Source organism: Tyto alba, unplaced genomic scaffold (assembly GCF_018691265.1).
Source record: "Tyto alba isolate M040663 unplaced genomic scaffold, T.alba_DEE_v4.0 Super-Scaffold_13, whole genome shotgun sequence".
Classification (NCBI taxonomy): domain Eukaryota; kingdom Metazoa; phylum Chordata; class Aves; order Strigiformes; family Tytonidae; genus Tyto; species Tyto alba.
Genome location: NW_024881275.1, coordinates 48,082,206 through 48,217,419, shown reverse-complemented (window position 1 = coordinate 48,217,419; position 135,214 = coordinate 48,082,206). Strand labels below are relative to the sequence as shown.

General features: G+C 41.5%; 1 protein-coding gene across 1 annotated transcript; it reads left to right on the top strand.

Annotated features, from left to right (window-relative positions):
- Positions 1 to 32,413: 32,413 nt before the first annotated feature.
- On the top strand, positions 32,414 to 131,440 carry SHB (SH2 domain containing adaptor protein B). The gene is given in 7 exon segments (XM_032993835.2): positions 32,414 to 33,086; positions 33,089 to 33,283; positions 76,181 to 76,298; positions 102,845 to 103,060; positions 109,127 to 109,298; positions 114,321 to 114,440; positions 130,013 to 131,440. Coding segments are annotated over 7 exon segments (1,383 nt in total). The 5' UTR covers positions 32,414 to 32,708; the 3' UTR covers positions 130,197 to 131,440.
- The last annotated feature ends 3,774 nt before the right edge of the window (positions 131,441 to 135,214 follow it).

Below are 135,214 nucleotides of genomic sequence, written 5' to 3'. Positions count from 1 at the left end.
ATTTCAATTTGAGTTTGTACAGCTTCAATTTGTTTCCCTCCCAGACCTGTAATGATTACAGGTTGTCCTTTAAATTTCTTTGGATTCCCATATATCAAGGAGGCCTCCGCTCCTGTGTCAATTAAGGCTTTTACTGTTTGTGAGGACCGTTTTTTCCAAAATATTTGGAGCTCCGCATGGGGCCGTCGGTCCTTCCGTGCCCATTGCACTGGAGCTTGGCCATAATTTCATTCCTGTTTACTACTCTGGACAATTTCCCTAGTCTCCTTCCATGGGTATAAATCAGAATACAGCTCCCAATCCCCCCTTTCCCCCGGAACAACTGATCTGCTGCGGAGGGCCCACCGTGTGCAGATGGGAAGTCCCGTTGAGGCTCAGGAGGAGGTGCTGTAGGCTGAGTTACCCCTGGCTTCTTAGTTTCAGAACTTTGCACTCTCCTGCTAGGCTTATTCAGCCCTCTTTGTTTGTATATTCGCCACAGCTCGTTAGTTGGAACACCATCAATCTTTTCACGAGATAGGCCATCCTTCAGTAAAGCTGTAAACATTTCTTTGAGAGACTCTGTTCTCATTTCCTTTAGGGCTGTCCCGAGTATCTCGGTTTCCTGCACTTCCTCGGGGGCCCCATTCTCCAAGATCACCTAGCTGCTGTATTTTTTCAATTATTTCATCAATGGGATTTCCGGTCTCATTAATTGAGTCATTATTACATTTTTATATGCTGGTGGGGCAGTTTTAATCAATGGTTTCTATGAGTGACAGACAAGGCAGCTTGCATCATTCTGTCAGGTCTCCTATAAAGATTGCCAATTTCATCCCTTCCTCCTTCATCCGCTGTATCAATCTCGCAAAGTATACCAGGGACGTTCCCCACCTGGCCAATCATTCTCCGTGGGTATTTATTATTACATCCCGGGCAGCCAAGGTTAACAAATTTGTATCCTGAGGATTATTTCGGAATGCATCTTGCACAAAGGAGTCAGAACTAAAACTAAAAACTTCTAGAGTCCTCTGGATCTAGGGTTACCCCTGCTGCTCCCTGATCGTGCAAACGCACCATCCAAGAGAGCAGGGGTTCCCCCGGTCTCTGCTTAAATCTTTCAATTATATCATTTATTTCATGCTGAGTATAATCTTCAATCACATCCTTCCTTACTTGTTGCCCGTTAGTATCCAATTCTATTTTCCGTCTCCACACTGGTTTTACATCCACAGGTTCATCTGAGGAACCAGCCTCATCAGAACCTGTAGAATCCCAAATATCTCCATCCCATCTGTCAGGATCCCATGTACCCTGCTTCTGCAATCACAGCATGCACTTTCCTATGGTTTACTATCCCCTTCTTTTCTTATACTTATACTGTGCAACTCTTACTGCAGCTCTTTCAGCTACAGTCTGATAAGTATCCAACTTATCGGCAAGCAACTTGTTTTGACACTGTAACATTACAATTTGATTCTGCAAATCACACATCTGTCGCTCCATGTGGGAGCGCTCTAACAACAGTTTTTCTTTCTGTTGGTGCTGTTTCCGATATGCTGTTAACAAAACCCATCCCCGTCTTCCCGAACACACAATTTCTTTTCCTTTTTCGATAGATAATTTTTGGATACATTTTAATACATCCAGTGGTTCAGCTTCTTTTAGCCGACTTTCCCACTGTTCACATGGTCCTCCGACCTTAGCCCACTCAAGAGCCAGTGAACTATAAGGAAGGTCTTCCCATCCAGGAATTTCAGATGGAGCTGATTCATTACGTTTAGATTTAAAAAATGACATTTTGTTCTGATCCTGTCCGTGACGCCAAATTTGTTTTGCCAATTGACGGGGTTAACACAAAGGACACAGACACCAAGCTAAAGAAATAGGCTTATTTTACTTTAGTTTAAGCAGCAGAAAGAATAAGCAAGGTAATGCACCTAGACATTACTATAAAGCTAGCTATAGTGATTAAGAAAGATACATCACCAATTGCCCTCATACTTTACCATCATCCAGACCCGTGCATCAGCTGGGGAGCCCCGTCACAGCGAAGGGTCGGAGAGCCTTTCCTGGCAATTGGGAAGTCCTACGCAGTGTCCACTCGTAGGTGAGGTCTCCGTCTTTGCTGTGAGAGGGTCCAGCTTTTATACAGTTTAACAAACAAGTCTAAACAAAATGCACAGGAGATATCTGGTAGATTGATATCCTCACTCAGGCATGTCGGATCTGGCCAGGATCCGGGCATGTCTGAGGAGTTCTGTTTTCTTTACATTTGGGATTTATAGTTACTTCCTATTGTTTACTTATAGTTCCCAGGGTTGCATTTTCATGCTGATAAGATGCTGGTTGCTTCAGTCAGCTGAGAGCTGGTTGCTTCATTCTGCTGATAAGATGCTGATTGCTGGTCAGGGAATTCACTCAGAAGTCAACTTTGGTTTGAGGCCTATTGTTTGGGCCTTTTCTTTTTCACCAATCAAGTCTTCTGTTTATGTGTGATCAGTTGCTAGGAAGATTTACAATTGCACTTGTATCAGCAATAAAGGGATTTCGATTTTTGACTCATACAGAGTTGCCGGTGTCCGCGATTCTCCTCACCTGACAGATATCTACATTATGAATAACTGATATTAAAAAAAAAAATTAAAGGGATAAGAAAATTAAAATGTAATTTATTAAAACCTGACTTAGGACAAAACAAAAAAGGTAGAATTGCACTGATAAATACTTCTGGCTATCCCAGAAGATTGGTGTGTCTTAGATAACACTAAGTTGCCTGTCAAAGGTCATCTGAGGAGAAGACAAGCACCTACATCTTCCTCACAGTTTAGTTGGAGAGATTAATACCATCAGTGATAATCAAGTTATTTTCATGTAGGTAGGATTTTAGAGATTTTACATCACTTTACAAACCTATATTTGCAAGTGTTCATATTTTCCTTTGAATGTTCATAGCATACTGTAAGAGCTACAAATCACTTAAATCAGGTGGGAACACATGCCACTGAAGGCAATTTACTGAGCAATTTAAGATACAGGTTGCTTGTTGGTTCTAGTCAACTCCAGCATTTTTAACTCTTATGGGCTGAAGGAACAGGAAACATACAGTACTACAGGAGAATATCTGTCAGGAAGAAAAAAAAAAAAAAAAAGCATTTTTACTAAAGGAAAAGCAAACTGAGTTAAAATTGATTTAGAATTATTCACACAGAGACCAGAGATGCAAAGGGTAAGGAAGACCCTCCTACTGATTCATGAAGTTCAGAGTGGACCCCCTTGCTTTCTAAACTACCTATGCAGCCTAGGCACAGCTAGGTCCAATCTTAGACTTGGGCAATGGTTTATGCCTAATGGAATTAGCTATACAGTGTTTAAAATAATGGATTAGTAATATTTCATTAGTATTAACTCATCATGATATCAGTCACATAACAAGGATCTGTCAGAAGTAAGGAAACACTCTGCCTTGGGTAAGGGAAGATCTTTTAGTCTCAGTTAAGAAAGCTCAAAACTTAAGGGGCATTCCTACTCAGGGAGAGAGTTACCTGGTGGGCGGTCCAGCTGCAATTCAGGGAGAGCTCAGATTGGACCCATTCTGACAGCAATACTTACAGAGTGAAGTAGTTGGCTGCTAGTCAATAGTACAGATGAGATAGCTGTCTTTGGTTTAGCTCTAGTATCTTGTTCTGTACTTTAGTTTTCTTGCATTTTGGTGTTTCAAAACCACCTTTTGAAATATTTTTCCAAGGTACCTTCACTCCCTTTTATGTGAGTCAGGGGCTTTTCAGGTTGCAGGTTCATGACAGTGCATGAGGTCTGTTGCTCCTTAATCAGTCCAAACCAAAGTATGCCTAGGGGACAAGTGTATCCATCACAATAACAAGATCAATGCTTAACTTACGTAATATTTCCTATGGTTTTGCTTAATGCACTTTAATGTACTTAATATTTCTCTCTCATATTGACTTATAGGTAATAGGTAAAGTACAATAAAACTTCTTATTTGCATTCTGAATATAGCTTGGAATGAGATGACTTTCTAACATTTTGTAGAATTTTTCCATGCAAATAATATGGGTTTTATAAAAACTTACAAAATTATTCAGAATTTTAAATTTGTAATGCAAATATTTTGCATATATCTAGCCAGATCATATTTTCAATCAGTTTTAATCCTTCTATGAATTTACATTCAACTAATACAAAAGACAGTCTAGTTTTCATTTTAGAAGCTAAAGATTTCAGTTCAAGTTATTGGCTGAATCCACATGCATACTGCATTTTTTCAAACAGCTGGAAATCTGCCCAGTATTAAGGTCAGAGATGGTTTCATCAATCTACTTATCACTCTGCCTTTTTGACAATCTTTCCTTCCTGGGCAAGCTAATTGTTACCCAACTATGGCATTCATTACTGAGCTGGTGTAACTCGTACTAAAACTCAAGTTCTTCTTAGTACATTAGATCACAGAGGCAAGGAACAGTGAACGGGAAACATCTGAGGAGTTTTTGTCACTCAACATGGAGCGGAAATGCTGTATTGTACTATTTTAAATATACCACCTGGCAGAATCAGGGAGTAAGAAAGTTCAGTGAAGGCATTTGGATTCCTATACTACATGACAAGCATAAGAGCTGCAAGTCAGAGAGCAATGTTACATCAAACTTGGCTTTGCATGACATTATTACAGCTGACAAACAGCAGCTGAAACAAAATAAGACTATAGGACGTGCTGATACTAATTATTAATGAAAATATCAGTTCATCATACTACAACCACTCTGGTAAAGTTCTGTTTACCCTCTAGCAGAAGGACAGTAATTTCCTTGCCTAGCTGAACAGATGATGTTAATTGTTTTGCTTTTTATTTCTTACTAGCATAAGATAGAGAGAGGCAGGAAAGTAATTTTTTACTTGCTTGGCTTTGAAAGTTTTGTGACCATTTTGCCAGACATTTATTGCACCATTAGTAAGGTATTCATCAGCAGAGTAATAGTATGATTAAAGTCTATGTCCTTAAAATCTTAAAGGAAAAAACCACAAGTCATAGAAGGAATCCTTAAGAGGAAAAATACAGGGACACATGACTGCTGAGATGCAGCTGCAGTTTACAGATACAGGGCTGAGGTACAAGATCATGGTTCAATCCTAAATGTCTGTATATATATTCTCTTTCAAGTCAGGTCCTCCAAATAATTTGGAAAATTTTTCCAGCACACTGGGAAAGCTGGAGGAAAGGCATTATGAATGGAAAGGGGGAAAGGGCTAAAAAGCATTTGATAACAACTGATGTTTTGATCTAATTGTAATTCATACACACACAAAAATATGGTTCATTAGTTTCATACTAAGACACCTTTAAGACATCTTGAAAAGTAAAGTATCTATTAAAGAGACCTTATTTCCCTCCATTTTCAATCCCCTTGCTGAAAAGCTGATTTTCATCCTGGGCAGGAATGTATTGCAAGTCACAAATGAGCATTAGGAGGTTAGAAGGAAGCATTCTGCTGGAAATGGACCTCTCTTACTCTATGGTCTGCCTGTCACTCAATGACATAATCTACTGCAGGATGTACCACTGCACAGTGAACATGGAGGCTTAGTTAGCCCCAGCTTCCAAGCTCACTCTGGTGCTCTCTGGCCAAGTGAGTGACTTAATCAAATATAAATACCATTTTTGTAACCCTTTCATTATGCTAATATTATTGAACTCATCCTGTCTTGGACCACCTAGTTGTAAACACTTTCACAATATATCCACAATTCCTGTCACACCCCCCAAGACATGAAACCCTGTGATCCATGGATTTCCCCATTACCTGTCAGGGTTGGCCCAAAATGACAGGCAACGTTTTAAGTTTTGAAGTCTCTAGCAGACAACTGCTCAGAGAGGGACAGATCTGCCTGTTATCCAGCTTTATTAGCTCTCCTGATATCACAAGGGCAGTCTAATGCATAATAATTGCAAAAAGTTGTCTCCTTTGAACAGATAGCAATGTAACCCTGACATCACTCCATCCAGGGTTTGCCCCTGTCACGTCCCACTCAGAAGAGGGAGACAAATGACAGATTTGTAAATACTGGACAGAGTGGAAAACAGTGAGACAAGTCTCAAAGTCCATGCATAAACATTTATTAATTTCCCACAGTATATTAATTGGATAAATGATAATTGACTAAGTATATAACAAATTATGGCAAGCAATATGATATCCCTTGCATTATTTAATGATAACAAGGAAAAGGGGGAAAAAGAGAAGAAAGATAGAGATGGGGATGGTAATAGAGATAGAGAACACCAGTCCAGGTTCCTGTGTTGGTCCCATCAATGAGGGTTCAAGGATGCATCCGTCTTCTTCACTACTGTTATCCTTGACCCTCCTCAACTTATACACACTTTCCTTGGGTCCCTCCCCCAGGTTGACCTATGTATCGATCTATCATATGTATGGGGAGGAGTGAGGCACTTCAGGGGATGTTGCAACTAGCATGATTTTGTTAATCTTCATTAGCATATGCAAGGGTGTCAACTTTAATATACATTTAATGGATAATGAAGCAAAGGTCAAAGATGCATCAGAGCAAAACTGTTCTGTCTCCACAGGGTTCCCTCCTCCAGCCATGTCCTGTGCTACCCAGGCAGCCTTATCAGCTCACTGAGCCCAAAGCCTGCATTAGCCAGATTCCACATTATCCATCCTATTACTATAGTTTCATTTTAGGGTATTTGCGAGTGTTTGAGACATTTGTCATAAAGGCTTGGAAGGTCTCCATCCCATGTCATCCCTCCTTGTTACCAAGTTTTGTCTCTCACCGTTGTTTATGTTTCCCTCAGGCTGCTTCTCTCAGTCTTTGTTTTGGGAAGTTACAAGTCATCTCCTACAGCCCTCCTCCACCTTCCATTGCACCCAGTTTACCAGGACGACAGATAAGAAGCCCAAACCTTAACCAGGGCAGGTAACTCCAACACCAACTCCCAGAACAGTCCTCCAGATTGTACTCTGCCCAATCAGTCAAATACTGCAAGGTACCTTGGGATATCTGGCAATTCAAGATAGCTGGACACAGTATACCTCTGGCCCTGCACTCTGTAAGGGATCTGTGTGAACAAGTTTTAGTAGGGAGAAGTGAAGGACAGGGTGAATCATAAGAGCATGTGGAAGCTGCAGACAAAATGCAATCTGAATGACTGGGGCTACAGTTGTATGTGGGCCCAGCTAATGGTGGTCTGACTTGGAAGATGGATACACTGAATGAACATGTTCACTGGAGAGACATAGTCACCAGGTACATAGTTTGGTGCCAGTCACCAACATCTGTCAGCATCATCTTGGTAAGCAACCTTTGCTTTTCCCATCTGCTCTTGAAGGAACAAATGTACATGCAGCAACTGCTCAAGGAAGTCTGCAGGGGAAAGCTCCTGGACAAAAGCTGGAGTATCCGGGTGATCACAGAGATAAAAACCATACTGTGGATTCAAAAAGGTCTGCTGCATGAAAGAACTGATGCTATCATTGCAGGAAAATTGTATCAACAGGAATATGTGTGGCTATAGAGCTGTAGACAAAGCCTATGACTCTACCTGTAATATGATAAAGCTGAAAGATATGTTCTATAGTAATTACAGATACATGCTTTATCCAGGTGAACATATTCTCCTCCTAATTAAACCCAAAGTTAATGTTTAACAGAGAAGCAGCTGTTAGAAGAGATTCTTAGATATGCTTTTGCTCCTCTGCAGCACACTAAGGCAAGCAGAGCAAAACTTTATTTGTAGCTTAATAGACCAAAACAGCAAAACAAAGGAGTGAGAGCATAAACCAGAATCTGTCAAAACATGGGTTAGAAAGTGGGTTGAAAGTCCTTGACTTTGCTATAGGTAGTCTTGTAGCCCTACAGCCACAGTCACTAGGTACTCCTTTGTGGCCTGTGTAAAACTTAAGTGGCTTTTTCAAACACATATCTGGTCAAGGCCCAATTTACAAATTTTGTAACAATAAGAATGCTAACAGAAGATCTCAGACTATAGGTTTTGCTACCTGTATGGTTTTGCATGTAAGATTTTGTCATCTGTCTATTGTGTCCACACATGGAAAATATTCTTTGTTTGCTGGTATTAAATTGCTGCTTGTCACAGCAGTGTGACATATGACACACATCATGGGTTGCTGTTGCAGAGGTGGAAAAAAGAGTGGTGTGAAAGGGCAAGAGAAATTACAGGCCTGTGCATATTCTCCATCTTAGTCATTGCATTCCTCTACCATGGTGGGGTAGCAGGGCTGCCCTCAGCCATGAAAACAGGAAATCTTGTCTAAAAAGGCAACTGTGGGAGCAGGAAAATATGTCACAAGTTTCAACACAGAAGAGATATTCAGGCAGCCCTCATTACCATTTACATAGTTCAGTTTTTTGTTTGTTTTTTTTTTTTTTTTTTTCTCCTTTTTCTCCTGCCAACTATTTTTTTCTCTGTTTTCAGTGGTTTCAGCCCATCCACACTCACAGAATCTACTGTGCTGTAACTACTGATTCTAGAGCTGGATCCAGTTCAACTTCACCAACTCAGAAACTCACTTCTCATTTAGGCGACCATAACTGCAGCCTGAGCACAGCCACTTTGTAAAGGTGTTTTCCTGGATGTGTGATTGCATTTCAGTAAAGAATAATACACTTGAACTAGCCCTTTAACATGCAGCTGGAGGTAGAGGCATCCTTCCAACTTTGCCTTGGTTTCTTTTTTTCCCATTTGCAAGTAGGGCTTGATGAAAACTACTGTAATTTTTCTGGTGGCACCAGAAACAATATTTTAGTGTGTCTTCAGTTAGTCTAGAACAATTTTAGTAAACTTCTGTCTTTAATCAGTATGACTTTTATTTTTTTACATCACTGATTCTGAGGAGGTATAAAACCAGGCAGGGACTTGAGCAGGTCCCTCTGCTCAAGAGGGACCATGTGCAGTATTATTTTCCTTATTGTGATATTTCCTAAGTTTAATTTCACAAGATTGAGAGAAACAGTTACAATGATGAAAGTTGTTCTGGTTGGGTGGGTGGGTTTGCTTACTTGTTTGCTTGTTCAAAGAGAGATTTCCCGTGCAATTATCAATCAAATGTCTAACTATATTCTGTCAGTGTCTGTCTGTCCATGGAGGTTGTTTCAGGTCAAATTCCAAACACAGAAGAAAGCATTCAGCAGATGGGAGGCCCAACACAAAACTGTTGATCTTGAAACTTGAACTTTGGCTCCTTTCATGTCTGTTGAGTCCCTGTTGAATTGTACTTGTCCTTTTTCATTTCACTGCACTAGCTTCAATTTCTCCTGTTTCAGCTCTGTGCTATCATGAGAGTGGTATCATACCTCTGGTTATTACAAAAACATGAGAATGAACTGAAATCATGAAAATTAGGGTCAACTGCTTTTTGCCTTGTTTCTTCTGAGGATTTTTTGTTTGATTGTTGTTTCGAAACTGTGCATTACTGAAGGTGTAGCCAGAGAGCTAGAACACACAGAACCAACACAGCATCAATCACCATCTTGGCTGCAGGACAGAACCCTTCTCTGCACTATCAGACATGCTGCAAACCAGTGGAGTTCTTAGAATTAGCTCTAGTTACCTTCATTTTCTCAATATTCTGCAAAGCCTAAAACCTTCCTGAAAATGCATGTTGTGACATTATTCTGGGATCACCGGAGATGCTGTGTTTTTTCAACGTGGAGCCACTGTCTGCTGCTGTGTTCATCCTTCCTTCACACTTTAAGTTCCTTCAATTTACAGCCCTGTGCCACCCAGTGGCTGAAGAAACAGGCTGGTTCATGTGCAAAAGGATGTTTTCCTGCTTTTAAAGAAACGATGCATTAACCAAACCCAGCGCATTTATAGCAGGGACTATTGCAATTTATTTATTTTTTTTATTTAATTTAAGCTTATTGTTAACTTAATGTTCATCATACTCGTGTTTTGTCTTCATAGTGAGTTTTCTTGTTAGTGCATCCTAGCATTTTAGTTCTTTCAACAACAGCAACAAGGAAAACAGAAACTGTGTTTAGCCTGCTTGTGGTCATTTCAGTTTGTCTCTCCAGCTGCATTTCTCCTTCCATTCCCTCATCTTAATTTCCCATTCCTCTTCCTTTTTCCAGCAACTGGAAAAACTCAAATCTAAATATCAAAATATTGGCATCACTATTAGACCCTGCTGCCCACTTAACACTGGAGGGAGCTCAAGTATCTGGAATGTCCTACCCTCAACCTTTTATTCCTTAATATTCCTGGTGGAAAAGAAACCACAGTATCCAGCAACGCCATGCTCTTTTGAAAGTACTCAACCCCTTTTGTTCTTTAGTTCATTCTTGCTGTACTTGGTCTGCCCAGTAGCTGGCCTCCAGATCCCTGTCTCCCCATTTGCTGGCACCTGGATGCATGAACCCAGAAAACCCCTGATCTGCTATGCCATGCCAGGTGCTGGTACAGACCCCCTCACATATCCGCACACATGCACATACAGCCCTGACTGGGATTCCCATGCTCCCTCTAATAGCCAACTCCCTGCTGTGGTTTCACCCTTAGGGACACACAGGCACACACAAAGTTTGCCAGAAGACTATGTGTCCTTGCCATAATGATATCTGAGGCCCCTGGACCTCACAGAAATACTCGGAGCCCCCTTGGGGATTACCTGGAGGCACTTTGTAGTGTCTGCTGCACACAGAAAAGCACGAGGAGATCCCCGGAGTACAGAAAGGCACTCCAAGGACTCTGGAATGCACTAGAAAGACCTCAGAGACCCCCAGGGCACACAGAAAAGCTTTTGGAGGACATTGACTGCAAGGATAGGCCATCAGAGGCCCCTGGGTCAAGTAGAAAGGCACTCAGATGTGCACAGAAAGGCCTTTGGAAGCCACCCATGATGGTTTGCATTGACTTTTCCAAGAAAAGGAGAGCAAAAGAAAGCTATGAGAAAGAACATTCCACTGATTCTACAGTTGTTCTTAGAGTGCTAAAGAACTGGAGCAGCTGAAAGATCCCCAGAAATTTGCTGGTGTGTAAAACTACTGCACTACAACAACATAGGGCTACTGTCTTTTAGAAGGTACCCCTTCTATCCATTGTTTGGACTGCTCTACACCTTTACCCAGAGTCCCAAGCCCAGAGAAAGGAAAAGATAATGGAAAACAGAGCTGTCCCCTTCCCACGTTTTAATACTTTTAACAAGGTTCAAAATCCTGAGCTTCTTTTTGCAAATTACCTATCTCTAACAAAGGTTATCCAGTGACAGTGATTGAGAGATGACAGGGATGGGTGTAAGTAAGAGGTTAAGAGCTCAGAGTTGAAATCAAAGCCGAAGTCAAATTCATGGTCAAAGTCATTGCCAAAGTCATTTATTGTCAACAATTCTTCTACAATTATATAGTATCTAACAATACTTATCACCATTTCAACAGCCCTCTAACGGCTGACTCCTGATATTATTCCTCTCTTGGAGAGTATATGAAGTAGTCATTTTATTCCTCTCTTGGAGAATATATGCAGTAGGAGCCTCACTATCACACTCTCTTCTGCTAACAAACTCTGCTTCATCCTGCCCTGGCTGCTCACCTCACTGGGTGATATTCCTGCTGCAGCATATCGTCTCTCTCCAGGCCGTCGTCCAACCCCCTGTCTCAGTCCAGCCGAGCAGCTTCCTCCAGCTGGGCTTCCTCTGCCTAACCTGTTTCTATCTCGTTGGGGTCACCAATTGAGGAGAATCACGGACTCCGGCAACTCTGTGAGTCAGAAATTGAAATCCTTTTATTGCTGATACAAATGCATTTATAAATCTTCCTAGAAACTGATCACACATAAACAGAAGACTTGATTGGTTACATGCATTCTTCACACACTGTTCACATGCCTAAGACTAACATTTGATTGGTTATTACCCCCTGTCCATAATACACCAGACAATTCATTGGCTACAAGTTAGTTACTGCTATCCTAATGCCTATCAGTTGATTAAATCTTACAAGCACAAACACAATGTTCTTTACACTTTTAGCTCAAGGTAGAAAACTTTCTACTGTTTAAGAAATGACCAGTTGTTTCCCATCAACCGTAGCCTGGCATGTTTTCTTCAGGCAGATCTCAGCATCCTTATCTTGTTTTTCTACATCGCTGTTTGCTACTTCCCAGGCTTCTGGCTGATGAAAGTCAAGATGTTCTCATCATTCACCAGCTGTACAGCGCTCTCAGTTCTTCCTCCTCTTTTTGCGTCCCTTCTGTGATGCAGCCAAAGTCTTGCTCTTGTCTGATGTGGCCACTGTCCTCCAAAAACAATCCCACAATCCAGCAGCGCTGAATATCCTCCACAGACAATAAGACTTGTTAAAAAAAATATTTTCCTGCACTCCACCTTGCTATTTACCCTCATTTCCAAAATACCTGGAGTCATATGAAAATCTGCTCCAGCATTTTTCCTACAAGAGCCACTGAAGAGCACCATGGCCCTTATGGCCAACAGTGGGTTATAACAGAGAGAGAAAAACACAAATGTAAAATATAAAATATAAATGGCAAGGGAGGAGCAATTTGGCATCAGGGTGTAGCAAGCACAGGCCTGCTCTACAAGGGACAACAAACTGGAAGCCAGGGGTGACCACAGCACAGGCGTTAGCAGTCGCAATTGTGAATATAACTTATCTACACAAGGCAGATAAGCAGGCACTCCTTTATTCCAGAGCTGGGGAACACGGGGGATAGCTCCACCAAAGACGTGTTCACCGACAGGTACAACATATTTATACACTTTTTCAGTAGAGTCATGGTTACATAAGATCAACAAAATTCATAAAGTTTAAGTTGACCTTAATAATGATTGGCTTTCAGTTACCTCACCTTACCTATATTTCTATTCTACAGAAATCATTGGTCATCTTTACTGATTGATTTAAATAGAATGAGGGGAGTGTAATGATCAGCATATTCATGTTATTTCCTGGAAATCATTATCATATGCAAATGTGTCTAACACATGCGTGGTTATGTTGGATGGGGGTCCTCTGGCAGTCATTGATAGTCTTCCTCACTGTGTCCGCTGATTGAACTCCATCCTTGAGCATGCTCATTTCATCTCAGGCTGATCTTCCAAACCAAACCCAGTTTCTTCTGGTACCTATTGTTTTGACTCAAGGTCCATAACCAGTACCCATTGTTTTAATTCAGAGTCCATAATGATTCTTACAGTGTTCAAGGCACACACCATACTAGCTACCTATTCCTAAGGGCCTTAGTGCACTTTATATTCTCATAGCTGTTATAGCTCCATTTAAAAATTAAAATAATATTCTAAACTAAAATCAAAATAATAATCTAGGATTCAAGCTATTTTATTAGGGTAACTGCAACACAGGCAGCACCCTACCCTGCAAAGGGCAGTTCCATAGCACCTGAGAGTGGCAGTGTTGGTGGGTGCACTAACAGCCCCAGACAGAGCAAGCTGAGGGGTCAGATGCAGGGTCCATTGAGCACATCCAGTCAGGAGCAGCAGGCAACAGGACTGGAAACAGGCATACCTTCTCCATAACTCAGGGTAGGACTGGGTGCTCAGGGATGAGCTTAAATGGGCTCCCTGAGCAGAGAGTGCATGACTGAGGTTCCCACAGGAGGTAGCCTGGGACAACTGAGGCTTACTAGTGCCCTCAGGGCCCTGACCTTCTGGTAGTTGATAAGCAACAGGAAAATACCAGACCTAAGGAAAGAAGCATTAAACTGTATTATACTTGCTTCACTCTATGACAGTGGTGCAGTTCCATGGTCAGGCCATTCCTCTGAACTGATAACCTACAACTTGCCAATCTTGCTGGTTTAGATAACAAAACCAAAATATCCACTGTATTATTTTTAACCAGTCATGTGTGAGGCTGGAGTTGGGGGATTACTCCATTCAGGTCTGAGGCCTACGCAGATTCAAAAAAGAGTTCATCTGCTTTTAAAGATGAAATTGGCTATGCCTCTACCCCACCTTGGCTCTTTTTGTCTCTCTCCTCCTGGTGTCAGACAGAGGCTCAGAGAGATTTTTCCTGCTTCCATCTGTCTGCAAATCCGCTAGCACTAATGTGTTGATATAGGAGCAGTTTTCATTCTCAGATAGGAGCTGGCAGAGATGTTTGAGGCAAGAGAACACTCAACAAGACCTGAAGTAGGGGGAAAAACCAATGGTGCACACTAGTGATGCACAGGACTTGGGTGTCCAAGCACAGGGAGGTTTGGGGGATAGACCTGCCCTCTGCCCTCTGCAAGGCTGCAGGAGCCACTGAGAGCCTATGGGCTGGGACCCAGGCTAAGAGGTAGCCACTCTGGGAGCCAGTGCTGGCATTGGAGCACCTGGGCTCTGCCCACTCACCCAGCTGCTCACTAGGCACTGGCAGGTCCCATGGCCTATTCTGGATGTGCTCTCCTGATACTACCGCAACAGGAGCCCACTGGATGCTTGGTCACTTTGGAGCAGTAGCAAACTACACATGATGTTGCTGCAATGAAGTACCTGCTCTTGCCTCCTGGTTTGTCTAAAGCTTCCCCACTATACAGCCTCAGTATGAACATCATGGATGAACCTCAGTAGCCTCTTCACAACCTTGCAAATGTGAGCCCCCCAGAAAGAAGAAATTCTCACTAGATGACAGGCTAAGTCAGCAGATGGTGTCCTCCATCCCCTGCAGCAAGGAGTCTTTCACTGTTAATACTCATCCTTGGTTACTTGGCATGGCTCACACTCGGCTGCTGGAGATGATTCATGTGACATCACTCCTAGTGGCTTGTCACCTGTTCCAGGGTCACAGACTTCATCCTGGTATGGAAAATCACCATCTTCCAGCCATAACCATGATAGAAGTTTTCATTTTTTGACTTCACAGACACAGGTTCTGCCTGCCTCTCCATCACAGATACAGGTTCAGCACTTGAAACTGCAGGGGCTCAGAGAACATCTGGTCAATCTTTCTTAGCCTCTCTGATGTCACACGGTCTGCTGACCTTCCACAGCTCCTGTACTTGGCACAGATACTCAGCAGCTATGCACGTCCTGCAGGCTAGAAGATCACTTGAACCATACTCAGTATGAGACACCAGACATGCTCTGCAGCCTAAGGCATGCAGAGTTGTATTCCCCTTCTGAAATTCTGTTTAAGTCAGACTCTGATAATGAAGGGACAGGTATTCCAGCAGCTCATGGAGACCATGCCCTGTGGCATGTCACCACCATAGCTGAGTACATTTATGCTGGACCAGAGCAGGTTTAAATGCTTAAAACATTTGTTGCTTAGACTGGTGTACAAGCCACTGCTTCTAAGACCTGTGCCTTGAACCTGGCTCTTATACAGTCCTCTCCCTAGCACCATCTAAAAGGAGACTTGACCTTCCCTAATCAAGAGTCATCTAAAACAAAGGCTCCAAGCATGATTTGATCAAGGGTGCCTAACAGAGTTTTCTAGAAGATGCTAGAGCTACCATCACCTTATCCTTACATGGCAGCAGCAGGAACACTTGGGTTTCTCAGGAGGTTCCCAGGAGTCTCCCAACAATCCCAGACAAAGTGCTCAGAAGATTCAGGTCTTCTTCTCACCCATCTGACTATATGCCAACTGCTAGTATTTATGTGCAACTACTGCTGTGGATGAGGTGCTTAGCCCAAAACTCTGAAACAGAAAAGGACCAAACAATAGGCCGCAAACCAAAATTGACTTCTGAGTGAATTCCCCGACCAGCAATCAGCATCTTATCAGCAGAATGAAGCAACCAGCATCTTATCAGCTGACTGAAGCAACCAGCATCTTATCAGCATGAAAATGCAACCCTGGGAACTATAAGTAAACAATAGGAAGTAACTATAAATCCCAAATGTAAAGAAAACCAGCAACTCCTCAGACATGCCCGGATCCTGGCCAGATCCAGACATGCCTGAGTGAGGAATATCAATCTACCAGATATCTCCTGTGCATTTTGTTTAGATTTGTTTGTTAAACTGTATAAAAGCTGGGCCCTCTCACAGCACAGACGGAGACCACACCTACGAGTGGACACCCTGCGTAGGACTTCCCAATTGCCAGGAAAGGCTCTCCGACCCTTCGCTGTGACGGGGCTCCCCAGCTGATGCACGGATCTGGATGATGGTAAAGTCTGAGGGCAACTGGTGATGTATCTTTCTTAATCACTATAGCTAGCTTTATGTAGTAATGACTAGGTGCATTACCTTGCTTATTCTTTCTGCTGCTTTAAACTAAAGTAAAATAAGCCTATTTCTTTAGCTTGGTGTCTGTGTCCTTTGTGTTAACCCCGTCAACTGGCAAAACAAATTTGGCATCACGGACAGGATAAGAACAAAATGTCATTTTTTAAATCTAAACGTAATGAATCAGCTCCATCTGAAATTCCTGGATGGGAAGATCTTCCTTATAGTTCACTGGCTCTTGAGTGGGCTAAGGTCGGAGGACCATGTGAACAATGGGAAAGTCAGCTAAAAGAAGCTGAACCACTGGATGTATTAAAATGTATCCAAAAATTATCTATCGAAAAAGGAAAAGAAATTGTGTGTTCGGGAAGACGGGGATGGGTTTTGTTAACAGCATATTGGAAACAGCACCAACAGAAAGAAAAACTGTTGTTAGAGCTCTCCCACATGGAGCAACAGATGTGTGATTTGCAGAATCAAATTGTAATGCTACAGTGTCAAAACAAGTTGCTTGCCGATAAGTTGGATACTTATCAGACTGCAGCTGAAAGAGCTGCAGTAAGAGTTGCACAGTATAATATAAGAAAAGAAGGGGATGAGTAAACCATAGGAAAGTGCATGCTGTGATTGCAGAAGCAGGGTTACATTGGGATCCTGACAGATGGGATGGAGATATTTGGGATTCTACGGGTTCTGATGAGGCTGGTTCCTCAGATGAACCTGTGGATGTAAAACCAGTGTGGAGACGGAAAATAGAATTGGATACTAATGGGCAACAAGTAAGGAAGGATGTGATTGAAGATTATACTCAGCATGAAATAAATGATATAATTGAAAGATTTAAGCAGAGACCGGGGGAACCCCTGCTCTCTTGGATGGTGCGTTTGCACGATCAGGGAGCAGCAGGGGTAACCCTAGATCCAGAGGACTCTAAGAAGTTTTTAGTTTTAAGTTCTGACTCCTTTGTGCAAGATGTATTCCGAAATAATCCTCAGGATACAAATTTGTTAACCTTGGCCGCCCAGGGATGTAATAATAAATACCCTACGGAGAATGATTGGCCAGGTGGGGAACGTCCCTGGTATACTTTGTGAGATTGCATACAGCGGATGAAGGAGGAAGGGATGAAATTGGCAATCTTTATAGGAGACCTTGACAGAATGATGCAAGCTGCCTTGTCTGTCACTCATAGAAACCAATTGATTAAAACTGCCCCACCAGCATATAAAAATGTAATAATGACTCAATTAATGAGACCGGAAATCCCATTGATGAAATAATTGAAAAAATACAGCAGCTAGGTGATCTTGGAGAATGGGGCCCCCGAGGAAGTGCAGGAAACTGAGATACTCGGGACAGCCCTAAAGGAAATGAGAACAGAGTTTCTCTCAAAGAAATGTTTACAGCTTTATTGAAGGATGGCCTATCTCGTGAAAAGATTGATGGTGTTCCAACTAACGAGCTGTGGCGAATATACAAACAAAGAGGGCTGAATAAGCCTAGCAGGAGAGTGCAGAGTTCTGAAACTAAGAAGCCAGGGGTAACTCAGCCTACAGCACCTCCTCCTGAGCCTCAACGGGACTTCCCGTCTGCAGATGGTGGGCCCTCCGCAGGCAGATCAGTTGTTCCGGGGGAAAGGGAGGATTGGGAGCTGTATTCTGATTTATACCTATGGAAGGAGACTAGGGAAATTGTCCAGTGTAGTAAACAGGAATGAAATTATGGCCAAGCTCCTGTGCAATGGGCACGGAAGGACCGACGGCCCCATGCGGAGGTCCAAATATTTTGGAAAAAACGGTCCTCACAAACAGTAAAAGCCTTCATTGACACAGGAGCGGAGGCCTCCTTGATAAATGGGAACTCAAAGAAATTTAAAGGACAACCTGTAATTATTACAGGTCTGGGAGGGAAACAAGTTGAAGCTGTACAAACTCAGATTGAAATGAAAATAGGAAACCTCCCCAGACGACTGTATTCAGTCATGATTGTCCCCATTCCTGAATACATAATAGGAATAGACATTTTGAAGGGACTAACTTTGAATCTCCCAGACGGTCAGTACCAGTTTGGGGTGAAAAATCCTATCAGTATTAGAACAATTTTAGTAGGAAAAGTGAAAATGCCTCCTGTACAGATTCCTGCTGCTACTAAATTAGTGACTATGAAACAATATAGAATTCCAGGAGGGCATGAGGAGATATCACAGACAATTAAAGATTTATTACATGCAGGAGTATTGAAACCAGTTATCACAGCTTGGAACAATCCGGTATGGCCTGTCAAGAAAAGTGATGGGTCATGGAGAATGACAGTAGATTTTAGGGAATTAAATAAACACACCCCACCACTTACAGCAGCTGTACCAGATACTATTACTTTAATAGAAAAGGTTCAAAAGCATTCAGGGACTTGGTATGCTGTAATAGATTTAGCTAACACCTTTTTCACTATCGCAATTGCAGAGGAGCATTGGGACCAATTTGCCTTCACCAGGCAGGGACGACAGTATACCTTTACCACATTGCCTCAAGGATGGCTGCACAGTCCAACCATTTGCCATTGGACAGTGGCTGAGCATCTGGAAAATAAAATTGCCTCCTCATATGCAAATAGTGCATTATATTGATGATAACCTAATTCAGGGAAACAATGAGAAGGAAGTGCAACAAATACTTGAACAGGTGGTAGATCATATGAGACAGAAAGGTTGGGAAATTAATCCTAACAAGATTCAAGAACCATCCCAAACGGTAAATTTTTTAGGAATTCAGTGGCATTGTGGGCATCGGGAAATATTACTCAAAACTCGCACAACTATTGATATTGCCAGTTTTGAAAGCAATTGTGAAAAAAGGGGATCCACCTCAAGTCACCACTGTTCGTGGAGATAAAGGGTTTGGATCAACTAATTTCAATAACGGAGCTAAAGTATGGGTCCAGAGTTCAAGCGGACCTCCTGAACCAGCTGAAGTAATAGCCACAGGAAAAGACAATACTGTTTTAATCATGAAACCTGGACAGGAAAAATGGGAATATGTTCCTGCAACTAAATGTTATCTGCGAGAACAACTAGATGTCTCAAGATTCTATACTTTAGATCCTGCTAAGATGGATTTGCCTGTGTATCGTCATGGTCCATTTGGGAAAGGCTTTCACACCGGGATGGCCACTGGAAGGTCCACGAGAGACACCGCTTAGGTGGCAATGGAAAATTGCAACCAAGACAAGACAACAGGATGATTTCCGATGCAAAGCAAATTCTGCCTGTATCATAGCCAATCTTACTTTCAGTACTCAGTATAACGAAACATGTACATACTGGTGGCGTTCAGGACCAGCATCACGATGGAGAGATCGTGGACGTCTTTTTGTAACCTGTCCTACAGATAATTCAACTGTCACTATATCTAGTAAAGTATCTCTTAAATGTTGTAATGTATCAGGTCTACCCAGTTCGAAAGATTATTACAAATGTGTTAATCGAACAGGTGGTCATGAGGTGAATGCTGCTCATGCAATAACCCTTCCCATGGAAGAAACAGAAACACTAATATGCCATAATAATTCAGTAATGAAAAATCGGTTACACTGGGGAGACTTCTTTACTATGTTAAAATCTAAACCTCATATTTCTGTTGATCATTTCTACCGCATTCCATCTACTTGTGTTCAAGTAGCTCAACAATATCAGAAACATGTTATTCATTTCAATATTTCTTTCCCCCTCCTACTATCATGTAGATGGAAAAGGGCATGGTGTGCCACCCTGTTAGGAGGAACTGGAGCAGGAATGGGAGTTTTAAATTCTATTGATATTGAAACCTTAACAAACAAAGTAAAGAATGCTGGTTATGATGTGGCAGAAGGAATTAGGTTGCAGGCTCAGTGGCTTCCAACTACCTTTACCCCACAAACTGGGTCACTGAACTATGATACAGAATTTTTAAAGCTCTTCAATAGGACTCAAATTAATCAGTGGCATGTTGACCACAACATTAGCCAGATTATGAATTGGACAACATGTACACTGCAGACTTTACATGTCCTTATGCAACGAAACAAAGCTCAGAGTGACTTAACGGCTAATAATGAGCTGTTATGGAGAAACATATTTAAGAAATGGATTCCTCAAACCCATTGGGTCAAATTATCTCCACAGACAGTGCAGTGCACAGATGTATTCTGTGCTGGTCAAATAGTCCACTACGATGTTAGCCAACCTGAAGTTATGTGTAAATTTCTAGTACTGCCTGTAATTTTTGGGGAAAAACCACCCTATGAACCAGAATATTGGCTGCCCCACTTGGAGGGAGATTATATAGACTCTAGGAATCGAACCCATAAATTAGATTTGTGTACGTCCACAGCAAATGGTTTATTGTGTGGACAAAGCTCGCGGTTATATGAACCATGTTTATTGGAATATTCAGTGAATCTGTGTAAATGGACAATCTTGCCCAAAAGCTTTGATATGTTTGTAGAAATTAGTGCTAAGCATGTTTGTATAGTGACAAATGATAAAAATATTCTAGAAATGTATAATCTAAGTACTCCACTTTCGGGATGCCTCAGAAATGTATTCTATCACATCTGGCACGGACAGATGTATACTTTTTATTCAATGCATGAAGAACAACTAAACATGTACTGGCATCCCCAAAGCTTAGGACTTAATGGAATCAGCTTATCCCTGACTCCACTGAAAACCATCATGGAACAATTGCGACGACACCTAGAAGGACGAAATAAAACTCTGTCAGACTCTGTGATACAGACTGTAATCACAAAGAATCAACTAATGTCGCTAGCTAGCCAGATGGAGAAGGAGAATGCACACACTGTGGATATCTTTACTGGATATTCATGCTCTGCACCCAAGTGTTGAATTTCTTATTACATCCTCTTGTAATATTGTTAGTTATCATTATTATTATTACTTTATGTAATTGTTATGTATGGTATCGTATCGAACGGATAGAGCGAACATATTGGGCTCTTCCAAAAGGGTTGTGATCTTCACTCATAAGTCAAAGGACCGATTGAAACAGAAAAGGCCCAAACAATAGGCCTCAAACCAAAGTTGACTTCTGAGTGAATTCCCCGACCAGCAACCAGCATCTTATCAGCAGAATGAAGCAACCAGCATCTTATCAGCATGAAAATGCAACCCTGGGAACAATCCCTGGGAACTATAAGTAAACAATAGGAAGTAACTATAAATCCCAAATGTAAAGAAAACCAGAAACTCCTCAGACATGCCCGGATCCTGGCCAGATCCAGACATGCCTGAGTGAGGCACGTCAATCTACCAGATATCTCCTGTGCATTTTGTTTAGACTTGTGTGTTAAACTGTATAAAAGCCAGACCCTCTCACAGCACAGACGGAGACCTCACCTACAAGCGGACGCACTGCGTAGGACTTCCGAATTGCCGGGAAAGGTTCTCCGATCTTTCGCTGTGACGGGGCTCCCCAGCTGATGCACGGATCTGGATGATGGTAAAGTCTGAGGGCAACTGGTGATGTATCTTTCTTAATCACTATAGCTAGCTTTATGTAGTAATGACTAGGTGCATTACCTTGCTTATGCTTTCTGCTGCTTTAAACTAAAGTAAAATAAACCTATTTCTTTAGCTTGGTGTCTGTGTCCTTTGTGTTAACCCCGTCAATTGGTAAAACAAACTCCCAGTCACAAACGAGTTTTTTTGGGTTCCTACATTTGATTTCAATTACCATGCAAAATTCATGCCAAATGCTAAGGTACTGTCTCCCCTGCACATTAGGGAAAGCACACACTGTCTACAAGAACACAAGAACTCACAGCCAAGTTCTCTAGACTGGCCTAAATTCACATTCCCACGCTTACTCTTCTCATACTCCTACACGTGTTTCATTTCACTCTCTACCATAAATTCAGCCCTATAGCTGAGCTCTCTACTGTCATGCACCAACAGCTGGCAGACAGCTTCTCTAGCCTGCCTGCACTCTCCTTGCTGCACCCATTCCTCTCGTATTTCTGCAACAATTCTGCCCTTTCCATTCCAGTGCACATTCAGCAACATGTACTTACTGCGCACTCCAACAAAAGAGCTTGCAACCAACTTATTTAGCCTGCCTCAATATCTCCTACAGACATCTATTCTTCTCATGTTCCTACTGCATCTCTGTGCTTCATTTTACTTGCCACCAAAACTCAGCCCTAGTGGTCAGATATTCACTATGAAGGAAGCTCAATGTACGCACCTACTGCAGCCAACTTCTCTAGCCTGTCTAAAATAGCCTTCACAAACCCATTACTCTAGCACTCTGCAAGTAACTCTGCTTTTCATTTCACTCACCACATAAAATTGATCTAGCCACTCAGTCCTCTACTGTTCATGAGGTCCAGACACATATCCACTGTCCACTCCCTGCAAAATAGCTCTCAGCCAGCATCTCTAGCCTGCCTGCACTTGCCTTCCCATGTCCATGCCTTGTGTTCTAAATGCAGTTCTGCATTTCATCTCACTTGCTACCTAAAACTTGTCCATGCCACTCAACTCTTCACTACATATAAAGTTCAGACACACACCCACTGTGTGGGTTTTCTTAAAGAAATAATTTATTTCAGTATCTTTGTCTTTAGTATTTAATTCTGTCTTGGTAAAATTGAACAGCGTACAGAACATGGGCAGAACTTCCAGGAGATATTTCTTAATCATCTTTGATAAAAGAAATGGATGTTTGAGAGAGGGTATCATCTCAGCTGAACCAAAGCAAGTGGGAAGATATTCTGCTGCCCACAGATGCTGTGACAATTGACAGTTACCAGTTCTCTACTGTCATATAAAACCATGCTATAGGAAGCCTTTCTCTGATATGATCAATCTTCATTTAAAGAAAAATATGTTAGTTGTTTTTCCTCTGATGCTATGATTCTAGTGTTTTGTTAACTTAGCAGTTAGATACATGATTAACAATCTACTTTTATTCTTGTATCTGTGCTTTTATCTGTCTTTTGATTATATTAACTTTCAATTTTAATGGTATTTCTCCTCCTTCTTTCAGGGATTGATTCTTCCTTTTCTGATGGATCAGATTTGATTTTGTAGTGTTGACATGCTGGAGAAATCCTGCATCAAAACTTGTTAAGTATTGTTTACAATCAATCTTGTAAATGCTGATATCACTTTTGACCTCATGCACTTGCTTAAATGTTTATTTATTTAAATTAAATCTAAAGTAATCCTACACAGTTGTCAGTATCTTGGCATTTAGCCAATTAATGCCTTTAATTTGAAATTAATATTATTTTGGGAAATACACCAGCAGGATGGGAAACAAATGCTAAGTCTTTTGTAAGGAAGTGAAATTTTTATATTTCTTTTGGAGGACAAGGAAATAAGTACTTGATACCAACACATGGATGTTGGTAGCTGTGAAGCTTTAGCCTTGGCTAACAGCCAAATGCCAACACAGTTGCTGACTCCCTCTCTGGTAGTGATCTGTACAGGAAGAGCACTGTATATTGAGGATTTAGTAATCCACACAACATTTAACCTGATCACACTCAGGTCTGTGCTGTGTTTCTCCAAGCTGTACATACAGGGTGGCCTTCAGGCCTGTGTTGTTCTGTACAAATCCCTTGGATAAACTCAGCCAGGTCACTGGAACAGAAGAGCCTTCAGACAGTTCCTGCTGGGTACCAACAATTACACCTCCTGTATGGCCTTGCCTTTATCTAACAGTGCAGCAAGAAGTTCTCATCTCCTTCTCGTTTGACAGTAGAAACAATTAATAAAGTTGTTTACTTGTAGAAAAAGCCCATAATAGCTCAATTTACCAAAATGGAAGAATCTTTTCTATGGGTGGGGTTTGGCCAGCATGGATCAGAGGACCATGTAATGGTACACCACCTGGGGTTCCCAGAATCTAAGGGGATTTAAGATTTTTGAAAGTATTCTATCCTTACAGTGTTAGCCCTAATCATACTTTACAGAGTCTGAATATGTTTTTTACTGGTATCATTAACAGACCAGCAGGCCCTGCTGCAAAGCACCTTCTCAGTAGGACAGGAGGAGAAAATAGGATGAGAAGGCTCATGGGTTGAGATAAAGACAGGGAGATTGCTTACCAGTTACTATCAGTGTCAAAACAGACTTGACTTTGGGAAGATTAGTTTAGTTTATTGCCTGTTAAAATAGATTCAGGTAGTAAGAAACAAAGACAAGCATTAAAAGAGCACCCTTCCTACCACTCTCCCAAGTTTGACTTCATTCCTCTAGTCCCAACTCCTCTACCCACCCAAAGGTGCAAGGACGGGGCATGAGGCAGGAAGGCTATGGCCAGTGCTAGTGGTTCCTCTTTGTTGCTCCTTCCTACTCACTATTTTCCCCTCCTCCAGTGTGGGTCCTTCCATAGATGCAGTCCTTCAGGAAAAAACCTGCTCCTGCATGGGTCCTCTCCATGGGTCACAGTTCCCTCGGGAATATTCACCTGCTCTGGCATGGGGTCCTCCACAGTCAGGTGGCTATCTGCTTCACCATGGAGCACCTCCTCCTCCTCATTCTCTGACCTTGGGGCTCACACTGCCTTTTTTTTTTTTTCTCGCCCTCCTCCTCTGCTTGTTCAGCATATTTTCCCCTTAAAAATGATGCCATCATCTTGGCTGAGGGGCTGAGCTATGTCCTGCAGTGTGTTTTTTTGAGCCAGCTGGAATCATTTGTGTCTGACATAGGAGAGCTGTGGCCTCTCCTCAGAGAAGCCACCCCTGCAGCCTCCCGCTGCCAGCATCTAGAAGTATCTTTTAGTTCAGGTTCCGTATCAACCTCCTAACTTACTCCAACAAGTAGTACATTATTTTAAATTTTTTAAAAAGGTGTTTGCCTGGTATTGTTCATCCCTTAGCATAGTTTTCTTAAGGTGAGTTTGTCATAAGTGAACTTTTTTGCTGCTACCCTGATGAGATTAGAGATTTTCACAAATAATCTTGCTGCCTTTCAGACTCTTGTGTTAAAACCAAGGGCAACTAATTATCAATCAGTGGTGCTAAGAATGGATTATCAAATAGCATCATGCACTGATTTACTTCTGGTGGCCATTCCTGAAGACTAAGGTAGATGATATTGTCATGGCATTATTACTTGGGTGCTGGAGGTCATGACATACAAAATGAGCTGAGAGAACTGGGTTTGTTCAGCCTTAAGAAAAGGGAAGCCCAAAGGGTAAGATCATTGCTATTTTCAGCTACCTAATATGAGGGCAGAGAAGGTGAAGCCAGATTCTTAACAGAGGTGCATAGTGAAACAACAGGCAACAGAGACAGAAGCTGCAACATGAGAAATTCTTTTTAGGTATTAGGAAAAAAATTAATCATGAGAATAAACAAACACAGAAGTAGGTTGTTCTAAAAGATTGAAGGTTGAATTTTTGTCCTGAAAACATGAAAAACTAAACCGGACAAGTTCATCAGCACCTTATCTGTGTTTTACATTCTCTGAGGTGAGGATTGGATTAAATTAACTCCAGAGATCCATTCCAGTTTAAATTATCATATGGTTCTGTGATCACAGTAAGTTGATATCCATCAGATAACAGATTGAAGTTCGGCCAAGATATTGATTCAAGATTTCTGATAAGATATATACTTCCTCTAGTAAAACTATTTTACTTTCCTTGCCTAATAAACACGTTTGTATATGATAGTAGTTATGGTTCTTTTACAAAACTATTTACCTACTAATTATGATTGCTGCTTATATGTGTAACTATAAAGTAACATGCTGGACTTAAATCTATGACCTTCCTTCTGCCTTCAGTCTCTATAGATGTGATAGGCATTGCACCTTCCATTTCACTAATTGTTTCGCTGAACGGAAGAGGTCCAAGTAATGAGGATCTTTGTAGGCAAGCAGTGTTCCTAAAAACAGCTTAACTTGATACATGACACTTTTTCTCCCTCAGTATTTCCTGTGGAGATCACTATTATATGTGTTTGTTTGAAAAACAATTGCTGGCCCTTCCTATTCTGATATAGGAAGTGAATAAAGGTGTTAGTGTTTCTTGAACCCATGAGACTTTCTATATTTTCCAAAGCAGATCTCTTGGAAAAATGTAATGGAGGCCATCCACTTGCGGAGACATTTTACATCAATGAAGGCCATGATGCCCTTGAAGGATTTTGAATAACAGAAAAATAAGAGCTTTGAATAACAGAAAAGTAAGGTCACAACAGACCTTGAAGGTTTGTGAATAACAGAAAAATAAGGTAACAACAGACCTTGAAGGTTTTGGAATAACAGAAAAATAAGGTTTTGGAATAACACAAAAATAAGAATGTTATCAGTGAACAACAGAGGACTTTGGAAGAATGCCCAGAGCAAAAAAGTTATTGTGACAAAGGAAAAAAAAGACATGTCTAGTTAAGCTAGACAATCAAATGTTAGAATAGGTGCATGAGTAATGTATGTTAACCAATAAGAACTTATGTTGGGGGGATTGACAACTTTGTAGGGGATAAAAATGCAGCTTTCTGAATAATAAAGGGTCTTTGATCTTAACATCGGAGTCTGTGTCGTCAATCTCCTCATCCACTTTAAACGTTAAAGGTACAAAAAAGAGTTCCAACTCTTCACAAATAGTTATATGAGGACAAGAGACCGAGTAGTGAGTTACATTAATTGTTTGTATTAAGAAGGAATTATATAACTAGTGACAATTGAAGCTGACAGCAACCGATAGTTACCATCTGTTCTATTTCATTCTACAAGAGGAACCAGACTGACACCGGCAATTGGAAGGTTTACATCTAAGATCTAGGACAAAAGTAGATGAACCACAATTTGTGAGAGACTGATGTACATTTAATTGATAGCACAAATTAACAGAATTCTGGAAGCCTGATGTGGCTATCTTGTTTATCTTGCCTAGTGTGGTAGGTTGTCCCTGGCAAGATGCTAGGTGCCCACTGAGCCACTCTATCACTCCATCTCGTCAGCTGGACAGAGGAGAGAAAATAGAACAAAAGGCTTATGGGTAATGGTAAGGACAGGGAGAGATCACTCACCAATTACCATCACAGGCAAAACAGACTCATCTTGGAGAAACTAATTTGATTTATTGCCAATCAAATCAGAGTAGCGTAATGAGAAAATAAAACCAAATCTTAAAATACCTTTCCCCCAAATCTGACTTTTAATAGCCCATGTGATACAAACAAAATAAAATGATTGAACATGAACCACACTGGTTCTTGGAGGTAAAGAAATCATCACATAAGCAAAATTTAAGAGGAATATTATCTGTTTCTCTTTTCCTGCAGCATGAAAATATGGGACAAATTGGTTGGACTTAAATAACTAAAGCATTACCACAGTATGAACACTTTTCCTTACTTAGGAATAAACTAGTTGCTGGAAGATGTTATTTTGGAAAGTAGAAAAGTCAGATCTTCCTAGTAATCCTGCATTTAGTCATACACATACACAAAAAGGAAAATACTCAGAATTCTGATAGCCTGTGGGTAACAAACTGATCTGTAATCATTACCTGAACATCTGCAAATAAGAGGAATCCAAATGCACTATGGTGTTACACACCTTTTCTGAACTATCTTACATTAGTCAACAAGAAAGAAGTTGTTGCTAACTGGTCAGAGACTGGAGCGAGGTTCTGATCGTATTCTTAGGAACAGGATTAAGACTCAAAACGGAGTCAAGTGCTGCAAAACTCTATTTGCCCATTGCAAATGAAGAAGGGGGAGGAAAGAGAGAAAGAGAGAAAAGAAAGGGGGTTTGTGATAGCTACCACCACAGAACTGAAGCCCGACAGTCTGTTAGAAGATGAGTCCGTGGAACAAAAGTGAGAGATGTCCGTGAAGCGATGATGGTGGCAAGGAGCAGCAATAGTGGTGGCTAGGAGAAATGGTGATGGTGGAAAGGAGAAGCAGAGTGGTGGTGGTGTAAAGAGCCCCTGCTCTCCGCCCTCATCTCTGTTTTATGCCCTCAACCCCACCTACCACTAGCAGTGGTGCACATGCCCAGTACCATCACTGGGTGGGGTGGTCTGACTCTGGAGTTTTAGGTGGTTTCTGACCCCAAAGTTTTAGGTGGTTTCTGACCCCAGAGTTGTAGGTGGTTTCTCACCTCAGTTCTGGGTGCATGCGCAGGGGTGAAGTAGCTCTGCTGCCATGGCAGTGGCAGTATTGGGGATCCTGCTTCAGCAATCTCAAGGAAAACAAACACAGTCTCTGACAGAAGTGTATTAAGAAAGAGAATATTTCTCTATTTTATGATGGCAGTTCTTAACGTGCTGAATGCTTGTGATTTTTTGCCTAGCCCAAAGACATAATAACCAGAAGGATTTTCCTGTTTTCCACCTTTGTTGCGGATATTTCAATGTGAAGAATTGATCAACACTAAAAATGTTGGACTTGTTTTCTTGTTGAACAACTGTAAAGTTAGATATGGCAGCACTACTTAAGTGTTTATTAATCCATAAAGTTCTTTGCTCTTTATATCACATATTATTCTTTATTCTTTACCATAATTTAAAATGCAGTGCTTGTACTTCAACACTTACTACACATGGAAATCGGAGGCATAAGAGGAAACAAATGTCTTGTAAATTCCAGAGTAGTTGCTACTTAACTTCATTATTTAATTAAATTAATATGATTAAGAGTGTGCACACTTAATCAACACAAATGAATAACTTGTGTGCAATAATACACATGTAACAAATGCTAGCTCTTCATTTGGTCTCTGTGGAGGTAAGAATCTCTTTATTACTCGTTCTCTAATTTGGAACAAATTGAAAAGCTTCTCCTGGTACTTCTACTTCAAGACATACAGAGCCAACCAGAAGCAGATGTTCAATTCAGATTGTAACATTTTAGGATTTGTTGTTTCACAGAGAAGTTTTAAGAAAGTTCTCTTTCACCACTACCTCTTCATCCTGTTTGGTAAAATGTGCCAGCAACCAACAAAACAGAACTCATAACTCCAATCAAAGATTTGAAAACATGAAGCCTGGTTCCTCTGAAAAGCTATGATAAAATGATTCACAGCAGGGACTAGGAGTGCTGTAGATGCCAATATACTATACCTGAGCAGACCGGGGTTGGAAAGCAACCTATGCACATCCAAGAGTGCTGTGGTTCCTGCAGACTCAAGTTGGAACAATCTCTGAGATTGGCATGCTCCACAGGCAATATAAATATTAATCTAATTTCTCTTCTAATCCTGATTTGCAGATTCTTCTATTTTCATTTATAGATATTATCCAGGTTTGGCTTTTCCTGGGGTTATCCAGTACCCCCATCTTTCCCATCCTCCCACATTGCTGAGATTTAATGGTAAGAAAATTAAGAGAACCTCTGAAAAACTAGAGAAGCTGCTCTGCGTTGGCATCATTTTGCTCACCTGTTACTACAAGCTGCCTGTCAATGCAGCAGAGAAAATGTAGCTCCTCATTAAGCCACAAGGGCAATGACTGGTCTGAGCCTGGGGTACCCCTGGGGCCTTACTGCCCCTCCCCTGCCTCTATGGTGGAGCCAAATTCTTGGTGGAAAGACTGTCAGAACAGGAATCAGGGAGCTGTTAGACTTCTGGGTAATGAAATTCTTCAAGTTCTAAAGAAATTGAAATTCATCTTGTTTCAGGGCAAAAACTTGCCCTTGTATAATAAGGGACCTAGAACATGCCAATCCTAGAAACAACTGTTGGGAGTCTTGTAACCCCCTGAAAGACTCTGGTACTAGCCAGTCAAGAAAGAGGACACTTCTCAGGCTCAGGCTGAGAAGTTGCTCTGAAAAAGCCTAAAGTCGGACAGGATGAATATGCTGAACAGAGATGGGAGAACAACACTAATAGTGTAAAACCAGAAATGTTTCCAGCTGCCCATGCCAGTAGAGAGAGCATGCTATCCTCCTTTCCACACAACCTGATGGCAATGCTGCAAAAAGTCCTGCCAGGAATGCATTATAATTGAACCCTGTGTTCATAGCAGAGGAGCTTTGTTCTCAGGAGGTCACCAAAACATACAGACACACTTGCCTGGAGCAAGCTGAATGATAATGATAAAACTCGAGGAATTCCTTTGCATTCAAAAGAGAGAAAGAGGCTTCCTATAGAGAATGTGCAGCCAAGAACAAGATTTAAATGGTCCATTTCCATGTGAAAATCCAATCCATCATTAATTCATGAAGACAACTGACTCCATTCTGCCCTCAGAATTCATCACTGGGGATGGGTGTGTAAAATATACTACAGGTATGACTCTGATGTTGGGCTTCAACAATGCTAACAGGGCACTACACAGGTGTTTGCCAAAATGCAACAGGGCACTTCAGTGACTTGTAATGCAAAGTAGAATAAGGGGTTTTGTCTCCCCCTCTCTTCTGAATATAAAAAGAGAATATAAGAAGTCTATTTCCAAAATTATTAAAAGCAACAATGCAAAGCATGACTAGCTCCTGGCATCTTCACACCGCTCTCTGAACACTGCATAATATTGCGTTTCCCATCTTCAAAAGGGGCCTACATCTCAATTCTAATTTCAGGTGACCCTTCTGCATGGAAAGCATGTTAGGACTTCTGCTGTTCATATTAAGAACACGCCCATGGTCCTTAATGAAACTGGGTTGTTCTTGTGCAGAGCTTTGACCTGTACGAACAGAACAGAACTCCTGAGCTGCAGATCCCCAGCTTGCTCATCTCTCTGCATTCATGGGCTTGATAAAGCAACAGGGAGTTGGTGTTTTATGTGGAAGTATAGATCTGGAAAACTCTGTCATAAGTTGGAATGGTTTGAACTGAAGGGATGAAAACGATGATCCCAAAAGGAAAAGAACAACCAACTTCTTATGGCTTTTATTGATGGTTCTAAATTCTTATTGCTGGAAGCCTCCCAAAGATGTAATTGTGAGGTCTTCTCCAGCCTTTATTTGAAGCTGAATTCAATCTCTGCACTGTAGGTAGAACAAAACCACAACAAAACCTCCCTATCCCAGATCAGTATGCACAACTGAAGCACCATAGGCCAAGCTATCACCTGGGAAGTTATTTTGTGTGCTTTCTTTCTTGTGGCAGAGGCCATAGATGGGCATGGAAACATCAGCCTAAGGACATTCCTATCCCCATCCATTCATTGCCTCCAGCCTTTTGTAAGGCTAGACCAAATCAGAATGGGGAGGAAAGATTCAGGTAAGACTGTTATAGCTGGAGAGAAAGAATTTGGGAACACTGTTATAGTAGGTGTTTACCTTTGGGCAGATGGACAAAGATAAAAAGCAATGCTAACTGTTCACAGATATGGTAGTCCAAAAGGGACAAAACCTTCTGGCAATAAGCAAGTTGAGCAGCATGATTCACACAGCTGTCATCTCTGCATTTGATTTACTATAGTCCTTATCTAAGAACACACCTGGGAAAAGCACCTACCATCAAAATACACAGTATGTTTGCGAAGTATCTGCCCTAGCCAACAACAGGGCTTGATGCCCTCTGACAGGTGCCAGCTGGTCCCAGTCAAAACTCCATACTTCACCAAGGGGAAAGGGTACACAGAATTAGTAGTATTAGAAAAGTCAGAGCTCAAACTGTGCAAAAAGTGGCTGAGACCACATTATCCTGGCTGCACATGTCCTGGCCCCTCCAGATGACAGAAGCTGCTGAGGAAAGGAAAGGAAAAAGGAAAAGAAAACGGAAAGGAAAAAGGAAAGGAAAAGGAAAGGAAAAAGGAAAGGAAAAAGGAAAGGAAAAAGGAAAAAGGAAAGGAAAAAGGAAAGGAAAAAGGAAACGTACTCGTGCTTCCTGCCTTCTCACGCGGCAGCTCCGCTCCCGCAGCCTTCCACACATGCAGAGATGAAGCCTCGACAGGTCTCCACCCGCTTCAGCATCGGCCCGAGGGGGTCAGACAAAGCCCCCGCCGCGTCCCTTCTGACGTGGAGTACAGGAAGAAGCCGTGCTGACGCTCTCCCGCATCCCTGGGACTCGTGCTTCTGCTGTTGCTAATGCGCATCCCGTCCCCCTCAGGGATCACGAAGAGACAGCGATGAGCCCTTGAGCTGGCCCCATGCAGGGAGGTGCTCGGCCAAGGCCACTTCCAGCCAGGGCGGAGCGCACCGCACAGTTACAACTCGCCGGCATCCAGCCCAGCCCCGCTCGGCTCTCCACCCGCGGTCGTGTCAGTGGGCGGGCCCTGACGGCGACGATTGCATGCGGATACGTCCTCCGCCTCCCCAGTGCGTGCTGGGATCAGGCTGGGCTACGCTGCAAGCGTGAGGGAGCGGGGTCTGAGCTCGCGAGAGTCCCGGAGCCGCCGGCGGCCGGGCGGAGCTATGACGAGCACTTGGCTCGGGCCGGGAACGATTCCGTCCCGCCGGGAAATCGGGAGCCTAAGCGGGGCACTACCAGTTTTTGGCAGTAGAAGGGAGGTGTCTGGGTGGCTCCGCCGCCCTGCTTCTTCATGAGGACGGCAGCAGTGGTAAACGGGGCTGGCGCGCGAGGTGCTCGGGGCAGCACGCGGTGCTGAGAGGCCTCGGTCGGGAGAGACGATGGCCAAATGGCTGAGTAAGTACTTCAGCCTAGGCAATAACAAGACTAAGAGTCCTCCGCAGCCTCCGTGTCCTGACTACCGAGAGAAACACAATGGTACAGACAGTGCATCCTGTCCCGACAGACCACCACATCTCCACAACTACACGTCACCTGGCTTTCCACACCGTCGCCTGCATGACGGCACCAGTGACTTGCTCCGTGCCTACCATGCCCAGAAAGACCGTGACTTCGAGGATCCCTACAGTGGGCCCTGCCCATCTCTGCACAAGCTGCATGCCATGTGCTGCCCAGACTACTCCATGGCCAAGGACCTGAGACAGGCAGCCCCCCAGGCTTTATCCTCCTCATCGTGCTGTGCCATATCCCTGCCACCTGCACATCTGGCTCTGCACACCTCTTTCGTAGCCACAGTGAACGCCGTGTGGTAATGCTGCCTGACATGAAGTACATCTCCCCCAAGCACCGGCTTATCAAGGTCAACAGTGGTGGTAGCAGCGATGGAGCAGACAAGAAGCTCAACAAGGGCTCCAAGCATCTGATGACCTCTGTCCCATCTGCCATGAAAGATAAAGTAAGTGTTGTGCTCCTGTTCCTGCCACTACAGACTAGGTAGCAGGGCTGGGGCTATGTCAGCCCTGGAAGGATTTTTGGTGAGAGGACTAGCTCCTGTCTGAATGTGTATGTCTGGCACATGAAATGGTGGTGCCCTGCCCTCTGGGCTTTCAAACTCACCTCTGTTCTTATGGGGCAGGTTTGCAGGTGTGCCTAGTCCTGCTCTGACGCACAGTGTACTGCCAACATCTTGACTGTACCAAGGTTCTTGGGTTGGCACGCTCCTGCAGAACAGGATCTAAGTCTTTGAGGAGGTGCTTGGGGATCCCTAGAGTCACTTGAGAAGCCCCATGCTTGTGACCCAAAGTTGTGGCCTCAGCCCTGTTGTTGTGGTCTGGAGCAGTCATTATACTTAAAAAAAAAAAAAAAAAAAAAATTCTGATTCTATCCTGAATCAGACTGCCTGTTTTTAAGGAGACTGTCATGTGTCCAGTATAACTTCTTCGCATTTTAGTCAGAAGTGAAGTAGTTCAAAGTCCTGTGTTGTAACAGCACCACATCTCCCATGATAACTCTGTTTCCAACTGGCAAGTATCTGAAGCAAAATCTATAGCTACTGGCTCAGTTGCAAATGTTCTCCTATCTTTTACCAATTTTTCTCTACAAATATTAACGAAATTCTGTACACACAGCACTGGAGAGTGCTGGGCTCAGGAGCTCAGATTAGAGCTGGGAAGCTTTCCAGAGGGAAGTAATATTACTTATTTTGTAAGGACTGCACATATCCATTCCCGACACCACCCCCCGTTCCCCCCTCCCCCCCCCCCCCCCCCCCCCCCCCCGTTGGTCCTGTGAGTACAGTTTAGTTTTTTCATATACTGGAAATGAATATTTTTCCATTTTGTAAATTGGCATTTATAACTGAAGTGCAATTGTCACATCACAGAAATTCTAAGTATGTGCAGAATGTAATCAGTTTAAATTGATACATGCGTGTACATGTTTAAATATGTAACATGATTGCATTGAGTGATGATACATGTCCGTGACAACTTGATAAATTATATCTTGTCCAGGTGGAATTCCAAATAAATCAGCTTATGAATGTGATGATACAAGGTTAAAAGTGTAGAATTTGTTACACTGTCTGTCATTTTAGGTGTACTTCCTGTCTGGAAGCAACTTCTTTTGTGGGAGCAATTGGTTAAAGCTAGATTCTCACTATGTTACAGTCTCAGGATATTCAGACTTCTTTCAGTTGCCTGTGTTGATACCATGTATCTGCTGTTAGGCAAATACTTTCATCAACTTCATACTTGAGAGAAAATAACTGCTTGGGGCAAGATGCTTCCAAGTGCAAATGTGAGGGGGGTTTTGTTTTGGTTTTGTCTTTTTTTTTTTTTTTTAAATAGGGCATTTTTTTTTAATTATTTTTTAATTTGAGGCCTTACTGAAGCAATTTTCAGAGCAGAAACTACATCTGTTAACTAGGTAACCCACTACCTTGTGTTGTCATAAATGTGTGCGGCTCCCAAGCCCTTGTTGCAGGTTCTAAAACTTGTTTTGAATGAGCAGCCTACAATTTTTTAAAATAAGGTACAGAACACTCATGTCATAGTCACATTTTTTTCAGTTTTTGAGAGTGAGAACTATATATGACAAGCAGAAAATCTTAGCATGTCTGAGAGATAAAATTATCCCTACACATCAAAAGGTTAAGTGTGCCTGCACCCACCCACAACAGAATTTGGTTGTAGGAAGCTACATAGATTGCCTTTTGTTCAACTGTGTTATTTCCTCCCAGTAATGGAAATGAAATCTTATTTCACAGCCCTGAAATGTAAAGCCTGACAGGTGAATTTTGAAAGCAGTGGTCATAGTGAGCAGGCAGAGAACCAGTATAGGCTTCTTTCCTATACCTGTCATTCACTGAGGAGGGAAAAAGACAGATTTTATTAACAGAGTGTGTCTAATTCAGTGGCAAATAAAGCAAGTGGAAATAAACTTCTGTAAGAAGGATATAGTAGAGGAGATAGTAAAGATGTTAAAAACATCAAAAGGAAGAAAAAAAATCTGTGAGTAATATAGCTTAAGCTAGTAAGTACCTTAGGAATGAAAAAAAGATCTAGTTGCCATATAGGTCTGTCATCAGAAGTATGGTAGTGTTTAATGATCCACTAGTGTTCACTAAATGCTTATGTTCCGTTCCAGTACCTTTGGGTTTTTGTTTGTTTGTTTTTGTTTTGTTTTGTTTTTCATATACAAGGATAGAGAACTGTTTTCCTTCATGTGTTTAAATGAGAAGTGAGAAGTATGGTTTTCAGAAAATTCAATGAGCAATTTTAGAACTTCTGTGATTAGTCATCAGTAAAGTGTTGGCTGAAGAGCTCAGTTGTGTGTTAAATTTGAAATAGTTACTAGAGTGGAAGGAAATTCAGGAAGGTGCTTGTTTGATGTAGTTGCTTATAAAGGACAAATGGCAAAGTATGAATAATGACAGACTGATTAATCAAAATTCCCAGGAAAAAAATGATTGACTAGCTGAATCAGGGAGTAAAGGAGACGGAGGTTAAATGCAATGGCAGGCATGATGGTATTTTGCAAGATTCCACACATAGGTTTTAAAAGTAATCATAGAGATGTAATGTATCTGGGGTTCAGGAAGCTTCGATGTGTAGAGGTAGAAGTACCAACTAAAATGAAGCAGACAAACCCAAATTGCCATGTATTTTTAATAGTGTGGTGACTGACCTCTATAACAGAAGCTTGTGGGAGAGTCACCATTGCCAATGTCTTTGAATTCAAATTGGTGGGTGGATTTTTTTATTTAGGTAGTACAATCAGGCAGGTTTTAGGGCTTTAACAGTGATGTGTATCTTCAAACAAGGGAGAGCAAGATATGTTATAATTCATGACAGAAGCAGCTCAGTTCCTCCAGTATAGAAGATAAGAAATTAATGGCTTCCATCTTTAGTGCTGGCCTGGGAGATGTTAACTTCTTAGCTCTCCTGTGGCAAATGAATGTAGACAAGCTATTTGTGTAAGAATAAATGTGTGACTTGGCTTATGTGGTAGGTTCACAGTGGCTGAATGCCAGATGCCCACTAAAACCTCTCTCTCTCCCTTCCTCAGCTGGACAGGAGAGAGAAAATTCAGTGAAAGGCTCATGGATCAAGATAAGGACAGGGAGAGATCACTCACAAATTACAGTCATGGGTAAAACAGAATCAACTTAGGGAAATTAATTTAATTTATTACCAATCAAATCAGAGTAGGGTAATGAGAAAATAAAACCAAATCTTAAAATGCCTTCCCCCACACCTCCCTTCTCATCGGCTTCAACTTCGCTCCTGATTTTCTCTACTTCCTCTCACACAGTGCAGGGGGAATGGGAAATGGGGGTTGTGGTCAGTTCATCACACGTTATCTCTTCTTGTTCCTTCCTACTCTAGGGGGACGACTCCCCATGCTCTTCCCATGCACCAGCATGGGGTCTGTCCCACAGGAGACAGTTCTCCATGAACTTCTCTAACATGAGTCCTTGCTCTGTGCTACATTTCTTCATTAACTGCTCCAGAGTGGGTCCTTTCCATTGGATGCAATTGTTCAGGAACAGATGACTCCAGCACAGATTCCCATGGGATCACAAGTCCTGCCAGCACACCTGCTCCAGTGTGGGCTCCTCTCTCCATGGAGGTCCCAGATCCTGCCAGGAGCCTGCTCCAGTGCAGGCTTCCCATGGGGTCACAGGTTCCTTTGGCTGCATCCACCTGTTCTGACAGGGGTCCTCCACAGGCTACAGGTGGATCTCTGCTCCACCATGGACCTCCATTGGCTTCAGGGGACAGCCAGCCTCACCATGGTCTTCAGCATGGGCTGTAGTGGAATCTCTGCACTGGTGCCCTGAGCACTTCCTCTCCATCCTTTTTCATGGACGCCGGTGTCTTCAGAGTTGTTTCTCTCACATATTCTCACTACTCTCTTTGGTTGAAGTTGCTCTTTAACAGTTTTTTCCTCCCCTTTTCTTAAATATGTTATCGCAGAAGTGCTACTAGTGTTGCTGATTGGCTCAGCCATGGCCAGTGGTGGGTCTGTCTCGGAGATGGCTGGCATTGGCTGTGTGAATTCTACACTTGTATAAGGAAAAAAAAAGCAACATTTGCTTCCATGGGATCCACCTTAGACGTGTGTGGTGCAGAGATCTGGCTGCTATATAAGCATGAGGGCTAAAGCTGTTTGTGTTGAAAGCTTTCCCCCATTATGTAAGAAACAAGTACCTTTCTGACATTGCAATAGACTGTGGTAATGCTGTTTGAACTTTAAGGTCCTGCATAAAAGTGCTTAGGCTCCATGGAACATTATTAATATCTGTATATAATTTAAACCCTTTAGGAAACATTGAGAAGATGTTTATCTTATTTCTGTATATGAAAGTTCTAAGTTTTATTTGATCTCGCAAGTGAGAACAAGTCAGGTGTATTTAACAGAATCTTGCAGCTGGTATTTTGAGGTGCACTGAGGAAACACTTGAAAGATGTCTAATCAGTGATGGAGTTATTTATATCAAAGTATATAGTTTCTAGAGATCCCAAACTACAAACATAACTGTGTCTTATTCCCATATTTAATCCATTACAACAGTGTGTCAAGCTGCCACTTTTTACACTTGGTCCTACTCTGAAACAGTCTTCCTCTCTGCATGTTTCCTATTGACATATGGCTCTGCCTTTGAATCTGAGGTCTCAAGAAAAAGATACCGGTGGCCACTGGTCTTGCAAACCTACATGAATGGCCTGGGCAAGGCCACACATAAAGGTAGCAAGCTGAATTTTTTCAGTGCATCTCATGTTGCTGTAGTGCAGCTATAATGCAGCTAGAAATGCATTTTTCCACATGTCAGTCCCATGATTAAGGGACTGTCTTATGAACGGGAAGATATTCAGTTCTTACCTGAGGCTGTGGAGTCTTAATGACTTTAGGGCTGTTCAATCTGATGTGATAGGCTATTAAGTTCTGGTGTGAAGTATGCCTGTTGTATATTCATATATATATTCAAGTATGCTTGACATCTGCAGTGTATTGCACAGCTTGGAACAGTCTTAGCTCTGGGAACCATCCAAATTTTCAGACTATTGGATGCAGAGAGATTGAAGCAGATAAAGGCTATCAGGAAGGGGGATGAAACAGTTGGACACATGGAGATTGAAGGAGGGAGTGGTGGTCTTCTGGAAGAGTGTGCCATATGTATACCCTTCCAGTAAGCAGATCCAAACCATCAAAAGGAAGGACCTCAGTTACTGGATTCAAGTGAGAAGACTGACTGGCCCCTTCTGAACTGAGATGTGCTTATTGAACTTAACAGGAGACTGTAACTGAGCAGATTCCACGTGTCCTTATTCTGAAAAAGGTTAATACTGCAGTACAAATGCCCATAACGGAACTGGGCAGTACTGTGGACCTTTGTCCAGTTTCCACCCCTTTTCATGTAACTTGTGTATCTAATGTCTATGAACTATATTCACTTGGCCCCCAATGAACAAGAACACATGCTTGCATCACTGTCGCGGTCAAGACAGACAAAACTATGGTTGAGACGGACAAAAATACAAGACATATTCTTCTTTAAAGCAAGTTAACATCAAAGCCCAAAGCAAAATGCCCCCAAAAGCCTTTATTGCTCTCCTCCTTTGTTCCTTTATACTTTTTGTACAGGGTGTACAGATTTTCTGGACTGCCTACCAACACACCCCTTCATGTATTTGTTCATACATCGCATGTTCGTGGAAATGAACCATGGCTCTTGCCAGGGTGGAGAAGTTAATATGCATAAGCTTATCACGCAAGCGTAGTAAGATAAAAAGTTCAAAAGTTCAGGCTCCCAAGCTTTCTAGTATCTCTATCCACCTAAAACTATTTCCAGGTACAGGGTTATCAGTTCTACTGATGTGTCTCTTTTCTTATTGGTTCAGAGTTGTTATGCTCTCTTACTGCAGTCGCTAAGCTTGCTCATCTTGCAGCTCCTCCTGTTCTTGTTTGCTCTGTCAGGGGTAGTTTGGAATCCTTTCAAGGTTGAAGTTGTTCCTTCCCAGGGCCTCAGTCCAGCTGAGGTCCTCCACAATTCCCCCTTTTTGTATTTGTGCTACAAAAGTCGCCCATGTCACCTTCTGCAGGGCCCTTTGCATCAGGGACATTAAATATAGCAACATTAATAACACAACTAAAATTATAATCAATACCAACATTCCAGTCTTGATCAGTGATAGAATCCAACCAAACAATCCCTAACCATGAAAGAAGTTATTTAACCAATCCTACACATCATCAGTCTGAAGCTTCTTCACTCCTTCCTTCAACATTTGAATACTCTTATGAATTGATTCTGAGTGTTCTGACAAATTAATACAACACATTCCTTCAAAGTCTTCACATCCATGTCCTTGGGCTAGCAACAAAAATCTGTCACAGCCCTATCTTGCAATGAAGCATGTCTAGCACTATCTACCTTGCAATGTAGCATGTCTAACGCTATCAACATCTGTTAATAATCCACTTAATGCTACTATCAGCACATCGGTGGACTAACACAGGGGCCCACATTCACAGGGTTGGCCTAGGTGTCTACAGGCAGCCCAACCAGGCAAGTGAAAAAAGGGTTTCCAGGGGAGGCAACAGAAAGGCATAATGTTTTTGTCGTGTTATGTTTGCCAACTTTACCCATACATTCTCTTTGTGTTGTGGCACCATCCATGCTTCATTATCTTGTGTGGCAGTCCACATAGGCTGAACACGGCGAGCAGGAATCCATTGAGGTCTGCTATTTGTGGTTCACATGGAGAGGACCAATGACCTGTAACCAGACCCTTATCTACACCTTAAGCTCTGGTTTTACCCTGGAGGTAGGTATCAGGGATCCAAAATGCCACAGCACTCATGGCTGCGGTGACTCATCTGTTACCTGCAAAAAATTTAATACATATGTGGTTTTATTACGGTGTGATTCCGGACTTTCTCCCCCCATTCCCCCTTTTTTGTTTTTGAAGCATACGCTTCAAGGTGCCATGGGCATGGTCCACAAAAGCTTGTCCTGTGGGAGAATGAGGAATACCGGTCATATGCTGAATTCCCCAAAGAGATAGAAATGATGCCACTTTTCTAAACTTATACGCTGGGCCGTTATCAGTCTTAATTTGTTGTGGCACACCTGCAATCAAAAACGTGCGTTGCCAATGTCAAACAACATCCTTCACTGATTCCTGAGTGTGCGCTGTAACAGTAATAACAGAAGAAAAAGTGTCAATTGAAACATGCACATATTTTATGCGTCCAAAGTCTGACATGTGAGTAACATCAGTCTGCCAAACTTGTAAGGCTTGTAACCCACGTGGATTGGTTCCATAATACTGAGGAATATGATGTCCTTGACAATCTGGGCATGCTGGATAGACGAAACTGTTTCCTCAGTGCTCGATGTCCTTGATGAAAAAATTGATGGGACTCAAAAGCTTGCTGTTTGTCATTAGGTATTGGCCCCATTGCTACGCCTGCTACAGCAGCATCAGCTTGAGCATTATCTTCAGTGATAAAACCTGGCAGTGTCGTGTGACTTCTAACATGCAAAACATAATATGGATGCTGCTGCTCTTGAATCATAAGCCATAATAATTTTAGTACCCCAAATAATTTTTCATTTGCCACATGACCTAGCACAGACTTATCCAATTATTGGACCAAACCAGTGACGTATGAAGAGTTAGTGACAATATTTAATGGCTCCTCAAACTTTTGAAAAACCATGGCTTGGAGTTCCACAATTTGTGGAGACCCTTCTTGGTGTTTGATTAACTGTTGCCACTGCTGGCCATCATAACATACAACAGCCACTTTTCCTGTTTTCCCTGATCCATCCGTAAACACGATCAATCCAGCCACTGGTTCTGATTGGTTTAACTTTTTGTGCAATTCGCACTTGACTGCCTAATTTTAGAAGGGGATGAGAGGGAAGATGATAAGAAATTTGCCCCTCAAAACCTGCTAACGCTGCTTGCAGGGTTGAATTGCTGGTGAAACACCATTCAGAAAACTCTGTTTGAACAGGGACAACTATTTTCTCAGGATCATTGCCTGTCAGTTCCCGACAACGAGCTCGTGTTTTGATAATAATTTGTGCCAAAAGCTCAAAGATTCCAGGAGCTGTCTTAATGCCCACTTTAACACGTGTAATGGGTCCAACCAGTCAGAATTCCATTGTGCTATTATGGCAAAGGGTATCATTTCATCGATCATTACAAACACATGCACAGCCACAGTCAAATCAATCCTCCACACCTGACCTGCTAATTGCTTGTTCTACATCCTCAATCACTTGTTTTACTTCAGGTGTTAATGTTTGAGGGGCAGCTATATCAGCATCCCCTTTCAAAAGGTCCAGAAGTGGTTGTAACTTAGATGATGTCAACCCTAAACAGGGTCAAATCCAATTGATCATTCCTGCCACCTTTTGTACATCATTCAGTGTTTTTATGTTTACCTTTAACTGAATAGGTTGCAGTTTCACCACCTGATTTAACACTTTTATTCCCAAATACAACCATGGAGGCTGTCACTGCACCTTTTCAGGCTCTGATCTGTTTGTATTTTTCTAGTGATTTGCGCATGTCTTTTTGTACTTTGTCTAAAAGTGGCAAACGAGGTGCAGCCAACAGAATATCATCCATGTAATGGTAACAATAACACTGTGGCTATTTCTCTCTAACAGGAGTCAATGCTTTTGCTACAAACCATTGGCAGATTGTCAGGGAGTTTTTCATTCCCTGTGGCAATACTTTCCAATGATACCTTTTTGTAGGCTCACCATTGTTTACTGATGGTAGAGTAAAGGCAAATTTTTCCATGTCAGGCTCTGCTAAAGGGATAGTAAAAAAACATTCTTTTAAGTCCATTACCACAACATCCCACTCCATTGGAATCATCGTGGGTGATGGCAAGCCTGGCTGTAAGGCCCCTATTGGTGCCATTACACCTTTTATTTTTCTAAGATCATGCAAGAGTCTCCATTTTCCTGATTTCTTTTTAATTATGAACACAGGGTTTTTCCAAGGACTATGAGATGATTCAGTATGTCCTGCAGCCAACTGCTCTTCCACTGATTTCTTTAGGTCCACAAGCTTTTCTTGATTGAGGGGCCACTGATCCACCCACACCAGCTTGTCTGTCAACCATCACAAAGCCAGAGTTGGTCGCTCTTTGGCCCACATTACAGTGGACCCTGCCAAAAATCCGTGGTCAATCACACCCCCCACTGTTGCATCAGATCTCTTCCCCACAAATTCATTGGTAGGGAAGTGACATAGGGCCATATTGTAGCTTTTTGCCCTTCTGTGTTACTTATCAATACAGGTTTGGCTGCCAACAGACTATGTTGCACTCCTCCCACTCCTAGGAGTGCTTCACTGCTTGAAACTACAGGCCATGATTTAGGCCAGTGGTTCAGAGATATGATTGTAATATCTGCGCCACTATCCAGTAAACCCACAAGTTTGAGTTGTCTTGGAGAGGCACCCTCCATAGTCAAAATACAAGTAATTTCCAGGCGCTGTTCTGCAATGTTTTGGGTCCAATATACTTGTGGTTTCCTGGTGGACCTGAAGCATATGATCCCCATGAACCGTGGATGCGGTTCTTGGGATGCAGTTCCTAAATGGCACATGTTGTGCAATCCATGTTCCTGCTTTTATAGTCATCTGAGGTGTCGCAGTAAACACCATTGCCATTATTTGTCCTTTAAAGTCACCATCAATCACTCCCACATGCACCATTAATCCCTGCAGGGTACTACTTGATCATCATATCAATAATGCACTTAGTCCTTGTCTGATGGGGCCCCATGCTTCTAGAGGCACCTTATAAAGTGCCATCACAGTTAATGTCACTGTGCAAGAGGTGGATATATTCATCCCCGCAACAGGGTACCCTCGGAGAGTCGACCAAGTAACAACAATCACACCGATGCGGCTACATGTCTTTCCACCTTTATTGCCCAAATCGCTTGGTTATATACTTTGCACAGCAAGCACCCGCTGTTCATGCGCCCCATACCCCTTGATTATTGGTCATAAGCAACTTATCATGCACCCAAAGGGAAACTGTGATAGGCTAGCATCTTTCTGTTCGCTGCATATTTGTGCTTAGCTTAGCCAGATACATAGCTGGGAAAATTCCTCATTTATCTTTACTCAACAGATACAGTTCCTCACAAAACAGCCCTTCAAGGTCATTCTCATAACACAGCCGTTGTTAGCAGTCTGATCTCAGGCCTGGATTATCCAAACCTTGCAACAAAATATCGTGGCTATTCTCCATCAGAAATGCTTCTACACATCCTGGCTGACCCCTCGGTCCTTCCACATAACTGGTCACAAAGGTTTGTGGTTCCACCTGTGGTCTTTCAAAGGCCCAAGGCACCCTGTGAGGGGTCATTTGTGTCTGCACACATTCCCTCTTACTCTTCTTGCCATTTCCCGAGCCCAATGGTTGCCCACTGAAATGAAACTGAGATTTATACTGCTTTGCAAAGTGCCTTCTCTTTCCACATCTTAAACAATTTACAGGTCCCATTGCTTGTAGGGACTGTGACTGCCCTCCTTTTCTGTTCTTATTAGGATAGCCGGCTTTTTGGTGGCCAGCCTTGCCACAATTAAAAAATTTCTGGTTCTCTGACTGGAGAGCCGACATGGCTGTGGCAAGTTCTGACATTCTGTATCTTACTGACCCTACTTTCACACAGGCAGTGACCATTTCCTCTATAGTTGGATCGCCTGGCATAGCTTCAATAATTTTTCGGCAGTCTTCATTTGCATTATCACAAGCTACTTGCTTTACCAGCATCTGTCGCAAGGTGGGGTCATAGACTTGTTTTTCAACAGATACCATTATTCTTTTCTACAAATGGCAGAAAGGTTCTTTAGGCTCCTGCCTTATGGTAGTATATCATGGTTTTGGTTCTGAAAGTGCTGCAGTCCTCATAATAGCTTCTATATCTATCACTTTCACTTGTTCCAACACAAGCGGATGCCAGCAGGTTTGTGCCCAGGCATCACTATGCTGCCCTAATCCCATGAATGCTTCCATTCCCACCCCAAATCTAGGGTCCTGCTGATCTAGATGCAAGTTTTTTGCTGTCTGTACATCAGCACACTGCCTCCAAATGTTGTGAAATACTGTGTTTTTCACTGGCTGAAATATAATTTGCACAAGTTGATTTATGTCCAAAGGGCCCAACTCATCAGTGGCTACCAAGCGTAATTGCATGACTGCAGGAGAATTTGGTCAATGCTCGGTAGCAGCCTTCTGTAAATCTTGTATTGCTTTCCAGGCAAATGCAACATTCGCATCGGCCTGGCCCTGTTGGGTGGCATGAATTACTGGAAATGCTGAGGGCCCAGTAGACTCTTTTTGGATCATAATGCCTGTGTCTTGCAATCCAGGTGTCTGGATAGCCTCAGATAAGTCCCAATTCCCCTCCTTCATGGCTTGCTTTTTCACCTCCTTCCAAAACCTAGCAGGGTCTCTGGGGAGGACCATTAGCTTAGCAGGAGGTAATGTCCAGGGTCGAAGAGGCCCAGGGCATTCCACTCTCTCTCTTAAGGGTGTTTTCAAATCAGCTGGCTGGGGTTCCTTACTATCCCCCCGGTCATCTCCCGGTCCTTCAGGTGGCAGAGGGGGGCACCCCTCGGAAACTTCCAAGTCTCTACCCATGTCCCCCACTGCCCCTTCCATTCCCTGTGGTAGTGGAGGTGTGGAAGGTACTGTCTGAGCCTGTTTCACTAGAGGAGGATACGATATATTACCCATATACCAAGAACATAGATATTGCCAAGGCTCTATAGTCTCATCGGGCCGCATATATTTCCGTGGTTACGTGATGCTCAATTTTGAGGGGGTGTCTTTTTTATCAAGAGAGGGGTTTGCCAACCCCATGGCTATCGTCTCTTTGTCCAATCTGTCCTTTGTGTCACTGTTGTTATTAATTTTTTTGAGCTCATCTTGATTTTGCTTAAGGGTTTTTAAAGTGTTTAATAATAATCACCATGTAGTTAAAAGTCCTAGTGCTCCCTTGTCACCCCATGTTGCGCAGTCTATTAACTTTTCTCTTGTTTACTCCCATACTGTTATACTGAATGCAGTTTCAGCGGATGCTGGCTTTCTGTTATGTTTACCCCATATCAGCATCCTCTGTAACATTAATTCGTCCATTTTCAGTCCCCAATTTTTCAATATTGCTTTCCATATGTTCAGCACACTAGTCTCCTCTTCTGTGAGTGTCGTGCCCATGTTCCCAGTGGCTCACCTGGTACGTTACGTGACAAGTATCGGTCCGCGGACTTAGCAGCTCCACCTCCACTCTCAGCTTCACCGGCCTTCGTCTCCACTGCACATCCAGCAGTCAGTCTTTTCTCAGTGTTCCATTTGTTGGTTGGGGTCACCAATTGTCGTGGTTGAGACTGACAAAACTACGTTTGAGACAGACAAAAATACAAGACATATTCTTCTTTAAAGCAAGTTAACATCAAAGCCCAAAGCAAAATGCCCCAAAAAAACCTTTATTGCTCTCCTCCTTTGTTCCTTTATACTTTTTGTACAGGGTGTACAGATTTTCTGGACTGCCTACCAACACACCCCTTCATGTATTTGTTCATACATCGCATGTTCGTGGAAATGAACCATGGCTCTTGCCAGGGTGGAGAAGTTAATATGCATAAGCTCATCACGCAAGCGTAGTAAGATAAAAAGTTCAAAAGTTCAGGCTCCCAAGCTTTCTAGTATCTCTATCCACCTAAAACTATTTCCAGGTACAGGGTTATCAGTTCTTCTGATGTGTCTCTTTTCTTATTGGTTCAGAGTTGTTATGCTCTCTTACTGCAGTCGCTAAGCTTGCTCATCTTGCAGCTCCTCCTGTTCTTGTTTGCTCTGTCAGGGGTAGTTTGGAATCCTTTCAAGGTTGAAGTTGTTCCTTCCCAGGGCCTCAGTCCAGCTGAGGTCCTCCACACATCACTCTTTCGTAAGTACCCTCTCTTCTGTGACTGGAGAGCATGCAAGATGAACATGTTTTTGTGCTGGACTCTCTTCCCAAATCCAAGAGATCCACACTTCTGCTAAGAACACAACCTCTGAGCTGTCATATGCTTTATTTCTAGGTTCATTGCATGGTAAAAAGTGCTCATTCCTTTTGGACTGAGAGGGTGAGGGATAAAGGATCTTAGGTACGAGGTTAAAAGTTTCAGGCAAAAATTGAGAAGGGGTACATTTTTTCGTTCTAAAAGTGCTTGTGTTTGTGTTTGTCTTCCCTTGCATTGTCCAGGTGAAATCAGTTTGGTTGCATCTGTAATCATAGACAATTCAATCTTGATGTTGTGTCCCTGTCCTATTCCTGGACAACAGGAATTAACATGTGTGTTTTTCTGTCTCTTCAACTTGTATTCTGAGCATTTTGTGGTGTGAGAGGTGGCTGGTATGTGATTTGGAGCAGAGTTATTCCAAGCTTGGTGCTTTAACTGTAGTCTCCCCGTTTGTATTCAAAGACACATTTTGAAAGAGTTACCTGAAGACATTTGGTAATGACTGAAATTGGCACCAAGGGCTTAGCCTTTACTACAAGGACAGAATCACAAATGGTTGAGGGTGGAAGGGACCTCTGGAGATCATCTTGTCCAGCCCTCCCTGCTTAAGCAGTTGCCCAGGACCATGTCCAGACAGGTCTTGAATATTGGCAAGTGTGAAGACTCCACAACCTGTCTGGCCAACATGTTCCAGTGTTCAGTCACCTTCACAGTGGGAAAAGTGTTTCCTGATGATGAGATGGAAGCTCCTCTGTTTCAATCTGTGCCCATTGCCTCTTGTTATGTCACTGTGTACCACTGAAAAGAGCCTGGATGTCTTCTTCGCTCACTGCCTTCAGGTATTTATACACACTGATAAGATCCTCCCCTGAACTTTCTCTTGTCTAGGCTGAACAGTCCCAGGTCTCTCAACCTTTCCTCATCCATGAGGTGCTCAATTCCCTTCATCTTCTTTGTGACCCTTTGCTGCAGTCTTTTGTATTGGTGATCCCAGAACTGGATGTAGCACTCCAGGTATGGACTCAGCAGTGGTGAGGAGAGGGGAAGGATCACATCTCTTGGCCTGCTGGCAATGCTTTGCCTAATGCAGCCCAAGATGCCATTCAGCTTCTTTGCAGCAAGAGGACATTGATGACTCATATTCAGCTTGGTGCCTATAAGGACCCCCAGGTCCTTTTCTGCCAAACTGCTTTCCAGCTGGGTGGTCTCCAGCATGTGCTCGTGCATGGGGTTGCTCCTCCACAGGTACAGGACTTTGCACTTCTTGTTGAACTTCATGAGATTGACGTCAGCCCATTTCTCCAGTTCCCTCTGGATGGCAATGTGACTCCCTAGTGTCTCAGCCACTCCTTCCAATTTGGTGTTGTCTGCAGAGTGGCTGAGGGTACAATCCATCATTTAGACCATTAATGAAGATTTTAAACAAAGCTAGACCCAGTATTGACCCCTGAGGAACACCACTAATCATTGGAATTTAACTAGACTTTTTGCCATGGATCACCACCCTCTGGACCCCATTGTTCAGCCATGTTTCAATTCACCTCACCATCTCCTCATCCAGCCTATATGTCAACAGCTTGTGCATGAGGATCTTACGGGAGACAGTATCAAAGGCCTTACTGAACTCCAGATAGACAATATCCACTGCTCTTCCCCCATTTATGAGGCCTTATTGGACTTCCTGACCATAGTTTTCAGTTCTAGCTGAAAAACTAACAGAACCATTCATGGATGCAGTGGACTGCAAGTACTTAGGATGTTTTCCATTGGAGGGATGGAAGGCCGGCTAAAAGTTAATATTTGACTCTAAAAATTAGCTACATTAAAAAAAGAATCCTGCAGAGCTGCTTTGTTTCTGTAGCTGAACTCCATACGTTGATGTCAAACAGTAATGCTTGAATTGTGTTGTCTCCATATGGCTTTGCAAAAATACTAGATATTGGATTATCAGTGGCTATGTTCGCAGGGGATTTCAAAGCATTTCACAGGCTTTATGTGTGAGAGTGATTGTGACCATTGGGGGCCTTAATCCACTTACAGTTTATAATGTGATATTTCTTTATGACTGTGGACTAAAGACTGATGAAGGGAACTACGGGAGGAGTGTGTGTGAACAGACTACCCTCCTGGAATTCAGATCTCTGCTCTTCTGAGGTGTCTAAAGATATACTTTAGTCCTGCAAGGTTTAAAAAACCATAATACCCAAAGCAATAAAAGATAGTCTTACATCTTCAAAGAAAAGTCACAGGTGTCCCAAATGCAGTTTTAAAGATCAGTATGTAAAGTCTGAATGAGATGCAAATGGCCTACAGCTGTACTACATGTTCTATGGGTAATTTTTGTCTAGGGTCCTTACAAAAGTTGTTAGATTGTAGCTCAGTAAAGTGGGATTGCAGAGGCAGTTTGTTATGGAAAATGTCACATCTAATGGATTCTCTCCAAGTGAAGTTCTAGTGTGTTCTCTTTCTTCAAAGAAAGCACTACTTTTCAGATACAATATTGCTTCCCTAGTTTCAACCAATATTGTTCCAGCAAACAGATTTTTGGTCTGTTTTAGAGTAGAATAGAATATTTTCAGTTGTGAGGGACCTACAATGATTATCTAGTCCAACTGCCTGACCACTTCAGCTGACCAAAATTAAAGCTGCTTAGACACTGATAGTCATGGAGCATCAGCCACCTCTCTAGGAAGCCTGTTCCAGTGTTTGATTACCCTCTCAGTAAAGAAATGTTTCATAATGTCTAAACCTCCTCTCATGCAGCTTTGAACCCTACCATGCATCCTGTTCACTGGATACTGAGAAGAAAAGATTAGCACCACCCTCTCCACTTCTTCTCAGGAAGCTGTAGAGAGTAATGAGGTTGCCACTTAGCCTCCTGTTCTCCAAAGTCCTTAGCCGCTCCTCACAGGACATGTATTTTAGCCCTTTCATCAGCTTTGTTTCCCTCTTCTGGACTCATCTGAGAGCCTTAACATCCTTCTTAAACTGTGGAGTGCAGAACTACACACAGTATTCAAAGTGAGGCCACACCAACACTGAATACAGTTGGATAATCACCTCTTAACTGACTAGTTATGCTGTGTTTGGTGCACCACAGGATGCTGTTTGCCCTCTTGGCTGACAAGGCACACTGCTGACTCATATTCAGCCTGCTGTCAACTAACACCGTAAGATCCCTTTCTGCAGGGCTGGTCTCCAGCCACTCCTCTCCCAATTTATACTTGTGCCCAGTGCTACTCTGCCCCAGGAGCAGAATCTAGCATTTGGAGCTGTTAAATTTCATGTTTGTTAGATTTCATGTCTTCTGTGTAACTCTGTCTGTGGTGGGTATAGAAATGAGTAAATGTTTGGTTAGTGTTAAATTGAGAGAATATTCTGCCAGTAAATGAGAAAGCATTGGTCCAGCTCGCTGTGGCTTTTGTGATCTGTGGCTAATTTCTTTGTTTCAGAGAGACATTCCTTTGTTTCCATCTCCAGTGCTTCTCTCTTGTCTCCAGTACCTTGACATGTCTACATTAAAGAAATAAGCTGGTTAGCCATACTGTTTAGTGTGATTGCTCTGCCAGAGATCTGCTGCAGGCAGTTTAAAACCTGAGATTAATTTGAGAAACTCTGCTGTGGCTGACAGACATGTATCTCTGGTAAAGGCAGTGCAAAGTTACTGATATTGTAGAATCAATGAAGAAGGTGGACTGGTTGATTTACTAAATCCTGGGAGTGATTTTTCTACTGCCAGGACTAGACAAATGACTCAAAGATGGATAAAGATCAGAAGCCTGTGATATAAGAGAAACTAAAAACTGCCAGATACTCCAAGATGGTAGCAGAAAGATTACAGCTGCCTAGAATGCTTGTTGCATTCTGTCTTGGGACGAACCAGTGTCCCTAAGGCTGGAGACAAATGCCTGCGTTCCCCCTACTCCCGGTCCCTGCGCTCTTGTTATGAAGCTCACATAGGGAAAATTCCAGTGAGGCACTCGGAGAGGTCTTTGCTGTAGGGTGCAGCCCCAAATGTAACACTACACTCTGTGAATCAGTGGATGGTTGATTTGGCCTGAACATGATTGTGATGCTATGTGTATTGAAATAGATGACTTGTGTAGTCAGGGTTCACTGAACCGCACAGGTGTTGCTGACAGGTTTCCATTTGGCTTTCAAGGATGATGGAAAGTATTGGAGACAACATGGGTGCTGTTGAGTTGGGCTTGCTGGCACCATACCACTGAGGGTGCTTGGTGATGAATTACTGATGAATTGCTAATTAATCCTACTAGCTAATTTCTAATTAACTGCTGATTAACTAATGATGGGGGAAGAGATGCTGAATTGTGGAATACAGAGAGATGTCAAGTCCAGGGGGAATTTCAGTTGGAAGTCCTGAGTGGTAATGTATGGATTCTGGGTCATCAGGGAGTGAGGTTTGTCTTAGGATTGTTTTTCTCTGGTCCATTGTGGACTGAATGATGGGCTATAATTGTCTGTCTGATCCATGAAACACTCTTGAGTAAAACTGAATGCCAGATTGGAGAGACAGGAGTTCTGGAGTGACTTTCCATCCAGGATAATGCAGCTCAGTGAGTCCTGAGCTGTGCAGGGGAACAAGCTAATCATACAGAGTTTTCCACCACCGTTGTGTTATTAGGAAAATTCTCAGGAGGAAAATTGTCAGCTGGTCACTGTCTGGCACTGTCTAGAGAAGCCTTGTGGTAATAGGCAGCTGTTGATGGCTTGGTATGTCTAGGTTCTTGTACTGGTCTTCCAGCTGCAGTATAATATTGAAGAGTGGCTGTCTGGCAGCTGGAAAGCCTGAACAGAGGGGCTTCTGCTGCTCTGAAGTTAGAGTATTTAGTGTGCTGGAGGAGTCTACATGCTCTGGTTTCTGAAAGGAAGGTGGAAGGGTCACAAACAGTTGGCAGCTGGAGGTAAGAATGAAACACCTTGACTTCAGAAGTGGCCAGCTGTGTGCAGATCTCTGGGCAGAACAGAATGATGCTGTTGTGTTTCTCTTTACAGGGTGATATGCTGGGCTACAGAGCTAGGCCTCTCTGAGCTGACAGAAGGGTGCACCTTTTTCTCTCCTCTCACCTTTCTGGTGCATGAAGAGAGCCATGTGGCCCTGTTACTGCTCAGCAGGTTGGTGCCTTATCTTTGAGAGGTCAGGTGCACTGCAGAGATGTCCCTGGAAAGCTATCACTGCATGCAGTAGCCTTTCTGGTCCTAGCACTGGCATGCCCATTACAAGCTTTCCTTGGGTGTTTCACAGTTGGTTTACCTCTTACTGCTTCTGCATAAATTCACTACTTAATCTTTTTGTCAATTGCTATGGGGATCTATACTCAAAAAAGTCAGCTGTGGGAGAGAGGGTAGTAATCCATTGCTTTTACATGTCGTTGCTGATTCAATAGTGATGACTTTGACATGGTTCCAGCAGCTGACAAATTCATGGAGATAGAAGAGAAAGCTGCATGCTGTAGATGCAATTCATGCTCTTGCAATATCTGTAGATTGCTATGTCAACATATGAAGGCCCTGGAGCATTACTTGTAAAAGTTACATTTGTATCTGTGAACAAGTGTTTTCTTACCAAAAGTATTAGAGGAATAAATATGAAATTTTATGTTCAGCTAGCAATTCTAACTAAAGTCTTCAAACTGATGAAGCTAATAAATGTAGGAGACAAGGAGGACATATACTGTTTAACCTCAAAAGTAGTAACAATCTGCACATGGCTAAATGTTGAATTGGATAGTGAAAGAAAAAAACAAAACAAAACTAAAAAATAATTCAGCTTGAATGGGTGGCCAAAAAAGGCAGGTGAAAAGTCTCAAAATTCCAACAGCAGATCTATTGTCTGACAAGTTCTGACTTTAAATAGAAGTGAAAATACATGGTAGATACCATGTATTGCCTGTGGAAGGTCTTTTCTAAATTCTTGACCTGAGTTCAGAGCAGTTCAGCAGTGTAGCACTTTCATGTCTTCCATCTTCATGGAAATCATAGTATCTGTGAATGGAATCCGAATGCATACTTAATCACATCCTCTGGTCTATGCCTCTCCTGTCTCTCTGGTCTCTACATCTTCTGTCTGATCTCAAACTGTTGCTGTAGTCTGCCAGTTTTATTTAAGTAACTTTAGGTTTTCTTGTTACGTATGTTGAAATTCTTTGTAAAGTTGTTAAATCTACATTTTATGTATGTACATATGCATATACAAAAATATGATAAATATATAGTTATCATTATTGTGTGGTTTTATATACATGAATATGCATATTGCTGAGAAAGAGAGACTGTGGATCTTCCATCTTCGGAGACTTTCAAAACTTGGGTGGGCAAGATCCTGAACAACCTGGTCTAGCTTTCATATTACCCCTGCTTTGAGCAGAAGAGTAGCTTGTTTGTCTTCAGAAATCTCATGGAACCTAGGTCTTAATGTAACTCTGATGTTCATAAACTGTCCTGGATCCTGAGTGTTGACTTATGTTAAATATAGTGTGTTCCTGTAAGAACAGTAGTGCAGGATCTAAGGTACAGCTCTGTCAAGCTGGTGTTCTTTTCTCCATTCTGTAGATGAATCTGTGCAGGAAATGAATGTAGAGCTAATCTGACAATAGTCTCTAAAGCATACAAGCACACCTGCTTCTGCAAAATCATGAAAGAATGACTAGGGCTTTGTTCAGATCAAGTGCGTATGTATACAGCTGGGCATGGCTGTGTGAGTCAATGGGAGAGAATGGTATTTTGAGGACACTTGCAGCTGCAAACAGGGCTCAACACTAGTGCTGATCAGCAAGAAGGAATGAACTGTGCTTGCTTCTATAAATTGTCCTCTGAATTTTCACGTGGGTGTGCGCAGAAGCTGGGTTAGTTAAGTCTGCAGGTGAACACAGAAGTACTGAGACACTAAACATAGCTAAAACAGCATTACACAATTCTGTTTCAACAGATGGGCCATCATAAATCCAGCTCTGCAGTCTTTCCTTCAAAACTGGTCACATAAAGAAAGATGTCTATATTACATCTTTTTACGCATTGAACTTAAGGCAAACTTGCAAACAACAGTTATCATTAGGACTGTTCTAATGAATATGTGGAAGTGAAACGTTCTGTAGACAGAATAAAGTTACATAGTTTATTGTTATTTAAAAGCCATTTTAACTCTAAATGAGTAATTAATCACAGTAAGAACATGTATTGGAACATGTACCTGGCTTTTAGCCTGATTAATGAGGAGAAAGGTTCTAGAAAGGAAAAAGGTACATATGTTTCTCTTTTTAACCATCAAATTTTATAGTAAACTGATTTGCAATCAGTTTGCCATTGTATTTGCTTGGGTCACTGAAGAAATGCCTATTGTTTTTTTTAATTTTTTTTTTTTTACAAGCTCCTCTGCCTTTCAAGCTCACTGATACTGTTTGGTATAGGACAGATGTTTGTGTCTCTGAACATCTTTGTATGTCCTTCCCTACCAGCAGTTAGTTACAGCGTCTGATTCTCAGGCATTCATGCAGAGCACTGCCCCATGTTAAAGAATATGGTTTGGCTTCTCATTCTTTTGCTGCCCTGTGTCAGTGTGATTATATCCTTGACTAACAACATGCTAGGCACTGTGTGGAACTGGAGGAAGTAATAAGAGACCCGACAGTTGAAACAGCATATGGTGGATTCTGGTGATGGATAGGAAAGGAACTGTCTTACAGATCTTCCTGGATATGTCACTGTTTCTGTACGTGTTACTGCAAAAGATTCCATTGACAAGGAAACAGACATAAGGTGTGTTTTTGGAGTAGTTGTGCATTGTGCATGAAGTGTAGAAAATTGTTTTACAAAGTATGTTCTGCTAATGGCTTTGCATGGGATACAAATGCTTTTTTGTTGGACTTTTTTTTTTATTATTATTGACCTAGTTTTCTGAAGGGAACAATAGCTATTTGCTGGTCTGTCTGTCCTTCCTTCCATAACAATTTGATCTGTTGGAAGATCCTGGAAGGTGTATTTTCAAACTTAAAATAGTTGAGTGGATGGGTCTAGGAAGGACCCTTTCCTTACTGAGGGGAAAGCAGGTCGGACTCTGTTTTTAAACTTTCAAGAGCAGCATCTGTGTGACCTGCACTGCCCTATGTGAAGTAAGGACGCACATGGGATACTGGGGAACTGCAATTACTGCCTGGGGAATCAAGGACTTAGAGAAAAGGAATGTGAAGACCAGAAGTCAAGAAATGTTGTTTATGTATAAGCTTGTTATCAGTTAGGTACTGTCACTGTGAGTGTGTGGACTTGCAGAAACTGCAAAGATCAATTAATCTCTGAAAACTAAGCCTTGCATATGAGGGAGTAGCTCTTGAAACCCTGTTATTAAATACTGGGTTTTGATTGTTTGTTTGTTTGTGGTTGTTTTTTTTTTTTTTTTTTAATCCCTCAACATCCCACTATCAATTCTCATCTGTCTCAGAAACTTAGGATCTACCTTTCCCAATCCGTGTTTCTGTTACATTTTAGACAAGAAATATGTCCCTCTCTGGAAATCAAAGCTATGAATGAAGCCTGTGATTTCTTCCAGGGCAGAGCTGCTGCATGTTGTGTAAGAAAATGGGCATACTATGAGCGATCCAGACAGAGGGGCCTCACAACTGCAGCTGTTTTGAAGGACATATGCAAGGTCGAAAGAGATAAGGAAGTTGGGGTTTTGGGAAACTGACTATGTTGCAAAGAGATAATGAAGTTTCAGTGTCAAAAACAAGATAACAAAATGTAGAAACAGAATGTAGGTACGGCAGAGCAAGGCGCGTGGACACCACACTGAGAACAATCATAAGAAGGCAGAAGGCGTGTGAACAAGCAGCTTTAACCTATTAGCAACCAAAACATAACGCGTGCGCTTTGTGCTAGTGTATAAATTGCTGTGTATCCTTTAATAAAGTGGCATTAACTTGATCACATTGATCGTGTATGTTGTGTCTGTGACTTCTGCATCAGCACGTCTTTCAGACACTCAAATTCAGGAGTAGAAAGAAAGGGTCTATACAGAGCTCCATCTGTAGAGTAGTCTTCTAGAATCATGACAGACATTTTTGACTCATTAACAAGATATTGAAAAGCCTTCTTTTACTCTTCGTGATCCTTCTCCTGATCCTTTTGGGAGTTCAGATCACTGTACAGATCACTGTATTTGAAGGTTTTCCTAAGCTGTGAACTTTATTTAAAAAAAAAAGAAGTGCTGAGGCTATAGAGGGGATTACCCAACAGGTTCTTTAATTCAGTGCTTCATGGGAGAAAGAATAAGTGCAAGTCTTTATTCAGTTAGAAAACAAATCCAGATCAAACTTCACTGTCCTTCTGTATGCATGCTGAGCCTTGTCTAGGCTTCATCATTGGAGACCTTCTGATATGCAGTTTCTGAGCATTAAATGAAAATATTATTTTTACAGAAGCATCTGCCTAGGGCGTATTTGGGATGTGAGACCTGGAGATCACCCATGGACAAGAAGAGAAATTTGCTATTAGTCAAAAATTTCACATATTTGTTGTAAATGAATCAAAGCAAAACAAAAAACCAATTAATATAGAGTAACTTCTACTATAAGTAGTGACTGGTCTTTTGTGACTATAAATTCTTAGAAAGGATGAGGAATTTTCATTCTGTTAAATGTGTTAATCATGGTATTCTCTGACACATTCACGTTTTCTAAGTGCTCTTGTCTTCTGTATCTCTGCTGACAGTCACATGTTCTTGAGGGTGATATTGGTGGACTTTATTGTTGGTCACAAAAGCTGAGAGAGGAATATATGGTCTGCTTTTTTTCTTTTTAAAAATTATATATTATTAATATATTTATAATATATATTACTTAATAATAAATCTCCCTGCAAAAATGAGTCTCCCATAATAAGTGTCCCAAATGTTTGGCTGGCAGGAGAGGTCTTTTGGATTTTTACTTCATGATATTTATCATAATTCCTCTTAGATTCTTCCAGAATAATGTGTCCTTAATCATGATAGCCACTAAATCAGTCAAATAACAAACAATTCTGAGCTGAAGTTGCTGTTTCAAGGATAGGTCTTCTGTATTTCCTTTCAGTTCAAAGAGGGTTTATCCCTAAGACCTCAGTTTATTTCAGTGCAGTAAGTTCTCTTTGGTTTCTTTTTTGTTTGTTCCCTTAAAAATATTCTTTTTAGTCTGATAGGGATCCACAAAATTATGCATTTAGGTATGTTCTTTTTTTTTTTTTTCTGTGGTTGCATATAAAAATCATGCTTTTACATATGAAAATACTCATTTAAACTTGTGTTTAATATAATATATTTAGGTCTTAAGTGGTACTTTTTTAAGACTGTAGAAGAACAAAGACTATGCATCAACAATGAAGCTTGTATCTTAGTTAATACATATAGAGAAGTAAACCAGAATCTCAGCTTGTATTTAATTTTTTATATTTGGGGAGGGTTGGTGGTGGGTTGTTCATCTTGTATCTGCTAACTGACTTTTATCTAGAACTATGATTTTGAATTTGTCCACTTGTCTGGTAACTAAGCCATACTCCTTTTCTTTTGTCCTAGAGTTTTAGCAGACAACCTACTAGGGACAACTGTGAGTGTTCCCTAAATCCTTGTTGATCTCTCCAATTACAGAAGCTCAAATACGAGTTTCAATTACTTTTGATCAGTGCACTTCTATTTATGTTTTGGAGTTCCTTTTGCTTGAAGTGACTCATGCCTCAAGTTACTATTACTAGATTTATATGATAAAGAATAATGTCATATGTGTATGGCGTGCCATAGGATGGGCTTGTATAGAACAGGAATCAGTAGTTGTATGAGCCCACAGTCCACTCTGATAATCTTTCCTTCTGTTATCTCTGTTAAGAGATAAGCTGCAGTTCTTTAACAGTAGCTCTGACAAATGCAACCAATTGAGACATGAATTTGGAATCTGAGGGGCTGCCTGAGGCCTTCTGGGGTTTCTCTGATAGCTGTGATTCATTTTGACAGGTAGGACCCACATGAAAGGTGCCTGGATTTGGCAGAGAGGAGAGGCAAATTAACTGCATTCCACTCCAAAGGTCAGACCCTGTGTATGAATGCCCTCTCTAGCCTGCAGTTACAAAACCTCAGCATGTTTCCACTCCTCTGTGTCTAAGGCAGATGTGGCAGGTGCAGCATTAGATCCTGGGTAGACTGACTAGTTGAGACTTTTGGGAGAGATGCACTGGTAGATGATGAATGGCATCCATTCCCTTCTCTTTCCTGTCCTGTGTTTATCAGTGATGAACATGAAAGATCAATTTGGAGGCCAGTTGAACAAGTTTAGCCATTTGCTTTGGAAGTGCACTTAACCCAAGATGTGAGAAGGGCACTGTATGTGGGCCCTAAGCTGGGATCTTCTATGCTGGCCTTGGTCTTTGGACCACAGAAAACAAAAGGCTGACGAAGACCAGTTTGCTGAGCTGTAGCTGAAAGGTTGTTGGGATAAATAAACACAACATGAATATCCCTGTCTGCAACACTGATGAACCTTGGTGAACATGGAGGCACTTTCATTATCACATGGAAAGGGCTATTCCTATATGTCCACGTGAGAGAGGTGACAGCATGGTGCTCTCACATTGGATCTTCCCCACACGGCATGGAGGTGATTAAAATCATGATCTGAAGAGCCACAATGCACCTGGGATACTCATAGGCTTGTGAACAAAACTTGCATCTAAGTTTGGCAAGCTTGTACTGTGTGAAGATGGCATGAAGGGGTATGAGGACAATGTGTTCGTACCCTCTGGCATGAAGCAAATGTTTTGTTTATTATGTGTACCATGACTAGAAGATACTTGTGCTCAGAACCTTGTTCATCAAAAGACTTTGGTCTGACTTTGTCTGACCTACTGCATATAGGCTTAGAAGATGAGCTTGCTAAAGTAAAAGTATTTTCTGGGGAGATGGCACAAAGACTTGCAGATTGGGGATACTTTTGCTGGATGGGATCTCTGAAAACAACAGAAATAATCTTTCATAATGGGATTGTGAAAAGCAGTTTAGACATTTACAGTAGGTGTGTTTTAATAGAACTAACAAGCATAGTCATCTGAGGTTTTCAAGGCTTTTTGAATTAAGACTTCTTTTTGAAAGAAATAGAAAAACTTCCTAGCAGTGGAATATTTATAGCAAGTATAGAAAAAAAACCCAACTGTTGGCACTGATCAGCTGCTATATTTAGGTTGGGAATTAGTAAATTTTAATATATATGGAAATAGTAACAGTCACCTGGTGAGCCCTCTGACAGCTCAGATCTGTAAATCTACTTTGGTAAGGAAATACAGGTATACAGATCCAGGAAGTTGAAGCAGACCGGTCTTTCTGCCTGACTGAGAGCTGAGAAATGGGTTTGGCATTTCTTTGGGGTTTTTTTATTTGATTTTTTGGTTTTGGCTACATTTTGGGAAGTGATCATTTGGGTGAATGGGTTTGCCCAATCTGACAAATTTGATAACTGACACAATTGCAAATACAGTTATGGTGAGCTGTATAAAATCTCATAGTCCTTCTGCCACTATTATTCATCTGACAGGGAGAAGTTTACATGCACTCTCCAAGCTAGGGGAGGTTTTTACTCCAGGGATTGGGTAATGTAGTGGATATATTAGGTAGGTAGTGGATATATTTCCATTGTCAGTCTGATCTGGTACAGATTTACAGATAATAAAATGTAATAAAAGTAATAAATACAATAATGAAATAATGTGTGATTGGACTTTCTTACCTTTTTTTTTTTTTTTTTTTTTTAATTCCCCTGTTAGAAAACAGCGTTTGCTTTGTTAGACCTCTTCTGCTCTAGCCCTTCTATTCATGTCTGATACAGTAAGCCCTTGAATATGTTACCATTATGCCTAAAATAAATCAGTTTTGATTTTTATCTCATTTGACAGCATTTTATATGTATAATTTTTCTCCTAATATATTTTTGACAAATGGGGAAGAAGAAATATCAAATAACTGTGTTAGACTGCTGTCCGTTTCATGTTTTAGTACAGTTATGCTAAGGATTGTCAAGTATTACTTGTCACCATTTGTAATAGAGCAGCACAGAGCCAGTGCTCTTGACAGGATTGCATCAGAAGACTAAATGGATGGCATTTGAACTGCAGAACTTTTGGAGATAAACCTGTCATTGTGACTAGGAGAAATTACTACTATGTGATACACGTTTTTCTTAAGTGCGTGCAGGTGCTGTCACTTGATTTGCTGTTTGGACATATATTGCCAGACATGGTGAAGGGGACTTTTTTCTTTTCCGTTCACTATTTTTTGCAATAATGAAGCAGTAATTTTGGACACTGAGAGAGGGAATTATTTTTTCTTCCCTCAATTATCCATGTCAGTCTGGTGGTTTCTGGTCAAACAGAAACTTTCAGTCACTTTAAACTTTGAGATTGTGAGGAAAACACAATTAATTTATAATTAAAACATCAATTCTAGATACTTCAGTACCCCAGCTGTTAACCTGTGACTATAGGACAGCTAAATCTTGCTCTGACACTCGCATCTGTGTGTTCAGTGATAACAAATACATGTTCTAAAATGTCCCTTCTTTGGGACATGCTTGTGAGTAATCTGTAGTCCAGGGGTTGGGAAATTATGCTGAGGAATGGAGGATGGGGAGGATGGGGGTGGTATTTGGTTGTTGGTTTTTTGGGTTTTTTTTTTGGTAAGCAAAATAAGTAATATAAAATCACGGTGTGGCAGTGTTGCAAGGCCTGAGTAGTGACCCTGAAGTGTGCTAAGTGTTTTGTTCCCTAACCTTAAAGGAGATCTCTGCCTTTTCCTTATACAGCGTTCATTTACTCCATAGTGATACACGGGAGAAGTATTAAACTAGCAAGAGCACAGAGAAGGAAGAACAACGCTCTTTTTACCCATGATCCTCCTGGGAGCCATAAGAAAAAGTCCAATTCCCACCCTTTCCAAGTTTGGACTGGGACATGGGCTATTTTTCTCATCTCCTTAGTTATCTGTTTTACGACTTTCCCGCTGTCATTTATTTGTAAGCAACAGTTTGACTCATTCAGTTTTGCACAGACTCCCCCTTCTTCAGCTAATAAGTAATCCAGGACCATGTGGTGTTGGAAAATGGCTGTTCTCGTCTGTGTGTCCTGATCTGCTAGAAGATCTAAAGTGGAGGCAGTCTGGTTAGTAATTATTTCTAATACAGCTTGAAGCCGTATGATTCGATTCAAATTATAAATAGGTTCTCTGGTGCCTGAGATTAATTCATGGGGGTTCCAAGTAGCAGGACCATAATGTTTTATAATTCTTTCATGTGGCCCCATACTGGTCACAGTATACGTATTGCCATAACTTTGTGTCTGTTTTCCAATCAGAATCATGACAGGAGTGATCTGTTTTGGTCCAAAATCAGTCAAAAAGAGATTGGGTTCCATTTAGGTGCTGGCTAACTACATGTACCAGGCTAGTTGTATTATCTCGTTGGCAGGCCAAAAATAGGTGATCAAAATATGAATCTTTCCCTACTCTCCGACATCCTTCTAGGTCTTGAAGGTAAGTTTCAAAAGAGCATTTTACCCATTCCCCATTGGAGAGTTTGACGTGTCTGATTCCTTCTACCCTAATACATTGTACAATCATAAGGAGGGCAATTGGATGTCCAGCAATCAAAGCCCAAAGTCAGTGTCCATTCACAGATGCTCTCAACCAGAGGAAAACCATTAAACTTAGTTTGGTTTAAGCAGTAAGTATCCTTTCCAGAGAAATAGAATTTCTATGGGTTGCTTTCCTCTGTCCAAAATCCCGTTCCCTCGTGTACATCACTTAAATCACTAACCCACCATCTAGGGGATACGGGCTGGGCTAACCAAGGCCAATCTTCCAGCCCCCCAGGACCCCCACAAACCCAAGAGTTGCTAAGGTTGTATGTCCGGGCTATTTCTGTTCCTAATGTTAAGAACCAGTTTCCCCATTTTTCTTGTTCAAGAGTATAACTTATCTTTAGGGCAAGAGCTATAAACGTGAAAGAAATAACTTTCCTGGTTGGACTTGTGTTACTTTCGATGGGGATTTAGGAGCCTTCTTTACTCATGAGTGATGGATCCAGGTGTTCAGGTCAGCTGTGAAGGAGGTCAGCAGCACTTGGAATGGTCCTTCCCACTGCGGTTCCAAGGTCTTATCTGCAAGAGACTTTACATATACAAAATCACCAGGCGATATCTTATGTACTGGCCCATCAAGTCCTCTGCCTCTTGTACTATATACATGTTTCTCAATTTTCCCGAGTTGTTTGCTCAACTCTGTGAGGTACCCATTCAATTGTACTTCCCCTGTTTGTGATGATGTTCCCATCTTTACAGAATATGGCCTTCCATATACAATTTCGAACGAGCTCACCCCTTCCTTGGCTCTGGGTCTTGTTCTGATCCGTAAAAGAGCCAGAGGCAAGGACTGTGGCCAAGCCAAGTTTGCTTCCTGCCCCAATTTCACAATCTGTTGTTTGATCAAGTGATTCATTTTGTCTACCTGACCACTTGACTGAGGCCGATAGGGAGTATGCAGTTGCCAGTCAATCCCTAGTTGTAAGCTCACTTGTTGAACTATTTTGATACAAAGTGTGGTCCCATATCTGAGGACATTACTGATGGTACAGCAAACCTCGGAATGATTTCTTGTAGCAAGACTTTGGTGACCTCTTGAGCTTTCGCTGTCCTGCAAGGAAATGCTTCTGGCCATTCTGAAAAAGTATCAGTTAATACCAACAAATATTGGTACCCCCCTTTTCTTGGGAGTTCCGAGAAATCAATTTGCCATTGTTGCCCAGGCAGGTTACCCCTGCCTATCTGGCTCATTTCTAATTTTGGACCTCCTTTGGGGGTAGTCTGAAGGCAAAGATCACACTGTTGTGTCACCTGTCGCACTGTTGTATACAGGTTTCTTGCAATGATCTTCCCAATCAAATATTTATACAGCACTTCCGCTCCCGAATGACCTTTTCTATGTTCCTCTCGGACTGCGGCCCATATCATGTGTGAGGGAACTATGATTTTCTGCTGTGGAGTAACAGCCCATCCATCCTGGTTATATTCCCCATCTAAATCCCCTATAAGTTTAAGGTCTTTCTTATTATAGTGAGGTTTTCCCTCCAGTAGGACCTTACCGTCTGGGATTAGCGCTCCCTCGGTTACCTGTTTTGCTCGTGCCATTCATTTTGTGTCTCTGTCTGCGAACTCTTTGCCTCTTCCTATGTCTGACCGTATTTTCTGGTGTGCCTTTACATGCATGATAGCCACACTTTCCAGTAATTGGACAGCTTCCAGAAGTTTCAAAATTACTGTGTCATGCTTGATATTTCCCCTTGAGAGTTCAAGAGTCCTCTTTCCTTCCAAATAGCTCCATGAGCATGTACCAATCCGAATGCATATTTGGAGTCAGTCCATATGTTGATCTTCAGTCCCTTAGCTCTCTCCAGGGCTTTTGTTAAGGCGATTATTTCTGCTTTCTGGGCCGAAGTTGAAGCAGGTAGCAGCCCAGAGTCCAGAATTCTGTTGGTTGTTGTGACAGCATATCCCGAGTATTGGGTGCCGCTTACCATAGAACTGCTTCCATCTGTGAACCAGTCATGGGCTCCCTCCAATGGAGTGTCTTTCAGGTCTGGACGGCTGGAGTACACTGCTTCAATAGTCTCTGAGCAGTCATGTTCCACAAGCTCCCCTTGGTTGCCATCTAGGAAAGAAACTGGGTTGACAATATTAGTCACCACTATCTCTGTGTTGTCTAGTTCTACCATGATAGCCTGGTATTTCAGGAACCTCTGTGGTGACAACCAGTGGCCACCTTTAGCTTTCAAGACTGCCTACACTGTGTGAGAGACAAGCATGGTCATTTTCTGGCCCAAGGTGAACTTGCAAGCCTCCTGGACATTCAAGATAGTAGCTTCCACTGCTCTGAGACACCCTGGCTACCCTTTTGCTGCCTTGTCCAATTGCTTGGAGAAATAGGCCACAGCTCTTCAATAGGGCCCAGGGTCCTGGGCTAGGAGTTCCAAAGCAATTCCCTGCTTCTCATGCGAGAATAAAAGGAAATGTTTACTCACGTCCGGGAGACTGAGCACAGGTGCTGACATCACGGCTCTTTTTAAGTCTGTGTAGGCCCTGATCGCTTCTTGCGCCTTCTTCTGGGAGACCGAATACCCCTATAGGCCCAAAAAGTTTGAGACTCACTGTCCAGGCTGTACATCCTTCTCTGGTTTCCGTGGAGACAAGCAGGTCATCTACATATTGAAGCACCTTGCCTTTGTCAGGTGGCAGGTCCTAATTTCAAGATCTTTGGCTAGTTGATTGTCAAATATCATAAGACTGTTCTTGAACCCCTGAGGCAATACTGTCCAAGTTAACTGAGTTCTGCATCAGCTTTTGGGATTTTCCCATTCAAAAGCAAATAGTTTCTGGCTAGACTCGTGGTTAGGGAGGCAAAAGAAGGCATCCTTTAAATCTAGAACAGTAAACCAGGTTAATTAATGGGTCAAGTTAGTAAGCAAGGTATAGGGGTTAGCCACTATGGGATATAGGTCCTCGGTTATTTTGTTAATTGCCCTCAGGTCCTGTATGACCTGGTAAAAACCATCTAGTTTCTTCACTGGAAGGATAGGGGTATTAAAAGTAGATTCACATTCCTTCAGCAATCCTTGTCCAAAAATTTTTCAAAAATGAGCTGAACACCTTCCCGATCCTCACACTTCAAAGGGTATTGTTTTATCCTTACCGGCCTTTGTCCTTCTTTCAATTTTACTATAACTGGTTCAGCATTCTTAACCTGGCCTGGTATGTCCATTGCCCATATTCCTGGGTATACCTGGTCAGTAATTTCCCCTCACTGATTTTACCTTCGATTGGAAGTTCTGTTAGAAGTAAACTCATTAATTGTACATACTGTTGATCATTTACTTGCAGAGTAACTTCCTCATTCTTAAACTTAATTATGGCCTCCAATTGTTCGAGGAGGTCTCTTCCCAAAAGGGCTTTGGGTGACTCCAGCAAATATAGGAATTTGTGAACACCCATTTGTTTTCCCAATTTATACTTTAGCAGCTTGCAAAAATAGGCTCTCTCAGTTTGGCCAGTAGTTCCCTTTACCATAACATATTCTTCTCCTAGAGGCATTAAAGCTTAGTTAAGAACCGAATAAGTTGCTCCTGTGTCCACTAAAAATTCTACTTCCTTTTGTTCTTTCCCTAGCTTTATTATAACCAGTGGATCTGCTAGGGTGGATTCCCCAGGTCCCCGTCAATCTTTATCCATCACTGCCACTACTTTCTTCCTCTGACCACCCCGCTTCAGCTTCAGGCAGTCAGCCTTCCAGTGCCCTCCTTCTTTGCAAAATGCACATTGGTTTCTCTCCAGAGACCCCTTCTTGAATTTCCTTTCCCATGCTTCACTTACAACTGCCACCACTTTCCCTTGTCCCTTCTTATATTCCTCCTCTCTGTTGCTAAACACTCTTGAGGCTTCATCCAGAAATATTTCCAAGTTCACTATAAACTGAAATTGCCTGGTCACACTTACTGGGTCACTCCGAAGCTCTCTTACAGCCCTTTTCCAATTTTCTAAGTCCATGCTGGAAAAGGGTACTTTTATTTGCATGGTTCCCGCATCCAGACCGACTGCTTCCCTAAGGGGAGCTGGAGAATTGTCTGAACCCGCTTTCCCCTAGTGTGGGAAGACACCGGGCTGCCCAGGTGAGAGGGGGTAGGAGTATGGTCCAAGCCCGAGTCTTTTACTTGTCCTGTCGGCCTTGGAAAAGGCAGCGGCCCTGAAGAGGGTGGCCATCATGGGGGAGGCTTACATAGGTCTGTCAGGTCAGAATCTGATTTTCGGCGTACCTTCCCAATTTTTGTACACCTCTGGCCAATACTACATGCTGAGCAACACTGCCTCAGTTTCCCCTTTAATGCCCTATTGTTTTCTTGTTCTAAAGGGAGTATCAGGGGATCATGCGGTGAGATTAAGCCACAGTCCCTTTGCCAATCAGAATGATTTTGGAGAGTAAAGAACATGTCTGCATATGATACCTCATCCCATTTCCCCTCTCTTCTCATAAACAACATTAATTGTAGAAGAGTGTTATAGTCTAGGGTCCCATTTAGCGGCCATCTGGCTTCATTTTCCAATTTATAAAGTGGCCAAGACTGATTGCAGTATTTGGTAAGGGTGTTTTTATTTTCTGTTCCCCTAGATGCAGTGATTTCCTTCCACTGTGCTAATATACACCCTAAGGGGTTTTTCTTTAGGACTTCTTTGTCTTGGGTATTTCCCATTTTCATTCCCACTTTTAATCCTCAAACCTTAAGTAAAAAAAAAAAAAAGGGAAAAACTACAATTATCTGCACCTTATTAATTCTTTATATTTTCCAAATTCCCACAATAAACTCTTTTGAGCTGACCTGAATGTTCGATTCTATCCCAGTCAGACGAAATTCCCTGACATTTGTTAGACCAAAAATCATGCCCAAATTTTATCCAAGCATCATACCCACAATTAAAACATTCAAAAACAAAATTGGGTTACACAAAATGTCCCTGTGTATGGGGCACCAGAAATGAATGATAGATTAAATTATTACTGTTTTCCGAGTTGTCATTTGCTTTGTTTGTCTCCGGCCTCTCTCCTTGCAAAGAACACAGAACCGCAGATCAGAACTCTGCACTCACTCCGCAACTGTGCTGCATCTCACTCACGTCTTGTAGGCACGCAGGCATGCAGTCACACAGTCACACAAAGGGCCTGTCACACTTCTCACTCAAACCACAAAATGTAACAAGTTTAAACAACAGCCAAATTCGTGTGTAACATAAATTGTAAACCAATAATCCTTTGCCACAAGTACAAAACCAGTTAATATAAATCAACACATAATGTACAGTACCGGATGTAAAAACTTTAAGAGCTTGTAACGAATATCATGAATTACAACTGATGACATGAACGATGGCTATCCTGCTTGCATTAATTATCACTCCGATGGATCCCTTCAGCAGCTGCAGATGTTACTTAAATAGTCATATATCAATATTGATTTGGAGGTTCCGCTTACTCTTCTCTTGCTTCTTATACAGTCATTAGCAGGTCCATCCTGGCTCCCAAATCGGGATGCAGTGGTAACCTTGGATTTACTCGATCTACCCTCAAGATCACTAGCGGCCATTCTATCAGTCAGCAAATCCCACCAAAACCAACAGGGTACCCGCAAATGTGGACTATGCTGTGCGCCAGACATCTCTGCGTGATTTACCGGCAGCCCCAGCCACGCGCACAACTTACTGGCCCCAAATGTTAAACATACCGTTTGTCTGCAGTGATAGATGGTCATTGTCTACTCCTGCAGTGAGCGTCCGGGGAGTGGAGTTCCTCCGAGAAGAACTCGGAGTGTGCCTAGGATGTCTGCCCCTCAGCCGATCTTGCAGCCGAGCAGAGCACGTCCCAACTGGGTCACCAAAATGACAAGTGGAATAACGACTTTACAACCAGTAAGGTTATAAAGTAGGTATGTTTATTCAGTGCTGGGCGCATGGGGGAATCATTCCTCCACAACCGTTGTGCCCTGGAGCGAAAAGTGGCTCCTTTTTATTACATTACATATTCATTAATTCTAATACATATGCATCATGATCCTGAGAATAGGGGGGAATATTACAATCAGTTCCAGGAAATCATTAACATATCCTCCACCCCAAATTCCTCCCCATCACGCTTGCGCAGTGCTTCCTGGTGGTCATGGGCAGGGGTCTTCAGATGAAGGCTTGTAGTCTTCTTCACTGTGTCGCTAGTTGACCCTTACTGCTGGGCAAACTCAGTCCTGTAGTCAGGTACACCTTGTCCTTCAAGTCTGGGCGGACAAGAGATACAAGAGATGGCCCATCCTGATTTTCTTTCATTCAATTGCAAGGGAGTTACTATCCTTTGATGGAGGCCATCTGGTGAGCATCCGAAGAAGGGGGGGCTATCAGGTTGATGTTTCCTCAGACCAATAGCATTTTTGCAGGTGTTTGATCTGGAACTACTTGTGTGTCCTGTTTTTTGCTCTGTCTGGTGGGATATGCTAGTAGTTGAAGGCAGAAGCAGATGCAGTTTCAATCTTCAATCTCATAGCTGGCAATGTACTCCTGGTTCTTTGTTGAAAAGAGTGAAGCTGTTGGCTAGCAATCTGCTGTCAGTCTTACTGGTGCTCATCTTAAAGATGTAAAGTAACTGATGGGACAGAAAGAGTCTTTGTTGAAAAATGTCTCTTAAAAAGAGTAGACCTTCAGGGTAGAACCGTTTAGACTTGCCCTGCTTTGAGTGAGGAATTGGACAGTGTGATCTCCTGGGGTTCTTTCCCACCTGAATTATTTATGATTCTGTGGGAATTTTGATGCTGAGGTCTACCTCAGCTGTATCTGCTTCAGACTCTTTTGCCTGTTCTACATTTACACCTCTGTGCTCTGCAGTAATACTCATATGAGGATTTTCCTCTTTGTCCTGGTTCTCTTGCTAGCTTCTAGAAAGCAAGATTAACTCTATGCCTTCAATAACAGGGAGGAATTATTACTGTTACTTTAATCAGCTGATTACAAAGTCTATATAACCAATGGGAGTTACACAGCATACAGTGATTTTGCAGGAGTCAGGGGAGCATGGTGATGTTGAGTAAGGGGTGAGATCTTCTAACCTTCAGGTTTTTCTAGTCTCCTAATGAAGAAAGGAAACTTCTTCTGATGGATAATTGTGGGGCAGGGTTTTGCCCCCAGCACTTCACAATTGATAGAAGGAGACTGCTGGAACTTGTCAACCGCAGGCCTTGGAAAGAATAAGATAAGAACTACGTATAGGAGGAACAGGGGGTGCTGACTTGGTCTTTGTGTTAAGATTAGGCGCTGTGGAACAGATGTCCTGTAACTGGGAGTTATTGTTTTTGTAGGTAGGACTCTTGCAATTAGAAAGAAAAAGTTTAGAAAAAAGCCTTTAGCATTAGCTAAACTCTGAATGCCTAATGTAGAATGTAAGCCAATGAATCTCTGGCATGCTTCCAAGAAACCAATTAGTGTGTAACACGCTATCTAGGAACTAGTATAAAAGTATGTGAAGAATCACAATAAATGGGACACTTTGCTTGCATCAAGCTGCGTCCTGTCTCTCAATTGCAGCAGATAATTTCTTTTTGCTGCCTTTTGTCCTGTCACAAGATACACGTGAATATAATATTCCATTGAGAGAAAGAAAGGTACAGATGGGTTCAAGGTACCAAGTTTAAACAAGAAACTTAGTTTGTGTCTTGTTCTGAGGCGCAGAATCATGACTTTAGAACCAGTAAGATTATGTTATAGGTACATTAAGGCAAATCACATCCAAATATGGATTAATGAATCTTTATTAAGGTAAGAGAACATATGCAGCGCTGGGGTGGCCGAGGAGTCGCAGCTCCATCAAGGCTTACCAAATTGCTTAAGTTTCAAACCCCCTTTTATCCACACAGCTGCCAGTTTCAACATCTTCGGCACACCTCCTGGCTTCTTCTACAATCTTATCTTCTTCTTTCTTCTCCTCGCTCCAGCCTCCCGTCGCGCTTGCACAGTGCTCCCTGGTGGTCAAGGGCAGGGGCCTTCAGATGAAGGCTCACAGTCTTCTTCACTGTGTTCGCTAGCTGACCCTTACTTCTGGGCAAACTCAGTCCTGTGGTGAGTACACCTTGTCCTTCAAGTCTGGGCTAATTTGCAGCTCCTTTGTCTTTTATGGCTCAGTGGTTTCAGTTCCTCTCTTATCTCAAGGACAAGAGATACCAGAGATGGCCCATTCTGTTCTTTCTCATTCCATTGCAAAGGAGTTACCGCCCTTTGATATGGACCATCTGGTGAGCATCCGAAGAAGGGGGGGCTGTTGGGATGGTGTTTCCTCAGATCAATTCCCCCCTTTTCTTTTCCCAGTAGTAAAGTCTCTTGCTTTTCTTCAAATTTGGATCATTGTACTAATAATAGCTTTAATAAGGAGGAGAGTGAATACGCCTTCTTATGGATTCTAAGTACATCACGAACCTCAATTTTATTTATTTATTTATTTATTCTCCCTCCACTCCCTCAGAGTCCCTGTTAATTAAAAACAAAAGAAATTTTTTCAATTCTGAGTCTGATGAGGCAGTAATTCCTCCTCCACCTAGGAGGATGACTAGAAATCAGACTCGGGAAAGCAGAAGGGAAACATTATTATATCCGTTAAGGGAAACAGCAATGGGAGGACCCCAGCCTGGAGTTGGTTTTGTATCGATTCCACTCAGCTCTGGGGATGTGAGAGAATTTAAGAAAAATTAGGACACTTCTTGGAGGACCCTCTAGGGGGTGGCAGAAAGGTTTGATCAGTTCCTTGGCCCAAATATTTACACCTGGGATGAGATGGAATCCATCTCGATAATCTTATTTACTAGTGAGGAACGAGGAATGATCAGAACCGCTGGTATGAGACATTGGGACCAAAGACATCAACAAGGACCCGCTGGGGATACAAAGTGCCCCCCCCCAGCGACCTAATGGGAATAATTAAGACCCGGTCCACAGAAATAATATGATCGACCTCCAAGACATGATAATTCAAGGAATTAGAAATTCAGTACCGAGGGGGCAGAATATTAATAAGGCCTTCAATGAACAACAAAAGAAGGACGAGACCCCCACTGAATGGTTAGAGCATCTAAGGAAGGGGTTGCAATTATATTCAGGTCTGGACCCTGATAGTCCAGTGGGTCAGGCCCTATTTAAGACCCAGTTTGTGGCTAAATTCTGGACGGATATAAGAAAGAAACTAGGAGCTAGATAGTTGAGTTCCCAGGGCAATATGGAGCCAAGGATTGCCACATTTCCCACACAATCCATTAGGGAAAGGCTGGGAAGAAAAGCCTAGCAGTGGGGAAAAAAAAAAAAAAAATGGAACAAGAAATTACCAGGTGGTATTCCATCAGACAGTCCATTATGAAAGAAGTTAACAAATTGGGATTACAGCCCATATGTCAGAGGAAAGAGTAAAATCAAGATGGTAAATTATTGTATGTTTAAATGGATTAAAGGACCTATCAGGAAAGATTCAATGTATGGGCCAAAATATGGATCAGAAGAGGATTGGATTTGTTAAGCTCTTAATATTTGTTAATTCAAAGGAACCATTTAATCAAGAAGAAAGTGAATATGCCTCATGTTGGAAGGGGTTGTGGAGATTTGGGATTTTTTTTTTTTTAAATTGAAGCAGGGGGAGGTTGAAGAAGGTGAAAGGGAAAGGAAGGAGATGGGACCCTTTGGATAATTTATCCCCCCATATAACCCGGCACACCTAGAAAATCAAGGGGTGAAGGGGGTGCAGCAGGAAGATGCGGGTGAGGAGGCCCCTGTTGTTAATATCAGACCTGAAACCCGGCAGCAACGAAGTGGGGGGGGGAATCGTTTAAGGGAGCACGGGGAGGCTAGGGTTAATCCCTTGCGGGGGGGGGGGGGGGGGGGGGGGGGGGGGGGGGGCGGGGAGGTTCCAGCGGCAGGAATTCAAAGGGGGGGTAGGATTTGTGGATGTGCCGCTCACTAATGTAGAAGTGAGGGCGTATAAGAAAGAAATTAGGAAGTTATTAGAGGGAATCCTTTTTTTTTTCCCCTGAAGAGAGACGGATGATCAGAACGGCTGGAATGTGGATATGGGAGAGAGAAAATCAGCAGGGGATACCCGGGGAACAGAAACTCCCTGTAACCCCTCTGCAGTGGAATCAGAATGAACAAGAGGGGAGGAGAGATATGGGTGACTATAGGTCATTATACTAAGAGTCTGGATGAACTCCTGAGAGAAGCACAGAAAGTATATTTGAAAAAAAAAAAAAAAAAAAAGGGGAATTAAAGGGAAAGTGGGACCAAGAGAAGAGGCACCACTGGCTAGGGAAATCCCAAGGGGATGTTTTTATTGTGGGAAAGGCAGGGGGCATTGTAAACAAGAATGCCCCCAGAAAATACGGGACCTGTTGGCGTTTGAAGTAACCCAACAGGATGAGGGTGGTAATCACTAGGGGTGTCAGGAGCTCTACCTCCTGGGGGGTATACCAGCAGAAGAGCCCTTGATAAATTTGAAATTAAGTCCCCAGGAGGAAGATTGTGTAAAAGATACAGCCTGGGCTGTATGGGCCAAAGGCAAAGGGTTTTTGGTCCCAGTTATAAAGAATGTGTTAATACAAGGGGAAGATCAATATGCTGTTCATGATCTGTTGTTAATGCCAGGGGTAGGATGTAATTTGCTAGGTAGAGATTTACAAGTGCAATTAGGAATAGGTGTGGTGCTGGATGAAGGAAAACTGGTGGTTAAATTACTAGAATTATGGGAGGATATTCAGGAACTAGAGCATGACTGTGTGGATTTTATAAGTTATCAAACGAAAATAAGAGAAGATCTGCTAGATGAACCTTTGCCCTATAGGGAAAAACTATTTATTGATGGGTCCTCTTGATGCCTAGAAGGGAAAAGAATATTGGGTTATGCAGTTATCGAGGGGCAGAAGATGGAAGTGTTTGAAAAGGGGAAATTACCTGCTGGGTGGTCAGCACAAGCCTGTGAACTCTATGCCCTAAAACAGGCATTGGTATATTTGAGAGGTAAGGAAGGGACAGTGTACACAGACTTAAAGTATGCATTTGGAGTGGTCCACACATTTGGAAAATATGGGAAGGAAGAGGGCTTATGAATACAAAAGGGAAGGAGCTAGTACACGAGCAGCTGATCAGAGAGGTTTTAGAAGCCCTGAAGCTCCCTACAGAAATTGCAATTGTGCATGTGAAAGGACATCAGAGGGGAGCATCAATGGAAATAAGGGGGAATAATTTAGCAGATTAAGTAGCCAGAGAAGCAGCTACAGAATTATCATCAGTAGTTTTATTGGAAATAACAACGGGGGATTATGGGAATTTAGCCCCGAATTTCACAGAACAAGAGAAGGTTATACTTAAAAATAGGGGGGGAAAAAGATCCAGAAGGAAAATGGACTTTACCAGATGGAAGGTAGATGTTAAATAAAACATTATCATGAGAAATTCTGTCATTAATACATCAGAAAATACATTGGGGAACGCAATCACTTTGTGATCATTTTCTTAGACAATATGGGTGTATAGGAATATATACGGAGGCTAAACAACTAGTTGATTGATGTCTGATTTGTTAAAAAGTGAACAAAAAGGTAATGAGAAAAAGGTGGCTGGGGAACAGGAGCTAGCCATACAAAGCCTCCAGGTAGACTTAACAGAGCTACCTCGAATATAAGGGTGGAAGTATTTGTTGGTATTAGTGGCTCACTTAACTCATTGGGTGAAAGCAATCCCCCACACCAAGGGCAATGGCAAGCACGGTATCCAAGGTGTTATTGGAAAACATTATCCCCAGATATGGATTAATAGAAAGAATAGACTTGGACAGAGGAACACATTTCATTTTAAAAATTATGCAACAACTATCTGAAGCCTTAGGGATTGAATGGGCGTGGCACACCCTATGGCACCCTCGGAGTTCTGGAAGAGGAGAAAGAATGAATCAAACTTCAAAACAACCCTTGACTAAGTTAATGATTGAGACTCAGATGTCTTGGATTAAATGCCTGCCGTTGGCCTTATTAAGGATCAATACTCAGCCACGAGCAGACCTGGGAATTTCTCCCTATGAAATGATGTTTGGATTACCATATATGAGTAATGACAGGGATATTGTCACCCCTGAAGTAGGAGATCAGTATGTAAGAAAGTACGTAATAAGAATTGCTGACACTTTAATGAAACTAAGAAAGAAAGGGCTTCTGCCTCAAATACCACCATTGGATTTTAATATCCACAATGTAAAACCAGGTGATTGGGTATTGATAAAAGTGTGGAAAGATTAATCATTAACTCCCGAGCGGGAAGGTCCATTTCAGGTGCTGCTGACCACCGAGACAGCAATCCGAAGAAAAGAAAAGGGGTGGACTCATGCCTCCCGAGAAAAGGACCGGTGGAAAAGCCTCAGGAGTGGACTGTGATACCATCAACTGACCAACTACAAGTCACCCTCAAAGGACTAAGTAAATTCATCAGGAGGGGATTGAATGACTCTTAACCAGTGGTTTGACTGGGTTTTTGACTGGGTTCAGAGGTAACACTGTGAAAATTTACTTATTCATTTACTTACTTGATATATAGGGAACCACAAAAAATGTCAGGAAAAAGCTGGCCTTTACCAAGCATTAACTGGCGGACAAGTGTCAGAGTGGCTTTTGGTAATAGATTATGAGCATTTTGGATTCGATCAGGCATTGCTAGAATATCAATCTAATAGGGTAATACCTTGTCTCGAGTATATATACGGATGTCATGAAGTGTGGTTTTTGTGTGAATGTGTAATGTGTCACCGGAGGTGGTATTTCTCGCAGATGGAGAAAATTGTGTTATAACTGTAATAGGGACTGTGAATATAGGGAAGGGGCATGAACTGTAACCTTGATTTATGGGAAAAAGAGGTTAGTCCCTGGAATTTTGGACGTCCCTGAGGGTTGATGGAAGGACACTATTCGAAAGTGCCAAAAGTTTGCTTTGCTTAGAAACAAAGGAAGTGGCTACAAAGGAGCTGCACTTGAATTGACTAACTCTTAATGCACGGATTCATTAAACAGTAGAGGGCAAGACCGGGTTAACCTCTGTGCTCGCCACCAGGAAGACCTTTATCTCAGCTGTGGGCTGCAACCCCATAGGCATGAGAGGTGGGAGTATATGTTATACCGGACCTCTGCTAATCATCCTGGTATGGTTTGCTCTAATAGCGGCAAATCCGTGCATCAAGTGCTTACTGTTATGTCCAACATCAGAGTGTGGAAAAAGGTTGGATTTTTCTTCCTTTGTGCTATGGCAGGCTTACTGTTCTTACCATGTTTAATACCCTGCTTTATATGGCTGATATCTCATGTTATTGAGGGGATGCAAATAACAGCAATATCGATAAACCCTGAAATGGCTGCATTGGCTGGTGCCCACAAAGTTATCATATTAAGAGAAGAATGAGACTAAGTGTTAGTAAGCTCAAGCAAAATAGAGTATTAAAAAGGAAAAGGGGTGGTTTGTGATAAGTAATAGAAGAATTTTGCTTTCGCTAAAAGTAATTAAAAAATTACTTCTTAGGCTAAAGCTATTATTAGTACAATGATCCAGATTTTAAGAAAAGTAAAAGACTTTACTACTGGGAAAAGGAGGGAATTGATCTGAGGAAACACCAACCCAACAGCCCCCCCTCTTGGGATGCTCACCAAATGGTCCATATCAAAGGGTGGTAACTCCTTTGCAATGGAATGAGAAAGAACAGAATGGGCCATCTCTGGTATCCCTTGTCCTTGAGATAAGAGAGGAGCTGAAACCACTGAGCCATAAAAGACAAAGGAGCTGCAAATTGGCCCAGGCTTGAAGGACAAGGTGTACGTGACCACAGGACTGAGGAGGCGTGCGGAAGGTGTTGAAACCGGCAGCTGGGTGGATAAAAGGGGGTTTGAAACTTAAAGAATTTGGTGAGCCTGGACGGAGCTGCGACTCCTTGGCCACCCCAGCACTGCATTTGCTCTCTTAATAAAGATTCATTAATCCATATTTGGATGTGATTTGCCTTAATCTACCTATAACATTAGCAAACTTATCTGATAAGAATTGCACTGGATTGAATGTGCTGACTGATTGGATCTTTCTAATTTGTCCATCCTAATAATTCCATATCTTGCACCAGTCAGAGATCTTTTGACATTGAGTCTGTCTTTGTGAGTTTTCAGGCATAAACAAGATCACAGCTGTATTTCAGCAGCATTTAGTAACTTATCTGTGGCAATTGCTTGTTTGTCCCCTCTGAATTCAGACTGTACTTTGAAGATGGCATAAGATGCAGCTTTGTGACACTTCTTTTTATTTGTTTGTATGGTGTTACTGTTAGCTGTCCCAATCACGAATAGAACTTACCTACACACAGCAGATAAGCAGGCACTTCTTTATTCCAACGCTGGGGAACACGGGGGATAACTCCGCCAAAGACGTGTTCGCCAACAGGTACAAAGCACAGCATATTTATACACTTTTTTCAGCAGAGTCATAGTTACATAAGATCAACAAAATTCATAAAGTTTAAGTTGACCTTAATAATGATTGGCTTTCAGTTACCTCACCTTATCTATATTCCTAATTTACAGAACTCATTGGTCATCTTTACTGATTGATTTGAATAGAATGGGGGGAGTGCAATGATTAGCATATTCATGTTATTTCCTTTGAATTATTATCATATGCAAATGTCTCTAACGCATGCGTGGTTATACTGGGCGGGGGTCCTCTGGTGGTCGTCGATAGTCTTCATCACTGTGTCGGTTGATTGAACTCCATCCTTGCGCATGCTCATTTTATCGTTGGCTAATGCTCATTTCTCCTTTGGCCGATCTTCCCAACCAAACCAGTTTCTTCTGGTACCTATTGTTTCAAGTCAAAATCCATAACCAGTACCTATTGTGCTAATTCAGAGTCCGTAACGATTGTTATAGTGTTCAAGGCACACAGCATACTAGTTGCTTAATCCTAAGGCCCTTAGTGTACTTTATATTCTCATAGCTACTGTAGCTTCATGTTAAATCAAAATCATACTTTTAAACTAAAATCAAAATAATATTCTAGGATTCAAACTGTTTTATTAAGGTAACTGCAACATTACTGCCTTCTGGTTTGCACATCTGACTGGAGATTCTAGTAACATTTAATCTTCTGTCTTTCAGGTATTTATAGCTGATGACTACTCAGATCCATTTGATGCCAAAAGTGAGTTCAACAGCATGGGAAAACGGGAGAACACTGGCTATATGGAACCATATGAAGCCCAGAGAATAATGGCTGGTAAGAAAAGACAATTGCACATGTGAGCCTTAATTGCATGGCAGTTCACATTGATATTACAGCTGCTATGAAACAGAAATGTCCTTTGACATGCAAAAGCATGTTTCTCAAGGTGCTTAGGTAGTCAAGAGTAAATGCTGTGGGGGATTTTCATGTGCCTGCACATGTCTTGATATTTAAAAATACTGCTCTGCACCTCACTCTTGAATGTAGATGGTTTGTACTGTCATGTGAAAAGATGAAAATGCGAGCAGTGGGAGTTGGAATGTTTATTGCTCAACTTGGCAATGTCAAGGCTGTCATCTTTGTACATAGTAGGGATGGCCAAAGCATGACATTGTGTTAGTTCACTTAAAAACAGTTGATCAATTTACTTATGGCCTTTTTTCCCCTCAGTCAGATTCAGACTTCATGGTCTTCCCTCTGTTGGAGGAGGGCTGCAAAATTACACCTTTGTGTAGCTTGCTTCCTTTCTTCCTCACTTCTTTTATGATTTTTTGTACCAATGGACTAAATGAGATACATTAGGATGCCTGTAAGCCTCTAACTGCTATTCTTGGTAGTGTACTTCCTTTTCTATTATGTAAAGAGGTGGTTAATAGTGGTATTGTTGTAGGAGTTTGGACTGTTTGAGCCCCTTGTCCAGGCATTATGCAACTGTATTGTCCGTGTGTTTTCCTCATATTATCTGCATCCATTTCCTACTTGTTGACTGTGCAGTCCATAAACTTAACTGGCATATGGGGCCATATGTTTTTAATTTATAATTATTCGACTCAGTCAACACACATCTTTGTGCAGATCAATTGTGCATGTCTTGAATTTGTACAGCAGGTCCTCTTTTTCTCATTATGAGGTAAAAGTCACTCTTGTGACCAGTTAAGTTGATTCTATGCTTTCATTTTCTATTGGCAGCTCCTGTTTTTGGCCCTCAGGAAAGATTAATCACTGGGGGAAGATGAGGCTGTTGGATGCAAAGATCCTTTTTTCATGCAAGTGTTCCTATTTTTCTTATCCTAAACAGCATTTCTGAGGAGAGATACAGGAAATGACACGTAGACTATATTGTTTGGAAGTTTTCAGTATCTTATAGAGGTGCTGGGAGCATTTATTTCTCATTGGTGTAAATCTATTCATTCTAGTTTAGTAATTTTGCAGAAAAACAAATTAGTCCAAATAGGTTCTTGCTCTTTATACAACAGTGCATTTTTAATTTTAACTATGAAGTTTACAGTGCTTTGATTTCATTCTTCCTGTGTCTGGGACAGGATCTTATTCTATCTCATTTTCCATATTAGCCATAATAAACGGGAAAGTTTAGTGGACAATACTGGATGGCTTAGCTAAAGTAAATGACAGTAAATTTGTGTACTCTTGCAATTGCAAGACACCCTTTTGTCAAATTGGTGTTTGGTGCAGCTGAGAAGCTGTTATACCTGCTCCATATATTATCATAAAGCAAACGTGGAGCTCTCTAAAGGCTCTTTTGAAACTGGGGTTTAATTGAGTATGATGATATAGCAAGTGTTCTGAATATGTGTTTCATTGATAGGAGATGCTTAGTATCTCCCTGAAGATGTTCAGTGTTTTGAGATCTGAGTATTTGGTTTCTAGTCATCTTGTCCTAACTCTGGTAGAAACAGATAAAGTTTTCCCATAAACCTCAGTGACATCAGCTTATATTCAGCTATATTTAAGTATGTGATTTCATTTTTTTTTTTATTGCACAGATGTTGCCTTTGTGTTTTACTTGACAAATGAAAATCCAAAGGCTTTTTTTTTTTTTTGAGATTTTTAAAGATTCAGTTTATATTTCCCAGGTGATTACTATTATATATCTACTACTTCTAAAGAAGACTTTTGGACTGCAGTTTGGTCTCAAAATGTTTACTGCTTTTTTTTTTATGTTTTTTTGTTAGCTGTGATGTCTGGTGACCAAAAGAACATTATATGGCTATTCATTCAGTTTAACTAATCTGGTGAAGTCATTCTGACTGTATTTAACATGGGTTAATCCCAGAGCAGGGGGAATCTGCATACCCCAGTAGAATGTGCTTTAGGAGAGACAGAAAACAAAATAACCTTTTGTCAGTTATTCCTTGTTTACTAACGTACCTTAGCTCTTGATCAACTCTGGAAACCAAGTATAAGGGCTAGTTTTAAATATGAGCCTAAAGTTTTTGTGTGTGTGCCATGCTTCTTGAGTTAGTAGATGCTTAGGGAAAAGCAAATGTCCATATGAAATAAGACCCTATTATTTCAATTTGAGAAGTTAAACTTACACCTGAGTAGAAATGTATGATGTCTGAAATACCTAGTATGTTAATTCAAAACTTATTCTTCCTTCCTGAAAGCTTTGTGGGCTTTTACTTGTGAAGTAGTTTGTTCTCAGATGATGTTTAATTTAAAAAAAAAAAAAAAAAATCTTGAAGTTGATGACATCAGTAAACTGTCTAATGGTCTATCTGATTCCATGTTGTCTGTGATTAGAATTGGGTTTAATCAGGCTTGAAGTTTCTTCTGCTGATAGTGTCCTTGAAAAGTACTGTCTTCCCAGATTTTTGGTTATGTTGATTGAAAGAAAGCAACCTTTATGCCAACGTTTGGAAACGCTTTTCAAGGAAAGGCTTGACCCTGAGACTAAGATAGACCATGTTGAAAATAAATGCATGTTTAAAAGAAGCTGTCATCTCCTGGCAGCCAAACGCATCTGTTGGCCTGTGCTGATATCCATAAGCGTTTGTCCTGTCTTCAGGAAGTCCATGCCAGAGGTTCAGAAAAAATCCCTGGCAATGCAGTTCCTGGTGTGCTGTGCAGTGTGAGTCTCAGCTTGTATGGGTGTGCACCCAAAGCCACAAGAAGTGTTGCATCTTTGCCTTATTCCCAAATTGTTTGGGGATTGGATCTCCCAGTGTAAACACAGATGTATGAAGGAAGTTCTGTATGATCTTAGTATTTGATATACTGTGTCCTGAACTACACGTTAGAGTGAGATCCTGGCCTGGCTGTTATCATGCACGTATGCATGCATGCATGAAAACAAGTAGAGACAGCCAAGAAGATGCTGATTTCTGAAGATCCTGAGAAATAGGTGGACCAGAGAGATAAAAGTAACCTGCTAAAAAGATACTAGCATTGCTGATACTGCCTAGATAACCATATCCTAGCAAGAAGTAGATGAGAAAGGATTGGAGGCAAAGAGAAGAGGAAAGAAGAAATAATGCAAGCTAACATTACCGTGACTGGTGTTTGTCATAAAGTTGCAACCCCATATGCTGCTTTACATTTGGGCTGTCTAATACCTGAAAGGACTCTGTAACAGCAGTATAAATCCCCATTGTTCCCTTGCAAGGGCTAGAATGTCTCTCCAAGTGTGTTGCAATATGGTGTTTCCACTGCTTTCTTATGCAAGCTTTCCGTTCTTATTTTTTCTCTAGCATCAGTCTGTAGCTGATGCAATAGCTGCTGCATTAACATGTGGCCCATCACAGAAATAGGCCTGTGCTGCCTTATCAAGCCTGTAACCAAGTATCATTGCTTGGATCAGGTGTAGGAGGTACTTCATGCCTGGGAGAGAGTTCCCCAGAGTAGCAGTGACTGGAGATGCTACATTTGAACAGAAGTGAATGGTTGAGACACTGTCAGGCTTGAGTGGGTGTCCAGGCTGTTCAGTCATCTCTTCTTGTGGAATGCTAGGGGAATAGAAGTTAGGTTCCACCTGAGTATTTACTCCCATCAGCCTACAATGGATGTCAAACACTGGAGAGAGGTATGTTTGTTTTCTGTGGTAATCCTGTACCTGACAGAAGGAAAGGTGTCGTCAACTCATGGATATGGCTATGATGGAGAAAACTGTAGGTATTTTTTTTTCCCCTTTAAAATCCTCTTAAAGTCATAAAGCCCTATCCCAGCCATGCCCTGTGAGGTTGAAGGGATAGTGCCATTCTACTTTCTCCTGACAACTGTGTGTGTTGACACAGCTCTTCAAGGTATCTCTGCCTCTCAGAAAGAATTAAGTCCTCTGACTGAATGAAGCATTTGCAATCAGATGCCAAATCAAGGCAGTCAGTACCACAGACATCTGTGTGCTGGATCATAGAGTGCATCTAAAAATCACCTTTGGAGGAAGATCCAGTTTTGATTCACCACTCAAATGGATATATGCTGTCAGCCAAGTTGTGACACAAAGATCTGTATCATTTTAAGGTAGGATAAAGAGTACTGGCTACAAGAATGAGATAACAGACTGCATGGGTTGCCCTTCTTAACTTGCTGCTTGGCTTTGAAGGGAGCCCCTAACCTTCAACTCAAAATTTTTTAAGTACAAGGTGCCTAGCATGATGCATGCTATAATATAAAAATCAGTTTACTTGAACAATAGTAAAATTAAGGTCAGTTCAAGTCTCAAACTAATTTGGAATCACATTATCAAAAATGGGGGGGAGGAGGGGATGTTCTGTGAGAGGAGAAGTAAAAAGCATTATCCGAGGGGCATGCCTACCTTGTGATATGTGTTGGCAAAAACACTTCTGTCTTTTCCAGATCAGGAGCTGTGTTTTCTATGCTGTAGAAAGGGTAGTGAAGGAGAGTTGGGAGGGGCTAGGCCTCTGAGTTAGGACAATGGTTTGAAAGTTGAGATAAGCATATGGTACATCAGTGCCTTGATTTCTTAGAGGCCTCGAAGTGCCTCAGGTCTGTTCCCTGTCTGGAAGTTTGAATGTACACTATGTTTTTCCTTTGCTTTATTAGACATTACCTAGCACTGTGACAGGGACATCAGCCCCTGCATAGGATTCTGGCCTCTATCATGCATCTGCCTCAAGGATATGGTAGACAAGAAGAAACCCCTCTTCTTGTGTTTCAGAATTCTGTAGGCTTCAAAAGATAGCATTTCTGAAAATAGTTATTTGCCCTGAGATGTAACATGCCATGTGATATTCCTCATGGAACAAATGCTGTGTTGTGAAGAGACTTCAGAAGGCTGTCATAACACTATTTATAAAATATACACTGTGCCTCTCTTCTGTTCCAGGTAACTTTAGAGGCTACTAAGGGCATAAAAAATCTCCTTCTGGACAGTAGAAGGCAGGTGTTCAAAGAATCAGGAATTCAGTTTTGTTACTGATGCATTTCTCACAAGAAGCTAGTCACACAGTCATCCTGGGAACTGGGCTTGTTAGATCTTGTAGGTGGGATACGCTGACACACAAGATCGGGGGAAGTGCTTGATGTGCATTGAGTCAGTCCCAAATCAATGCAGCAGCATGCTGCTGGTACCCCTTGAAGACTGGAAGATCTAAGTGAGTCACAGAATGGCTTCTGGCCATAAAAGGAAAGTTGAATTCAAGACTCCTGGATGTAGTTAAATCTGAAAAGATGTTCTTTTCCATTCAAACCTGGTCTGTGTAGGGCAGACTGAACAGATGAGCTCATGTACATGCTTCAGGGGTGTGTGACTGGTATAGGAGAAGAATCTGTGTGCTGGACCTGAAGAACTGGACATTATTTCTAGGAATGCTCAAGAGCATTTGGATCATGGCACCTGTTGTCTTGCCTGTGTTGTTCAATGCATTCGTCAACCTGGGTGATGACATATTTGCATTATTGGCAAAAGTGAACATAAGCTAAAAAAAGTACTTGATGAGGAAGGACAGAGCCTCCATTCAGAGGAGCCTTAATAAATGTGAAGATTCTGTTAACAGGAACTTTTCTAAGGTTAAACAAGAGAGAATTGCAAAGGAAAATTCACAGCTTTGTTCAGTTTCACAATGCTAGTAGCCTCCTTCCTATTTTCTTTATCATCCTGTCTCTATATACATCATCCTGGCTACGCAGTATAACAGCAGTGAGCAAATTTAACTAGCTCATACCTAAGGATTTTGTGCTTTGCCTTCCTCCCCTTGCATGCAGGAAGCTGAGCCTCCTCTCTAGATGCAGGCAGTGCTAGAAGGGCAAATGCCTTACTGTACTTCATTGCTTCTTTCTAGGGACCGTGGTGAGAGTCTGTGCCTGAATCACAATGGAATCTCCAATGCATGACAGACAGCCTAGCAAAAGCAGTGCACCTGTCTTAACTGGGAGCTCTGCATGGACACACAGGGAGCAGTAGCTCTGTCTTGCTGCAACCTATCACAGAAATGCTGAGAGTGTGGGGAAAATGACAATCCCATGAGCTGAACCTGCACCTACTTCAGAAGGTCTTGCATGTCAGTTTCCCTTGTAACTGGAGAGGTTATTTTTTTGTTCAGACATGTAACTTCATCTGAATAGTCACTACAGCACATTGGCAGTGAACCAGTTCTTGTAAAATCCTTTACCAGGTGACCTCTGGCATGTTACTTGTTGGCACTGAGAGAAATGATAATTACTTTGATAAATATTAGGCTGCATATATTAACATGTACAGTATGTTTAGTATGTACAGGATGTTTAGAAATAACTTTTCTGGCCTACTGAAAGCCACTGAGCCTAGCAAGCCAACCTGTGATCTTTAAGCAGTGTAGTGACTCTGTTGAAGATTTGCCATCTGCTTGTATTTGAACATGGCAAACAGCTGTAGTCAACACAGAAGAGGCAGTGTGTCTGCGCATTAAGTTCAACAGCTGGCTTAGTTTTTAAAAGATTTCAATCTTCTTCTCTTGTTCCTACATTTGTGTGTTTTTCAATTCTAGGTTCTCTTTGAGGACCTAACTCTAGGCTAGCCATGACTAGAAATCAGCCCAAAATTAGAATTTATCCATCATCAATCCATCTCATATTGATGTTGAATTATTAAAAGAAATGTTGCAAGGTCAGAGGTCTGTTTTATAAGGAAAACTGTAGAACCAAATGATTAAATATTAGGATAATGGTAGAAACAAATGATTAACTTTGAAACAATCTGCTATTGTATATGCCTGACAAAAGGAAGAAACCTAGGTAGGATTGATAGGATGTAGAGACAGCGAGCTGTGACTACTTGCTTACATCTGCCAAATCAGGAGGAAACTAGGTAAAAGCCAAGGGGAGGCCACGACTACTGACTTGTTGACCACCAACTCTAATTACACCCCAGACTCAAAAGAAGAAGGTGGAGAGGGCAAACTAGGCATGCGTGATAATTTACATGCTAAGCATAGAGATTATGACCAATCACTTAGTAGATATACATTAGTGTATTGAATATGTATAGATTGTGTGTATAAATAATTGTGGATTTCAAGACCATGGTGTGCTATCTTGGGACCTGGCCATGTACATTCACATAATAAAGGAAAATACCTTCATCCTGTGTGAATTGGGCATCTGCACACCAGGTGATGAACCCTGTTTTGGGACAACCATATGGTATTGTGGATTCCTCACTGGAACTCTTATGTTTATGGTCCTGTTGCCAGTTGGTGTGAATAAGACTACATGCTAGTCATCTAGCAGAACAAGTTTTAAGAGGTTTTTTTTTCTTAAAAAAAAAAAAAAAAAAAAACAAAAACAAAACCCAAACTGAGAAAGAGTGAAAAGTAACTCTTCACTCTTGAAATGTGATGTGTATGTTCTCTCAACTCATCATTTGCAATGTAGAGAGCAACTGGGTCAGATTTGAATTTCAGTAGCATAGTAGGAGTTGTGACTGGTAGCAAGATGGCTTTATTTACATGTTGGGAGTTTTCTAAAGAGCTGCACTGGGATGTCTGATGTGTCCTGAACATACCCACCATTTGGACCCTAGTGTGTCACTCTGTGTGTTTATAGAGCTTGGCTCTCACCTGCTGCTAGCTTGATTGTAGCACATAATTTCCTGCAGCCCAGATGTTTCACTGCTCTGGCCATCCAGTGGGATAGAAAAGATGAATGTCAGCTTGCTGTGCAGGATTCTTTTATGCAGAATATATCTGTACATGAGGGCATGTGGCAGCTAAGGGAACTTTTTCCTGTCCTGTAAAGATTTGTGTGAGTTGTGTAAACCTTTAAGCTGGACGAAGTAAATTAAAAATGAAACTGTTTTGCATTTTTCCTTGAAAGCGGTTCTGTAGACTGTGACTCCTGATTTCATCAGTGTTCCATCTGTTCTTTCCATTCCGGGAAAGGATGAGAGGCAGTGAACATAAACTGAAATGAGAGGTTCCAGCTAAATGTAATGAAAAAAAATTTCTCACTGTGAGGAGAGGCAAATGGTGGAGAAGGTTGCCCTGTGAGATTGTGTAGTCTCCATTTTTGGATTTTTTTTGGACCAAAGAACCAGAACCTGAGTACCCTCATCTGACCTCACAGCTGACCCTGCTTTGAGTAACCTCAGCTAAGTTTAACCTAACTTATCCTACAATCCTGCGATTAATCTGTAGCTGTTCTGTGAAAGTGGAAAATGGCTGTGAGAATCAGGATATCCCAGGCTAGCTTCTGGAAATCCATGTTGGTGTGGTCTCAGTCCATCTCCAGATTTGCCACCATGTAAGTATCCTTTCAGTACTGGTCTTTTTAAACTCAAGTGCTGGAAAGACCAAACAAATATTTGTGAGGCATAAAAAAGCAACCTGCTGAAATATAATTTGAATAAATACCCCAGTTTTCTGGAGGTAACACTGGATGGGCAATACGCATGCTGAAAGTATGCTATTGCTGTTGCAGCAGAGTATGATTCCTGACAGCTGTTCACTACCCTTTGTTAGAATGAAGGAGCAGAGGCTGGAGAGATGGGCTTGCAGACTGGACTGGGCTGGTATGTGCATGCTTGGACTCTGTTGGCAGGAAGTATGTGTGCTTTCCAGCTGAAAGTGTGATGGAAGTGTAGGTCACTGGTACCACTGTGGTCTGCATGGAAAAGGGAGTGCTGTAAATTCTCATTGTTAACACTGACTGGAAGGAGTGTTACTTTATTGGGTGGGGGACATCAGTGGTACATCTTGCTGACTTTGTCAGTTCAGCCCTCAATCTTCCAGAACTGTTTCCGGTTCTATTGGTCTTCTACAACATTGCTCAAAAGTAGAATGAAGAGAATTGGTTACATGAAAAATCAGCAGCTTGGGAGAGACGTGGACTGTTGCTGATGAACTTTACAGGGATTTGTTATTTGGTGTGGGAACAGTGATGCTAGAAACAAAAATGAGACTGGCAGCACTTGGAACAAAAAGCAAGACAAATGTCCCTTGTCACACTCAAATACTGCTTCTCAAAGGTTTTGCTTCGTTTTCCTCTTCTCTTTCTTCTTGTTCTTTTTGCAAGGAGGCTTTTAGCCAAAGGAGGTGTTTGAAGACCATGTGAAAAAGTTTAAGGTTAGCTGTTTAATAACCAAGCTAGTATCAGGATTGCAACCCTGGGAATAAATATTTCTACCCTAACCTGGATTCATTTTTTTTAAAAAAGAAAACTAGTGGACATTACATCCACTACGAAGTCAGAAGGAATTTCTACCCTTTCCTCAGCTAGCTGTGCTCAAGCCAAATGTCCTGCTGGGGATCTTTTTTTTTTAAGTAGTGAGGACTTTTTTTTTTTTTTCTCAGAAGTACTTTCTCTGTCATCTCTTCATATTATATTCTATTTGACTCCAACCATTTTGTTTTTATCTTTATATGTACAGAAAAGTTAAGTAAGCTCAAATAAGATGGTCCTGGAAGGATTTATTAAGCATGTGATGAAGTAAACATAATTCTTGGAAGGAAAAATATACCCTTTCAACTGTGATATTATGTCATCTTTGTTGTGCTTAGCTTGCTGGTAAATGGCTAGAATTTTTGCCTGTTGGCTTTGCATCCAAACTCTGAAAATCTCTAGTGGCAAAGCATGAGTGAATCCTTAAGTAAATTGAATCTGTTTCTGACATCAGCTGTAATGTGATAGCTACAGTTTCTCCTACATCTTTTCTGGTTTAGTAACGGAAACCAGATGAGATTTTTCTTATCCTTTAAAGTAAATGAGGGTTGAAGATTCAGCCAGTTCTGTGTCTGCTTGCCACTTAGACCAAACATCTTGCCACATCAGTTTACCAATATTTTAATGTGGCTTCACACTCAGTCATAAAGTGAGCTTAAAACTTCAGTGGGAAGTGGTTAGAAATACAACTTCTTTTGTGCTCTGTGCATTTTATGTAGGCTTACAACAACATACGGCTTCTTTCCTGGTTTCTTCTATAAAGAACTCTGTTTGAAAGTGCTCCTCTGGAGAAGCTTGAATAACCATGCAAACTCAACTGTTCATTGCCATTCTGGTTGCTAAAATTATTAGAGGCTTATGTCTGCAGGAACAGCCTTCCCTTTCTGGATGCGGTCAGGTAAGCTTTGTCTGGTTTTGGTGTGTTGGTGTGCTGAAACATGCATTTCTTTCTGTCATCCCTACTGATCTAGGAAGCTTGCAGTATGTTTCTGCTTGCTGCTGGACTGTGTTGTGCTACTGTGACCTAATTTCTTGAGCAATATCAATGTGTGAATAAAGAAGGTAGAAATCTTCAGTCTTCGTTGAGCTTGCTCTTGGTTCTGCCTTGTTCAGTTTCATGTGTTGGTGGCTTGGAGTGGGAGAGTTCTCATACAGCCTAGTTTTATGAAGCAGGATGTAGGCATGCAAAACTGATGCTGTTATAGGTCAGACTAGCAATTAAGAACAAAGCAGGCAAACTGGGGAGAAATGAGGATTGCCTGGAGGAACTCTGGGCTTGCTTTGTGTTTGGCATTTGTTTTCTGTGGAGTGGATAAGTTGAAAAGCTACGTGAAGAAGCAGTGGCTTTTATACTGTTGTAGCTCTCATATGGTCTGTCAAACGGTTGTACTTAGCTGAGATGTACTGCAAGGCAGAAAAGTGTGATGCCATAGCTGAGCCCTCTTGAGTATTTCCTAAGCAAGTCCTGCAGCAGCTGTTATGGTTGCAATGCAACTTGAGGTGGGTTAGATGCTGTCTGTGCTGCTGTCTCAATTGAAATAGAAAGGGAAGAGGGAGACAAAGGAAAAAAAAATGGTGTCTTTCAGATATACCATTATTTTTGTATGTTAAGTTGAGTAGCACTTCTTGCCCTTTCCTTTGTTTGTGAGATGTACCATTACTGACAAAACTTGGCATCATGGTAGAATATAGAGCATATCAACAGTGTCTCCTAATCACTTTCTTTAAGGATCTTTTTATATCTTTCCTTAAAAACGAAGAAGAAAACACACAGCAAAAAATCCAGCTTTCCACAATTGTCTCTTTGGGTGTGATTTTGTGTATTGAAAATATTTGCATGCACATTGTTTAGTTGTTTAGAGACACATACTGGAAAATAAGAGTGTAACTGAAAAAATTACCAGAAAGTGTTGACTCAGTTGTATACATCAAGATCATGACTGGAATGAATTTTTATTGCATGATATTTTTTGACTTGACCTAAGAGGAAAATACCAGATGTTATTCTTCAAGATTTGTGATGATTCTGTTGCAAGAAGAGAAAAAGATAACTGATTTATGATGTTCACGTGACTATGGTTTGCTTTCCTTAACAGTAGGGTCTGTTCTTAATGATGCTCTGCTGGATGCTAACAAGATTTATTTGTTGTTTTTAGATATCGGTGTAAGCACAAATGCTCTTGAGTGATGATGTGATAGACTATACTTTAGAGCATTTTATCAATAGTTGCATACATTCAAACACTGCTTCATGTTCTATACTGTTATATGAAAGTGTTGTCCAAGGGGAAAAAAACAACACTATGTTAACAGATTACTCTGTAAGTGAGCTTTCAACTCAGAATCAGCATCTATTCAGGGTTTACCCGAGTAGTATAGTAACTACAGACAGTCTGCAAACCAAGTGCAAGGTACTTAATATTAGCATCTGGACAGCTCAATGTAGAGTATTTGAAGTCTTACGAATGCTAGGCACTAGTTGCTCCTTCCATCAATCACTTGCTGAGATGACTTGATGAGTAAAGGGATCATAGGCCAAAGGGGATGAGTTGAAACAGTTTTCCAGTAATTTCAATGTTCATAGCCCTGTCACTTTTTTTGTGCCAGCAAGTCAGCTGTCTTTTACTACATTCAAGGCCTTGGATTGTGAAAAGCAAAAATCTGTGGCTGAATGTGATGACAACTGAGCAGCTTTCTTGATCTACTCATGTGGAGGTAGAATTCTAAATTAAACCATTTTGTCTCCAGAACTGAACAGCAAATGTAGGCTGTCTTTAATGTCTACATTAATGATCCTTGCTGTATGCGTGTGCAGGTCTGTGCTGGACTTCGAGTCTACTGAATCTCCCATCCTAACATTTGGAGTCATACTTGAAGGCTTTTATATTCAACAGATGGTGATTAATCTTCATTAGGTGCTTAGGTACTGATCAGATTTCCTAGATTGTGCCATTAGCTCAACTTGAATGACAGAACAGAAAACTTGCAACTAGGACAACACTTTCTTTGGCAAAGCAAGTCAAAGTGGGCAAAATTGCAAATAATCACTGTGGTTGATCACTGTTTCTTGCAACTTCACATTTGTAAAATTGCAAATGATCACTGTGGAAAATAATCACTGTGACTATTCCTTGCAGTGAACATGAAAAAACTCATATTGTTTATTATGCAGATGCTGTGTGGCTTTTTAAGTCCTGCCAAAGGAGGAAACGGAGTACTTGAATAGTATCTGCTCTTGCTGGAATCCTGGTCAGAGGGAAAAATTTCTTGTAGATGCATCAGATACTACTTCCAAAGCTTTGACTTCTCTTTGTTTTCATGACTTTTTTTTTCCAAAAAAATGACTAACAAAGGTTAAATAAAGGCATTAGTTATCAGGGACAATTCAGACTGTTTTGAGCTTTCAGTTTTGTTTTTCAATCATTCACAGGCTAGATGTTTCTTTAGAAACAATGTGGAATTCGCATTTCTGTTGCTTTTCACCATGTAGCCACCATGTAGAAGAAATCTATTCTAGAAGTTTTTAAGCAGCAGTCCTTCTCCCTGCCTTGTACTCTATATGGGGAAGGCTAGCAGGTGGCTAAAAGAATGTAAGAGTACATCTCATCTGACTTTGTTAAATAAGATATGCCAGCTGTTCTGGCTAAATGAGTCTACTATCTCAGTCTGCCATACATTTTGTTCCTGTTGGCAACTTGTTTCCCACTATGAATCACTGGGCAATTAAGTCTGGAGGGAGGCCTCTAATCACTTCCCCGTCTTCAATGCCCCCTTGCCTATCTGAAGTAAGGCCACATTCAAAGTTACTTACATGCAGAGAAGATAACTCCTCACTGGGTAATTTTCATTGAACTTAAACCTTTATCTATCAGGGAAATAGTTGCCTGTTTTGTCTTGGTTTTAATAAACTCACTTTTTCCTCATAACTAGGTTATCCCTTGCAGTGTCATCTTAAATGTATAAATATAGATAAATATACTTACTAAAAAGCTTTTTGATTGGTGCTTATCTCATTAGATGCTTTTGAGTAAGCTTTCAGTAAGCAAAAACTCGCAGGTAGACAAGAGTCAAGAAAATGTCTTCCTCTGTGTAAGCACTGAATGGCATTTATATTACAAATGGGTTCTTCTTCCACTCCTTCCCCCTCTCAGGGCAATCCCTGTGAAGGTGTGAGGTTGTGTGCCTGAAGGGAGCTGGCAAGGGTGTTCTGAGCAGCAGTAGCAGCCATGAGTGGCAAGACTGACCTAGCTGCAGGAAATAGTAGTCAGATTTGCTGCAAGTTTCTCTGTCCTGACGCTGGAGAGTGTTAGATTGTTTAAAGTAGCCACCACTTTCATGTTAGAATGTCTTTCAAGGAGAATTGATTCTGCTTGTGCTAATCTTAGAACAATTTTTTTGGGTCACTGTAGTTTGTGTCATGGGCTGGTGAGAACCATTGTGCTAACAGGTATACATGAAAATACCTGTGCTGCACTCTGTTTCCAAGAGGGCTTCCATCCCCATTTACCACAAGGAATTAATCCTCTTTTACATAGTTTAGAAGCTTGAGAGTATGGAATAAGAATCATGGATTTTAATTGAGCTGAACTCTCTGTTTTGCATTGTTGCCACTTGAATTGCTCCATTTAGCCCATGGAACAATGATCCTTTGATCCAGAAGGTCAGTGCTCCTGATCAGAAAGGTCAGGAAAACTTACAAGCAAACTGTGGATATAGTATTATGATGCAACTGGCTATAGCAACATCTGGAGCTGGTTATCAGCCAAAGAGCACTGAATGTTCAGAATCTTGAGGGGTGGCGGTTTGGATTCTTTTTCCCCCTCCCTAAACAAAAAGGACATCTCTACTCCTCTTCTACATCTTTCCAATAAATATATAAGGAGTAAATAGCTAAGCAGCATCAAAGCACCTCTGAAGAGGTAAAGTCTGCAGAAATTATGCATTTTAAGATGGCAGCTATAGTGTTTAATCACTGCTTATTTAAGAGAAAATTAGGTGTTGAGGGCGAAGGCTTTTTAGAATAAACTTCTGCCTTCAGAGAACTGAATAAACATATTTTTTTATTTCATTGCCTCTGCCATAAAAGAAATATGTCTCCAAGGACCCTTTTCATGTCCTTTGGAAGCAATACTGCTGTTCTTCCAATCCACAGGGATTTAGGTTTTCTTCCCATTTGTTCTGGGTGTTTTTTGACCAGCCTCCCTTTGACTCCACCAACACCCACTCCTCTTCTTCCCCACCCCTGAAGAAAAATATATATTTCATGTTCTTTTTGTTGGGTTATGCTTGCTTGTTTGTTTTATTTCAGTACCTATGTTCTGTTGAAGACATTAATGTTTTTTTGTTGCTGGTTTGTTGATACTTATGATAAAGGGGCTTCTCCCCTCCTATCCTTGATCTGACTGGCCTAATGGTCTTTATTTATCAGGACTATTTGAATGTAGAGTTGCTTTGAATGCTTCTTCCTGGGGTAATGGGTCATACTTGGACTTCAGTAGGATTTCTGTCACAATGCAGGCTATTTCAAGACATCGCTTTTCACATTAAGATGTTATGCCAGGCTCTCACACCAAGACAGGGGAGCAAATGTCTGTTGTTCATTCCTGTAAAGTGGCTCGCTTCTGAGTCACTTGGATTCTGTTCAGAAGGAAAAATGAGGGAAGATCATCTCATAGGCAGCATTTCCTGCAACAAAATCTGTAATCGTGAGCATTGGGATGCAGTTGCTGCAGTTGTAAAGCAAAACAGTTCTCCCTGCTATTGGAATGTTATTGGTGTTCTCTTGTGTCCCAGCAGCTGGAGGCATCCAGTTGGACCTGGAAGTAGAGTAGAAGGCAGTTTGACTTCTGGTGGCCTGAAGTGAAAATTGAGGAAGTAAAACTTAGTTTCTGTGGTGAATAGACTTTGCACTAATACAGTGAGAATTCTGCAGCATTAATTCTAAAACATTTCCAGATTACCTTGCCAAGATGGGCATGAAAAGAAACGTTAATGGTGAGGCTTGGAATAGGTAGGCTAAGTATTTCTGGCTTGTTTATGGAGAGGGAGTGGAAATTTATTAGATAGGAGCAAATGTTCTTATGTCAGGGTGATCTTTGCATTAGCATCTGTCTTGCATCTCTGGCAAACTGGCAAGTTATTGGTTGATGTGTAGCCTACCCCTATGCCTGGTGCAAACAGCTAGCTTCCCTTTCATGCAGTTACATGCTGGTTCAGTGGCTCTCCATGAGAAACCTCAGGAGCAGACCAAGTGGAGAGCAGAGGTTTGGGCCAATTCAAGACCTGTTCCATGATAGAGATCAAGAAGAACTCTAGATGAGACCTGGTTTTCTGTGTTCAGACCTGGATCTGGTGTGGCCTTCACCTGCTAGAAACAACCAGTCTGTCAGGATAAAGTCTGGGGAAATGCATCAAGTATTTGCCAGTACCTCTAGTTTCTACTCCTACTGCTAACCTCAGGTTTTCAGTGACAGGTGAGAATACAAGTGGCTGTTGTCCACAAACATTCCTTGTTCTTGAGTTATGTTCTCAGGTATCATTCATTCATTCATTCATTCATTCATTCATTCATTCATTCATTCATTCATTCATTCATTCTAGTTGTCCTAGGCTTATCTGTAGAAAACCAGTGTGGTACAGCAAGTCCTCCAATCGCTTTGAGGACTGCCCTTCTGGGGTTCTTGAATATAAAATATTTGAATCCACATTTCAAAAGTTGTACTACTCATAACTCTGCTCTGACTATCCTAGTTGAAGACAGGTTAGCCTGTTCCCTAACTGCTGAAACACTCACCCTCCCTATGGATCATTTTGTTTATATGGGAGAACAAGATACAGGTAGTGGACTATAGCAAGGGACTGTTGTTTGCTTGCTTTCTTTAATTAAACATCCAAATCTTTCTGATGATAAATGTTTGTTTTCTCTGTGTGCCTCAAACTTGGTATCAGAAAGATCTGTGATTTCCAGATAAAGTTATTTCAATGCTAAGATCCTTGCAGTGGAATTATCTAGTAGATCTGAGTGGTGAAAATGTACTAAATGAGAATAGCATCACAATGATATCCACTCCAGGTCGATTATAGTTTTGTATGTTGTGCAGTTGGTAGCATGTTGCATTTTTGATGTGGTTACCAGGAGCCTAAATCCAGGTCACCAGGATTGAAGCTGTTTAAATGCTGACTTCTAGAAAGAGGACATAAATGAGGAAATAGTCTGAATCCAGCAACAGAGGGGCAGAAATTCTTAAAGCTGACAGCTGTGATCTGTACAATCCTATTCCAGTACAGTGTTTACGTGTTAATGTGTGCTAAATAAATTGATGAACAATGTGTATGCACAAGTGACCTTGAAGAATCATCGTACTTTCATTCAAGGGCTTCTTTCAAAAGCCATTTGTTGGGGTTAGGAGCATTGTCAAGTATCTTGTCCCATGCTTTGGGAAATAGGGTGAAGCTTTGCCCAGCAGTATGACCAGTTTAAACCCTACACTGAGTTCTGCACTGTTGAATGGAGATCAGAGCAACTAAGTTTGCTGTGTAAAATCTCAGCAATAGAATTCTTTCATCTGTCCTGAGTTCTGCTCTTGGGCTTATCAAGTACAAAGGGTGTTGATAGCCTTTGTACTTTGCTTAGAAGTCAAAAAGTTAAAAGTGCTAGCTTTTCAAACATTGGCCTTGCATGGCAATACTGTTACCAGCATGCTACTTTTGTAGTCAGATCTGGCTTACTAGGGTAAGGCTTTGGTGTCTGAGAAAGCAGCTGGTAGGACTGTTATTTTAAATGCTGCACTGGTCCTAAAATCTGTAGCTGGAGTGGATATTGGTCTGTTTTATCACAGTTGCATCTGATATGTGTGGGTGAGTACAACATGGAATCTGAGACACTGGTGAGTCAAAACAATTTTATTGTGCTGCAGTTGATTAGTGTAAAAGGTAATGTGTCTATCTAAGTACATTATAAATATCTTTATTTTGCAGTGGGGCATGCATAAATTACTCTGCTGTCAGAGAAATAAGGAAGCTCATATGACTGTGTTACCACAGATACTGTGAACTCCTTGTGTGTAAAAATGTTTGAAAGTTTTCCCAGTAGAACAGTAGAGGTTGAAAAAATCAGGGGATTTATATGACCTAATGCTTTGTCTTTTGCAGGCTAAGACTCTTTCTGCATATTGGATGTAGGCAAGCAAGATGTGTTCCTACTATGATACCCAAATCTGCCTTTACTTCCCAACTTGCCCAGCAGAGTCTATAGCTCTGTTATAGTCTATTTCGCCAGACAGAGAAACAAAAATTTTCTCACAAGTACTTAACTTCAATGAATCTTTCTGTATCTGATATTCCTTACACAACTGTTGCAAGAAGACTCCTACATTTTGCTTTTATTGTATTTCACCCAAAGAAATGTTGCAAACGGGCTGCAAAATGGTGTTGAATTTATTACTGCGTGGTGACACAGACATGCTTGATTTGGGAAAATATGGGTTTGTATCTTATCAGAACTTTTTTTTTTTTAAGAGTGCAACTACATGGTTTGACCTCTTATTACTGCATGCTTTAGTTTGAGATGAAGGAAATATCTACTGGCATCTGTACTTTGTAGAAGAATCTGGTTGTTTGTTGTCTGTTGCACCCTCTTGGAAAAAAAGCTGTAGAAGTTCACTTACTGGGTTCTGTAAGCAAGTAGTACTGTCTCCAAAGTTTCCTTTTGTTGGCTTCATAGCTGTTCTTTTTTCTTGATGATACATCCCCTAATTTTCTCCAAATTCACTTTAGGAATATAATGTGTATATGACTAATGCCGTTGAATTATTTAAGACTATTAAGAGATTTAATGTGGCTGATGGAAAGGTCACCGTGAAGTTAACTGCTTGTCTTCTAGAGTTTTGTCTGTTCTGTGCATAAATGTTTGTCAGACTCACTCACCAAATGGGAAGAATGTCAAATTCAGTCTTGTATGTCATAATCTTGTGTTCCCAGATGTCTCAGTTTCTGTATCTTGCTGTTCATGTTCTTGGTTTTACACAGAAGTCCAAACTCCTGCAGCCTGGTTCTGTTATAACTGCTGATTTAAGAATAAGAATTATTTGTGGGGGTCTTTCAGCCTGCTAGCAAAATAAGTTTTTTCAAATCTTCAGTTGTTTCTTCTAGTAGCTAATTAACTTCATGACATAATTCTGTAAAAATGTATTTTTCTTTATCAACAGTAAAATCTCAAAGGATAAAATTAATAAAAGTGAAAAATCATAAAAAGTGAAGCTAACACAGTTTTGGACTCCCTGGTCATTCCAGTAACCATTTTAGCACTTGGAGCTGTCCTTGTTAGGGATTGAGTGAAAACCATGAGAAATGCTTCATCACAAATGTTCTGTTATCTTCAGCTACCTAATTCTTAAATATCAAGTCTGCACTGAGCTATCAGTGTGAATCTGTACCACAGTACTAATACTGCTTTATAAAAGAGGCTGTATGTAAATATGTGTGTATAAGTATGTGTGTGTATACACACATATATTTTTACATATGCATGTATATATATTCTCCTTCTTTATGAGCACTTCTTTGCTCTGACTGGGTTTTAGTTTAGGATCAATTATTTGTAGTTTTTCTAATTGTGGTCCCTGAATGTGAACCATGAACCAGTAAGGTATCAATTATTTGCTGGTAATCTTTTCTGTGCAATCTGATACTTTGGTCCTGTGAGTAAAATAAAAATGTAGATCATGGGCTCCTGTATTGAAATATACTCACACACCAGGAACCAGTGGTGTAGCTGTGTTTGGCACTTAGAGTCAATAGTTTGGTTTGGTTTGATTTGAGGCTTTTTTTTGTAAAGTCTTTGATTTGGCAGGATCATGGCTTCTGTTCCTCAGAAATGCACACTTCCTGTTGTAGCAGTGACTGGCTTCACGGTACCAAAAGGCAGATGGATACATACCACATTTCTGACTTTAGAAGTAAAATGTTTATCTTTTGGACACAAGAGAATTCAAGAGAGTATCAGCTGTGTGTTCTTTCTAATACAGGTTTTTCTTAATGCAGCGTTTTTCCCCATGCAAAATTATTTTCAAAAGATAGCTGAAAGACAAAGACTAAATTTAATTGAAAAGATTTAAAGTACTTCTGTTCAAATAAGCTGTACTTTAAGATAACCTTTTCTAGGTTTTGCTTGTATTGAAATGTGGCAATGTGGTTATTATTCATAAATAGGACTTATACCTCTCTTGCTTCTATTTACATAATTGGTTTTGGTGTATATTTCTTCAAGTTTCCTGTATTTGTAATGTATAAAATTAATCATTTTTTTCAAAGTAATAAGAGTGCTGTCATATTGTAGATATTTCACAGTACTTTTGAAATGGTTTGGAGCAATTACTTGGTTATAATGCTGTTGCTGATAAATGAATAGATTAATTTTTTTTTACAGTAATGAAGAGAACTAGTCTAAAACTTTGCTTCTTTTGTAGGCTAAAAATTACTCTCTCTTCTCCCTGAGCATTTTTCTTTTTTAAGTAACTATGCAATTTGCTACAATTAATTAAGATCTTATTTTGTCCTTGCAGTAGTCAGGATAACCACAGAACAGCTGAGGTTGGAAAGGACTTATTGATATAATCTAATAAAAAACCTGTTTAAGCAGGGTCAGCTAGAACAGGTTAGCCATGACTGTCCAGTCAGGTCTTGAATATGTCCACAGATGGAGACTCTACAGCCTCTCTGGGCAATCTGTTTTAATGTTTGACTTCATCACAGTAAAAAGGTGTTTTCTTGTGTTCAGATGGAATTCCATGTATTTTGATTTGTGCCTGTTGCCTCTTGTCCTGTAACTGGACACTACCAAGAAGAGTCTGGCTCCATCTTCACTCTTTTCCATCAGGTATATATGTGCAGTGATATGGTCCCCACTGAAACTTATCTTCTCCAGGCTGACCAGTCCCAGTTCTCTCAGCCTCTCCTTATATGAGAAATGTTCCAGTTTCATTATCAGCTTCATGGCCCTTTGCTGGACTTGCTGTTTTGCCAATTGATGGGGTTAACACAAAGGACACAGACACCAAGCTAAAGAAATAGACTTATTTTACTTTAGTTTAAAGCAGCAGAAAGAATAAGCAAGGTAATGCACCTAGACATTACTGTTTAAAGCAGCAGAAAGAATAAGCAAGGTAATGCACCTAGTCATTACTACATAAAGCTAACTATAGTGATTAAGAAAGATACATCACCAATTGCCCTCAGACTTTACCATCATCCAGACCCGTGCATCAGCTGGGGAGCCCCATCACAGCGAAGGGTCAGAGAGCCTTTCTCGGCAATTGGGAAGTCCCACGCAGTGCATCCACTTGTAGGTGGCGTCTCTGTCTGTGCTGTGAGAGGGTCTGGCTTTTATACAGTTTAACAAACAAGTCTAAACAAAATGCACGGGAGATATCTGGTAGATTGACGTGCCTCACTCAAGCATGTCTGGATCTGGCCAGGATCCGGGCATGTCTGAGGAGTTTCTGGTTTTCTTTACATTTGGGATTTCTAGTTACTTCCTATTGTTTACTTATAGTTCCCAGGGATTGTTCCCAGGGTTGCATTTTCATGCTGATAAGATGCTGGTTGCTTCATTCTGCTGATAAGATGCTGATTGCTGGTCGGGGAATTCACTCAGAAGTCAACTTTGGTTTGAGGCCTATTGTTTGAGCCTTTTCTGTTTCAATCGGTCCTTTGACTTATGAGTGAAGATCACAACCCCTTTGGAAAAGCCCAATATGTTCACTCTATCCGTTTGATACGATACCATACATAACAATTATATAAAGTAATAATAATAATGATAACTAACAATATTACAAGAGGATGTATTAAGAAATTCAACACTTGGGTTGCAGAGGATGAATATCCAGTAAAGATGTCCCACCAGTGGTGTGCATTCTCCTTCTCCATCTGGCTAGCTAGCGACATTAGTTGATTCTTTGTGATTACAGTCTGTATCACAGAGTCTGACAGAGTTTTATTTCGTCGTTCTAGGTGTCGTCACAAATGTTCTGATTGTTCCATGATGGTTTTCAGTGGAGTCAGGGATAAGCTGATTCCATTAAGTCCTAAGCTTTGGGGATGCCAGTACATGTTCAGTTGTTCTTCATGCATTGAATAAAAAGTATACATCTGTCCGTGCCAGATGTGATAGAATACATTTCTGAGGCATCCCGAAAATGGAGTACTTAGATTATACATTTCTATAATATTTTTATCATTTGTCACGATACAAACATGCTTAGCACTAATTTCTACAAACATATCAAAGCTTTTGAGCAAGATTGTCCATTTACACAGATTCACTGAATGTTCCAATAAACATGGTTCATATAACCGCGAGCTTTGTCCACACAATAAACCATTTGCTGTGGATGTACACAAATCTAATTTATGGGTTCGATTCCTAGAGTCTATATAATCTCCCTCCAAGTGAGGCAGCCAATATTCTGGTTCATAGGGTAGTTTTTCCCCAAAAATTACAGGCAGTACTAGAAATTTACACATAACTTCAGGTTGGCTAACATCGTAGTGGACTATTTGACCAGCACAGAATACATCTGTGCACTGCACTGTCTGTGGAGATAATTTGACCCAATGGGTTTAAGGAATCCATTTCTTAAATATGTTTCTCCATAACAGCTCATTATTAGCCGTTAAGTCACTCTGAGCTTTGTTTCGTTGCATAAGGACATGTAAAGTCTGCAGTGTACATGTTGTCCAATTCATAATCTGGCTAATGTTGTGGTCAACATGCCACTGATTAATTTGAGTCCTATTGAAGAGCTTTAAAAATTCTGTATCATAGTTCAGTGACCCAATTTGTGGGGTAAAGGTAGTTGGAAGCCACTGAGCCTGCAACCTAATTCCTTCTGCCACATCATAACCAGCATTCTTTACTTTGTTTGTTAAGGTTTCAATATCAATAGAATTTAAAACTCCCATTCCTGCTCCAGTTCCTCCTAACAGGGTGGCACACCATGCCCTTTTCCATCTACATGATAGTAGGAGGGGGAAAGAAATATTGAAATGAATAACATGTTTCTGATATTGTTGAGCTACTTGAACACAAGTAGATGGAATGCGGTAGAAATGATCAACAGAAATATGAGGTTTAGATTTTAACATAGTAAAGAAGTCTCCCCAGTGTAACCGATTTTTCATTACTGAATTATTATGGCATATTAGTGTTTCTGTTTCTTCCATGGGAAGGGTTATTGCATGAGCAGCATTCACCTCATGACCACCTGTTCGATTAACACATTTGTAATAATCTTTCGAACTGGGTAGACCTGATACATTACAACATTTAAGAGATACTTTACTAGATATAGTGACAGTTGAATTATCTGTAGGACAGGTTACAAAAAGACGTCCACGATCTCTCCATCGTGATGCTGGTCCTGAACGCCACCAGTATGTACATGTTTCGTTATACTGAGTACTGAAAGTAAGATTGGCTATGATACAGGCAGAATTTGCTTTGCATCGGAAATCATCCTGTTGTCTTGTCTTGGTTGCAATTTTCCATTGCCACCTAAGCGGTGTCTCTCAGTGGCCATCCCGGTGTGAAAGCCTTTCCCAAATGGACCATGACGATACACAGGCAAATCCATCTTAGCAGGATCTAAAGTATAGAATCTTGAGACATCTAGTTGTTCTCGCAGATAACATTTAGTTGCAGGAACATATTCCCATTTTTCCTGTCCAGGTTTCATGATTAAAACAGTATTGTCTTTTCCTGTGGCTATTACTTCAGCTGGTTCAGGAGGTCCGCTTGAACTCTGGACCCATACTTTAGCTCCGTTATTGAAATTAGTTGATCCAAACCCTTTATCTCCATGAACAGTGGTGACTTGAGGTGGATCCCCTTTTTTCACAATTGCTTTCAAAACTGGCAATATCAATAGTTGTGCTATTCTGTCATGGGGATGAATAATTAAATCTTGTTCACCATTGTTTAACAGAATTACTTTAATTTCTCCTTGATAATCCGTATCAGTCACTCCTCCCATGACATGAATACCTTTCAAGGCTAGGCTTGAATGGGCAGTTATCAAACCAAAGTGTCCTGGAGGAATTTTAATTCCTATCCCAGTATTGATAACTTTCATCTGTTTTTGGTTTATCCTGATCAATTCCAATGCATAGAGATCTAGCCCTGCAGCCTCTGGAGTGGCCCGGTAAGGGGCCATCGCACCCGGAACAATTTCCCAGTAAGTCAAAGTCTCACTTACTGTCAGAGGTTTTATTTGTAAATTGGGTGTAGTCATGCGCATCAAAGGGGTCTCCATTTCCCCAATGGGCCTATTGTTAAGGATATGTAGCGCATCTGTGAGATGAGTTTTTCCATCGGGTTAGGTTCCCATCTCCTAACTTCTTCAACTGCTCTTTCAACAACCCATTCATTCGTTCAATCAATCCTGCAGCTTGTGGATAGTATGGTATATGAAAAACCCACTGCATATTTTGCTGCTCAGCATACCTTTGAACAAATTTGTTTCGAAAATAAGACCCATTGTCAGTTTGAATCTGCAGTGGAATTCCATAGTACAAAATGATTATGCCTATAGTACAGATAGTACGATGATGAGTAGCTTTCTTACAAGGATGGGCAATCAAATATCCAGAATATGTATCTACAGCAGTGCAGACATATTTACACCCTAGGTTCTGGAGTAAAGGTCCGATATAATCCATTTGCCAAATTTGTCTGGGCAATTTTCCTCTTCCCAGTTGTCCTTTCACAATATTAGGCACTGGACTTTTGTGAGTATGTTGGCACACGGGGCACTGGGCGATTATAGTTTTGATCATATCCAGTGACATTGTCATGCCACGCTCTTGGGCCCACCTGTAAGTGGCTTTCTCTCCAAGGTGCCCACACTTTTGGTGTGCCCATTTTGCCAAGCCTTCACGATCATCCTTCTGAGGGAATTCTAATCCAGCTTGGGAAATCTTTGCCCAGTTGTCTACAACAGAGTTATAAAGTCGTTCTAAAGTGTCCACATTACTATGAGCATCAACATGAAACACAGACACCTTAGTCTTCTTTACTATTTCCCAAATATCCTTCCACAATTCCTTTCCCCAGACTTCTTTGGAGTATATTTTCCAATCTTTGGCTACCCATGTTGGCAGCCAAGTAGCTAACCCATTAGCTGCTGACCAGGAGTCAGTATATAAATGACATTCTCCTAGGTCTTCTTGTTTCAAGGCCATATAAGCTGCATATAATTCAGCATACTGGCTGCTTTTCCCTTCTCCTGTAGTTTCTAAAAATTTTTCTAGATGGGGATAGTAAGCTACTGCTTTCCAAAACCTCTTCCCTCCTATATACTTAGCTGATCCATCAGTGAACCAAGCATGTTCCTTTTCAGAGCGTGTGAGTTGGTCGAAAGCTTTTCCCCCTCGTACTGGGGATTCCCGTTCAACTGTGAAATCAGGGTTCATTTCTTGATCACCTGTGGGGGCAGTAGCTACTCTCTCGTGGAGGGTAGCTACTCCACCAACCCCTACCTTGGCCCTGTCCTGAATATACCGTTTCCACTTTATGATACTTGATTCTTGAGCATGCCCAATTCGATGGGTTTTAGGAGAGCTTTTAACCCATTGCATGATAGGAATTTCAGGATGAAAGGACACTTGCTTCAATATACCTATGTCTTTCTTGTACTGGGGAGGTGTGAGAGCACTGAACCCAGCAGTCCGGATGTGGTCTCACCAGTGCTGGCTGAGTAGAGAGGAAGAATCACTTCCCATGACCTGCTTTCAGCACTCCTTCTAATGCAGCCCAGCTTAATAGTAGCCCTCTTTACCGTGAGGGTGCACTGCTGGCTCGTATTCAACTTGCTGTCATATAGGACCCCAAAGTCCTTCTCTGCTGATCTGCTTTCCAGCCAGTTAGCCTGCAATTTTCCGGAATCTCCAGATCCCTCTGAATGGTAGCATAGCCACCTGGTCTATCGCCCACTTCATGCAGTTTTGTATCAGTAGATGGAGTGACCCTGTGTTTGTCTAGGCAATGGACTGCAAACTCCGGAGAATGGAGACACGTCCCACAACCTACCTGGTGACCTGTCCTAGGGCTGCACAACACACCAGGGAGAGAAGGTTCCCTCAATGTCCCACTTGGATCTCTCAAGCTACATCTGGGATCTGTTTCTTCTTATTGCATCTTCTGACACTGTCCAAGAAAGTTTTGGCTCTGACTGCCCTTCAGGCAGCTGAGAGCTGCTGTTATATCCCCCTTGACCTTCCCCTCATCAGACTAACCAAAACCACCTCTCCTTATCATAGGCCTCAGGACCTTGCTATCTTGGTAGCTCTGCATTGTCTCCTTTCTAGTTTTATTAACTAGTTTACTCCTTGGACACTCCTTGTAGAGAGTGTGCAGACTGGACACAGTAGGACCCACTTGTTGGTGGGTATAGCCTCCTTGGGGCCAAGGGTGAAGGCATGACAGCTTTCTCCTTGATTTGCTAGCTGTGCACCTCCTAACAAAGCCCAGGTTTTGGTTTGCTGTATCCAGGAGGGCAGTACACTGTTCCTTTCTGTGAAGCTTCAACATGCTTATTTTCTGACAAGGTTAGTGTTAATTTAAGTGTTCTTTAATACAATGTCTGCTAAGCTTTAGTTACCAGTGCTTTTGTTTAGTGCTCTTACTCTAGTCCTAGCTCATTTTCTGCTAATATTCTGTAGAGGTAACTGCAGAGATTTTTTTTATCAGCATATGTAATTATACTGTGGGATTTCTTTTTTTTTTTTTTTTTTTTTTTTTTATCTTTGTATCTTCTAATTGCACTTCTGAACAGTGTCCTCTTGAAGAGTTAATTGCATACAGAAATTTCAGCATTCTTAGGGATTTATGTACAGTTGCTTGTAAGTGTGCTTTACACAGGCTGACAGGGATTGTGTGCTTCATGTAATCTCGCTCTGTGCAAGCTGAAAGATGTTGGTGGAGACATGAGGCTGATTGTGCTGTGGTGGTTAGCGGGAGCCGGCTTTTGCTTCTAGCCAGTTACCAAAGGTAGAGGTAGAATTTAGAAGTCTTGTACAAGCTTGCCATCTGTATAATTATGTGGCTATTAAGGAATGGATTGAAGTTGAATATTCTAAAATTATTGACTGTGATACTAAGGCATGGTTAGTAGTGATGCTCATTCAATTTTCTTTCTTGCCAACAGAGTTTCAGAAGCAGGAAGGCATGAAGTCCCATCAGAAAAACATGCAGCTCTACGACACACCCTATGAACCAGAAGGCAGTGGTGTGGAATCCAGTTCTGAAAGTGTGGTGTGTCACTGTTTACGAGAAAGCAAATTGCCACAGGATGATGACAGGCCTGAAGATGAGTATGATCAACCATGGGAATGGAACAAAATCACCATCCCAGCTCTGGCAGGTAGGATTCCTAGATCCCAACCAGCACATTTTCTCTCATACTGATAGCATATGTACTTGCTTTTGGGAGAATTCTATCTAGTATTTCTGCTGTTTTGGTGTGTGTGTTGAGGGGCAGATCTCTGAAAAGCAAATATGGATAGTCTCAAATCTTTATCTGCTGCAGAAATGTGGAACATTGAACTCTTTTTGGTGCTTCAACTGACCTGTTGTCAACCATCTCAATATTTGATTCATGTTAGTAAAACTTCTGTTTCTTCTACTCCTTGCCCCTACCCCCATTTTAATGGACATGATGTAGATAGTGTTTATTGTTGAGAGGCTCTATGATGAGGGAGTTGCTTTGCAAGTTCCTTAAATGGTGGACAGTTCTTAAAGGTGCAGGACAAAAAATAGCGGTGTAATGTGCATGCAGTAACATGCTTCTTCTCAGTGATGAGTTTCTTGGTGCTTGGAGTATTTTCATTATGGTTGCAAGCATTTCTATGGTTATGTAGAACTTGGTTGTGGATTAATCCTTTTGAACTGCTGAAGCTTTCCCACATCAGAACTTGCCAGGAGACATGACACAAACTGTTTTCTGTCTCTGTGAATGTCTGTACTTGGTGTTAGTTACACTGCTCCTTTTTTTCCCTCTGTTGCTTTGCAGAAAAGGCTGAGGGGAGCTTCATTTAGTGAGGATGTGATTCTAAAGGCCAAGGCTTTTTCTTTTGTATAGTCTCTGTGTGTCCAGCAAAGTCCAGCTGTATCAGTTGGTCTGACCATGTTTCCAGATGCTATTGTGGGGTGCTAGCCATACATGCTCTGTGATTTTTCCTGTCAATGGCATGTTCTAATGAAAAGCTGTGTCTAGGAGCAGAGTTGTTCCCCTTCCTTTTTAGGAGTCAGCTTGGCAGAAGGTTTGGAAAGAAGAGTTGTGTGTGGTGATGGTTGTGGATATGAGGAAAGAAGAAAAGAAATGTGGCTCTAGGAGGGAGCATGGAAGAAGCCTGTGACCAGTGATTAGTAGTCAGTGTGCGGTCCTGCTTGACAAACCTGTGTGTTTTCTGCATTGAAACTACTAGATCTGCTAATGGAATGAGAGCAGTTGGCGTCATCCGTGTCAACTTTAGCCTTGAACATGCTATGCTGTGGTGTTAGCTGTGTTTCTTGGTTTGGAATGCTGTGGCCTAGATGGATAGACTGTTAGATACATGAAAACCTGTCAGGGTCATTGACCTCAAAGGGTAGTGCTTAGTGATTAATATTATTCCTGGAGTCTAGTTACAACTGTGATTCCTGTTCTGGAACCCCTTCTTTAGCATCTTTATCAGTAATATAGATCTTAGACCTTATTCTTCATGTATTGTGCATATTATATAAAAGGTCTGATTTTTAATTCATTGAACCCAGAGAACAAATTTATTAGTTTCTACTGCATACCTTTTTGCACACAACTCATTTGGTGTTTGTTAAGTCTTTGAGCTCTGTAACCACCTTCATGATCACTTTTTTGGTCTTTATAGGGAGAATTTTGAAATAATTTTTTGAGTGTTGATTTCAAAAAAAAAAAAAAGAATCTTAGTTATGTTGATTTTTTTTTCTTCATCTGTAGTTTTTAGTTTGTCTACACGTAACTGTAAATTAATATAGCACAATCCATCCAATATGAGATTTTATAATTGGCCATTGTGTAAATATTTTCCTCAGCATTATGTAGTTAACTCTTATGGAAACACTAAATTAAAATACTGCTTTACAAAAGTACTAAAAAGTTTAATTAAAAAGACTAAAAAGTTTAATTAAAAAGTATTATGAGGTGAACAACAAACATATGTGTTATGAAGTGCAGATGCAAAGAGACTTGTATAACAAATGTTTTTGATTTCTCATGTGATAGACCTAGGAAACAAATCAAAATGGCGACAACACTAGAATTATCATGAAATTTAATTACTCATGCAAGGCAGTCATGGTTTGAGCTCAGAGGGCAACTGAGCACCACTCAGCCGCTCACACATCCCTTCATTACCAGCGATGAGAAGGGACAAATGAGCCAGGCTTGGGGTTTGAGATAGGACTGGGAGGGGCAGATCACCCATTATGATCACAAGCAAAAGGCAGACTTATTAGGGGAAGAAAAAAAGAACATACTTTTATTACAGACACTAACAACAACACTTGACAGAGTAGGACAGTGAGAAGCATTGCCACATCTCGAAAACACCTTCCCCCCACCCCTCCCTTCTTCCCAGGCTCAGGTCTGCTCTCAATATCTCTACCTCCTGCCTGCAGCGTCACAGGGGCAGGGAATGGGGGGTGCAGTCAGTGCAGCCACTTCTTCCAACTTCGGTGGGGCGAGCTTCTGGAACTTGTTTCCCCTGCTCCATCGTGCTCCCCCTCTCACAGGAGACAGTCCTCCACAAACTTTCTCTGATGTGAGTCTCTCCCATGGGCCGCAGCATTTCCTTACATTGCTCCGTTGTGGGACACCAACTTTCTCCAACTGGAGTCCCTCCCACAGGCTGCAGCCCTTCCTGAGCTGCTCCAGCATCGAACACCCCCACATGCTGCAATCCTCCCAGTGCTGAACTACAACAATGGGGTCTACCTTTTCCCACAAGACCCCGGTCTTCTTCAGGCACAGCACCTTGATCAACCAGGTGAAACACAGGGCGTAAATGTGTGTCCGCTCCACCATAGATCTTCGTGGGTGGCAGTGGGGGGGCCTCCCTGCTGTCTCACCACAGGATACAGGGGGGGTCTCTGCTCCAGCACACCTCCCCCCTCCTTTCTTCCTCCGTTCCTCCACTGACCTTGGTGTTCACACAGCTGCTGCATGTAAACAGAAGTACCATAACAATAAAAAACTTTGCACTCGCAGCTGCATGGATCTGAGCTTCTGAACCTTCACTGTATATACTAAAGATTTAGTTAAGAGAGGATTTATAGCAGCTGAAACTGATTCCTGATAACAACATAACAACATTGTGTGGGTTGGTGCCTGACTGTTTATCACAATTGTCAGTTTAATATGCCTGGATATCCCTTTCATACTGCTTCTTCTTATCAATTTAACTCACACACAGACACACACACAGATACACGCACACACACCAAAAAAAAAAAAAAAAAGGAATAAAAAAAACAAAGAAAGCAGTGGTCCGGAAACATGTCTGAGGTTTTCACACAGAGAAAAAAATCAAAAACATATTAATTTTAACTTTATGCTATTTTTGGAGAACAGATCCTACTCCTAACCATTATGTGGTAAAGATATTGCTGTTTACAATCAGAACTGAGTTTCATGGGGGTTTTGCGAACTGAATTTTTTGGTGTCTGAAAGATGTTGCTCAGTTAGAAGCTGACATTAAGTTCACCAATTTTCACAGAGTTTCCAAATTACATCCAGATGTTTTTCTTACCATTGAAATAATAGTGCTGTTTAAATATATCACTGGCAAGTACACATATGCAATGTTTCTTCTTGTTATGCTAATCAGCTTTCACTATTCAGTAATGAAATTAAACCTGAGTATCCATTTTAATATATCACCAGCATATTTCTGCCATACATGCTTCAGAATATGATTGGGCAAAAATTTACCCAATTTTTGCAATAATTTATGCCTGCTTTCTCTGAATAGAGGGGGAATTTGGAAGTCTAACCCCCATAAGGAAAACATATAAAAATAAAAATAATTTTAAAAAAGCTCCAAAACACTTTCCACATCCAACACATCTCTATTCTGTATGCATTATCTTTCTGAACATTACAGCTGTCTTCCTGTTGCACAGTGCTGCTTTAAAACAATGCTATACAACTACCAGCCACATCCCTAACTGGTTGTGTGTTATAAGTTGAGTTCTACATGCACAAGATCTACAACATGCTATTGTAGGGAGTACCTTTAATTGTCAATGTAACATTTTCTCTGATACTGCTGTTGAAACTTACAGAGGAACTGATTGTGCTGTGTGTGTGATGTGTGGAAACAAACTTTGCAACTCACAAAGAGTTATACAGCAGGTATGTTTATTGAAGCGCTGGGTGCAAGGGAAATCACTCTTCCTAGCTTGCACACCAACAGTACATTTTACCAGGAATTTGTACAGTGCAGGTATACATATTCATGGAATTACACAACGAAACTATACATACGAATATGGTCTCTTCCTGTTCGGTGATCTCAGAAGCTTTTGAGGAGTTTAACCAGTTTTGCGGTGAGGTCAGCCCATCACAGCTATCCCTGTTATCTCTTCCTGTGTTTGACACATTTATCCTTGAAGATTGCCAGCCCTGATAAGCTTTATCCTAGACAAGCACCAGTCTTTAGTAGATGAGTTTCAAAAGAATGTTCAAGGACAAAGCAGATCGTTAGTTCCCTATATCATGTGTTCATGCACATTGTGACGTTTGCCTCTGATACAGTGAAATTTTTTCTGCCTGGTTCCCCATCAAATGACCTTAAAAAAATAATCCATCTGCAGCTGGGAGTGTTAGTTTCTGATGAAGAAGCAAACCATAGAAGGCAGTGAGTGTCAGGAAGGTGGTGTGAGTAGCTCCTTTCACTGTTTCTGTCAATAGTGTCTCTCTTTTTTTATTTTTTTTAATTATGTAGAATCTGTAAGTGTAAATGTAGGGAGCGTAGAGTGAGGATGCTGACATCAGTAGTATGTGCTTTGCTACAGATGTTGCAGTGCTCTGAGAAATTACAGCTTTGCAAAATAAGTCATATTGCTTTTCTTGGAATAATATAGTTTGTGAGAGAAACTAACAAATGTTATTTTCCCTTTTCACTACTTTGTGCCCTAGTGTTTCAAGACAAAAGCTTTGTGTCGGCATTGTATAAGTGGATAAACTTTCAATTCATTGCTGCTTGCCAGTATTTCTGATGTGGATAAATGGGTGTTGTCTGTCTGGATTTGCATCCAGATCACTGTTAGGATGATTCTACATAAACTGAGGCAAACTGGATTCTTGAATGTTCTCACTTCTTTGTTATTGTAATTATGGCAGTTGACAGAAAGCCTAACTTTGTTACTGTTTATTACTTGTTTAATAGTATCATCTATTGGTGAATAAAGTATCAAATGTTAAGATAAACCCTAGTTATTGTAACAAGCTTTAGAATAGTGTGGATTTTGTTATTGGAAAAGCAAGAGAGTTTTAGGACTGTATTTTGCATAGTTAGAAACACCTTTACATGATACTTATAATTTTGTAGATAAACCACTACATCTTAATGTTAGTGGGTGCGTGTTTATTCTCCCTGGGAAGTGTGAAACCTCTCTAAAGTGCTACTAATATTTTGGTCCTTGTTAACCTTGCCTGGAGAGGTAACTATTGTGTGATAAATAATAGAAGAATTTTGCTTTTGCTAAAAGTAATTAAACAATTGCTTTTTAGGCTAAAGCTATTATTAGTACAATGATCCAAATTTGAAGAAAAGTAAAAGAATTTACTACTGGGAAAAGAAAAGGGGATAATTGATCTGAGGAAACATCAAACCAACAGCCCCCCCTTCTTGGGATGCTCACCAGATGGTCCATATCAAAGGGCGGTAACTCCTTTGCAATGGAATGAGAAAGAACAGAATGGGCCATCTCTGGAATCTCTTGTCCTTGAGATAAGAGAGGAACTGAAACCACTGAGCCATAAAGACAAAGGAGCTGCAAATTAGCCCAGACTTGAAGGACAAGGTGTACTCACCACAGGACTGAGTTTGCCCAGAAGTAAGGGTCAGCTAGCGAACACAGTGAAGAAGACTGTGAGCCTTCATCTGAAGGCCCCTGCCCATGACCACCAGGGAGCACTGCGCAAGCACGATGGGAGGCTGGAGAGAGGAGAAGAAAGAAGAAGATAAGATTGTAGAAGAAGCCAGGAGGTGTGCCGAAGATGTTGAAACTGGCAGCTGTGTGGATAAAAGGGGGTTTGAAACTTAAGCAATTTGGTGAGCCTTGATGGAGCTGCGACTCCTCGGCCACCCCAGCGCTGCATTTGCTCTCTTACCTTAATACAGATTCATTAATCCATATTTGGATGTGATTTGCCTTAATCTACCTATAACAATTGTGTATCTTGCAGCCCAATTTAATGGACGTGAAAATCAGCAAGCATCTCCTTCTCCCACAAATGACCAGCAGAGGCAGTTAAGAGCACCTGGAGGAGGCTTTAGACCCATCAAACATGGCAGTCCAGAATTTTGTGGGATGCTGGGAGAGAGAATAGATCCAACTATTCAACTGGAAAAACAGATGTAAGTAAGCACAGTAATTGCTCTCTGGCTCTTTGCCTTCCCACTTACAAGACCAGCAAGTGTCCCAGATCTTGCTTTTCAGCTCCCCCTCCTCAGTATTCCCTGTGGTAGTGCTCACAAAAAAAACTATTCTTATTAATCCTGCAAAGTGTAAGTAACTTTTGTGGGGGACAATATTGTGTTAAACAGGAAACTTCTCTTAGGAACAGTGAATATTATCGGCCAGGTATGTGCAATTATTCCACTTTCAACCATGTTCATTGCACTGCATTAGGGAAACAGGTGTATATCACATGTATGCAAATTGCTCTTTAAAGCTACACAAGTTCCGTATCTTTGTGACTGCATAGCACATTTCTAGTACCTCAGAGATGCCTTGCATCTGGCTATATGTCGTGGTTTGGGCCTGGTTGACAGCCAACCACAACGCAGCAGCTCTCTCTCCCGTCTCCTCCGGCAATGAGAAGGGACAGAGAGCCAGGCTTGGGGTTCAAGATAGGACTGGGATGGGGAAAAAATTCCCCTTTATGATCACAAGCAAAAGGCATACTCGTTAGGGGAAGGAAAAAAGAACATACATTTATTACAGACACTAACAGCACAGAACAGAGTAAGACAGTGAGAAGCATTGCCACATCTTGAGAACACCTTCCCCCCACCCCTCCCTTCTTCCCGGGCTCAGTTCTGCTCCCTGTATCTCTACCTCCTCCCCCAGTGGCACAGGGGCAGGGAATGTGGGGTGCAGTCAGTGCCGCCACTTCCTTATCTTTGGTGAGGGGAGTGTCCGGAACTTGTTCCTCCTGCTCCATCGTGGTCCCCCCTCTCACAGGAGACAGTCCTCTACAAACTTTCTCCAACATGAGTTCCTCCCATGGGCCGCAGCGTTCCCCACACTGCTCCGTCATGGGTCACTAACTTTCTCCGACTGGATTCCCTCCCACGGCTGCAGCCCTTCCCAATCTTCTCCGGCGTGGGACACCCCCGCATGCTGCAATCCTCCCAGCGCTGAACTACAGCATTGGGACTACCTTTTCCCACGAGACTCCGGCCTTCTTTGGGCACAGAACCTTGATCAACCAAGCAGAAGCCACAGGCCATAAATCAATGTCTGCTCCACGGTAGATCTCCATGGGTGGTGGGGGGGGCCGCCTTGCTGTCTCACCACAGGATACAGGGGGGTCTCTGCTCCGGCACACCTCCCCCCTTCTTTCTTCCTCCGTTCCTCCACTGACTTTGGTGTTCAGGCAGCTGCAGCAACTCCTCCTCACAAGTCCGACTGCTCGTCACCACGTCCCTTCTTAAATATGTTATCGCAGAGGCGCAGCTGATTGGCTCGATTTTCCAAACAGAAGTGGAGCTCACTTGGAGCTGGGGGAGCTTCAAGAAGCTTCTCACAGGGGGCCGCCCCTATATCCCCCTCCCCTGCCCCCAAAAAACTCCACCACTCACTCAACCCAGGACACTATAATATTGCTCCAGTGAAAGATTGATAAGACAACTTACAAAGCTTTCAGAAAAGAGACTGTTAGTTCTACTCTGGTGGTGTCAGACTTGGGGGTGGTATTTAGAGACAGTTTTGTTCGCTCCCAACTCAAGTTCTGGGAGAATTTCCCAGAGTATATGTCTAGTATCCACAAGGGTGACATCTGTCCTGCCTTGATGTTACCCTTTCTTGATCCATTTGGACAGACTGATTTGTGTGATGGAATGGCCCACTGTCCTGTGTTATACCAAAGGTGCAGCCTTATAGAAGGAGCCAGAATCCCCTGTGGTACAAAGCAAGAAAAATCTTCTGTGGAGAAATTTACACAGGTTATATTTGTGACCACCAAAAAGCCAGTGGATTCACACAGTAAAGTGAGGAAGCTGTCTTGAATCCCTGAATGCACTGTCATTCCAAGTTAGATACAGAACTTATTTTCACAGATTTTTCACAGGAGATGCAAGTGTGCTCTTTGTGAGAATACTTTGTTCCTTAATGGTAGCAGTACTGAGAGTATTAGCAATCTTTTTGCACTTCACATCCTCAGTGGGAGAGAATACCCTCTGTCAATTGTGTCCAAGAAAAGGTAGTTCCAGAAATTCCTTTTCCTTTGACATTCTATTTTTATGTTCAATATTTGGAAACTTAAGCTTGAAACAGAGAATATCATCTGCATGGTGTCTTACTCCATCTAATCAACTTCAGCCTATGAACCATCTGCTCATTGACAGATTGTATACTTACCTTCAACAGAGGAATTTCACTGTTGTGAAATCACTCACTGATACTGTTAGATAAATGGCTCAAAGGCTATATAAATTTGACAATAAAATTTAGTCCTCAGATTTGGGTAGCTCAGCCCACCATATCCCCCCAAAATGCAATTAAATACTGTAGGAAGTTGAGCATCTGCTGATTAACTTTAGACTTATAAATATATTGTTGTGTAGTTTTCTTTTTTTTTTTTTTTTTTGGTGTATCTGTAATTATATGTAATTGCGATTGATAATAACAACTGAAAAATGCAGAGCTAGTTTTGCTTCCTTTAATTATTAAAGTATCTTCATTATACAGGATCAAAGCTGAAATGAATGCACAGTTAACAATAATATGTCAGAAAATAGAAGAGTTTAGGTTTATTGTACCTTAGATTATTCATAATTATTCAAATTGCTCAAGTTTTAGTAGTGTGTGACCTCTCCACAGTACCTGACAAACCATTTAATTTTTCTCTACAAAAATTGAGTCTATTTTTGCGGAAGGGAGCACAAGATCTGGAGGAAAGTAAGCATGCAAGTTGACAAGTAGGTAGGTAGTCAGGAATTTTCCCAAACAGGCAAAAATACTAATGTGTGATAATATATCAAGAAAATACTTTTACTTACATGTGATTAAGGAGTGTGTAACTATCAACTTAGGAACTCATCGACCCAGGGGAACTAAATGAATTTGTTCCATTTCCTCAATAACAGTGAAAAGAAGAAAGTGTGTTCTGCTGTTTCCATTGTCTTATTGAAAATTAATCCCTCCCAGCCTTATATACAAGATCTGGTGACTTCCTGTTTTGCTCCAAGCAATTCAGAAACAGAACATCTTCCTTAGAGTAAGTTCAGCAGAGAAATAAAATAAGAAAAAATGGAACAAATCTTTTTGCACAAGACCAGAGACAGTTCCTTGTAATAACAGCCAGAGACCACTTCTTATGTGTGCATTGTCCTGCTTAGGCAGGCATAGTAGTGTCACATCATGCTTCAAAGTGCATCTGGCAACTGCAGGAAGGGAGAGATCTTCCTTAGAGATGTGATTGCACAGTGAAGAGCTATTACATTGTTTGGGAAACCTGGGAGAAGGATCAAAGAGTTTACTACTAGACTGTGAGATTTTATTAGCTGATACAGAGCAGCATGTACTGAGAAGGTTCTTTGTCTGCAGTGACCAATTTAGTGAAGGACCCAACTCTCCTCTCCACATTTCCTTTCTTCCCTGAATTTATCACACCCACTCCACAGATCAGTCAGAGATTTACTTAAAGCGCACTGACTTCACAGAATCGTAGAATGTTTTGGACTGCAAAGGACCTCAAAAATCATCTAATTTCAATCCCCCTGCCATGGGCAGGGACACCTTCCACTAGGTCAGGTTGCTCAGAGCCCCATCCAACCTGGCCTTGAACACTTCTAGGAAAGGGGCAGCCACAATTTCTCTGGTCAACCTCTTCCAGAGTCTCACCACCCTCAGAGTAAAGAATTTCTTCCTTATATCTAATTTCAATGACCCTCTTTCTGTTTAAAACTCTTACCCCTCATCCTAATTCTGCCTTCACTGATAAAGAGTCCCTCCTCATCTTTCCTGTAGGCCCCCTTCATGTACTAGAAGGTGGCTATCAGATCTCCCTGGAACCTTCTCTTCTCTAGGCTGAAAAACCCCAACACTTTCAGCCAGCCCCCTGATCATCTTCATGGCCCTTCTCTGGACCCATTCGTACAGGGCCCTCTTCTTATGTTCAGGGCCCCAGAACTGAACAGAGTACTCCAGATGGGGTCTCACAGGAGTAGAGTGGAGGGAGAGAGTCACCTACCTTGACCTGGTATCCATACTTCTTTTGATCTGCCCAGGATATGGCTGGCTTTCTGGGCTGCAAGTACACATTGGTGGCTCATAATCAGTTTTCCATCCACTAATATCTCCAAGTCCTTCTCCATGTGACCGCTCTCAATCAATTGTGCATGGGATTTCCTTGACCCTTGTGCAGGACCTTGCACTTGGCCTTGTTGTTGCTGGTCTTCACGAGTCTTGCATGAGACCACCTCTTAAGCTTGTCAAGGTCCCTCTTAATGGCATCCCTTCCCTCCAGGGTGTTGACCACACCATGCAGCTTGGTTTTGTCAGCAAACTGGCTGAGGGTGCACTCAATGCATTGTCCCTGTGTCCAACAAAGGTGTTAAACAGCACTTGTTCCAATACTGACCCCTAAAGAGCACCACCTTCAGCAGCTGTCAGAGCTGTGTTTAGAAACAAGTATCTTTGTTATAGATCTTCACACTTTATCACTTTTCTTCTTTTCAAATATTTATTTTAGCAAAGCTTTTCCACTATTAACTGTTTATGTTCTTCAGATGTGATTTTGTTTTTGTTTGATTTTGTTTGTTTTCTTTTTGTTTTTTCATGTGTGAGTTGAAATATTAGTATATCACAGGGGTAAAACAAAGTAAATGTGTACATTGTGGTTTTACTGCTTGCAACACAGAAATGATAAAGTGTTGCACTTAGTGGGAATTTCTTACATAAATTTGTATACCAATCCTGTTGCATGCTCTCTTGATCTTCTAGGTTTTTTCCTTCAGCTGCCAGGAGCTACAGGCTTCCACAAGTTATAAAGTTAACATCAGATAATGCAAGCAATGTGCCTTTTATCCATATATTAGACCTTAAAGATATCCATGTGATATTAACCATTATTCATACTTTAAAGAAACAAAGCAGTGAAAGAAGTATGAGTTAGACTATGTGTGTGTATTAATATCTCTGCTTTTTCCTAGATGGTATCATGGAGCAATCAGTCGGACAGATGCAGAAAACCTGTTGCGTTTATGTAAAGAGTGTAGCTACCTTGTAAGAAATAGTCAAACAAACAAGCATGACTATTCCCTTTCATTGAAGTAAGTACTTGTCAGTAAAATACAATAAATTTAATTGATAAGCCATGACTTCTCTGGTGCAAGAAGAGAAAATGATTCAGCCTGTTGATGCAGTGGTTCAGCTCAGGAGGGTACCCAGAGAGTTTGAGGCTGTCAGTCTACATAATGTATAGTGACAGTCACTGAATTAGGACCTTGCAAATTGGGGACCTTGTGAGATTTTTATGCTTCATTTGGTGCCCATTTAGCTAAATAAGCTTTTTTTTTTTTTTTTTTTCCTTGTTCTGATTTGAAATTCTCCTGCTGCTTCTGCTTCAAGCTGAATAAGCAACTGTATTGTTTGGGATTTTTATTCCTTTTCCTTCATAGATGGATGGAAGGCTTCATGTGATTTACTGTGATGGAGCTGTATACTACTGCTACAAGTCTTGAAAATAAAAAGCACAGGATCAAGGATGAAAGATCTACAGATTTAAGAAATGAGCACTGTTCCAGTCTTAGTGATGCTTTGAACTTGCCACACCTGCCCTAGGCTGATCAGGGTACATCACAGATGTTGGATTTAACATTTCATAGAACTCAATCATAGAATGGTTTATGTTGAAAGGGAACTTCAAAGGTCATCTAGTTAAACCCACCAGGTTTTTCATACAGGAGAACAAGAAGCCCCTTGACCTCGGTATGCGCTGTAAAAATGCAAAGAGAATTGTTTCCTTCCATTGCTTCTTACAGGATAGGGTCTGATGTGGAACCTACCCTTCCAAGTAGGCCTGGGACAGCCCTGCTTGCCTTTTTTACTAGCATTACTCCTGCAAGTTTGACTTTTGCATGGGTTATTCATAGGTCTGTTTGGAGACATATTTTACTGCTGGGATGATGGTGATACTTGATGGTAACAAGGTAACACTGTCATAGACAGCAAACCTGATCCTTTTTACATTCTAGGTTAACTAGAAATAAAAGGCCACATCTACTGTACCCTGGTTTGGTCTAATGGTCTAAACAGTAAATTTCAGATTGGTTTTGTATCCTCACTTTGGGTTGAGTAGAAGTGTATCTGTTAACCTAGTTTTAAGATTCTATTCTAGGGTTTATGAAAAATATTTTTGTAGGACTATTTTTTAAAATATCTATTCCTTTGCTATTATTGTTGGCACCTCTCTGTAATACAGAAGTGTGCCTTGAACAGGAATACCTCTGTTTTAGAAATGCAGTTCAGCTCCTGTTGTCCCTCTTGTTATCTGATCTCTGTATTCTCTGATATAGTAGTCATCTAGGTATTTTCAAACAATGAAGCATTAATGGCACATGCCTCAGATATATGTAAGCTTACATTTTCCCTTAAATTCTTGTAAGTCTTGGGTACAACATTTTTTTTTAAGTATTTCACTTAATTCTTACATCAGCATATTGATTTTTGTTATTCAGTCAGAGCACAACCTCAAGAGGAAAAGGTGATAGTTAAATTTTTCTTTTGCAATTTTGGACACCTGATTCAGGCCCTTAACGTCCTTTGCATGTTGTGGCCCCTTTGCATCTCATACTCTGAAGTTTTCTAAACCAGATTTCCCAGTGCTACTTACTTTAAGTCTCCCCACAACTTGTTCTATGACCTCCACCAATTTGTGTTTTCTGGAGCATAAGATTCACTACTCTTCAGATCTTCTGCCATACATTTGTCAAAACTAGTACTGACTCTGACCTCCTGATTCAGTCAATTAATTCTGTGTATCAGCTTCCTGTGATGATGATCATTCTCCTATGGCCCCTCCAAAGCTCACATAATCCTCTTAAGCCCATGGTATTTCAGTTAGAATTGCCTGGTGATCAGTTTTCTTTTTTTCCAGGACCTCCCCTGACATCCTGCAAATGCAATCAGCGTTTTCTCTCAAAGTAGCTGGCTGAATAAAGGATCGTGTCATTTAACCACACTTAAGTTATCATGCAATCCTGCTCCCCTTGCTAGAGACCTGCTTCTATTTACTTACTATCTCACAGACCATTATCGTCTGCAAAGTACTGACAAAGTTATGTTTGATGCTCTTGTTTGCATCTCATTTTTACTAACTTCCATAAGGCTCTCTTCCCCTTCTCTGCCTGTTTAGGACATTGAATTTATAATTCATCATTGTTTTCTAATCCTCTTCTTAATGAAGATGGTTTCCTACTTGAAGTAAGATTTTGAAGAGTTTTGGTGATTGAGGAGATCTCGTTCCTTAAGCTCAAAGATTTAAGTTATTGAACAATTCTCAGGTTTCACTTGTGATGTCTCATTGAAATATTTCCTCACAAGCAGCCTGGTTCATGACTACTTTTAGCTGTGGGAAGCTAGACCTTCAAAGTGCCAAGCAGGATTACTATTTTGTTTCCTGATTCCCTTGCCTAGAGGCATCTAATCAGTCTGTGATGAGGTTATTTTGTACCTATGCATGCTTACCTTGAGGTTAGTCAGAAATCCCTTCATTCATCTCATTTCTGTGCAATCTTACATCCTCATTATGACTTGACTCACAGGGCCTCCTGCTTCCTTCATCTTTTATTGAAATGTTAATGCAGGACATGCAGAACCTTTCACTGGCAATAGATTGCAGTAGTGACAACAGCTGTGTGAAGTGTGACCAAGTGGATCATGTGCTCAGTCTGATGGCAGAGCTGCAAGAGGAAGTAGAAAGGTTAAAGAGCATCAGGAAGTTTGAGAAAAAGATAGGCCGACTGAACCTCTGCCCTCCCTGAGACAGAAGCAGGAACAGCAATCAGAAAAAAAAAAAAAAAAAATCAAGGGGATCCTGTATCTTCCCACTGCCTGGCAGAAGGCAGTAGCTTAAAGGAAAGGAGTGTCTGGAAGCAAGTCCATGCTCAAGATGGCAGGGAAGCCCCCTGCTTGTCTACCTTGTCTTCCCAAGTGCCTCTGTACAACAGGTATGAGGCTCTAGATGTAGAAGGTCAGTCAATTACTGATATGATGATGGTCCATCTACACAAAAGGTGTTGCCGAGGTCAGAAAGGCCTATCCCCTGTATCATGACCACCTCAACAAGGAAGAAAAGATGGGTTACAGCTGTAGGTCACTCCTTTCTGAGGGGAACAGAGGATCCAATATGCTGTACAGACCCATCTCTTAGGAAAGTTTGCTGCTTCCCTGGGGCACAGGTTAAGGACATCACTAGGAAACGTCCTAGTCTGGTACATTATTTCTCTTCCATGTGGGCAGCAATGAAGCCACAACACATAATCCAGGGGCAATCAAAAGACACTTCAAGGCCTTGGGATGGTTGATAAGGGAATCTGGAGCACAGGTTATTTTTTCTTCTATGCTTCCAGTTGCAAGCAGCAATGTTAGAAGAAACAGATGGACCCAGTCTATTATTACATAACTCTGTATCTGGTGTCACTGCCAAAATGTTGGGTTTTTTTGATAGTGGCAATATCTACACAGCAGTAGGACTGCTGGTGTTGGATGGGATTCACCTTTCTCAAAGGGGGAAGTAGGTCTTTGCTCATAAACTAGTGGGGCTCATTGGCAGAGCTTTAAACTAGACTTGAAGGGGGAGTGGAACATCAGGCTTGCCTGTGACAAGCTGTGAAGCAACAGGCCAGGGTTAGAGGGACAGGATGCTAGTGAGCCTGTTGCTCTGAGACATGCTGTCTACACTGGAGCACACTTGAAAGTCTTACAGAGATGAGCCAGGGGCTCCTGAGGTAATAGGAACCAACAGGGAAACACCCATAAAATACCTCAAAGGAACGAAAGTGTGTTCCTCTAAGAAGGTTACATGGTGGACAGCCCAGGTGAAGTGCTTCTACACTAACACACATGGCATGGGCAACAAACAGGAGGAGTTGGAAGCCACTGTGCTGCTAGAAAGCTACAACTTAGTTGCCATTCCTGAAACTTGGTAGAACAAATCCCATGACTAAAATGCAGCTATCAATGGCTACAGGCTGTTCAGAAGGGATAGGAGAGGAAGGAGAGGCAAAGGGGTTTTGTGCTCTACATCAGGAAATGTATAGATTGTGAAGAGCTGTCTCTGAAGAATAGCCACAAGTAGGTTGAAAGCTTATGGGTAAGAATTGGAGACCAAAGCAACAAAGGGAATCTTGTGAATAGTGTTTACTACAGGCCACCCAGTCAAGGGGAGCCTATTGACAAAGCCTTCTTACTCCAGCTACAGGAGGCATCGTACTTGCAGGCTGTCATCCTGCTGGGGGGTAAGAATTGGAGACCAAAGCAACAAAGGGAATCTTGTGAATAGTGTTTACTACAGGCCACCCAGTCAAGGGGAGCCTATTGACAAAGCCTTCTTACTCCAGCTACAGGAGGCATCGTACTTGCAGGCTGTCATCCTGCTGGGGGACTTCAACCACTCCATCTGCTGGAAAAGTAGCATGGCAAGCTGTAGGCAATCCAGGAAACTCCTGAAGTGCATCAGGGATAACTTAAGCCAGGTAATAGACAGCCTTACCAGAGGGAATGCAATACTGGACCTGATTGTGTCAGCACAAGTGAGCTAATCAGAAATGTCAAGATTGGAAGCAGTCTGGGCTGCAATGGTCATGAACTGGTGGAGTTTGTAGTTCTGAGGGTCAGGACCCTGAATTTTAAGAAAGCAAACTTTCAGCTATTCAGTGAGTAGGACCTCCTGGGAAACTGCCCTCAGGGATAAGGGAGCAGAACAAAGATGGCAGGTCTTTAAAGATGCTTTGGATAGAGCGCAAGAGCTCTCAATCCCCAGGTGTAAGAAATCAGGAAAGGAAGGCAAGAGACTGGCATGGATGAGTTGAGACCTGCTAGTCAAACAAAAGTGCAAGAAGGAAATGTGCAGGCAGTGGAAGCAGGGGCAACTATGCTGGGAAGAGAATAGGGATGTTGCCCAATTGTGTAGGGATGGAGTTAGAAAAGCCAAGATGTGACTGGAGCTGAACTTGGCAAGGGATGTAGAGAATAAGAAGTGCTTCTATAGCTATGTCAGCCAGTAAAGGAAGGCTAAACAAAGTGTATCCCCCTTGACAAACATGACAGGAAAACTGGTACCAATGGACAAGGAGAAGACTGAGGTACTCAACAACTTTTTTTGCCTCAGTTTTCACCATCAATCTCTCTTCTTACACCTCTCAAGTTGATGGACCTCAAGGCAGGGACTAGGGGAGTAAAGTCCTTCCCACTGTAGGAGAAGATCAGGTTTGTGACCACCAAGAAACCTAAACATATACGTCTATGGGACCTGAGGAGATGCATCCCAGAGTCCTGAGGGAATTGGCTGATGTAGTTGTAAAGCCACTGTCCGCAATATTTCAAAAGTAATGGCAGTCAGATGAAGCCCCCGGTGACTGGAAAAAGGGAAGCATTACACCTATTTTTAAAAAGAGTAGAAAGGGGGACCCTGGGAACGACCAACCTGTCATCTTCACCTCTGTGCCTGGGAATATCATGGAACAGATTCTCCTAGGAGCTATGCTAAGGCACGTGGAGAACAGGAAGGTAATTCAAGGCAGCCAGCATGGCTTCATCAAGGTCAATTCTTGTCTGACCAACCTAGTGGCCTTCTATGATGGAGTGGATACATCAGTGGACAAGGGAATAGCAACTGATGTAATCTATCTGGACTTCTGCAAGGCCTTTGACACAGTCCCCCACAACATCCTTCTCTCTAAATTGGAGAGATATAGATTTGATGGAGGAACTGTTTGGTAGATAAAAAATTGGATGCATGGTTGCATCAAAGCATTCTATGATAGAAATGCTCAAACAAGGTGTGCATGGGGTAGTTGACAGTTAACCATAGACACAATGGCAACCAGCCATTCCCTCCTCAGATTATACTGAGGATTTGTATAACCTAGTTCATGGTGGTGATCCCACTGATGGAAATAAAATTACTTCCGTTTATGGAGAAGAGCTTTTGAAACATTCCAGTGTAAGTTGCTGGCTGATGTCACTGGCAGACAGTTAATTTCAATTATCATCACTAGGGTATGAATAGGATATGTAACTGGATTTCACTTTTTAAAAAAATCATAAAGCAGCTGCAAGCTTTGGGCTGCTGGTGTAGATACCTCATTGCAGTGGTTTTCATAATGCCAACTGAATAAGAGATTCTTTGTAATAATGCACTTGGCCTACAACAGAACCTGACCATGTGTTGCCATATCAATCCAGTGCTTCCCTTGCAGCAGGGGGCTAGCATCAGAACAAGCATCACCAGACTATAAAAACAGGCTTTGCTTACTTTTGCATTAACAGGCAGGCTTGGGTGTACTTGAGGTCTTCTGTAGGTGTGAGATACCTATGGAGGCTTTTGAAGGTTGCTGTTGAACATGCATAGTCAAATGATGTTCAGACCAGAACTTTTCAGCACCAAACTTCTGTTTGATTTTACTGGTGTATCTATGGTATGTGAAATGAAAAGCACTGGCTGTGGAGCATCTGGTAGCATGCTATAAAGACATATGGTACTTATGGGGAATACTTGTTAATAAAGCTATAACACAAAATTAAGTCTGATCAGCCACATGTAATTTACTCTTTTTATAAATTTGCAACTTTGTCAGTTGTTTAACCTACAATAACTTCAGTAGGATATGGTTCTTGAATCCTAGCTCTGGAGTTGGTAGATGCTATAGTGGAAAAAATGAGCAGCTCTTCTCTGAGTAATTCCTAAATGTCCATGCTGGTTGGACACCTCTTCTCACTTCTTCTGAAACTTGCCCTAGGCCCTTATCCTACATCCTGCTTTGATACAGTCTGTATAGTATCCCTTCTTAACACACACTGTATGGCCTGTGTTTCCATGGAATGACATCTCAGGAAGCACTCTGTGAAATGAATGTCAGAGAGTGCAGGCATATGCTAATATGCAACTACTGGCTTTGAAGCTGACTGTAGTTTTAACTGTTCCCTGCCTTGTTTTCATCAAATTAATTGCTGTGCAAATTGAAGCTGATGATAAGAAGTTTTAGGGAATATAGCCAATGGCCTCAAACCCCACATTTTGTGATTCTATTCTAGTTGTTTTATCCCATGGGAGTGGCTGCCAGGTGTTTAATATCTGTTTTTTAGAGGCTTTCTGATTACAGGTATACTGTTGCTGTTACCCCAAAACTGTGAAGGTCCATGCTTCTGGTAGAATTAGAGTAACTTCTATTTGATTTTTTTCTGCATAAGCTGCTTGCCAGATAACACGTTACTCTCCACACCTTACTATTTATTCTCTCTTCTTGTTAGTGCATTTTCCTTACACTGAAAATTAAGGGGTGTCCTGATTGCCAGCCCCATGTTGGTATGGTTTGCAGGAGGGACTGGGACCTTTATTGCTAGCTATAGCTATTGCTCTGTCTCCCAGAATGGATCAGTGAAACTCAACTTGATTTCCTGCTAGGTCTCTCACCGAAATAGGGAGTGAAAACTCATTAACACTGGGTTTAGAATTAATGAGCAGGCATTACTTTATTTGGCCAGGGACATGAGAGAATCAGTCCACCTAATGTGTCCACCATAGGTTACAATAGCTAAAGCTTGTATCACTCTGTTACATACATATTCATCAAATTTTCTAGAACTCGTTACATACATAATTATTACACGTGCAGTTTAAGTCTAGGGGCTTACATGGGGGTTGCTGGTGGTCTCTAGCTGTCTCTTCATGGTCCTTGGAGAAGAGCCCTTCTCAAACTTTATCTACACTTTAGAACTGGCTTTTCTTTGGTTTATGTCTGCACTTTCTTATCTCCTGTCTAGCTTCAGCTAGTTTGTTATTTTTCAGAGGGCCTTAATCTTCAAGGACAAGGGCTTCTGATTAGAAGTCTCCCAATTTATGCATGGAGTCCCTCCATTTATGCATTCCCCAGGAGATATTTATCACACTTGCCTAGCTCAAGGACTTCTGTGCAATGGACAACATGTTGCAAATGTTTGACTGATTGTTTAACTTCTTATGCTACCCTAAACAATTTTTTGTTTGTTTCACCCATTTGCCAACAGGTCCACGGACATAATAGGTACTTATCACAGCAAGTTTCCCCTGTTACTACTGATTTTTTTGCTAACTTCATGCTTTGTGGGTAATCATCCAGCCTCTGACACCTTCTGGGGCAGGACATTTACCTTCTACCAGTCTCTCAGCTCCTCTTCAATTGTATGGTCCTTAGCAAGGCCTACATGGTATCAGGATGACACAATAGTGCCAGTGATTAGCAGTCCTTGTGCTTCATGAGAAACATTTGTATGGGCTACAAAATCTCCTTGTGACTTTCTGCTTTTCTTCCTATGTTATTCCTAAGAACATTCACCTGACTCATTAGGTAGGGGAATTTCCAGGCTAGAGCACCAAGTCTTCTATCAGCTTTGTGGTCTCATGGCACACTGAAACCTTAAGGCCTGTATGTATGTTGGTTGTCTGAAAACCAACACCCCCAAAAAAATGTTGTCAAACTTCTGAAAGCAGGTGAAGTTGTCTTGAGCTAGAAGGGAGTACTACCCAACAGCTGGGCACAGTAAACCTGTTGTTATAAGGCAAACATGCACCAGCCAAACTGAAGGTGTTGATGTTACAACAGAAGAACTAGGGTATATACTAGATTTGCATCTCCTAGAGTCCAGCTTGGTTGGATATTTTCTTCAGGAACACTAGAGCTGCTTCTGGGTGCCCCCTGAAGGCCTGTTTCCCAATTCAGCTATGCTGAAATGGCAATTCAGGCAGCAACAGAGCCCCAAGGCAATGTGTATGGGTCTCTGCTCTGACTGTACTTTGAAAGTAGGAAAGCAGTGCTGAAGATTAAGCTATGAGTCAGTTCCCATGATGAGCCATCCAGGCTTGCACTGACAGTGTATTGAACTAGAGTCCTAAAGTGATTATTGAATTTGTTCTTGTTTATCTAATCAAGTGTAATGTCTTGCTGTTACTTTCTTTAAGTGTAATAAATTTGTGGAGAGATTGCTTCACTTGTTTAGACACATCAGTTAAAAATTATGACTGGCTGCAGAAGCCTTAATGAAATACTTTCAAATGACCACAGTCACCTTTCACTTGTTAATTAATGTGTTCTGAAAAGTACTCATCTGTCTGTAGCTTGCATCCTCCCATTAGGCTGAGTATCCTGGCTGTAGTTTTTTTTACTTTTTTTTACATGGGTTTAGCTAGTACAAGTGTATTAGGTTTCTGGCACTGTACTACTAGTGCTCTCACTGCAAAATATGCAAAAATTGTTGGCACATTCTGGGACAAATAATAAAATAGTTTATGTTGTATATCTGCATAAATCAATCACATTAAAGAATAGAAGGATAGGGATTTAATTTCAGTTTGGTTTTTTGGTTTTTTGTTTTTTTAAATCACCCTGTGGAAATAGGTTGTCAAGAGACTGATGAAATGCTGGCTACAATTGGACAAAATTAGACAGCTGAAACTGACTTTGCTAAAACACAGTTCCAAGCCTACCTGAGTACTACAGGAGCCAAAGGCACTTGTGTTTCAATATATAGGAGCACTACCTTTTTCCATTTTGGTTCATTAAAGCAAGAGTTCTGATATCTGATTGCACTGATGCTGAAATCTAATTAATTACTTTTGTTATCTGTGGTTGCATTGCTTGATCAATGACCCCATGTTTTCTTTGTTATTATTGTTGTTTAGGCTAAAATGATTCTACTGTCATAGAAATGGGAAAGTATCTGATCTGTAGGTCAGTGGGATGTGGAACTGCTCTGTGGGGCAATGTAAGCTCTGGTACTTTTGTAGCTCTGTGAGTCAATGTAAGCTCTGGTACTTTTGTAGCTCTGTGTCTCTAAGATCATTCTTGGACAAAAGTTGTAGCATCTATTCCTGTCTAAATGTTGCACACATATTCCAGGCATTCACATTCACCACTGTCTTTAATGTGTGTTTGTGCTTCTTGGGGACCTTCACCAGCATGTGAGAGTCAGCATTATTTCAGTTAAATATCATACATTTCTGATTGCTTGACACTGCAGAACTACGCCCCTTAAAAATTGTAAAGCAAGCTGCCTGAAAAGAAGGGATGTGGGGTGACATCCCATTGCCATGAAGTAAGATAGAAATCTTAGGAAACAGTGATGAAGTTTTAGCCCTTGAAATGCAAACTGTATGTGGATTGCATACTACCCTCTGTGGAAGGTGAGGATGGCCCTTCTACTTCCAGCCATATCAGTTTTGTATGCATGTGTTTTTAAGTCATCTATCATGAAAGGAATTGGTTTAGTATAAGAGTTGCCCTATATTCTTCATGAAAAATTCATTGAGCAAGTACCAGGAAAAGTAAGGGGTGCATGCTAGCTTCCAGCAATATGCACCAGCAGCTGCAAAATTATGCAATGTATTATTAAATGTCTTGCTTTTTAAGAGTGAGTGATTTTACTACTAGGGTCAATTTTATTAGCAATATTTCATAGTCTTCCTGATCAAAAATTTCTTTTTGTTATGATAATGAGTGATATCAAGGATTGGTATGAATTACATTAGAGACTGCATACATTAATGAGGTGTGTTACCTGCTGGGGAGTTCTCTGTGACAGCAGCTTGCTCTTCAAGCATGTTTTATCAAAGGAAGAGAAATTTTGAGAAGGAAGGCTGCTGGAGCTGTCTTGTGCAGCATCACTATGAGCCTTAGACAGTGGTCTGGTGAAATAGTATGATCACAGAACTATTAGTTCATCCCATATTTCAACTGCTTTGCAGTGAAGGAAAAATCAGCAGCAGAAATATTCCCTTGTTTGTAAGCAAACGGTCTGAAGCTCTGACTGCTAAGCCAGAACACTGGTCCAAAAATAACTGAAGCAATGCATTGAATAGAACAGAACAGAACAGAATTTATTGATGGAGATTCTCTCCACCATATTTGTCTGGCAAGCCCATTATGCTTGAGTGTTTCCTTTCCCCAGGCAATCAGATTTTGCTTTCCCAGCAAAGAAATGACAATTTGCAGATGGTACCAATAAAATAAAATAAAATAAAATAAAATAAAATAAAATAAAATAAAATAAAATAAAATAAAATAAAATAAAATAAAATAAAATAAATAAATAAATAAATAAATAAAATAAAATAAATTTAATTTAAAAAACGTTTTATTATTCTAAAATGCACAAGTGTGCAGGAAAGTACCATGTTCCCTGCTTCCAGGAGACAGTAGTTGCTCTTCTGCCCACTTCAGGATAGCTGGCTTCTCAGCATTTGTGTCAAACTAGGACAGACCTGTGTGCAGAACAATAGCTTGTCTACAGTCCCATTGTATCCATTAACTGCAAGATTTCTCTACAGACAGTTGCAAGGTAATGTCATACCTGCTGGCTGGTTGGCAAAGGGAAAATCCAAACAGCAGGAGGTGAGCAATCTGGCATGCAGAGTGCACCTTCTAGTGTCTGCCATCACACTGGATTGAGTTCTCACTTTCTTGAACCTCTCAGGTGTCAAAACTTGTCACCTTTGCAGGTCTTCCTCCTAATGGTGTTCTGTGCCTCACTTGAAATAGAAGTAGATTTTATTGTGCAAGTAATTGTGGAATAATTGCACAAACCCCACATTTTCAATTTCGGGAAAGTTTTACTTACAAGTCCTGAAATTTAATTTCACAGGTTTCTTTGATTATTGTTTGATTTTTTTTTTAATAGTAAATTTTTACCAATGTTTCAGTTGTTGCTCTACTTAGTGGTTTCTGAAAATACACAAAAGGTAAAGATCATTCATAGACTCCTAGAGAGATCTAGTTGGAAATGGACCTCTGAAGATGTCTAGTCCAACCATCTGCTCCAAGTGGGACACACTCATCAGATTGCTGAGTGCTTTGTACAGGCAAATTTGGAAAACTTGTGAGGATGGAGACCTCCTGACCTGTCTTGAGCCTGGTTCCAGGGCTGTACCACTCTCATGAGGAAGAAGCTTTTCCCTTTGTCCAGTGGGAACTCTCTTTGTTGAAGCTTGTGCTGACGTGCGGAAAACAGATTCCACAATCTGGTAGATTGTAAAGTCGGTATGTTTATTCAGCGCTGGGCACACAGGGGATCACTCCTCCTAATGTGTGTGCTCCCATGTGGCACCATTGCCTTAGATTTATAGAGCAAATGATTACATATTCATAATATTTCGCAATACGCCTATACATATGCATCACCTATCCCCGCTTCGTATTAAAATTAGCATTTCCATGATCTCCTCCCAGTTGAGTCTGCGCAGTGAGTTCCTTTGGTCCTGGGCAGGGGTCGTGAAGGACTGGGCCGTGGTCGTGGGAGGAAGTATCTCCTCTTCCTCAGTGCTGAACTTTTCACCCCGAATTCCTGCGCAGTCTCTGTCACCCCCTGGACCCGCAGAGCAGGTTTGTGCCGGTTGTGGGGTAATCTTCACTTACTCAGGTGTGGAGGAGGCTTTTTACTTAAACAGGAGATAGTGGTCGAGCAACACAAACATCTTCACTTACTCAGGGGTGGAGGAGGCTTTTTACTTAAACAGGAGATAGTGGTCGAGCAACACAAACACCTCATACAAGCTAGGCAAACTCTTATCTCGACTATTTCCCTCCTCATCCCCTTCTTGCTATTCCCACATTAACCCTTACATCCCCTGTTCCTATCTAGGCCCTGTATCAGTGCTTGTTGACTTACATCTTCTCTGTAATTCTCCCATTTAGGCAATGAATGACTGCAACCTGACACCCTCCATCTCACCTTTTCTTCTCCAGACTGAATGTTTCTCTCAATCATTGTATATCATGTGCTCCCACGCCCAGACCATGTTTAGTGGCCCTGCTCTGGACTTACTTCCGTGTTGGCTTCTCTTATTTATGGGGAGGCCCTCACCAGTTACAGATACAGATACAGATGCAGAGTCACTAGTGATCTGTAGAGGAAGTATTCACTTTATTCCAGCAGTTAGCTATGCTTTTGCTACGCAGCCCAGGCTGCCTCATGGGCAGACTGTTGAATCATGTTCTGTGTCCTGTTCATCATAGTTCCTTTTCTGGCCAATCATGCCCCGGCTTGCACTGCTGTCTAGGTTTATGCCATCTCAAGGGCAGAAGCTTTCTATTTGCCTTGGCTGAATTCCACTAGGCTGCTATCCATAACTTCTAGGTCACACTCTTTTTTACTCACCTTCACAAACAGTGTGGCCTCCCAAAAGTCTGACCTGTCATGATATAGAGATGCTTTTTGTTCGTTTGTGAAATTCTGTTAGTCACAGACATGATATATTGTAAGCTTAATGACTATGTACTACTCAAATGTACATATCTAACATAGGTCCTTCTTAGGGAATTGTCCTGGATTTGGCTGACATAGGGTTAATTTTCTTCCTAGTAGCTGGTATGGTGCTGTGTTTTGGATTTGGGATGAGAATGATGTTGATAACACACAGATGTTTTAGTTGTTGTTAAGTAGCACTTACCCTAAGTTAAAGATTTTTCAGTTTTCCCTGGTCTGACAGCAAGCAGATGTACAAGAATCTGGGAGGGAACATGGACAGGACAGCTGACCTGAACTAGACAAAAGGATATTCCATATCATAGAACATCATGCTCAATATATAAATTGGAGGGAGTTGGCTGGGGGAGTGGATCTCTGCTTGGGCATTGGTCAGTGGGTGGTGAGCCATTGCATTGTGCATCACTTGTCTTTTCTTGGGTTTTATTTCTCTCCCTCTCTTTTATTATATTATTTTTCACTACAATTATTATTATATTTTATTATTATTGTTGTTATTATTTTATTTGTTGTTATTAGACTGTTCTCATCTCAATCTACAACTTTTACTTTTTTTGTTTGTTTGTTTTATTCTCTTCCTCATCCCACTATGAGAGGGGAGAAGTGAGTGAGCAGCTGTGTGGTACTTAGTTGCTGGCTGGGGTTAAATCACTACAGGAAACAATAGCTGTCTGCCATGGCTTTTAGCAGTTCATTTACATTATATGCATTTTCTTCCTGTTTTAAAAAAGGCATGTGTCCTTGCCCTTTCTAGATTAAAGTGCACTTGGCACATTGTTCTCCAGTTCTTGCTATACTCCTGAAATTAGTATGCACCTATGATTCCATTAATTTATCTGCACACTTTTAAGGCATTTCATAGCAAAACAGATGCATAGTGGGCTGAAGGAAGGGAACAATACATTTGTCCTCATAATAAATTATTTAAAGATGCCACCCTTGTTTAAAGGGAATAATTTAGAGAGCAATTATTATTCAAAAGAGATTTTTTTTTTTACACTAAAAAATTAATATTTAAAGGAAGATTTTAAGCATGTAGAGCTATAATTACAGTGCCTGCCATGGTTTCTACTCACCAGAAAGGGCCAATTATCAGAGAATTGTTGAATACATCTGAAAGATAGGAGCTGGATTGTGCTACAAGCACTTCTGGAGGGAATGCTGCACCTGCTAACTAGAAAATGGAAGATTTTAGAGAAGCTGCTTTTAACTTGGCATTATTTGTTTTCCTGCTGTAGCTTTCTGTGTCATCTTATACTGGGTTTCCTTGCTGACATAGACTGGCTCCAGTTTTAATGCTATTATCTTTTTCCCTGGACACACTTGGAAGAAACAGTGGTTTGGAGCCAGAAAGTAAGGGAGTGGGACATCAGGCAAGCTGTAAATCCCTCTAGACCTCATTTAGCATCTTGAAGTGTAGGAGCTGTCCTTTGCTCTTGTTTTGTCTTGGCTAAACTGTACACTTAAAATAATCTGTATGACATGTTAAAGACAGCAGGCACTGAAGGGTCATTGCTGGGAAGACGAGGTCAGCTCTGTCACCTACTGTGCTATAAGGCAGTATGGGTGCTACTTGTAAGAGTGGCATTATATTGGATGAGTTGCTTTTGCAAGAGTAGACAGGGCAGTTACCATGACACTGTTTTTTCCCCATGTAATCATGAGAATTCAGCATACTGTGCGTGCAGGTAGGTCATCTAGGAATTGAATGGTTCTGGTGTGAAAGTCACAGGCTGGCTTCTACCTGCAGAAAGGCTGCAGTATAGCAGCCTTTCCTCAGTACAGTGCAGGTGAAAGTCTTTATGCCATTAATCTTGGGAATGGGCTCATCTGAGGAAGCCACCAGGTTCTGCACATAGCCCAGTTGCTGCCAGGGTAGGATGGTTGTTGTCTGTCCTGAGGTCTCTCGACAGGACAGGGCAAGCCTGGCCCCACCTGAGTGAGGCTCATGGCTCACCTCTGTGTCTATGAAGAGAGCCTTGGACCGCTGACAGGCCAAAGCCAATGATACCTTTTGGTCCAGAAGTAATGATTGGCCATAGTGAAAAGTAAATATTCACAGAACACTGTAGAGGCACAAAAAAGTAGTTGTTCTCTGGCACACCTGTGGATCAATTTGAATGTAAGATAACCTTGCACTTGGATCCAGACAGCACAGCTGGCAAAACCAAAATAATAGCTTAGCCTGCCTTTGATTTGGACTGTCCATGGGAGTTTGCAGCTAGCAGTTACTGTCAGAGTCTGGCTGCTGTCTTGGCCTATCACTCAGCAACTACTTGCATTTTGTTCTCCTACATTCCCCTACATCACAAAGGAGGGACTGTTGTGGTGCTGCTCCCTTCATCCCTATGCACAAGCATGAACTAATGATTTGCTTTCCTTGCAGGAGCAGCCAAGGTTTTATGCACATGAAACTGATGAAAACCAAAGAGAAATACGTCCTGGGTCAGAACAGCCCTCCTTTCGACAGTGTTCCTGAAGTCATCCACTACTACACCACAAAAAAGCTGCCTATCAAAGGAGCAGAACACTTGTCACTGCTTTACCCCGTGGCTGTGCAGACCCTCTAATAACCTAGTCTCACCCCTTCCTGTGGATGGGAGGTGAGAGGTAAGCTGGGTTGCACAGAATTTGTTGCTGGAATTCAGTGTTTGAATCTGTGATGTAGAGTGGCAGCCTTTAGTCTTGAGAATGTGGGTGCTCTGCAGAGTTATGGTATGGGACTGCATATATGGTACTCTTATGTTGCAGCGTGCTTCTAGAACTGTACTGCTACATAAGAGAAATAAATCTTATTTTAGTGCAAGGAGAATAGATAATTTTTGCAGAGGTTCTCTGTGGATGGAATTACTTCCAAATGAAAGTTCTTCCTCCATGTTTTGAGAAGAATCAAAAAGTTCTTCTCAGCAATAAAACACCAGCAACTTTTATTCTCTTGCTACCCTGAGAAACTTTTCCCTGTGAAAGAGTAACCTGACGCTGAGGGACCCTAGGGTGTTTTTGGTGGACGTGAGAAGGAGCTGCTTAGCAGGCAAGTTCCTGTGGCTCTGATCACTTAGCTTCATGGATTTGGGGATTTTTAATGCAGTTTCTTGAGGCAGTAAACTGTTGAACTCCTATTAGGCACACAATCTTAAAATAATTTTGTGAGAGCAAATTATGGTACATTATTTATGAATCGAGAATGTAATTAAAAAGTAGTGTGTTACATATTTTTATCCTTTTTGGTATAATAATCTCTTAAGTGTTGCAGTCTTCATTGGCAAATTTCGTTCATAAGTGCAGGCAGCTAATTCTGTTTGGGGCAGTTACACCATAATGTTTTAAGCATTTGAGAGTCATTTTTGTATGTGTATATATGCATATATTTATGTATGAGGGTGGTTGATGGCTTTTATAAAGCTTTAGTAGGCAAAATCTTTACTTGCTTATTCATCTGGATCAAACAGTTGTCCTACTAAGGTAGCAGACTAACAAGAATATGTCACACTATCTTTCCATAAAATGGCTTTTATGGCTTTGTAAGTGAGAACTGCAGTATGTAGCAGAGCGTAATTTTTCTGGTGTGCCAAGACATTCTTAAAACATGGTCACTTGACACATTGTCATGGTGTGAGCTGATAGGGCAACTGAGCACCACATAGCCACTCACTCCCCTCTTCTCCCCCAGCACTGAGAAGGAGAAAATAAGTAAAAGGATTCAAGATAAGGATGGGGAGGGATGACTCATTATGGTCACAGGCAAAAGACAGAGTCATCAGGGGAAGAAAAAAAGAACATAAATTTATTACAGACAGTAACAACAACACCATGTACAGACAGAGTAGGACAGTAAGAAGTATTATGACATCTTGAAAACACTTTCTCCCACCCCCCTCTTCTTCCAGGGCTCAGCTTTGCTCCTGATATCTCTACCTTCTCCCTGCAGTAGCACAGGAATCTGGGAATGGGGGGTGCAGTCAGTGCTGCTGCTTCTTCCATCTTGGGTGGAGGAAACTTCTGGAACTTCTTCCCGCTGCTTCAGTGTGGTCTGCTTCTCACAGGAGAGAGTCCTCCATAACTTTTCTCCAACTTGAGTCCCTCCTATGGTCTGCAGCATTTCCCTAGCTGCTCCTGTGTGGGACACCAACTTTCTCCGACTTGAGTCCCTCCCACAGGATGCAGCCCTTCCTGAGCTGCTCCAGCATGGGACACCCCCTCATGTTGCAATCCTCCCAGTGCCAAACCACAACAGTGGGGACCACTTCCTCCCACAGGGCCCTGGCCTCCTTTGGAAGCTGTCACCTGAGTTGGCGTGGGGCCCACCACAGACCATATCTCAGCATCTGTTCCACTGTAGACCTCCATGGGTGGCAGGGGAGGCTGTTCTCATGTCTTATCACAGGATACAGGGGGGTCTCTGCTCCAGCACACATCCCCACCCCTTTCCTCCTCCATTTTTCCTCTGACCTTGGTGTTTACATAGATGTCACAACTCTTCCTCACAAGTAAAAATCCTCCTCCCAGGTCCCCTTCTTAAATGTGTTATCACAGAGGCTCAGCTGATTGGCCAGGCCTTGGTGCAGAGGTGGGGCCGACTTGGAACTGAGGGAGCTTTGAGAAGCCTCTCACAGGGTGCCACCACTGTAGCCCCTTCCCTTGCTACCAAAAACCCCACCATTCACTCAAATCCAGGACACACATACCTTCTGTCCAGTGTTCATTTTCACCATGACCAGAAGCCTCCTGCGGTATTTCAGTTACTGTCAGACAGAAGCACTGAAGAAGCTGCTCTGTACCTTAGTCCTGCCAGCTCGCTGCTCATCCACTTGAGAGATATTTGCTACATGCTCTGTGTGCTTGTTGAATAGGATAAGTAAAAAAAATATAATTGTGCAGAAATTGAAACTGGGGAATCAATAGCCTATTAGTCCTCACTTTGTATCATCTCCCACCTATGTTTATAATGTTGTGCATTAAACCATCAGCAGTTGTAGTAGCAAACTGTTTATATGCAGTTTATGTATTTTACAGACTGCAATAGGACTGTGAAATTGTGTATTGTTTAATTCATCTTTCTTACCTACTATTCCCTTTTATGTGTACTTAGAAAGAAGTGCAAATCTAAAAATTGTGATGGAATAGCCTCTTACTGCCTTTAAAAGTAATGCTTCATTGTATTGTACAATCTGATCAGAATGTTAAGGATGTTCCATATAATGTCATCGGTGATGAATGTTCTTCTTGCTTTTAAGCCTGCTATACTCTTTACATCCAACACAGTTTGAAAAGGAGTGGGTCACACATAAGTGAGAAGCCTGGTGTCATTCTGTGCAGCAACAGTAGTGGGTCAAACTGTCCCTATCTCACTCAGAATTGAAGTTTCACTGGAATAGGTTCTTACTGGTTTTCTGAGAGAAGGGTGGCACAATGGAGTACAAAAAGACAACATTCCTCTTCAGGGAAAACCAAACATCCCATTTTTCAGGTACTCACCTACATGAGCTTTTTATTTCCTTAAAGTCTTTGCAGAACTCTTCATTCTCCTCTTATCACCCAACTGGCAATAGCAAACAGGCACTTTTAAGTTAGCATATTCTTCTTTCACCAGAGTAGGAGTTCATGAAGGTGATAGAATTCACAGAGAATAAGAATCAGATTGCATCTCCTGATGTCTGAGTCTTTGCCTGTGTGGGCTCTGGCAACTCCATCATGTTCCTTGGGACAGAAATATGTCATATTTCTTCATTCACAAGTTGAAGTGCATTTTTGAGAATCTGGCATTGTTGCTGTTCTATGGACTGTTTTTCTTCTTCTGTAATGGAAAAGTAAACCTCTACTCTCTCTAACAGGAATTGCCATAGAAACCAACAGCACTGTTAACTAAGGCCTTGCCAGGTTTCCTCAGGCAAATTGTCTTTAGCTTATGGAGATGACTGTTGTACCAAATCTTTCTTGTCATGGGCTTGATCAAAAGTCAGCTGAAGCTAGAAGGTACCACTTTATTTCTGTCTGCAGATTTTGGGTTGGGATCCTTTGCTTCATACAAATCAGGTGAATATGCATCACACAAATGTGTATAAAGTTTCATACAGCTTCGAGGATCAGATCAAGGTTCCTGGTTCAGCAAGAGAAAATAATCTCAGAAAACGTTGATTGTCTGTGGGAAGGTTTTTTTCATTATTTTTTAGAAAGTACTCAGTAACTTCAGAATAAATAAAATCAGGATTTTGGACTGTAATGTTGTATTTGTTTATTTAAATAATTGTATGGGTTTTTTCCAGTGAAGCAGTATTCTTCCCAGACTTTTTAATAAACAGTTAAAATGTGGTGTGTTGCAGTGTGTATAGTATTGCATATAGCTGGAAGATCTCATGCCTATATAGCACATTAAAAGTTTATTTTTTAAAAAATTATAAACCTCTCCTTTTCCTTCCTCTAATTGTCAAAGTGTACTCAGATTGTCTTGAACAGCTAATAGTTGAAGCAGCCTTTCAGAACAACTTGTGTTTGTGTGTCTTAACTGTGTAGTGAAAGTAATCATTAGGCTATAATCTGGTTTGGAGTCTGGAAAATCATATGGCTCGGTTCTGCCCTGAGTATTTCTCCTGACTCCTTTTCAAGGACTGTGCCAAAACAACACAGTAAATGATATTGCTGTCCCATTGCTTGAGGTGCTCAAGGAATCCTGTTATTGCTGCTTACAGCGTAACATTGGTGAATCACTTTCTGCAGACTTTATAAGAGGTGTTAACTAGGCATCTATTCTGATGAGTATTTCATAGTGTGGTGAAAGCCCTCATGCTGTGAACATCTGTATGATGGGTGGGAGAGTTTTAGTGGCCGACATTACATTTCACAACTCCTTCATAATTGGAAAAATCATTAAGTTTGTGGAAGTACAATCACCACCATGGATTCTGTAATTGATAATAGTTTATTCTCTGACTGAAATTAAGTCTTTAGAACCAGCATGCAAAGTGCAGGGCTCTTTTAGGTGCAAAGGTACAAAACACACATTTCTAGCTTCTCGGAGAAAATAGCCCGAGTCTATGCTCTGAGGAAAACTGGTTGCTGCTTTCAGGATGACACATCTATGTGCTGCTCCTCACCATCCTAATGAGGTTCAGGATTTGTCCTTTGTCTTGCTGCCATGGCTCCAGTTGGCAACACAAATGCTGTGTGGCAATGTTGGTGGAGGCTGCAAATGCCATCTTTCATCCAGGCTCTGATTCTGTATTCACCCTGCTGCACTACTAAGATACACCCTGGAGCAATCAGTTGGTCCTCTGCTGCTGTTGGTTATTGATGCTGTCCTCAGGTTGTAGCTAGGGTGGCACTTGAGCAGAACAAGCAAGGTCTTAACACTTAAATAAATAAATAAACCCCACCCAACACAGTGCTGCACTAGCTCCTTGGAGAAGGGAAAGAACAAACCAGAAATGAAACACACCTGTCTTCATTCCTGATCTGAGCAAGGGGAGAAGGGAATGAACAGTGGAGAGACAAATGGGTTTTGTACATTCTTTCCTTTTTAATGATCTGCAAAGATCCCACATTAAACACTACAAATTGCTTCATTTTATTAGTTATTGCTGGAGTCCCCAGT